At 47.7% G+C, this 104,347-nt stretch overlaps 2 protein-coding genes across 3 annotated transcripts; both read left to right on the top strand.

Annotated features, from left to right (window-relative positions):
* Positions 1–21,326: 21,326 nt before the first annotated feature.
* On the top strand, positions 21,327–63,814 carry DACT3 (dishevelled binding antagonist of beta catenin 3). Its single transcript, XM_053401885.1, has 4 exons — positions 21,327–21,670; positions 59,227–59,338; positions 59,981–60,139; positions 61,734–63,814. The coding sequence occupies exons 1-4, from the start codon at positions 21,458–21,460 to the stop codon at positions 63,371–63,373; spliced, it is 2,124 nt and encodes a 707-aa protein (XP_053257860.1). The 5' UTR covers positions 21,327–21,457; the 3' UTR covers positions 63,374–63,814.
* A 15,797-nt stretch (positions 63,815–79,611) lies between these two features.
* GNG8 (G protein subunit gamma 8) lies at positions 79,612–88,517 on the top strand. Of its 2 annotated transcripts, none has more exons than XM_053401907.1 (3): positions 79,612–79,714; positions 86,375–86,481; positions 88,237–88,517. In XM_053401907.1, the coding sequence occupies exons 2-3, from the start codon at positions 86,398–86,400 to the stop codon at positions 88,363–88,365; spliced, it is 213 nt and encodes a 70-aa protein (XP_053257882.1). In that variant the 5' UTR covers positions 79,612–79,714; positions 86,375–86,397; the 3' UTR covers positions 88,366–88,517. The 2 variants fall into 2 exon arrangements, with proteins under 2 accessions (XP_053257882.1, XP_053257881.1); XM_053401906.1 differs by having other exon boundaries at positions 79,647–79,864.
* The last annotated feature ends 15,830 nt before the right edge of the window (positions 88,518–104,347 follow it).

Here is a 104,347-nt window from a genome sequence, read left to right as displayed (position 1 = left end):
TCAGGTTAAGAACAGTTTCAGGTTAAGAATGGACCTCCAGAACGAATTAAATACTTAACCTGAGGTACAACTGTAATAATAAATAATAAATTTTTATTTATACCCCACCCTCCCCAGCCAAGACCAGGCTCAGGGCAGCTAACACCAGGTATAAAACAATTGATTAAAATACAACTTAAGATTAAAATACAACATTAAAATGCGGCCTCATTTCAGTAGAAACTCCAATCAAAAACTTTTTGGGGATGAAAACGTCAAATCTTCAGCAAGGCCAACTATCCAGACTGGTCCTGTGTGGGCCAGAAAAAAGCCAGGGAAGTCCCCAAACAGGAGTTCCATCACAGAAGGAGAAAGGATAGAGGGGAAGGGGATCAAGTTGATTCCAAGCCAAAGGCCAGGCGGAACAACTCTGTCTTACAGGCCCTGCAGAAAGAAATCAGATCCTGCAGGGCCCTGGTCTCATGAGGCAGAGCGTTCCACCAGGCTGGGGCCAGTGTTGAGAAGGCCCTGGCTCTGGTTGAGGCTAATCTGACTTCCTTAGGGCCCGGGACCTCTAGGGTGTTGCTATTTATGGACCTTAAGGTCCTCCGCGGGGCATACCGGGAGAGGCGGTCCCGTAGGTACGAGGGTCCTAAAAGAGGACTGGGCAAATTCATGGCGGAGGAGAGGTCTGTTGATGGATACTTGATATAAAGGCCCTGCTCTGCATCCATAGTCAGAGGCGGCAACGCTTTGAATCCCAGCTGCTAGAAGCCATAGGAGGGGAGAGCTGTTATTGTGCTTGGATTCTGCTTGGGGGTTCCCCACAGGCATCTTATCGGCCGGTGTGAGAACAGGATGCTAGACTGGTAAGGCCATTGGCCGGAACCAGCAGGCTCTTTTCTTCTGTTATGAAATGGAACGTGACCTGAGTTAACAATTTAGGATACCACTGTACCTTGGTTCTCAAACTTAATCCGTTCCAGAAGTCCGTTCTTAAACCAAAGCGTTCTTAAACCAAGGCACGCTTTCCCATAGAAAGTAATGAAAAACGGATTACAGTCACAAAAACAAGTCACAAGTCAGTCCCATAAAACGAAGAACAAGTCACAGTAAAAAAAAAAAGAAAAAGCCGCACCAACAAAAACGTAAAAAGTAGCAAAAACAAAAGCTGTGTGTTGCATGGGTGCTCGGGATTCCACAGCTGACAGACTCAACAGGAAGCCTCTGATTAGCAGCGGGGGACTCAATTTACAATTGGAACACACTCAAAAGGAAGTGAAACATGTTCTGCTTGCAAGGCAAAGTTCACAAACCAAAACACCTACTTCTGGGTTTGCAGCGTTCTCAATCCAAGTTGTTCATAAACTAGGTAAAGGTAAAGGTACCCCTGCCCGTATGGGCCAGTCGTGTCCGACTCTAGGGTTGTGCGCCCATCTCACTTAAGAGGCCAGGGGCCAGCGCTGTCTGGAGACACTTCCGGGTCACGTGGCCAGCGTGACGAAGCTGCTCTGGTGAGCCAGCACCAGTGCCGCACACGGAAACGCCATTTACCTTCCCGCTATAAAGCGGTACCTATTTATCTACTTGCACTTAGGGGTGCTTTCGAACTGCTAGGTGGGCAGGAGCTGGGACCGAAAGACGGGAGCTCACCCCGTCACGGGGATTCGAACCGCCGACCATGCGATCGGCAAGCCCTAGGCACTGAGGTTTTACCCACAGCGCCACCCGCGTCTCATTGTTCATAAACTAAGCTGTTCTTAAACCAAGGTACCACTGTGCCAAATTTGTTCCTGCACTGGGGAGCTGGAATGTGCTTTGAATATGCCCAGAAAACCACACTTGTTACAGTAGAAATCAGCGCAGGTGTTGACTCTGTTTGTACCTGTTGTTCCGAGCCGAAAGTAGGGGCACTCTGCAGCCTGGGTTTTGAGTAATCATCTATTGTTTTGCTAATTTAGTTACAGAAAGGTAGCCGTGTTGGTCTGCCATAGTCAAAACAAAAAATTTTTTTTCTTTCCAGTAGCACCTTAAAGACCAACTAAGTTAGTTCTTGGTATGAGCTTTCGTGTGCATGCACACTTCTTCAGATACACTGAAACAGAAGTTGCCAGATCCTTCTATATAGTGAGAAGGTGGGGAGGGGTATTACTCAGAAGGGTGGTGGGAATGGGTGATTGGCAGATAGCTGTGATGAGCCTGTTGACGACTCTTAAATCGGACATCAAGAATCACAAGACAGAGAAACCAGTAGGAGAACACTTCAGTCTCCCAGGACATTCTATACAAGATCTCAAAGTAGCTGTTTTACTACAAAGGAATTTCAGAAATAGACTGGAAAGAGAAGCTGCTGAATTGCAACTCATTACCAAACTTAAAACCATGGAGAGACCTGGTCTGAACAAAGACATTGGATTCTTATCTCATTATACTTGACAAAGCCATTTTTCACCTTCTCACCCCTTGCTTTTTCCTGTAAGACCTATTGCAGTCATTAAGAGTCGTCAACAGGCTCATCACAGCTATCTGCCAATCACCCATTCCCACCACCCTTCTGAGTAATACCCCTCCCCACCTTCTCACTATATAGAAGGATCTGGCAACTTCTGTTTCAGTGTATCTGAAGAAGTGTGCATGCACACGAAAGCTCATACCAAGAACTAACTTAGTTGGTCTTTAAGGTGCTACTGGAAAGAATTTTTTTTTTTGTTTTGCTTATTTAATCGCTTTATTCCATTTATACCCCACCTCCGCCAAGGAGCTTAAGGTTTAATGCTTCTCTCCTTCCTCATTTAAAAAAAAAAATCATTTTTATTTGATTTTCCAATACAAAATTAGTTTAAAAATTCAAAAAGATTCCTCCAAATCTCAGGACTCCCCACCCCCTCCCCGGAGTCTCAATTTGAACATTTAAAAGTGCATCTTCTTTCAAACTCTAACCCATATTTTCCATGGTAATTGTTACACTACAAGTGAAATCAAAATCCTGCCACTGTTTCCATCTGCTTACAGTGCTTCCTTATTTATTTATTTATTTTTGTTGTTGCTGTTGTATTTTTTAAAAAAAGAATAATACTTTATTTAGAATTCAACAATAACAAAGTAAAAAAAAACCATGGTAATTGCTACATCAATTCATTGCAATTAACCAATTTTAACAATATATAACCATATTTTTTGCTCTATAAGACTCACATTTTCCCTCCTAAAAAGTAAGGGGAAATGTGTGTGCGTCTTATGGAGCGAATGCAGGCTGCGCAGCTATCCCAGAAGCCAGAACAGCAAGAGGGAATATTTTTTTTCTTGTTTTCCTCCTCCAAAAACTAGGTGCGTCTTGTGGTCTGGTGCGTCTTATAGAAAGAAAAATACGGTAAATAGTCATAGAAAAATTACACAACATCACTTTTAACTTGCTGAAGTTTTCATATTACACTTTTATCTCTTTATCTCTTTCTTAAGAAATCAAAAAGAGAAAGACCAAGAAAGGAGGCACAAAAAAAGGGGGGAGGAGAAGAAGAAGAGGGGGAAGTGGTCTCTTAGACAACCTTTAAAAATTTCCCGTTCTTTTGTAACGTTTTTGTCCTCTTGGTTTCTGAGTTTTCCAATCAGATTTGCCATTTTGGCATCGTCCGTCAGCTTGGTTTGCCATTCTTCTCTGGTAAGGACCTCCCCTTCCCAGGGGCGGAGCTTCAAGTTCTGGTGGGGGGCATGGAGATCAGGTGTGGGCGTGGCTGGCAGCGTCCCGGGGGCATGGTGCGTCGCCTGCGGGGGTGTCATAGCTGTCAACTTTGAAAATAAGGGATCAGCAGCCTCAAAAATAAGGGATCAGCAGCCAAAATAAGGGATCAGCAACCTCACCTGTCCCAGTCACTCCTGTCTTCCACTGCCTCCCGCAGTTTGGTCAAACTCATGCTGGAAGCTTCAAGAACACTGTCCAGCCACCTCGTCCTCTGTTGTCCCCTTCTCCTTGTGCCCTCCATCTTTCCCAACATCAGGGTCTTTTCCAGGGAGTCTTCTCTTCTCATGAGGTGGCCAAAGTATTGGAGTCTCAGCTTCAGGATCTGTCCTTCCAGTGAGCACTCAGGGCTGATTTCCTTAACAATGGATGCGTTTGATCTTCTTGCAGTCCATGGGACTCTCAAGAGTCTCCTGCAGCACCAGAATTCAAAAGCATCCATTCTTCGGCGATCAGCCTTCTTTATGGTCCAGCTCTCACTTCCATACATCACTACTGGGAAAACCATAGCTTTTACTATACGGACCTTTGTTGGCAAGGTGATGTCTCTACTTTTTAAGATGCTGTCTAGGTTTGTCATTGCTTTTCTCCCAAGAAGCAGGCGTCTTTTAATTTCGTGACTGCTGTCACCATCTGCAGTGATCATGGAGCCCAAGAAAGTAAAATCTCTCACTGCCTCCATTTCTTCCCCTTCTGTTTGCCAGGAAGTGATGGGACCAGTTGCCATGATCTTCGTTTTTTTGATGTTGAGCTTCAGACCATATTTTGCACTCTCCTCTTTCAGCAAAGTTACCCAGTCAGGATTTGAATCTTGGTCCTAACTTCTGGGGTTATGTTTCTATTTAGCTGTCCATTAACACTGACAAACTGTATCTCCCATTCATCTCTCAGATCCCCTTGTAAGTACTGACCTCAGCACATCCTGCGGTAAAAAAATCCCCCAAGTTAATTACACATTGTGTGAAGGTAAGTGTATGAAGCTACAGCATTCATACACATTCTCTCTCTCTCTCTCTCTCTCTCTCTCTCTCTCTCACACACACACACACACACACACACACACACACACAGTAGAGCCCCTCCGAGCAAAAGGCCCTAAGGCAGAAAGCCCAGCCAGCAGCCAAACGAAGCCTCAAGCGGTGGTTCCTGTTAAGTTGTAGGTGAACATATCAAACGACACAGCGATTCTTCAAACAGCTCTTGTTTATTCACAGGCCAGAACAGAACTGAACTGAAGGGTTCAGCCAACCTGCTTATATAGAGCTCCAGTGCAACGCAACTGTAACAACTTTCTGTAACTATCCAATCACTGAACGTCACTTTTGATCCCTTTTTTGCATATGTGGACCTGAACTATCTAACAGTATCCCCCTGCTGGCCCAGGGTGAGAACCTCAGTACATAACATTTCCCACAGCGCAGCAACCCGGCAAAGGGGATACAGCAAGGAAAACCACCGTCACCTCTCCGCTGGGAAGCGCTGAGCAAAGGTGAGTCTCCAGGCAACACGGCTGATTTGATCGGCACAAAGCATGCAAGCTCCACCCCCCAGTCGTTCTTAGACTCCTTATTGGGTGAGCAACGCAGCCAAGCAACACAGTTGGAGCCTCCCTCCTCCCTGGCCGGCAGGGAGAGAGGGAGAGGAGCTACTTACTTTGAAACCTGGGAAATTTACGGGATATCAACAATCTGGGATAGCAGTGGAAAACGGTGCTGGAATAAGGGAGTTTCCCGCCAAATAAGGGAAGGTTGACAGCTATGGGGTGTGTGGTGCCCAGTGCGTGCAGGGGTGGGGGCAGCCGCGATGGCACCCCACCAGGATCATGCCGCCAGGGGCTGCGCGCTCCCCCTGCACCCCTGTTCCTCTGCCAGTGCCCCTTCCACATTTAACCTCCTCCCCGACTAGTGAAAATGCTGGTGGACTTCCACCAGGACTTAATAAAATCAAAATAAAACCACAAGCTCTTGCAGGGAACTGGTCTTAAGACAGGGAGCAGGGGGAAATTAGAAAGCGAGAGGAACAGATTTGCCTGTTCCAAGGCATGCATTCAGAGACTGTGGTTGCCGTTAATGTCTGCTCAGAGCTGCTAGACAGCTCTCCTTGCGTGCCAGCCCCAGTGGATAATTGGTTTTTTTTCTTGAATCATTCTAGGAAGTTCCGCAAAGGCAGTTTCTTGCTTTCTGCCTCTCTGTTTTTCCACCCTGTGGTTCCTTTAGAGCAGGGGTCAGCAAACTTTTTCAGCAGGGTGCCAGTCCACTGTCCCTCAGACCTTGTGGCGGCCAGACTATGCTTTTTGGGGGGGAAATGAACAAATTCCTATGCCCCACAAATAACCCAGAGATGCATTTTAAATAAAAGCACACCTTCTACTCATGTAAAAACACCCGGCAGGCCCCACAAATTACCTGTATACCTGAAGGAGCGTCTCCACCCCCATCGTTCAGCCCGGACACTGAGATCCAGCGCCGAGGGCCTTCTGGCGGTTCCCTCATTGCGAGAAACCAAAGGAGGAGGCGGCCAAAGGAGGAGCAAGGAGGCTGGGTTGAGGAAATATAAGTGCTGGCCATCAGGGCTGGAGGGCAGGCAGAGCTTTGGTAACCATATACCACTGTGCCTATCATTTATTTGTCTGACAAATAAATTATTATTTTAATTTCTCTATTGCTGCGTTGAATATTTCATTCCAGCTAAGCGTTAACCACAAGCAGGGTGCTACACCACCAGATGTCAAGGAAATAAGCAGCTATCTTCTCTTTAAAAGACATCTGAAGGCAGCCCTGTTTAGGGAAGTTTTTAATATTTAATGCTGTATTGTTTTTAACACTCGATTGGAAGCTGCCCAGAGTGGCTGGGGAAACTCAGCCAGATGGGCAGGGTATAAATAAATTATTATTATTATTATTATTATTATTATTATTATTATTATTATTATTCAGATCTTAAAAAGCAGAGACATCACCTTGCCAACAAAGGTCCGTATAGTTAAAGTCATGGTTTTCCCAGTAGTGATGTATGGAAGTGAGAGCTGGACCATAAAGAAGGCTGATTGCCGAAGAATTGATGCTTTTGAATTATGGTGTTGGAGGAGACTCTTGAGAGTCCCATGGACTGCAAGAAGATCAAACCTATCCATTCTGAAGGAAATCAGCCCTGAGTGCTCACTGGAAGGACAGGTCCTGAAGCGGAGGCTCCAATACTTAGTCCACCTCATGAGAAGAGAAGACTCACTGGAAAAGACCCTAATGTTGGGAAAGATGGAGGCAGAAGGAGAAGGGGACGACAGAGGATGAGATGGTTGGACAGTGTTCTCAAAGCCAGCAGCGTGAGTTTGACCAAACTGTGGGAGGCAGTGGAAGACAGGAGTGCCTGGCGTGCTCTGGTCCATGGGGTCACGAAGAGTTGGACACGACTAAATGACTAAACAACAACAACATTATTATCCAGAGATGCATTTAAAACAAAAGGGCACATTCTACTTGTGTAAAAACACGCTGATTCTCAGACCATACGCGGCCCGGATTTAGAAGGCGATTGGGCCGGATCCGGCCACTGGGCCTTAGTTTGCCTACCCATGCTTTAGAGGCATATCACTCATCAGTTAAGGGGTGGGTCTTGGCCAGCTTCCTGCAGGGCGATGTTGCAACTGTTAAAGGAGAAATCCGAGGGCTCCCTTGGACAAGAAAACAAGGACACCAGCCAGGAATACCAGAGCAAAACAGCAGCCAGTAGGCTTGGTCTTTATTGAAGACTATCGCAACAGGACTCCCACCTGCCACCAGGTGAAACAAAATGGAAGTCTAGAACAAAAGAAGACCCCAACTTTTATTAGTTACTAATCCCCCAAACTACACCCCTAGAACTACATCACAACTACATCATGACTACATCATTGACACATCACAAAAAGGAGGGGTTGAGGGAGGAGTTGTGGAGGTAACCTGAGTGTCTTGTCACCTGGCTGGTTCCCCCTTTCCCCCTCCCCATAAGTCATTTCCAGAGGACAAAGGGGAGATGGGAGTTTTCTGCCCCCAGAGGGAAGATCTGATCATTGTCCTTTGTTCCAGTCCATGTTGAATCCACTCCCATATGCAAGTTCTTTGTGACCTTGATGGTCTTCTGTCTAGGACCATCAGGGTTGGCATAGCAACTGGGTAGGGCTCCTGTGTATGTGCTGGGATGCTCAAGGGATTATGGCTGGCCTGTATCAAACCTCCCCCATTTTGTAGTCCTTCCTTCATGGAGTAAAATAAAAGTGGAACGGTGCAGATCCGATGTATGGTTGATTTTCTATGAATTTATAACAGAAGCGTAGCGTATGTTGTGTGTGTGTGTGTCGAGTTTGTACAAACTGAATGATTGGGGGGGGGTTCCTGTGACACAGCGAGGCGACCACAGCTCGCCTACAAGATACTTGCTGCAGTTCTCTGAAAATGAACAGGTCTTTAGCGGCCAGCAGAAAAGCCAACTCAACGGGCAGCAGCCTTTCGTAAGGTCAGCATCCTCCTGCACACCTGAGGGCTGCCAGTTGGTGTGGACAGGCCATGCGGCTCACACACGGCTCCACCTTCCAATGGAGGCGAACGGCCAAGGGCTCAGGGCGGCGGACACCCAGCATCCGCCGCCTGAAGCAGATGCCTCACACTAGCTAATGGTAGGGCCGGTCTTCCTGGCTGAGCCCTGGAGCCTGGCTCTAAATTCAAGACGCTGCCTGGGTTCACCTCACGTTGGGCTGACGATGTTTGCAGATGTTGGTGATAGCACACAGATGATCAGATGTGGAGCTGAGTGCGTCACAGGCCTCTGGGAAGTCCCTCTTTCCGCAGCGCAAATGTCGTGCGTTTGTGTGTGTGTGAAAATCTCAGCTTTTCAGAATCTCACCAGCTCAACTATTAATAGTGGCAGTAATCTCTCTCTATCTCTCCTTCCCCTCTCTCTTTTTCTCATCTCTCTGTCTGCTGGCTGCTATCGCAGAGTCGGGTGCAACTGCCTGCGTCTCAGAAAGCGAGAAGTGCGGAGATCTCCTGGGCACCTTCTCTTCTTTCAGGGGAGCCCAAAGATGTGTCTGGATTACACGAATGCCTGCTCTGCCCTTTCAGGTGGGGCAAACAGCAGCTCCCCAGACGCACCACTTTTGAATGGTAAGTACATGATGACACACACCCACACCCCAATTAACAGAACTTTAATATCAAAAGAGAAAACAGAGGAAACGGGGAAAATAGTTTTTTAAAAGAATAAGAAAAGTTTACACAATGGCCAGTGAAGAAGCCTAGGATACAGTTATGTGATTTACTAAGATGATAATAATACAGATGCTTTGGGTTGCGTGTTTTCGGGTTGCACACCGTGCCAAACCCAGAAGTACCGGAACGGGCTACTTCCTGGTTTCAGCGCTTGTGCATGCGCAGAAGTGCTAAATCGCATTTTGCGCATGCGCAGAAGCGCTGAATCACAACCTGCACGTGTGCAGACGTGCGGGTCGCGAACATGCCTTCTGCACGGATCACGTTCACAACCCGAGAGTCCACTGTAGTAGTAGTACATGGAGCAATGGATCCAAACTACAAGAAAGAAGATTCCACCTAAACATTAGGAAGAACTTCCTGACAGTAAGAGCTGTTCGACAGTGGAATTTGCTGCCAAGGAGTGTGGTGGAGTCTCCTGCTTTGGAGGTCTTTAAGCAGAGGCTTGACAACCATATGCCAGGAGTGCTCTGATGGTGTTTCCTGCTTGGCAGGGGGTTGGACTCGATGGCCCTTGTGGTCTATTCCAACTCTATGATTCTATGATTCTATGATTCTAGTAGAAGTGGTAGTAGTAATAATAATAATAATACAACTAGTAAAACTAGCAAGAGAAGAAGGATGCATTGTCAATAATTACAACGGATTTTGGGGCTCAACTAATTTTTATCTTGAAAAAGAAGATGAAAAAAATAACCTTAGACTGCATTAAATCCAGACACTGGCATTGACCAGTAGGACCTGATGCTCCTGAGAAGCTGTGTTCGTGTATACAGTGGTACCTTGGTTCTCCTATGCCCCACAAATAACCCAGAGGTGCATTTTAAATAAAAGGACACATTCTACTCATGTAAAAACACACTGATTCCTGGACCGTCCGCGGGCTGGTTTGAGAAGGCGATTGGGCCGGATCTGGCCCATGGGCCTTAGGTTGCCTATCCCTGGTTAAGACCCTCCTGTTTATCCAAGGCTTTAGAGGCAGCTAGTACTAGTTTTTGTTGTTTTATACTTCATATTATATTTCTACTTACAGTCCGCCTTTCTTCCAAGGAGCTCAATGAGGCATGCATTGTTTTCCTGTTTTATCCTCAAAATGACCCTGCAAAGCAGGCTAGGCTGAGAGCTGGTGCCTGGTCCAGGGTCACCCAGTGAGTTTCATTAAAGGGAAGCTCTCTTCAGCATTGATAATATTAAAGGTAAAGGTAAAAGGGACCCCTGACCATTAGGTCCAGTTGTGGCCGACTCTGGGATTGCGGCGCTCATCTCGCTTTATTGGCCGAGGGAGCCGGCGTACAGCTTCCGGGTCATGTGGCCAGCATGCCTAAGCCGCTTCTGGCAAACCAGAGCAGCGCACAGAAACGCCGTTTACCTTCCCGCTGGAGCGGTACCTATTTATCTACTTGCACTTTGACGTGCTTTCGAACTGCTAGGTTGGCAGGAGCAGGGAGCGAGCAACGGGAGCTCACCCCGTCACGGGGATTCGAACCGCCGACCTTCTGATCGGCAAGTCCTAGGCTCTGTGGTTTAGACCACAGTGCCACCCGCATCCCTTTTGATAACATTACTAGTGTCCTAATCTTGAGACACCCCCAAGAAATCTTGGCTCCCAACTCTTTGCCATTCTCTGGCCACTAAACTTTCCCAACTTGGCAGGGCAAGGGACTCTAGGGAACGGGTGGCACAGGGACGTGGGTGTATCTGTTATTGAGTCCCTGGCAGTTAATCATGGCCCTTTTGCGGGGCATCCATCAGCTGGCTGCAGCAGTTGGCACGGTAAGAGCAAGGGAGAGGGGAGGAATCTGCCTCAGCTACTGTTTGAATTAACAATTAGCAGAGTTGAGCAAAACTGAGAGTGGTTAACCCAGCAAATACGTAGCTCTCCACATCCCAAACCACTACCTCACAAGTTCGGGGCTTTTTAGGGGGGTGCACCAGGGAGGGAGGTGCTGAGCACCCCTGCATTTTGCTGTTCTCTGCAGTCCTCCAATTCTGTTTTGAAATGAAAAAGGCGCCTTCTTGGCTCCTACAGCAGTTTGAAGGAAAGTCTACAAAGGTCCGTATAGTTAAAGCCATGTTTTTCCCAGTAGTGATGTATGGAAGTGAGAGCTGGACCATAAAGAAGGCTGATCGCCGAAGAATGGATGCTTTTGAATTCTGGTGCTGGAGGAGACTCTTGAGAGTCCCATGGACTGCAAGAAGATCAAACCGATCCATTCTGAAGGAAATCAGCCCTGAGTGATCACGGGAAGGACAGATCCTGCAGCTGAGGCTCCAATACTTTGGCCACCTCATGAGAAGAGAAGACTCCCTGGAAAAGACCCTGATATTGGGAAAGATGGAGGGCACAAGGAGAAGGGGACAACAGAGGACGAGATGGTGGGGCAGTGTTCTCGAAGCTACCATCATGAGTTTGACCAAACTGCGGGAGGCAGTGGAAGACAGGAGTGCCTGGCGTGCTCTGGTCCAGGGGGTCACAAAGAGTTGGACATGACTAAACAACAACAACAAAATCCTAGAATTTGAGCCTCCATTTTGTAATTGTTTTCATAGAATCACAGGAACGTGAGTTGGAAGGGATCCTGCAGGGTCATCGAGTCCAACCCCTTGCAATGCAGTGATTTCAAAACACAGTCTCCCATCCAATTTGAAACCAAAGCAGACCCTGCTTAGCTTTTTAAATGTGCAAGCGGTATTTTATTTAAACCATGCCTTTTCCCCAGTGCAGAACCCAAGGCATAAATGAAAACAGGGGCAACTAAAATCGCACAAATGAATATAAATCTTAAATAAGTGACTTTGTCAAAAAGAGCACCAGAAACACATAACAGCGTCACAAACACACATACACAGAGCGTGAGAGAGAAGACGTTAAGCTAGGCTTAGCTAAGCTGGTCTCCTCCAGCTGGTTTGGACTACAACTCCCATGAGCCTCGGCTACCACACAGGGGCTGATGGGAGTTGCAGTCCCAAACAGCTGGTTGGCGGAGGCTGTGTCGAAGTGAATTGTTATGTAGTGAGTTGAATAGGATCCAAAATGCAGCAGTCTGATTGGTCCTAGAACAATAGGGTCCAGAATGCAGCAGTCTGATTGGTCCATAGGAGCCACCCAATCCAGCTCCAGGTGGAAGTGAATCCGCGACCTGATTGGCCTACAGGAGAATCCTGGAATTAGCCAATCACGTGGGGCCCATTGTGTAAATAATGTATATAAAGCAGACATTCTGGGGGAACTTCCATTCCTCCTCACCACTATGAGCTGAATAAAGAGCATGAAATCCACTCTCGACTCCGAGTATATTTCACGAATGATCCAGCCCTTGAGCATTCTGTGGCTGCCTGTGATCTGCCAAGCTCTCCTGGAACAATTCCATAGATGGCAATGTGGCTACTCTGGAGTAGCGTGAGTTGCTGCGACTTGTGTGGCTATAGCAACGGTGGAGCACAGATAATAACATTTGCAAGGCTTCGGGGGGAAAAACCTGTGTGCTTTTTACTGGCACTGTGTGCATCTGTTTAAAAAATCTGATTGTGGCTCTGCACCCCTTAAGCCGCTGAGCTGTTTCAGAAAGATATTGCTTGCGGGATTCCAACAAACCCACCAGTGTCACTCAGAGTTACTGCAGAAACTGCTGCAGATTTAAAACCATCCCCGGTCCCTGGTGTGGGGCAGAAGATATGTAACGGTGGGAGAAATGCACTCTGCATGCGTTCAAGGGCACTGTTGAGGTCTAGGCTGCATGCAAAAATTCACCAGGTCTGCAGGACTGTCACTTTTGCAGTTTAATTAGATAATTAAACTTGCAAAGAGTCAGTCCTTCATTGTGGCAGCACAATTCTCTAAAACTCCTTGCCCATTTATATTGGCCTTTGCTGTATTATTTCTGGTCCATGCTAAAAACTTTAGGCAAGCCTACCCAGATGTGTAATTTTATTATGTATGTTGTTGTTTAGTCATGTCCGACTCTTTGTGACTGTTATGTACTGAAGTTCTCACCCTGGGCCAGCAGGGGGATGCTGTTGATAGTTTTCACTCAGGTCCACATATGCAAATAAGGGATTGAAAGTGACGTTATTATTTATCTCGGTCCTGGAGGTGCTGTTGAACATGATTAGGGGGGACCGGTCTATTAAAGGAATACAGGTCGGAGCCAAACAATATAAATTGAAAGCTTTTGCAGATGATTTGGTTTTAACTTTACAGGAGCCGGAATCTAGTATGAAAAGAGCTTTGGAATTGATTAAAGAATTTGGTCATGTGGCTGGATTTAGATTAAACAAGTTAAAAACTAAAGTATTAGAGAAGAATTTAACTCCATTGGAAAAGGATAGGTTTCAGAATGAAACAGGTTTAACTGTGGTTAAGAAAGTGAAATACCTAGGGATTAATATGACTGCGAAAAATTTGAACTTATTTAAAGAGAACTATGAGAAATGTTGGTCAGAAGTTAAAAAGGACTTAGAAATCTGGTCTAACTTGAAGCTTTCCTTGCTGGGCCGAATTGCAGCTATAAAGATGAATGTATTGCCAAAAATGTTATTTTTGTTCCAATCTTTGCAAATTTTGGACAAGATGGACTGTTTCAAGAAGTGGCAGAGAGATATCTCTAGATTTCTCTGGCAGGGCAAGAAACCCAGAATAAAGTTTAAAATTTTAACTGATGTAAAAGAAAGAGGTGGATTTGCCCTGCCAGACCTCAAATTGTATTATGAATCAGCAGCATTCTGCTGGTTAAAAGACTGGCTGCTTCTTGAGAACACGGACATTTTGGATTTAGAAGGTTTTAACAATGTTTTTGGGTGGCATGCATATCTGTGGTATGACAAGGTTAAAGCTCATAAGGCATTTAAAAACCATATTGTTAGGAAATCTCTGTTTAACATCTGGACAAGATATAAAGATTTGCTGGAAAGCAAAACCCCAAGGTGGTTGTCACCTATGGAAGCTAAGGCTCAGAAAAAGCTCAGTATGGAGGCCAAATGGCCAAAATATTGGGAAATTTTGGAACAAGAAGGTGACAGTTTGAAACTGCAGAGTTTTGAAAAATTAAAAGACAAAGTGCGAGATTGGCTTCATTATTATCAAATAAGAGAGGCCTATAATTTGGACAAAAAAATTGGCTTCCAGGTGGAGAAATCAAAATTGGAAACAGAACTGTTAGAACCAAAAACTAAGATTCTGTCAAAGATGTATAACTTGCTGCTGAAATGGAACACCCAGGATGAAACGGTCAAATCAGCAATGATTAAATGGGCGCAGGATATAGGTCATAACATTATGTTCGCTGACTGGGAGCAGTTGTGGACCACCGGCATGAAGTTTATGGCATGTATTGCCTTAAAGGAGAATATTATGAAAATGATTTATAGGTGGTACATGACCCCAGTCAAGCTTGCAAAAATTTATCACCTGCCTGACAATAAGTGTTGGAAATGTAAAGAAGCTGAGGGAACTTTCTTTCACCTTTGGTGGACATGCCCAAGGGTTAAGGCTTACTGGGAAATGATATATAATGAACTCAAGAAGGTATTTAAAAGTACCTTTCCTAAGAAACCAGAGGCCTTTCTTTTGGGCATAGTTGGCCAAAGGGTGCCAAAGAAAGATAGAACATTTTTTATGTATGCAACAACAGCAGCAAGAATACTGCTTGCTAAGTTTTGGAAGACACAAGATCTACCCACCGTGGAGGACTGGCAGACGCAAGTAATCGACTACATGGAGATGGCTGAAATGACTGGCAGAATCCGTGACCAGGGAGAAGATCTGATTGAACAGGACTGGAAAAAGTTTAAGGACTATTTACAAAAATATTGCAAAATCTCTGAGTGTTAATATGATGTGGGAAGTGAAGGTAACAGGGTTGGTGTGACTTGGTTAAATGTGAATTAAAAGAAGAATGTTTAAAAGGACAGGGGTTTATGAACAGAACACTATTATGTCATAGTATATAAGATGAGGTATGGATCATAAATAATGGAAAATTGGGACATAATAATTAGAAGAATATAAAATTAAGTATGGCTTAAATAAGGTTTTGAATTTGCTGAATTGGATTGGAATAAAGAGGAACACAAAAAAGGGGGACGTGAGGAGGTCAAGACAGAGGGCTATGGAATCTTACAAACTTAAGAAAAAGGGTTTTCTATATTTTCTTTCTCTTTTCCTTTTATCTTTTTTCTTTTTTGCTATATATTTTTGTTTTTCTGTTGTATCACTTTTTTATATGAACTTTATGTATGGAAATGATACGTTTTGAAGTGATGAATTTTCTGTTTGTTTTGTAAAATCTCAATAAATATCTATTTAAAAAAGAAAAAAAAGAAAGTGACGTTCAGTGATTGGATAGTTACAGAAAATTGTTACAGTTGCGTTGTACTGGAGCGCTATATAAGCAGGCTGGCTGAACCCTTCAATTCAGTTCTGTTCCGGCCTATGAATAAACAAGAGCTGTTTGAAGAATTGCTGTGTCGTCTGATATGTTCACCCACAACTTAACAGTGATGCCATGGACCAGAGCACACCAGGCACTCCTGTCTTCCACTGCCTCCCACAGTTTGGTCAAACTCATGCTGGTAGCTGCAAGAACACTATCTAACCATCTCGTCCTCTGTCATCCCCTTCTCCTTCTGCCCTCCATCTTTCCCAACATCAGGGTCTTTTCCAGGGAGTCTTCTCTTCTCCTGAGGTGGACTAAGTATTGGAGCCTCAGCTTCATGATCTGTCCTTCCAGTGAGCACTCAGGGCTGATTTCCTTCAGAATGGAGAGGTTTGATCTTCTTGCAGTCCATAGGACTCTCAAGAGTCTCCTCCAGCACCATAATTCAAAAGCATCCATTCTTCGGCGATCAGCCTTCTTTATGGTCCAGCTCTCACTTCCATACATCACTACTGGGAAAACCATGGCTTTAACTATATGGACCTTTGTCGGCAAGGTGATGTCTCTGCTTTTTACTCTGCTTTTATTATGTATATTTGTTTTTAAATTACTAATTGTATCCTCGTAAACCACTTTGAGACTTCCCCCAATATTATTTTTTTACAATCAAGCGGCGTACCAATTTTACGACCTAAATATTTTGATAAATACCGTGTCTACATGTCTACCCATGTTTTATTCCAAATACAGTATATCATTTCATTTAACCACATGGAAATATTTGTGGATTTATTTTTGTTTGTTCATATTGCAACCTGTAAACTCCACCCGATCATGATAAAACTGCAAAGTGGCGGCTTACGAAGAAAAGAAAAAATGAAAACGATGCTGCAGGTTCACAATGTGTGTGCAAAGTTGCCCCACATTTCATGCAGTTAAAACTTGTAGGTTTGCTTGTAGGTTTGCTTCAAAGGTTAAAACTTGTAGGTTTCCTTCAAGGGTGGCACACAGAGCATGTGGCAGTAACCACCCATTGCATTGTAGGGGGTTGGACTAAATGGGGTTTTTTTCCCAAGTCTACAATTCCATGATTCTTGAGGTTTTAAAGAAAGAAGCCCATCGAGAACTGATGTGTGGCTTGTGTGGCCAATGCCCGATTTACCTGAAGGAGCGTCTCCACCCCCATCGTTCTGCCCAGACACTGAAGTCCAGCGCCGAGGGCCTTCTGGCGGTTCCCTCACTGCGAGAAATGAGGTTACAGGGAACCAGGCAGAGGGCCTTCTCGGTGGTGGCGCCCGCCCTGTGGAACGCCCTCTCACCAGATGTCAAGGAAATAAACAACTACAGTGGTACCTCAGGTTACATACGCTCCGCTTCAGGTTACAGCCTCCGCTAACCCAGAAATATTACCTTGGGTTAAGAACTTTGCTTCAGGATGAGAACAGAAATTGTGCTCTGGGGGCGCAGTGGAAGCAGGAGGCCCCATTAGCTAAAGTGGTGCTTCAGGTTAAGAACAGCTTCAGGTTAAGAATGGACCTCCGGAATGAATTAAGTACCGTATTTTTTGCTGTATAAGACTCACTTTTTCCCTCCTAAAAAGTAAGGGGAAATGTGTGTGCCTCTTATGGAGCGAACGCAGGCTGCGCAGCTATCCCAGAAGCCAGAACAGCAAGAGGGATCGCTGCTTTCGCTGCGCAGCGATCCCTCTTGTTGTTTTGGCTTCTGAGATTCAGAATAATTTTTATCTTGTTTTCCTCCTCCAAAAACTAGGTGCGTCTTATAGAGCGAAAAATACGGTACTTAACCCGAGGTACCACCGTATCTGACTTTCATAAGACATCTGAAGGCAGCCCTGTGTAGGGAAGCTTTTAATGTTTGATGTGTTATTGTGTTTTTAATATTCTGTTGGGAGCCACCCAGAGTGGCTGGGGAAACCCAGCCAGATGGGCGGGGTATAAATACTAATAATACTAATACTATTACGACTAGTAATAATAATTTATTAATATTATTATTATTATTATTATTCAGCTCTTTGAAGCTCCTTCACCTTTGCTGGGCCACGTTTCCCCCTGCCAGTAAAGCTTCACCCTGCAGCTGATAAAATTAGCAAAAGCAAAGCCCAGGAATTACTTCCCAGCCCACTGAGAGCAAGACCTGCTCACTATGACGTGGTGGAAAAGGGGAGTGCATTTCCCCCCCTTTCACCACAGCTCACGAGGAGCCACTCCTGGCCTTGCAGCTACCGCAGGATTATTTTATGTGCATGTGTTTTTTTAATTCGCCACAGCCGACTCTGCTATTTTTCACTGCCCCTGTTGCCAGCTCCCACCCCCACCCCCTCCCATTGTCATGGCTACCACCGTCCCCATCACCATGGCTACCATCCTCGCACTATTATTATCACAACCATTTATAAACCATTGTTGCGCTCCTTTTCCCCCGTCACTGTCACATCTGCCAGCCCCTTTCTCCCCGACGTTTGAGCCATCGCCACTGCGCCCTGCGTATTTTTAGGACCATCCTCGGATGGCTAGGACTACGTTTCCGAGCACAATTCAAAGTGTTGGTGCTGACCTTTAAAGCCCTAAACGGCCTCGGTCCAGTATACCTGAAGGAGCGTCTCCACCCCCATCATTCTGCCCGGACGCTGAGGTCCAGCGCCGAGGGCCTTCTGGCAGTTCCCTCATTGCGAGAAGCAAAGCTCCGGGGAACCAGGCAGAGGGCCTTCTCGGTAGTGGCGCCCGCCCTGTGGAACGCCCTTCCAGCAGATGTCAAAGCGATAAACAACTACCTGACATTCAGAAGACATCTTAAGGCAACCCTGTTCAGGAAAGTTTTTAACGTGTGATATTTTACTGTATTTTTGGTTTTTATGGAAGCCGCCCAGAGTGGCTGGGGAGGCCCAGCCAGATGGGCGGGGTATAAATAATAAATTATTATTATTATTATTATTATTATTATTATTATTATTATTATTATTGGTCAACAAGAATGGTGAAGACCAGGCCCACCAAAACAGCGGGCTGGGGGTGTACGATGTCCAAGGCTCACACAGGTTCACTACAGATCTGGCAGCCAACCTTTCAAAAGGGTCTGTTTGCTAAGAACAGGCCTTGTAAAGATAAAGGGACCACAGACCGTTAGGTCCAGGCGCGGCCGACTTTGGAGTTGCGGTGCTCATCTCACTTTACTGGCCAAGGGAGCCGGCGTACAGCTTCTGGGTCATGTGGCTAGCATGACTAAGCCACTTCTGGTGAACCAGAGCAGCGCACGGAAACGCCGTTTACCTTCCCACCGGAGCAGTACCTATTTATCTACTTGCACTTTGACGTGCTTTCGAACTGCTAGGTTGGCAGGAGCTGGGACCGAGCAACGGGAGCTCACCCAGGCCTTGATACCAACGCAATTTCCTCTGTGTCCAGCGAAAGGTGTAGTGTTCAAAACTGCATGAGCAAGACTGACACAAAGCAGGGCAAGTTGTGACCGAGTACCATTCTGCACTTCATCCACTGGGCAAATTATCCTGAATTATTAATACAGTGGTACCTCGGGTTACATACACTTCAGGTTACAGACTCCGCTAACCCAGAAATAGTACCTCGGGTTAAGAACTTTGCTTCAGGATGAGAACAGAAATCGTGCTCCGGCGGCCCAGCAGCAGCAGGAGGCCCCATTAGCTAAAGTGGTGCTTCAGGTTAAGAACAGTTTCAGGTTAAGAACAGACCTCTGGAACGAATTAAGTACTTAACCCAAGGTACCACTGTATATATATATTTTATTTTTGAACTGCCTATCTGAACTGCGAGACTCAGCTTCCTCTTGAAAGTTGGCACAATATGCAGAATAGGGGAGGGGGAAAAATAAAAATCTTATTCCTGGTTTACCATCTCCTCCTTTGAGCCAGGATTGTGGAAATGGGGCGGTATATGCCAGCACTTGCCAATGAGATGCCCTCTAGATGTTTTGGACTACAATTCAGCACCCCCCAGAAAAACACTCTTAGGAGGATTAGGAGAGATTTGTGTGTGACATCTCCTCCGTATAGGATGGGAAGCTGGGGAAACTCCTCTCTCACCCAGGTAAGAGGGATACCAGGCCAGAGGCAGAGAACCACAGGCCAAAGGGCTGGTGCGGCCCTCCCGCTCTTCCCATCAGGCCCTCAGGGCAGTTCTGTCCTTGCTTTGCTCCCTAAGGATTGCAATACAGGGGGTTGGACTAGATCAGGGGTCAGCAAACTTTTTCAGCAGGGGGCCGGTCCACTGTTCGTCAGACCTTTTGGTGGGCCGGACTATATTTTGAAAAAAATACAGTGGTACCTCAGGTTACATACGCTTCAGGTTACAGACTCCGCTAAGCCAGAAATAGTGCTTCAGGTTAAGAACTTTGCTTCAGGATGAAAACAGAAATCGCATGGCGGCGGTGCAGCAGCAGCAGCAGGAGGCCCCATTAACTAAAGTGTTGCTTCAGGTTAAGAACAGTTTCAGGTTAAGAACGGACCTCCGGAACGAATTAAGTACTTAACCTGAGGTACCACTGTAATGAACGAATTCCTATGCCCCACAAATAACCCAGAGATGCATTTAAAATAAAAGGACACATTCTACTCATGTAAAAACACGATGATTCCCGGACAGTCCGGATTTAAAATAAAAGGACACATTCTGCTCATGTAAAAACACGCTGATTCCCGGACAGTCCGGATTTAGAAGGCGATTGGGCCGGATCCGGCCCCGGGGCTTTAGTTTGCCTACCCATGGACTAGATGACCCGTGAGGTTCCTTCCAACTCTGCAATTCTTTATTTTTTCTGGAGAGAGGGATGTGTCTGTGTGTGTTTGATGCTAGCCTCCTGCTAAGCTGTGCGTTCCCTACGTGTTCGCCCGTCGTCTTTTTAAGGGATTAAGAGAAATCATCCCAACAGTCACTCCCCCACCCACCCCAGGGGCGTTCGGCGTCTCACCAACTCCTCTTACACTCGATGCAGAATTGCACTTTTGCAGACCTTGGGAGGAAAATGGACTGAGGCCGATGGGCGAGGAAAGTTGGCGGTGCGAAAGCCCTAGAGGAAAACGAATCTGGGCTTCCCAGCACTTCCTCCATTCATGGTGGGTAGGGCGGGGGGTACTGCTAGATGGGCGGGAGTGCAAAGCAGAGTTCAAAGCGCACAGGTTACTATTTTATGAATGAGGAGGCGGGACATGGTCAGAACGGAGATCCTGCCTATTAATTGCAAAGCAATATTAATATAGGGGGCGGGGTTACCCATATGAACAAATGTAACACTCCGGCAACAGGGAGTTGGAATGAAGAAGGGAAAGGAAAAGGAATTTGGGGACGACAGATGAGTTCATAGAAGCTCTGAAACAGAATTAGTGTCAATGACTGACCACATTTCCAGCGAGAGAGCTCTAGAATGTCAATGGCTTGAACCGTGGGCGTGGCTGCGTAGCTAATTTAAGACCAGCGAGCCAATGGAGCGAGTGGAAGGGCGTGGTTATGCAGATAAGGTGGGTTGGGCGAACCAATGGCGGGTGGCTGAAACATTCCTGGGGCGGGGTTTACCATGCAGATAAGGCACCGCAGGTGAGTCAATGGCTCGGCTCCGGGGCGCGGCTATGCAGATCGCCTTCTGCCCGCCGGCCAATGGCTTGGCTCGAAGGCGGGGCCAAAGTGCAGAAACCAAGGGAGAACAGCCAATGGCTCGGCTTCAGGGCGTGGCCATCAGGTAGGCCGGGGTTTCTAACTGGGCGCGGCCAGGCTAGCGAAACTCAACCATGGGGTCCCAAGAAGAGACCGGGCAGGAGGGGCGTGGCTTTGTAAAATAAAGCGGAGCCCGGCGAGCCAATGGCTTCTTCGGAAAGGATATTATGCAAAAAAGCCCAGCAGGGTGAGCGAGGGTCCAATTGTTTGAATGGGAGGTTCGGCCACGGAACCCGGGGCCGCCCAATGGAGGGCTGCGCATGCAAATCAGCCCCGGCAGTCCGGCCAATGAGCGTTGCTATGCAGATGAGGCGGTGACAGCGCCGGAGCTGCAGCGGAGCGAGCGCGCCCGGCGGTCGCTTTAGCGCTGCTGCGCTTGGCGGAGCAGGACTCGCACCCGGCGCCGCGCTCCATCGGAGGAGGATGATCCGGGCGTTCTCGTTCCCCGCCAGCCCGGAGCGGAGCCGGCTCCGCGGCTGGCTGGAGGGCACCTTGGCCGGCTTGTGCGAGCTGCATCTGCTCCGCGAGCGCCAGGAGCGCCGGGTCCGGCAGGCGCTACGCCTGGCCGCCGAGTCCCCGAGCAAGCAGGGCGATGGCGAGGCTGGAGGCGGCGACGCGGCTCCGGAGGACCAGCTGGTGAGAGAGAGAAAGAGGGAGCCTCATTGTCCGCCCCGGCGGGGGCATTTGCCGGACACCCCTGCGCGGGGATCCGGTCCGATCCTGCTCGGGGGAGGTGGTGGGTTGATCTATCCAATAGGATCGGGGGCGAAGGAGACTCGAGGCTGCATTCACGGGAGATGGCTTTGCGAGGGGAGGGGTCTTCGCGCGAGGAAAGGTCCGTACGTACCGTAGTGCTGTTGGCCGGCGTGAAAGGGTTAAAATGGGGAGGAGGGGGCGAGCCGCCGCGATTATCCCTCCCCCGCTTCTCTAGTGTGGTTTTGGGGGTGCGGGGCGCGCGCATCAAGGCTGCGATCCTGCTGCACCCGACGAGTTGCAGCGGTGTAAACGCGTGGCTGCCCTGGGGGAAGGGTCCTTCTGCAACGTTATTGAAGGGGGGGGCTTCTGTATCGTCTGCCTGTGTTTCTGGTCCCCCCCCCCATATATTGTGTTGTCCACCGGAGAGCGAAGATTTATTTCATTTTTTGAAAGGGGAAAGCGGGGGCTTTAAGCCCAGCATGGCTGTAAAGGGATCGGGAGACCGACGAGTCGGTTTCTCTGCGGTTTTATTAATGGGATTGCGAGAAATGCCAGAGGAGCGTTGCCCGTGCGCCTTCGAAACCCGGGGAATCTCGCCTCGACGTTTTTACCTCCTGGCGGTTCGTCTTGAGCAACCGATGAGTCGCCGCTCCCCTCTCCAGCCCAGCCCTTGAACTTCAAGGCACCCACCTCTCTGGCCCGTCCACCCGGGTCCTTCTGGTCGGTTACACTCTTGGGGGCGGGGAGGGCAATGCTCGGACTCCTGGGTTCTCTTCTGAGGTTGGGGGTTGGGGACTGTGTGCGTGCGGAGCGCCGGCTAGGGAAAGGCGGCGGGGAGTGGTTGGGGGGTTGTTAGTGTTGACGCCCGGGAATGGGGAGATGAAGCAGCTTTTTGGTCTGTGGACGATTTGGAGGGGGGGGGGAGGAAGAAAGGGTGTGAAGGATTTTGTGTTGGGCAAACAGTGCGTTGCTCACAATATGTGCGTGCAAATCATGAGATATAGGCGGTGCGCCAGTGGAACTCACGGCCACCAGGTTTGGAACCGATCACATGCTCTGAAGGACTCCATTGTTGAACACACTGGCTTGTGATTCTCTTGCACCCATCCTTTCTCCAAGCAATTGAAGCTTCAGATTTGCATGGGGGGGTGGGAAGAGACTTTGAAGACCGGTGGGAAAATACTCTTATTGGTGATAGAACCTCTCTCTCCAGGAGCTCTGTGTTCCATAAGCTGCTGGCTGCTGTTGGAAGGGGGCTGCAGGCAACACTGGTCCCATCCAGCCAAAGGATTCTTGGCTTCTGCTGCCAAATCTGAAAGTCTATTTACAGTGTGTTCATCTTAAGAAGGAGTGAGACGGAAGACTGCTAATCTCAGTAAGCCAATGTTAGCTCCGGCCTCACAACCCTGGCCTTCTGAACCGAGGGATTTGGGAAGTTACCTGTTGAATCCCACACGCCCACAATTTCGGATGTATCTGCATTCTACATTTATACGGACTTGATATCAGCTTTTTACCCAAAGCATTCTGGGAACTGTAGTTTACTAGGAGGTGCCAAGGAATTCCCTGTACAGTGGTACCTCGGGTTACATACGCTTCAGGTTACAGACTCCGCTAACCCAGAAATAGTGATTCAGGTTAAGAACTTTGCTTCAGTGTGAGAACAGAAATCGTGCTCCGGCGGCGTGGCAGCAGCAGGAGGTCCCATTAGTTAAAGTGGTGCTTCAGGTTAAGAACAGTTTCAGGTTAAGAACGGACCTCCGGAAGGAATTAAGTACTTAACCTGAGGTACCACTGTACTCGTGAGCCATCCATGCCCATTGCAGACCCACAAAATCCTGGGTTTCCCTGGGGATAGGTAAAGGTAAAGGGACCCCAGACCATTAGGTCCAGTCGCAGACAACTCTGGGGTTGCGGCGCTCATCTTGCTTTATTGGCCGAGGGAGCCGGCATACAGCTTCCGGGTCATGTGGCCAGCATAACTAAGCAGCTTCTGGCGAACCGGAGCAGCGCACGGAAACGCCGTTTACCTTCCTGCCGGAGTGGTACCTATTTATCTACTTGCACTTGACGTGCTTTTGAACTGCTAGGTTGGCAGGAGCAGGGACCCAGCAATGGGAGCTCACCCCGTCGCGGGGATTCGAACCGCCGACCTTCTGATCGGCAGGTCCTAGGCTCTGTGGTTTAACCCACGGCGCCACCCACATCCCTGGGGATCCAGCATTGCTATTAAAGCTGCATAACTGTGCTGTAGGACTAGGGAAACTCTAAACCAGCCTTCCCAACCTGGTGTCTTCCAGCAGTTTTGCACTACAGTTCCCATCATCCCCAACCAATGGTTAAACTATGGGACTTCTGCAAGGAGGCAGCGATGGGCACCAACCTGGATGGCTTTAAAAGAAGATTAGAGAAACTCCTGGAGGAGAATCAAGCTACTAGTTGTGATAGTTATGCTCTGCCCTCCACACCTGAAGGCAAAAATGCCTCTGAATGGCAGTTGCTGGAAACCACAGAAGGGGGGGCGGGCTCTCGTGCCCAAATCCTGCTTGCGAGTTTCCCTTTGAAGCATCTGGTTGGCCACGGTAAGAACTGGATGATGGAAAAGGATCTAGGAGTCTTGGTTGACCACAAACTTGACATGAGCCAACAGTGTGACGCGGCAGCTAAAAAAGCCAATGCAATTCTGGGCTGCATCAATAGGAGTATAGCATCTAGATCAAGGGAAGTAATAGTGCCACTGTATTCTGCTCTGGTCAGGCCTCACCTGGAGTACTGTGTCCAGTTCTGGGCACCACAGTTCAAGAAGGACACTGACAAACTGGAACGTGTCCAGAAGAGGGCAACCAAAATGGTCAAAGGCCTGGAAACGATGCCTTATGAGGAACGGCTAAGGGAGCTGGGCATGTTTAGCCTGGAGAAGAGGAGGCTAAGGGGTGATATGATAGCCATGTTCAAATATATAAAAGGATGTCACATAGAGGAGGGAGAAAGGTTGTTTTCTGCTGCTCCAGAGAAGGGGACACGGAGCAATGGATCCAAACTACAAGAAAGAAGATTCCACCTAAACATTAGGAAGAACTTCCTGACAGTAAGAGCTGTTCGACAGTGGAATTTGCTGCCAAGGAGTGTGGTGGAGTCTCCTTCTTTGGAGGTCTTTAAGCAGAGGCTTGACAACCATATGTCAGGAGTGCTCTGATGATGTTTCCTGCTTGGCAGGGGGTTGGACTCGATGGCCCTTGTGGTCTCTTCCAACTCCATGATTCTATGATTCTATGACTAGAGAGACCATTGACCTGGTCTTAAATTCTTCTAGGAAGGCTGTCTTTAATGCTGTCTCCTATCAGTTCTGTTGTTGTTGTTGTTTAGTCATTTAGTCGTGTCCGACTCTTCGTGACCCCATGGACCAGAGCACGCCAGGCACTCCTGTCTTCCCCTGCCTCCCGCAGCTTGGTCAAACTCGTGCCGGTAGCTTTGAGAACACTGTCCAACCATCTCGTCCTCTGTCGTCTTTGAAAACTGGAACAGGAGAACTGCAACGATTGCATCAAAAATCTATGGGATTAAGGAGGAGAGTGTGTGGGGCAACTCATGGGGAATTAAATGAGCGTACAAGGGGTTCACAAACCAGGCCCCCAGTTACTGGCCATACTTGGGGAAAGAAACTTAAAAGCAGGGCTCCGTGTGAAACCACTGAATTGCAGTTCAACTCTCTTCACTGAGGTCTGAATCAAGACAACGATTTCCTTTCCCATTGCAGAGGTTGAAGTCAGCACTGTCATATTGATTGCTTATTATTATTGTTATTTATTAGATTTACGGTATATGCCGCCCATTATAAAAAAAACCCTCAAGGCAGTGTGCAACTTTAAAAACATATTTTACAGAGCATAATAATAATAATAACATAAAACAAATCACAGTAATCAAAAAATCATAATAACAGTTGTCCACCTGACCTTTAACAATCCATAGATTATTTAATGCCTGAAGGCCAGGGTAAAGAGGAAATGTTTTGCCTGGCGCTTATAGATGTGTAATTATGGCACCAGGTGAGCCTCTCTGGGGAGAGCATTCCGCAAAATGGGGAGCCACCACAGAGAAGGACCCGTTCTCTTGCTACCACCCTCCAAACCTCTTGGGCAAGAGGGACACAGAGAAAGGTCTCAGGTGACAAGCGCAGGGTGTTTTAATACCTATGAGCTTGCCATCTGAGCTTTGAGCATCCCTGTGGTGAAGTGGTGAGAGTGTCAGACTAGGACCTCTGGGTCTTGGGTTCAAATCCCTGCTCAGCCATGAAGCTCACTAGGCCAGTCACTGCCTCTCGATCTAGCCTACCTCACAGGGTTGTTGTGGAGGTTACATGAGGAGGTGTAGATTCGTGTACGCCACCTAGAGCTCCTTGTAGGATAAGGTGGGGGTGTGAATGCAATAAATAAAATACAATCTCACTCCAAAAGGAACATTATCGTTTCCAAATGCATCCAGTAACTTGTTGGTTGTGGTTGTTTGGTATCTGTCTTGGGAGACAATGGAGGAGTTCGCCTTTGGGGGTGAAGTCAAACCGTTGGAGAATCACAGCGCCTGCTGTGGCTGTAGAGACCGATAGAGGAGAGAAATGTTTTGTTGCAGCCGGGGCAGAGGAAGGCATCCGGTTGTGCTGCTGTAGATGCACCATTTTTATGTAGAAAGCCAGGCTTTTGGGGGGGGGGATGGGGGGGTAGAGAGATTGCTGAGGACACCACCCCCAGTAAGCTGGGAGGAGACTCAAAATGGGAAGAGATTGGGGGTGGAAAAAGAGAACTGCCATTGGTTCTCCTCTCTCCATGGTAAGTAAATGCTTATTTCATTGGGGGTAAAGTTCTTAAATCTTTCACCGCCTGTGGTTGAAATGGCAGCTATTTGGTGATTAAGCATGAAATATTAATGCCGGAGGAGAATTCTGTCTTATTTAAAATAAAAATATATATCAATGCAGCTCCAAGTTAAAATTGTGGTAGATGCATAGCCCACAGAGGTCTAGCAATTGTGCGTGATGGGAATAAAGTATGCATGCACTGATTTATCAGCGCATAATCACTGTGGGTTAAACCATAGGGCCTAGGACTTGCCAATCAGAAGGTCGGCGGTTCGAATCCCCGCGACGGGGTGAGCTCCCGTTGCTCGGTCCCTGCTCCTGCCCACCTAGCAGTTCGAAAGCACGTCAAAGTGCAAGTAGATAAATAGGTACCGCTCCAGCGGAAAGGTAAACGGCATTTCCATGCGCTGCTCTCGTTCGCCAGAAGTGGCTTAGTCATGCTGGTCACATGACCCGGAAGCTGTCTGCGGACAAACGCCAGCGCCCTCGGCCAATAAAGCGAGATGAGCGCCGCAACCCCAGAGTCGGCCACGACTGGACCTAATGGTCAGGGGTCCCTTTACCTTTACCTTAATTCTGGTTGCAAACTTCAGGTTCCTGCAGGGAAACTGATTATGGACCATGCATCCTGACTGGTTTGCTCGGAGGTCATACTCAAGTTCTCTCTTTGCTGATCTGTTTGCTGGGAGGTTGTACGCCAAAGAACGTCCACCCTGATCTGTTGTGGGGAGGTATATGACTTCCTGCCAATCAGTTGCTATTCCACGCTTTGTATTGCCTTCCCTGTCACTTTCCTAACTGCAAAAACTCTTCTTTGTTGCGACAGAGTACTTTAACCTACCTCAGTTGCACAAACCAACATTTCCAGAATGTGACTGAACCCCGCCTGCAAAATGGCGACAGTCTGGGGGTGATTTGGCTTATTTTCTTCTTCGGAGAGGTGTTTGCATATAGCCCAGAGTTGATGAAGGAAGATGTCCCCAGCACTTACCATATTTTTCGCTCTATAAGACACACTTTTTCCCTCCTAAAAAGTAAGGGGAAATGTGTGTGCATCTTATGGAGCGAATGCAGGCTGCACAGCTATCCCAGAAGCCAGAACAGCAAGAGGGATTGCTGCTTTCACTGCACAGCGATCCCTCTTGCTGTTCTGGCTTCTGGGATTCAGAATATTTTTTTTCTTGTTTTCCTCCTCCAAAAACTAGGTGCGTCTTATGGTCTGGTGCGTCTTGTAGAGAGAAAAATACGGTAACTTGTAAACAGAGGGTAAGGGGCTTAAAGAAATACATATCTTGTTTAAATATAGTGGTACCTCGGGTTACATACGCTTCAGGTTACAGACTCTGCTAACCCAGAAATAGTGCTTCAGGTTAAGAACTTTGCTTCAGGATGAGAACAGAAATTGTGTTCTGGCAGCGCGGCGGCAGCAGGAGGCCCCATTAGCTAAAGTGGTGCTTCAGGTTAAGAACAGTTTCAGGTTAAGAACGGACCTCCGGAACGAATTAAGTACTTAACCTGAGGTACCACTGTAATGAACGAATTCCTATGCCCCACAAATAACCCAGAGATGCATTTAAAATAAAAGCACACATTCTACTCATGTAAAAACACCAGGCAGGCCCCACAAATAACCCAGAGATGCATTTTAAATAAAAGGACACATATAAAAATAAAAAAAAGTTCAGTAGCACCCTAGAGACCAACTAAGTTTGTTCTTGGTATAAGCTTTCATGTGCATGCACACTTCTCCAGATGCCTCAGATACTTCAGATATCTTGTTTATTTATCCTTGCTCCTGGAAGCAAGTCCTCTAGTTTAGAGGTGGGGAACCAGACATTGCTGAACTACAACTCCCATAATCCCTGGGAAGCGTGGCTGATGGCCAGAGCTGAAGGGAGTGTACTTTGGCAAAATCTGGAGGGTCAAAGCTTCTTCCCACCTGGTCTCGTTCTTTCACCCACATATGACCACAGAAGCCCCTCATCCCTGCCCATTCAATCTTTTAAGGCCCGGAATCTCCTTTAGACAAACATACGCGCTTCCTTCTTTTCCCATATGGTAGATGCTGTTTTCAGTATTTGGCTGGCCACTGTAAAAGCAGAATGCTTTGCGAGATGGTTTGTGACCAGATCCCAGCAGCTATATATTATTCTGCTGTTTTTTCGTGGCAGAATTAAAATGTACCCTTGAAGCTTTTGTATTGACCGCGTTTGATGGGCGGGAATAGAAGAGGCTAAGGTAAAGGTAAAGGGACCCCTGACCATTAGGTCCAGTCGTGGCCGACTCTGGGGTTGCAGCACTCATCTCACTTTATTGGCCGAGGGAGCCGGCCTACAGCTTCCGGGTCATGTGGCCAGCATGACTAAGCCGCTTCTGGCAAACCAGAGCAGCGCACGGAAACACCGTTTGCCTTCCCACCGGAGCGGTACCTATTTATCAACTTGCACTTTGACGTGGTTTCGAACTGCTAGGTTGGCAGGAGCTGGGACCGAGCAACGGGAGCTCACCCCGTCACGGGGATTCGAACCACCAACCTTCTGATCGGCAAGTCCTAGGCTCTGTGGTTTAATCCACAGCACCACCCACGTCCCCTAAATCTGATATTTGGTAAAGCACTTGCCTCCCATTGCTCTTGGGACTGACCTGTTCCACAGCTGAAACACCTTAATTTTGCTATAGATATTTCCCAAATGTCTGAACAGCCCAAGGCAAGCGAGAATGGCTTGCAAGCTAAACACTGGTAAAAGAATGCTCCACAACGCCATTCTTTTTAAATTAGCATCATATCCTTTTTTTCATTTTGATTATAAATGTGCAATAAAACCCATCCACCCAGAATTTCTGTGATATATTTCTCTCTCTCCCTGCCTGAGTACCATGCGTTTTTTCAAATACAATCAGGAACATTCATAAAGCGGTACAATAAAGCACCGCAGGAACAACGGATTAATAATAATAAAAACATCCTCATCATCTTGGGACCCTAATTAAAAACACAAGAAGACGCCTGCCAGAATATCTGCTTTGTGCGTCGGATGGTGTAGACTCTGGTCCACAAAATGATGGATGGGCTGGTCTTTAAGGCGCTCTAAGATTATTTTGGTTCTGCCTCAGCCATTTGCCAACCTAGTGCCCAGCATCCGTGGCTGGCACGGCTGGGAGTTGCGATCCAAAACATTTGGAGGGCACCAGGTTGGCGATGACTGTTTTTGCAGTGGTGATAAAATCTTAAGACTGTGCCTGCATCAAAACAAGGCTATTCACAGAAGAGGCTGGTCCGTTAAAGAAAATGGGGCCCTACCCCACCAGCCTCTGCTCTTAGCCCCGGTTTACCTGCCTTCTAACTTAACAACCATGGGTAGCGCTGTGGGTTAAACCACAGAGCTTAGGACTTGCCGATCAGAAGGTCGGCGGTTCGAATCCCTGCGACGGGGTGAGCTCCCGTTGCTCGGTCCCTGCTCCTGCCAACCTAGCAGTTTGAAAGCACACTAGTGCAAGTAGATAAATAGGTACCACTCCGGTGGGAAGGTAAACGGCGTTTCCGTGTGCTGCTCTGGTTCGCCAGAAGCGGCTTAGTCATGCTGGCCGCATGACCCGGAAGCTGTACGCCGTCTCCCTTGACCAATAAAGCGAGATGAGCGCCGCAACCCCAGAATTGGTCACAACTGGACCTAATGGTCAGGGGTCCCTTTACCGTTTAATGTGTACACAAGCCAGTAACGGATACACAGCCAGAATCTCAGCTTGGCAAGGAGTCCCTAACCCTCTGTCCTAAAAGCTACTTCCCTCTCCCTCCACCCAAATACGTGACACATAGTTACTGGAGTTCAAAGGAGCTTTGCTCAGCCCCCTGTGCCCCCTGCCCCCTTCCCTTCATCATTTTGCCTTTGGACCCCCCTCCCCAAACCCTGCCCACCTGCCCTGTACTCCTTCCAGGTGTGCTTTCACCCCCCCCTTCCGGAAGTTGCGCTGTTGGTGAGCATTCCGTTGAAGGCACCCTGTACGGTGACAATGTCCGTGATGACCTCACATGACAAAAGCTTGACCAATGGCGGGTTAACAGGTCACAGAAGCCACTTGCTGATTTGTGCATAAGGATCACGGTATTTAACTAGAAATCCATTGTCCGTGCACAAAGAGGGCCTGTATTCTTGGTCCGCTGACTAGCGTTAAATTCAAGCAGTGCTCTCGACCGTTCCTGGCGTCCAGTAAAAAGGAAAAAGTCATGCGGTTTCTCCTCTTGGCTGGTTCTGGTACAATCGCCTCCCTCCTGCTCCTTTCCTTTATGGCAGGAGAGTAGCCGCACCCTTGTCAGAGTCTCTGAAGAATAGAGGAGCTTGGCTGGATCCGGCCAGTTGCCATTCAGTCCAGTATCCTGGTCTCTCGGCGGCCGGCCCGCCAGCCGGATCTGAGCATAACAGCCACTTTGCGACCCACAACAACTGGTCTTCACCCACGTACTGCTTCAGACAGTGGAGATAGAATCACAGACATGTCGAGTTGGGACATAATAATAATAATAATAATAATAATAATAATAATAATAATTATTATTATTATTATTCATACCCTGCCCTCCCCAGGCAAGGCCAGGCTCAGGGCGGCTAACAAGCAATAATAAAAACAAGCTGAATGAATACAACTGAAAAACAAGATTAAAATACAACATTAAAATATTGAAACATTAAAATATTAAAATGTAGCCTCATCGCAGGAGGAGAAGGAAAAGAAAAAAGAAAGAGGGGGAGGGAATCAAATTGGCTCCAAGCCAAAGGCCAGGCGGAACAACTCTGTCTTACAGGCCCTGCGGAAAGAAATCAGATCCTGCAGGGCCCTGGTCTCATGAGACAGAGCGTTCCACCAGGCCGGGGCCATTGCTGAAAAGGCCCTGCCTCTGGTTGAGGCTAATCTGGCTTCCTTAGGGCCCAGGACCTCTAGGGTGTTGCTATTTATGGACCTTGAGGCTCTCCGTGGGGCATACCGGGAGAGGCGATCCCGTAGGTACGAGGGTCCTAGGCCGTGAAGGGCTTTAAAGGTCAAAACCAGCACCTTGAACCTGACCCTGTACTCCACCGGGAGCCAGTGCTGCTGGAAAAGCACTGGGTGAATCTGCTCCCATGGCAGAGAGTCCAACCCCTTGCAATGCAGATAGAACTGTGGAATTTAACTGTGGCAGCGCCTGGCCTTTGAAACTCCCTGCACTTTTTGGCACCATTTTCGTTTAGGCGAGATAGTGTTTGCTTTAATCTCTTTCTTAGTTTATGGCTGGTTTTATCTTTTGAGTTCTTTTTTTACTTTTCTTCATTCTCTTCGAAACATCGCTTTGAGTTTTTCTTCTAACAAGCAAACGGTGTGTGCATTTTATGAAATAAGCAAGAATAGACATCATGGATAGCCAGCCTAAGCTGGGCAGAAGATCCCCTAGCCACAGAAAAAGCTTGAGGGAGAATTTATTCCCACAAATTGGATGACTTCCCCATGACTTCTCAGGCAGGTGGGGCCTGGCTGAGGGTGGGTGAATGTTATTTTTCTTATATTTTTTGAATAATAATAATAATAATAATAATAATAATAATAATAATAATTTATTATTTGTACACCGCCCACCTGGCTGGGTTTCCCCAGCCACTCTGGGCGGCTTCCACAAAGACCAAAAATACACTAAGATCTCACACATTAAAAACTTCCCTGAACAGGACTGCCTTAAGATGTCTTCTAAATGTCAAGTAGTTGTTTATCACTTTGACATCTGATGGAAGGCCATTCCACAGGGCGGGTGCCACTACCGAGAAGGCCCTCTGCCTGGTTCCCTGCAACTTGGCTTCTTGCAGCGAGGGAACCGCCAGAAGGACCTCGGTGCTGGACCTCAGTGTCTGGGCAGAACGATGGGGGTGGAGGTGCTCCTTCAGGTATACTGGGCTGAGGCCGTTTAGGGCTTTAAAGGTCAACACCAATGCTTTGAATTGTGCTCGGAAATGTACTGGGAGCCAATGTAGGTCTTTCAAGACCGGTGTAATGTGGTCTTGGTGGCCGCCCCCAGTCACCAGTCTAGCTGCCGCATTCTGGATTAGTTGTAGTTTCTGGGTCACCTTCAAAGGTAGCCCCACGTAGAGCACATTGCAGTAGTCCAAGCGGGAGATAACCAGAGCGTGCACCACTCTGGCAAGACAGTCTGCGGGCAGGGAGGGTCTCAGCCTGCGTACCAGATGGAGCTTGTAGACAGCTGCCCTGGACACAGATTTGACCTGTGCTTCCATGGACAGCTGTGAGTCCAAAATGACTCCCAGGCTGAGCACCTGGTCCTTCAGGGGCACAGTTACCCCATTCAGGACCAGGGAGTCCCCCACACCAGCCCGCCCCCTGTCCCCCCAAAACAGTACTTCTGTCTTGTCAGGATTCAACCTCAATCTATTAGCCACCATCCATCCTCCAACCGCCTCCAGGCAGTATTAATTTGGAATGAGTTTACACAGATCTACTAGGCTACTGATAATTATATGTGTATTAGGATAATAAGAATATACACATCTGTATATTAATGTCTGGTAATACAACAGCATTTCTTTCTTTCTTTCTTTCTTTCTTTCTTTCTTTCTTTCTTTCTTTCTCGCTTGTTTTTTTAAATTTCCTTTTCCCCTCTTTCTTTTTATGAATGAAATTCCCTGAATAAAATATCAATAAAATATTATCAATTAGATTTATATGCTGCCCTTCATCGCAAGATCTCAGGGCGGTTCACAGGCTAAAAACACAAGGTGAAAACACAAGTAAAGAGTTAAAATTAAAACAAAACAATAACCCGACACACATTTAAAAGGATGTAAATATTACTCAGCCTTGTAAAACCCAAAAAATACAAATTAACATATAACACTTAAGAACAATTTAAAACACACCCCCAATAAATAGCACCCACCTGTTTAAACCCCATAACCATTAAAAACTATAATTTTAGTACAAGGGGGCTGGCAGGATCCCCACCAGCGCTAAGGGATCAGCCTTGACTGTTCTTCCCCCATCTAGGTAAAAAAAAGGTAAAGGACCCCTGGACGGTTAAGTCCAATCAAAGGCGATTATGGGGTTGTGATGCTCATCTCGCTTTCAGGCCGAGGGAGCCGGCGTTTGTCCACAGACAGCTTCCAGGTCATGTGGCCAGCATGACTAAACCGCTTCTGGTGCAATGGAACACCGTGATGGAAACCAGAGTGCACGGAAACACCATTTACCTTCCTGCCGCAGTGGTATCTATTTATCTACTTGCACTGGTGTGCTTTCGAACTGCTAGGTTGGCAGGAGCTGGGACCGAGCAACGGGAGCTCACCCCGTCGCGGGGATTCGAACCGCCAACCTTCTGATCGGCAAGCCCAAGAGGCTCAGTGGTTTAGACCACAGCGCCACCCGTGGCTTGATTTAATCAGCTGTGATGGACAGGTATCACATTGTTGGCCTCACCGCCACAAGTGACCTGTCCACACCGTTTGGCTGCAGCAATTGAAAGTCATCCCCCAGGGTGTAATTTGCTGTTGTGCCAAGGAACCCCCGACAGACCTGAAGCAGTCATGGCCGCAAGCTCAGCACGGATCTGAGTGATTTTGCCCTCCAGAGTGATTTGTACATCTCTCACAGCAGGTTGCTGACCAGTCCGTTGTCAGTGATACATTAGTCTAGTCCAGCTGATTTACAGTGTGGGCAGCTCAACTGGGGATGTGGTAAAGGTAAAGGTAAAGGACCCCTAGACGGTTAAGTCCATTCAAAGGCAACTACAGTGGTACCTCGGGTTAAGAACTTAATTCATTCTGGAGGTCCGTTCTTAACCTGAAACTGTTCTTAACCTGAGGTACCACTTTAGCTAATGGGGCCTCCCACTGCCGCCGCCGCCATGCGATTTCTATTCTCATCCTGAAGCAAAGTTCTTAACCCGAGGTACTATTTCTGGGTTAGCGGAGTCTGTAACCTGAAGCATCTGTAACTCGACGTACCACTGTATGGGGTTGCGGTGCTCATCTCACTTTCAGGCCGCGGGAGCCAGCGTTTGTCCGCAGACAACTTTTTGAGTCATGTGACCAGCATGATGAAACCGCATCTGGCGTGACAAAACACCGTGACGGAAACCAGAGCGTACGGAAACGCCGTTTACCTTCCCGCCACAGCAGTACCTATTTATCTACTTGCACTGGTGTGCTTTCGAACTGCTAGGTTGGCAGGAGCAGGGACCGAGCAACGGGAGCTCACCCCGTCGCGGGGATTCAAACCGCTGACCTTCTGATCGGCAAGCCCAAGAGGCTCAGTGGTTTAGACCATGCAGCAGAGGCTGAGAGACAGAATCTCTTTGCTGCTGCCCCTGCTGCCACGTGGCAGGGAAGGCTGAGCCCTTGCCCCTCTGTTGGGTCAATGCGCAGTGGGCGCCACTTGCGCTCTAACGGACGCCAGCTGGTTTCACTGCCCAGAGCCCCTCAGAAAACCAAGGAACCTACCAGAATCCATTTGCTCAGAGAGAGGAGCGATCCATTTTGTAAACTGCTTTGAGATTTTTTCCTTTAAAATATAAAGGAACTTTTTTGATCCATGCTTCCATGCCAACCCTCTCCTTGTTTTGACATTCCAGACCTCCCTGCCTTCACAGACTCGCTGAGTCAGACCCTGGTGCAGTCGACGGAGCTGAGTCATCTTTTTGGATTGGCCAGGTCTCCTGCGTTTTCTTGCCTCGGAGACTGGTGTGTTTGTGTGTGTCAGAGGGGTCATCTGTGTTTACCCTTCCGCCATATTGATGTCCTTGCCTTCCACAGTCCGACTCTGAGCTTGGCTGGGGGTTGATAGCACGCAAGAGTACAGTGATACCTCGGGTTAAGAATTTAATTCGTTCTGGAGGTCCGTTCTTAACCTGAAACTGTTCTTAACCTGAAGCACCACTTTAGCTAATGGGGCCTCCCGCTGCCGCTGCCGCACAATTTCTGTTCTCATCCTGAAGCAAAGTTCTTAACCTGAGGTATTATTTCTGGGTTAGCAGAGTCTGTAACCTGAAGCATCTGTAACCTGAAGCGTCTGTAACCCGAGGTACCACTGTACAGCTCCACAACATGCATCGCAAAGGCTTTAGAAATATCCACTTTTGGAATCTGGATTGGAAACATCTCGCAGTAGCAGCTGGGGAAAGGTTGCGTTCTTTTGTTGTTGCAGTTGTCTTTTATTTCTGCTCTGTGCCATAGAGTAGAATAGAATAGGAGAGTTGGGAGGGACACCTGGGGGCCATCTAGTCCAACCCCTTGCGACACAATGTTTAACTTTGCACTGTGCGAAGAAATCCTTTTCTTTTATCTGCCCTGAATCTTCCAACGTTCAGCTTCCTTGAATGCGCACGATTTCTAGTGTTATGAGGAGAGAGGAAGAAAAACCTCCCTCCCTCCAATTTTCACCATGCCAGGCATGCTTTTATAAACTTGTCTCCTCTGACTTGCCTTTTCTCTAATAATAATAATAATAATAATAATAATAATAATAATAATAATATATATATTTTTTTATATCCCGCCCTCCCCAGCTGAAGCCAGGCTCAGAGCAGCTAACAACAATAAAAGTAGCACAGCATTCTAAAATCAATTCATTTTAAAATCAATTCAAAATTCAATTCAAAATCAAATTAATGGCAACCATTGGGCTAGAGTTCTGTGAGGATTACCAAAGGAGGGGGTCAGACTGCGCCTTGGCCAAAGGCCTGGTGGAACAGCTCTGTCTTGCAGGCCCTGCGGAAAGATGTCAAGTCCCGCAGGGCCCTAGTCTCTTGTGACAGAGCGTTCCACCAGATCGGGGCCACGGCCGAAAAAGCCCTGGCTCTGGTTGAGGCCAGCCTAACCTCTCTGTGGCCTGGGACCTCCAAGATGTTTTTGCTTGAAGACTGTAAGGTCCTCTGTGGGACATACCAGGAGAGGCGGTCCCGTAGGTACGAGGGTCCTAGGCTGTATAAGGCTTTAAAGGTTAAAACCAGCACCTTAAACCTGATCCTATACTTCACCGGGAGCCAGTGCAGCTGGTATAGCACCGGGTGAACATGATCCTGCAGCGAGGACCCCGTAAGGAGTCTCGCCGCGGCATTCTGCACCCGCTGGAGTTTCTGGGTCAGTCTCAAGGGCAGCCCCACGTAGAGTGTTGAGTGTGTCCCTTCACCTTTCTGGGCTATTTCAATACAGTCCAGTCACATGTGGACAGGGATGGTGGGTGAACAATAGGCCGGGCCGAGAAGATGACTAGTCCAGCAGGAAGGTCAGGCAAACACAATAAAACGCTTGAAGCTTTGCTCTAATGGAGGGGTGGGGTGGGCGAATTACTGAAACTCAGAACGGCGCGGGCAGCCGGGTAAATACTAAAAAATATGGCAGGTATGTTGACGACAGGAGAGATAAAGGGGGGAGGAAGAGGTGTCACGGGGCAAGGAGGGGCATTTTGGTGGTTTATGGTGGGACAATGTAATTCGGGTAAAGGTTGACAGAGGGGAGGGAGATTTTTGGAGAGCACAGGGGACAGGAGATTTGGTCAGCAAAGGCTGTGCAGCCGCCATCACTCAAATGTTCTTCCATCATTTATTTCCTCCTTGCCACTTCCAGGGCTCTCATGCAGGCCCCCAGGGTCAGGGAACCGGTCTGTGTGCGTTTATGCCTTAATTTCCCCAACCGACAGCGTCTTCCAAACTCCAGGTATTTTGGATTGCAACTCCCCAATGCCTAGCCGGAATTAAGATTGCCGGAAGAAATATCAACAACCTCAGATATGCAGATGACACAACCTTGATGGCAGAAAGTGAGGAGGAATTAAAGAACCTTTTAATGAGGGTGAAAGAGGAGAGTGCAAAATATGGTCTGAAACTCAACATCAAAAAAACGAAGATCATGGCCACTGGTCCCGTCACCTCCTGGCAAATAGAAGGGGAAGAAATGGAGGCAGTGAGAGATTTTACTTTCTTGGGCTCCATGATCACTGCAGATGGTGACAGCAGTCACGAAATTAAAAGACGCCTGCTCCTTGGGAGAAAGGCGATGACAAACCTAGACAGCATCTTAAAAAGTAGAGACATCACCTTGCCAACAAAGGTAGTAAAAGCTATGGTTTTCCCAGTAGTGATGTATGGAAGTGAGAGCTGGACCATAAAGAAGGCTGATCGCCGAAGAATGGATGCTTTTGAATTCTGGTGCTGGAGGAGACTCTTGAGAGTCCCATGGACTGCAAGAAGAGCAAACCGATCCATTCTGAAGGAAATCAGCCCTGAGTGCTCACTGGAAGGACAGATCCTGAAGCTGAGGCTCCAAGACTTTGGCCACCTCATGAGAAGAGAAGACTCCCTGGAAAAGACCCTGATGTTGGGAAAGATGGAGGGCACAAGGAGAAGGGGATGACAGAGGACGAGATGGTGGGACAGTGTTCTCGAAGCTACCAGCATGAGTTTGACCAAACTGCGGGAGGCAGTGGAAGACAGGAGTGCCTGGCGTGCTCTGGTCCAGGGGGTCACAAACAGTCGACACGACTAAACAACAACAGCAATGCTTGGAGCACTCGCGAGCACAGCTCTAGGAGATTATTCCTTCTGGATGTGTTTATCTAACGGAATAAAGATCTGTGCGGGCTGCTGGATACCAGGGGACGGCCCTCGAAGGAACAACCCAGTTGCAGGCGGATTTCTCAGAAATCTGCGGGAAGTGCCCTTTTTGTTGTGTTACGCAGGAAGCGGCATTCTCCTGAGTCGGGCCATTGCCCTATCTAGCTCAGTGTTGCCTACACAGACTGGCAGCAGCAGCAGCAGCAGCTCTTTGGGGTTTCAGAGAGAAAACATCCTCATCCCTCGTGGAAGATGCTACTGAGGAACAAAACTGGGGCCTGCTGCCCCTGAGATGCAGCCCAGGTTGTTGGAATTGGAGAAGAAATAGAACACACACAAACACACATATCTGATCCTCGGGGAGAACTGCTGTCTCTTTCTCTTTTTTTATATAATGATTTTTATTGAGTTTTCCATATTTAATTACATTTCATTACACAAATCTATAACATAAAGCATTGCTCCAACAGAGCATCGACTTCCTTCCCTCTCTCTTTCTGACTTCCCAACATCTTTTAATAAATTCTTCGCATTACTATAGCCACTTTTTACCTTGTACTGTGTCTTCTTTTCTTTTTTAAAAATCACTTCCTTATATGTAAATTGGTTCCTTATTTTCACATCACAAAGCATTTCAATTCAAACCTACAAACGTTTTCAAATGTTTACAATTTTCTTTCATATGCAATATAAATTTGCTCCAGTCCTTCTGAAACAGTTCGTCTTGCCGATTCCAGATCTTCCCCGTTAGCTTTGCCATCTCCACATATTCTACCATTTATATCTGCCATTCTTCCAATGTAGGAATTTCCTGCAGTTTCTATTTCTGGGCCAGGAATATTCTTGCAGCCGTTGTGGCATATATAAACAAACTTACATCTTTTTTCTGAATTTCCTCTCCAATTAACCCTAACAAAAACGCCTCTGGTTTTTTACTGAAATTATATTTAAAAACCTTTTTCAACTCATTATCTATTGTATCCCAGAAGGCTTTCCCCTTGGTACAAGTCCACCACATATGAAGGAAATTCCCCTCTTTCTCCTTGCATTTCCAACAGTTTTTATCTTGGTTTCTATACATTTTGGCAAGTTTAGTCGGTGTAATATACCAGCGATACATCACCTTCATTAAATTCTCTTTAAGTGACACACATGCTGTAAATTTAATTGTTTTTGTCCATAATTTTTCCCACCTTTCGAAGTCAATATGATGTCCCAATCCTGGGCCCATCTAATCATAACACTTTTTACCTCTTCATCCTTTGTAGGAAAGCTGCTGTCTCTGTCTCTTTCTCTCTCTCAAAGGGAGTTGTGTTGTTGTCGTCCGCTTGTCAAAACCACCTTCGCATCCTGCCTTTGCTCAGCCTAGGAAGGCTGATCTGATTTCTTCCTAATGGACAGTCCTGGGCCGAGTCTCCGCCAGCCTCCCTCCTCCCTGGATTCTTATCTTTGGATTTATGAACGGGAGACATGCATGCACCCGCGTTCTTCCAAAACTGCTTCCCTGCCAGGCGCAGCCAAGGGAAAGAAACCGGATCAGCAGATGTGGGGGGAGGCCTCAGAGACCCCCAGCCTCACTTGACCCAGGCCTCTGAATTTTGCGCCCCACTTACTGGGAAGGGGCTTTTTGCTTCTTTGGTCTTCGGAAAAGTCCAAAGAAAGGACCAGGTTTCCGCAGAAAGGGGGTTTTTTTGCCCTGTGTGTGTGTGTTAACAGAACCTCCACCCTGTGGCATCTACACAAGCCAGTCATGGAAACAGAAATTCACTTTGTTAATCTGGGAAGAGACCTCAGGTTTTTTGCTTTCTCTCTCTCTCTCCCCCTTGCAAAGGGAGACTCGCTTTGTCACCTTCAGCGTTGACAAATTGTGTGGCCTGCCCCATGGAACAAAAAAAGCAAACAAACCTTGCAAGCAAAAAAATCTAGCACGCCAGGAGGGCGTTTTTAGCCTGTCTGCTTCTGGCTGTGCTAGATTTCTATGTGCAGGGATTTGAGAGTGGCTGTTTCAATACAGTGGTACCTTGGGTTACAGATGCTTCAGGTTATAGACTCCGCTAACCCAGAAATAAGGGACGTGGGTGGCGCTGTGGGTTAAACCACAGAGCCTAGGACTTGCTGATCAGAAGGTCGGTGGTTCGAATCCCCGTTATGGGGTGAGCTCCCGTTGCTCGGTCCCTGCTCCTGCCAACCTAGCAGTTCGAAAGCACGTCAGTGCAAGTAGATAAATAGGCACCTCACCGGCGGGAAGGTAAATGGCATTTCCGTGTGCAGCCAGAAGCGGCTCAGTCATGCTGGCCACATGACCCGGAAGCTGTACACCGGCTCCCTCGGCCAATAAAGCGAGATGAGCGCCGCAACCCCAGAGACGGTCACAACTGGACCTAATGGTCAGGGGTCCCTTTACCTTTACCCTTTAACCCAGAAATAGTACCTCGGGTTAAGAACTTTGCTTCAGGATGAGAACAGAAATTGCACAGCGGCGGTGCGGTGGCAGCGGGAGGCCCCATTAGCTAAAGTGGTGCTTCAGGTTAAGAACAGTTTCAGGTTAAGAACGGACCTCCAGAACAAATTAAGTTCTTAACCCGAGGTACCACTGGACATAGGGGAGCGTTCAGAAGTGGTCTCTTTCACCTGCAGCGGCAATTTGGGTCCGGGACTCGGCCGGCTCATTCTCTCACATGAACAGGCCAGGCCTGTTAACTTCTCTGCAGTTTGACCCAAGGCTCTTTTCTCACAATTGGGGTGGTTGAGCAACAGGGAGGGGTGTGGTTCAGCCACCCCCACTGTGTGTTTAGGGACAGAGCAGCGGTTTGGAACTTCAGATCGGATTTGATGGAATTATGGAAGTTCAAACGAATCTCTCCCTCCCCTATGCATATATATAGAGAGAGGTTCAAAGTTCTGAACGTTCAGCTGGATTAGGTTTGACTTTTCAGCGATGCCATTGAAATCCCTGCCACAAAGTACTCTTGCGACTCAAAATCTGCTCTTCGAAACCTCAATTAGTCTAATTAGTTTATTTCTATCCCCCCTCCCCCATTCCTTCAAGGAGCCCAAGGTACATGGTTCTCCTCCTCCTCATTTAATTCCTGCAACAACCTTGTGAGGTAGGTTTGACTGACAGGGAGTGACTGCCACCATCTCTGAGTGAGGATTTGAACCCTGGTCTCCCAGGTCCTGGGACGCGGGTGGCGCTGTGGGTTAAACCACAGAGCCTAGGACTTGCTGATCAGAAGGTTGGCGGTTCGAATCCCCGTGGCAGGGTGAGCTCCCGTTGCTTGGTCCCTGCTCCTGCCAACCTAGCAGTTCGAAAACACACCAGTGCAAGTAGATAAATAGGTACCACTCTGGCGGGAAGGTAAACGGCGTTTCCGTGCGCTGCTCTGGTTCGCCAGAAGCAGTTTGGTCATGCTGGCCACATGACACGGAAGCTGTACGCCGGCTCCCTCGGCCAATAAAGCGAGACGAGCGCCGCAACCCCAGAGTCGGCCACTACTGGACCTAATGGTCAGGGGTCCCTTTACCTTACCTTTACTCCCAAGTCCTAGTCCAAGACTCTAACCATTACACCACCCTGCCTCTTGTGAACTGTGGTAGGTAAGCATTGAAAACAGATTTTGGGTGGTGGGGAATGGCCAGGATCAGGAATAGGGAATTCTGTAAGAACTGCAGTCCGTATGTTTACTCTGAAGCCCGTTCCACTGGGTTCAACCAGGCTTACTCCCAGGTAAACAGGCACAGAATTCCAATCTCTGCTGGCTCTCAAAAATATGCAAAGCTCTAATTGCAAACCCCTCTAATTATATTGCTCACAGCTGACGAATCTTGTTGGTTTCCAGAGAGAGGGAAGCGCTTTGCAAGCGTTTGGCAATTATATTTAAATCTTCCTCCTCTCTTGTCCTAAAGGCACAGCCTCAATTGCAAAAAAAGCCCAGACAGCACGCGTGACAGGAATGCCGTGCTAAAAATACGAGATCTGAAGCCTTTATCAATGTGTAAAATCATAACCATTTGCAAAAGGCTCAGATCAGCCCAATTCTCTGTGTTGTTACCCTGAAGGAACTGACTTGTTCATGTCATCAGCTGCCCCCACCCCTTTCCTTTCCCCCACTAAACTGCCTTACCCACAAGAACTCGTGATTGGAAACAAGCAGGAATGAGAAGATTACTATATGGGAGTCATGCATTCTGTATACATGCATTAGAAATTTCCAGTTGTGCAAGCCAGTAATAAACGGTGGTAGCAGAATGGTATAAAGGATATCTGTTTGCTGAAAGCTCTGCTCTACTGATAAAAATGTAGAAGTTTCTGCATTCATTTAGATAATCATCAGAAATCTCTTTATGGTTTGAAAGCTGGATTTGCAAATTTGCATTTGGCTCTTTTATTCATTTATCACATTTATATCCCATCTTTTTTGGGCCCAGTGAGCTTCGTGGCTAAGTGGGGATTCAAACCTTGCTCTCCCAGGTTGCACTCTGACACTCCAGCCACGACAGCACACTGGCATAGATTGCCTCTGCTTGCCCCAGTGGCCTTCACAGCAAAATTCATTCCCAGGGCATGAATGTATGTTTTCCCAGCTTCCTTTAAGAAGATACTGTCCTTTGGGTATTGCTGCTGCTCTCTGTAAAATGTCCAATCTGTTCTATAGTGATTTGTTCCTCTCATGACAAAACCCAACATTTTCCATCCTGGGTGATATATGGAGAGAACCGTCCCTACCATTAGGCGCAGGGAGGTGGTTGCCTCAGGCTGCTGTTTCTAGGGGGTCAATGGCAGCAGACCCCTGGCTGTTCCTCCCTGGGCCATTTCTCCTTTGTTGGAGGGCAGATCTTGTACACTAGGGGTGGTGGAGGATGCTGAGTGGAATTGCCTGTCCAGTCAACTTCTGCACATGGAATAAGGAGGGGAGGAGCATCACCTTGTCTTTTGCCTCAGACGGCAAAATCTCTTGGGCCGGCTCTGATATTTGGCAGTGGGCACAAAGCTGAAATCTAATTCAAGTTATGCCATTCCTCAATTGGCAACCCTAGGGAGACAGTGGGGGTCAGTGGTAGAGGCCTATGCCCTTTTAAAATGTGGGGTTTTTTTGGGGGGGGGGTTATTGCGTTGTTGTTTTTATTTTGATTCAGTTGTGACGGCTTATGGTTTTTAGCAATAAAGATTTCATTCATTCATTATTTTGATTATATAGGGGTACCTCTGGATGCGAACGGGATCCGTTCCAGAGCCCCGTTCACATCCTGAAGTGAGCGTAAGACACGTCTGCGCATGCGCGGGTTGTGTTTCACCGCTTCCGCGCATGCGTGTGACATCATTTTGAGCGTCTGCGCATGTGCGAGCAGCAAAACCCAGAAGTAACGCGCTCCATTACTTCCGGGTCACCGCAGAGCGCAACCCGAAAATATTTAAGCTGAAGCGTATTCATCCCGAGGTATGACTGTATATTTTGTGGTTTTACATTTTGATTTTGTTCTGTGAACCACCCTGAGACCTCCGGGTATAGGGTAGTATAATAATAATAATAATAATAATAATAATAATAATAATAATAAAATTAGTGTGTGCTCTGCATGCAGAGGGTCTCTGGACCCCTGTTAAAAGGGATGTTGGCAGAGCCGACAAAGACTTTGGGAAACAAGGACGTCCGAAGGAAAAGCGGGACATTCTGGGATCAAATCAGAAACCGGGACGGCTTCTGTAAATCCGGGGATGTCCCTGGAAAATAGGGGCACTTGGAGGGTCTGGTGTATGAGAGGGCAGCTTCAGGTGTGGTCTCTGTGATGGCTTTGTCCTGGGCACATCTCCAAGTCTGCAATCCTTAATCTGTGTTTCCGGCACATGTTTTTGAACTCTCACCTCTCCAAACTCTCTCTCTCTCTCTGTGTACGATTTTTAGCTCAGCAGTCAGGTGTAGCCCCTAGCTCAGAATTAACTCCCCACCCCACCCCCAGCCATGTTTGCAAGATAACCGCTTTATCACACACTTCCAGACTGATGCGCGAGCGCCAGGACAAAGGCAAGCATCCCTGTCCCCACCGGCAAAGATTTTGTTATATTGGGCTTTCTCCCAGAAAAAGCTGATCTCAAAGCTTCTGGTAGGAAAACAGCTGTTAAGGAACAAAAGGATCTCTATTTAGAAAGGGGGCGGGAATGCAAATATCCTCCGTAATTAAGAAAAGGGGGGGCGGAATAGACAAAAGCAGAGGTGGGGAGCTTTGCACAAGATGGTTCGGTGCTCAGCGGAGGCGGCTTCTCTGCACACATACAAATATATATATATTAAAAATGGCCTTGGTGCATCTCCTTAGCTGACAATGGGAGTGTGATCCTTCCCTGGACGGCTGTTATTCTGACGAATGTTCATGGCGCCGTGCCAGGATAAAGGCTTAGAGGTGCTGCAGCGCTGCCGTTGAACAGTATTTGTTTGGAATTCTTCGGCACTCGAGCCTGGAGCATTTGGATTCCCAAATATTTCGACAGGAAGGGTGGAAACGATTGCAGCCGGCAGCGTCCCTCTTAAACCCCCTCCGCCCGACCCTGTAGCCTTACAGAAACGTAGCATGTGTTTTATTTATTCAATCTATTTGCATATGGATTTCTGGGATAAATTTCCTCCCAGCGTGGTTTGCAAAGCGCACTTCAAACATACCATATTTTTCGCTCTATAGGACACACCGGACCATAGGAGGGGGAGAACGGGGGGGGGGAATTCTCCCCCCTCTGCTCAGCACCCCTTCAGCAAAGCGGCAGGAGAAACGGAGCCCCTTCCATTTCTCCTCCCGCTTCACTGAAGGGGTGCTGCGCAGAGAGGGAAAACTGTGCAGCGCCTCTCCAGCGAAGCGAAGCCAGGAGAGCAAGAGGGATTGGTGTGCACCGACCCCTCTCGCTCTCCAGGCTTCAGGCGGCTCTCCGCAAGCCTTTGGAGCCCAGCAGGAGTTCCCACCGTTCTCCGAAGGCTTGCGGATGGCCGCCTGAAGCCCCCAGAGCACAGCGGCCGTTCGCACTGCGCTCCGGGGGCTTCAGGCGGCCATCCGCAAGCCTTCAGAGCACAGTGGGAACTCCTGCTGCGCTCCGAAGGCTTGTGGATAGCTGCCTGAAGCCCCCAGAGCGCAGTGGGAGTTCCCTGCGCTCCGGAGGCTTCAGGCGGCTTCAGCGAAAGCAACGCGAAGCCTCCAGAGCGCGGGGGGAGCTCTCCCTCTGCGATTCGGAGGCTTCAAGTTGCTATCGCTGAAGCCAAGGAGCCTGCATTCGCTCCATAGGACACACACACATTTCCCCTTCATTTTTGGAGGGGGGAAATGCGTCCTATAGAGCGAAAAATACGGTACAATAAAGGGCCGTGGGACGCAGCAGATCTCCAAGCAGTGCTCCAAACCATGGCTAAGAGTCAAGAAGACCTTTGCTATCCTGGCTTGCCTGTTGTTTTATGAACTGAATTTCTCAGGTGGGGGAGCGGGGAGAGAAAGGTGAAAGCACCTTTTGCCATCACAGAAGTGGGGAGGGTGCTGAGAGGTTTTGTGGGCCTTGAAGCACAACGGCGCTGCTTTAGACAGTCATGGGTTCCCCCAAAGAATTATGGGAGCCGTGGTTCGCAGTTCGCAGAACAGTTCCCTCTTCCCTCTGGGAACCGCAGCTCTGTGAGGGAAATAGGGGTCTCCTAGCACCCTTCTCGGGACGCAGGTGGTGCTGTGGGTTAAACTACAGAGCCTAGGGCTTGCCGATCAGAAGGTTGGCGGTTCGAATCCCCGCGACGGGGTGAGCTCCCATTGCTCGGTCCCTGCTCCTGCCAACCTAGCAGTTCGAAAGCACATCAAAGTGCAAGTAGATAAATAGGTACCGCTCTGGCGGGAAGGTAAACGGCCTTTCCGTGCGCTGCTCTGGTTTCGCCAGAAGCGGCTTAGTCATCTCCCTCGGCCTCTAAAGCAAGATGAGCGCCACAACCCCAGAGTCGTTCGCGACTGGACTTAACTGTCCCTTTACCTTTTAAGGAAAAGCGGGATGTTCCGAGATCAGATCAGAAACTAGGATGGCTTTTATAAATCCGGGACTTCCCTGGAAAATAGGGACACTTGGAGGGTCTGGCGGGCAGAAGATATTGCCTCAAGCAGCAAAATGTCCCTGGCTGGCATTTCTGAATGAGGGTGGTTAATGATCTTCTCGGCACTGGAGTCTCCAGCAATCTGAACTGTAGCCCTGCCTGCCTGCAAATGGTCTTGTTTTTAATTCTGTCTGACCTTTGCTATGTTTGGAGAGGCCTGTCTTACCATCAGCCAAAGTGTGTGCAGATCCTGACTTTCCTATTGCTACATGCTAAGCAATTCCATCTACTTGGCAATTAGTCAAGATAATGGATTAGCCCAGAATATTATTTGACAAAACTGTGGCACTTCTCCAGAGGAAAGGATGTATGTTTTCAAAACGGTCAAAGGCAGTTGGAGGATGGATGGCGGCTAATGGATTGAGGTTGAATCCTGACAAGACAGAAGTACTGTTTTGGGGGGACAGGAGGCGGGCAGGTGTGGGGGACTCCCTGGTCCTGAATGGGGTAACTGTGCCCCTGAAGGACCAGGTGCGCAGCCTGGGAGTCATTCTGGACTCACAGCTGTCCATGGAGGCACAGGTAAATTCTGTTTCCAGGGCAGCTGTTTACCAGCTCCATCTGGTACGTAGGCTGAGATCCTGTCTGCCTGCGGACTGTCTCACCAGAGTGGTGCATGCTCTAGTTATCTCCTGCTTGGACTACTGCAATGCACTCTACATGGGGCTACCTTTGAAGGTGACCTGGAAACTACAACTAATCCAGAATGCGGCAGCTAGACTGGTGACTGGGAGCGGCCACCGAGACCATATAACACCAGTCTTGAAAGACCTACATTGGCTCCTAGGACGTTTCCGAGCACAATTCAAAGTGTTGGTGTTGACCTTTAAAGCCCTAAACGGCCTCAGCCCAGTATACCTGAAGGAGTGTCTCCACCCCCACCGTTCTGCCCGGACACTGAGGTCTAGCTCCGAGGGCCTTCTGGCGGTTCCCTCATTGCGAGAAGCAAAGCTACAGGGAACCAGGCAGAGGGCCTTCTTGGTAGTGGCGCCCTCCCTGTAGAACACCCTCCCATCAGATGTCAAAGAGATAAACAACTACCTGACATTCAGAAGACATCTTAAGGTAGCCCTGTTCAGGGAAGTTTTTAATGTATGAGATATTAGTGTATTTTTGGTATTTGTGGAAGCCGCCCAGAGTGGCTGGGGAAACCCAGCCAGATGGGTGGGGTACAAATAAATAATAATAATAATAATAATAATAATAATAATAATAATAGGTAGATTATTATTATTATTTGGGGTGTTTGTTTTTGTTTTTCAAGGGGGAGGGAGATGGACATTGGTTTGGTCCCAAACTCTTGCCCCCAACTCTGTTTCCCTCCTTCTCCTTCTAGTCTTTGAAAGAATCTCTTTCGACTCAGTTGCAAATTCCATGGTTCTCTGCAAAGAAGCTTTGATTGTTTAACCGCTCTGGGAAATGTAGCTCTGCAAGGAGAACAGGAACAGCTCTCAGCGCCCTGAGCAGACTACAATTCTCCAAGATGCTTTGGGGGAAACCGCAACTGTTTAAAGCGGTACAGTTCTGCTTTAAATGCACAGTGCAGTTGGGATCTAAGGCACCACACAGGGCAAAACCCCTCAAATTGTGGGTCCATTTTTTACGATGTTTGTATGTTTGTTAAAGAAAAGAATACCACCTTGGGTTCTAAATCAACTGGACAACAGGCCTATTGCTGAGTCTCTTAATCTAGCAGGTAGAAGTAGAGTCCTAGCTATGAAAATAGGTCCGTTTTTCATGTTTGTTCCTGACTTAATTTGGTGTACAATTCCAGGCTCCTGTTCTTCTATTATTATTATTTTTGAAAAGTTTTTATTGTTAAAATAATTCAGCATTAATACACACATATTGTGAATATACAAACATACATTTCATACAATCCTTGAAAATGTTCAAACATGCCTACACTCAATCCCACAGATCACAGGCTCCTGTTCTTCTAAACCACTCAGAAATAAGAATGTTTCAGAAATGGCGATGTGGGGGGAAACGAAAACAGTCTGTGAGGTCTTTAAAACGGAGAACGAGAGAGAGAGAGAGAAATCTTTTGCTGCCTCTTTCTTTTCCATCTCCTTGCCTTTCAGCTCAGGAAGCCAGACGTAACCGTTCAAGCATCACTTTCCTTCAGGAAAAAAAACAAACCAGGAGCCTAGCTTCTAACCAACAAGATTTTATGGGCTTTTCTCCCTCTTTCTGCTCTCCCCACCGACACCCGCCGCCGCCTCTTGGCAGTGGGTCGCGAAGGATGGCAGCTCCCTCAGCCGGAATTCCAATAGGGCCTTTCATTAGGAGAAGCACAGAGGCGAAACTGCCATCATTGTGCTGATTGTGTGCCACTAACTCTGGGCTCTTGCCGCAGGAGCTGTTTGCTGTGCGAGGCCCTGGCGCGAAACGCAACAAACTGGAGGAAAACGCCGCCTTCCGTTTTTAAAAAAATCAAATTCCCAAGGTTCTGTCCCTCATGCTTTTGAATTTGGGGTGCCGTTGCCAACTTCGGATTTTGAAGATTGCGGTGCAAAGCCACATTCACACCATAAATTTATGGTATACCAGTTCTAACGGCCATAGGTTCCCCCAAAGAATTCTGGGAACTGTAGTTTTTTTCATTAGGGTGCAGAGAGGTGTTATTCCCTCCCTGCAGCCATAATCTTCGCAGGGAACTTCTTAGAAGGGTGAACCTATCCAATTTGCTTTCACTCAGATTCTCGTTTTTCCACTCCTCAGCTCAGATGCCAACATTTCCACATCCGTTTGTGATAAATAAATAAAAAAGTCCTCTTGAAAATTCACCCACATCTTAGCCTGAGTTTCTCCTAATAGATTCATGTTTGTATCCAATTTTTCCTAAGACACACTTTTTTTTTTTGCAAAGCAATTTTTCCTAGTATAGTGCATTTCTGGATGCTATTTTCACTATTATATGCACTTTTATGCATGCTTTACCCTGATACATACATTTTTGGACACATTATGTGGCTGGAGAACTGCACTGCAAAATTCAGATGACTGCCAAAGATGTCCAAAGATGGCTGTGTTTCGGTTCTCAAATTTTTGGGGAATGAAGTAAGTCTGCCTACTAAGCATTTTTACTCAGAACTAAGTCCCACTGAGTTCAATAGGATTTAGTCTCTAAGTTCCTGTTCATTCTCACAGTTTAATAATAATAATTTAAAAAGGTAAAGGGGCCGCTGACTATTAGGTCCAGTCGTGGCCGACTCTGGGACTGCGGCGCTCATCTTGTTTTATTGGCCAAGGGAGCCGGCGTACAGCTTCCGGGTCATGTGGCCAGCATGACTAAGCCATTCTAGCGAACCAGAGCAGCGCACGGAAACGCCGTTTACCTTCCCGCCGGAGTGGTACCTATTTATCTACTTGCACTTTGATGTGCTTTCGAACTGCTAGGTTGGCAGGAGCAGGGACCGAGCAACGAGAGCTCACCCCGTCGCGGGGATTCGAACCGCCGACCTTCTGATCAGCAAGTCCTAGGCTCTGTGGTTTAACCCACAGCACCACCCGCATCCCTAATAATAATTTATCTCCTGCATTTTCGCCTGACAAGGACTCAAGGAAGCTTCCAGGCACCATTTTATTTCATTCCATTTATCTGTGGAAGGTGTTGTACATGACCCCAACCCCTCACACATTTTTTTATTTACAACAATCCTGTGAGGCAGGTTCAGTGGAGAGGTTGCAATTGGCTCAAAGTGACCAATGTTGATGTGTATAGGACACATCCTGATACAGACTAGAATGTCCCTCTTTTCATCAAGGAAATGTTGGAGAGCATGCGATATGACCACTTTACGGCAAGAAGTGGCCTGATTAGGAGCGGGATTGTAAAAGAGAGAGGCCGGTCTAATACTAGGCTTGCCTTGCCAAAAGGAATAAACTCACAGCAGAGCAAATGGGATTTCCCCCCCGCCTCTAAAGTCTCTGGCTTTGAAGTTATCCAGTCCGTTCCCTTGAGGGATGCTCGCCTGATTATAATAGCTGCAGCTGGAATAATCTCCACAACTGTGCTAGGTGAAAAGTAGGTTAGATTTAAATTTGACTGGCGGGCAAAAGTGTGTGTGTGTGTGTGTGTGTGTGTGTGTTTTGCAGCCCCCTCTTATTTTTATATTTATTTTTGCAATCGGGAAACGCATAACCTATGATCGCTTTAAATTAGGCAGCTGCGTGCCACTCAGTTCCTCAATTCACCCTAATTCCAGTGCCCATCTCACCTCTCCCAGAACTGCAATACATTTTTTTTTTAATGGACTAAAGTAGCTTGCTTCATTTTCCAGCTGATCCCAGTTGTTTCTGGGGCTTAAATGACTTGGCGGCCCAGAAGCAACCCATTGTTTTTATATCTGCTCTGATATTCCAGACAAGGAGAGCAATGGAGGCAGTTCCCAAGTCCAGCCGGCGACGTTGTGGTCCGTGCCTCGTTGCTTGCAAAGATCTGGCAGAGATCCAGCCTTGAAAAAGGGTCTTGATCTGGGGTAGGCAACCTTAGGCCCAGGGGCCGGATCCGGCCCAATCGCCTTCTCAATCTGGCCCACAGATGGTCCGGGAATCAGCGTGTTTTTACATGAGTAGAATGTGTCCTTTTATTCAAAATGCATCTCTGGGTTATTTGTCGGGCATAGGAATTTGTTCATTATTATTTTTTTTCAAAATATAGTCCGGCCCCCCACATGGTCTGAGGGACGGTGGACCGGCCCACAGCTGGAAAAGCTTGCTGACCTCTGGTCTTGATCATCATGGGATGCAGCTTTCACGCAGTGTTTTTCGTGCAAAGCCCCGCCGGCAATTGGCTTGTGCAAAACCTCCTTTGCGCAGATTTAAATGTTTGTGGGTATTGGCGCGTCTTACCAGCCAGATAGCTTTGAGCTTAACAGGATTCCAGGAGGGATTAGAAATTTATAGGCATAAGAACAGCGGCTGGGGCTAGGCGAGAGGAGATCAGAGGAAAATACCGGTAAATTTTACATGGGTGGAAATCCATTTGCTATGGGGAATAAGGCAGGCTTCCACTACTGCTGCGCTGGAACCAAAGTCATCTTCTGTCTCCGGTGAGATTCATAGAGGGTCCTTGAGTGTTGGTAGCCGGTGTTGATTGACAGAAGGACTTCAAGGACCTGCCCATTGGACCATCGGTAGCTTGGTTGGCATCCGTCTGTCTCGGGAGACAATATAGGAGTTCGCCTTTGGGGGTGAAGTCAAACCGTTGGGGAATCACAGCGCCTGCTGTGGCTGTAGAGGCTGAAACGGCAGAACAGTGTTAGAAACTCAGATATATAAGCTAGGCGCCAAAAGGCTCCTTAAACCAGGGTTGTTGTTGTTTAGTCGTTTAGTCCTGTCCGACTCTTCGTGACCCCCTGGACCAGAGCACGCCAGGCCCTCCTGTCTTCCACTGCCTCCCGCAGTTTGGTCAAACTCATGCTGGTAGCTTCAAGAACACTGTCCCACCATCTCGTCCTCTGTCATCCCCTTCTCCTTGTGCCCCCCATCTTTCCCAACATCAGGGTCTTTTCCAGGGAGCCTTCTCTTCTCATGAGGTGGCCAAAGTATTGGAGCCTCAGCTTCAGGATCTGTCCTTCCAGTGAGCACTCAGGGCTGATTTCCTTCAGAATGGATAGGTTTGATCTTCTTGCAGTCCATGGGACTCTCAAGAGTCTCCTCCAGCACCAGAATTCAAAAGCATCAATTCTTTGGCGATCAGCCTTCTTGATGGTCCAGCTTTCACTTCCATACATCACTACTGGGAAAACCATAGCTTTAACTATACAGACCTTTGTTGGCAAGGTGATGTCTCTGCTTTTTAAGATGCTGTCTAGGTTTGTCATTGCTTTTCTCCCAAGGAGCAGGCGTCTTTTAATTTCGTGGCTGCTGTCACCATCTGCAGTGATCGTGGAGCCCAAGAAAGTAAAATCTCTCACTGCCTCCATTTCTTCCCCTTCTACTTGCCAGGGTTACGGTCGCCAAAATGGAATGTCCAGTTGCCATTTTGGGGACAGACCGCTCGGAAGTCGTATTTTTCAACCCGACTTTTCGGTTCCTGAAATTCGTTTTGACTGTGCAGATAAAATGGATAGAATTCTACAAGACGGATCGCTCATGTGTGAAAACAGTCCAGATCCGAGGATCCCCAGGCACGCAACCTCCAGGTGGTGGAGACGTCGGGCGCCATCCTGGTGCCCGGGCAACTTCACTTGGTCGCCAGTGGCCGATAGCCAGATGCAAAATGCGGCTGGCGAATTTTGAAAGCTGTGGGAGATACATGTTTTGTGGCAGCAGGGGCAAATGAAGGCGTCTGGTTGTGCCGCCGCAGATGCACCAGGGCGCTTCTCCCAGCAGTCACTGCTCCTCTGGTCACTGCTACAGATGCACAACCTGTCAGTGGTCACAGATTAGACCCTTGTGAATAAGTGGTTCAATGTTAGGGGCTTCAGGGGCTGTTTCCACACAACCTGCTTACTGGGCGCTCATCCTGATTTGTTTGTCTAACCTCTCCTCAAACTTCATGCAATGTTGGCTATTTAGTTAGTATTCATCCCCATTTGTTGGTGGGGAATCATAGAATTGTTGAGCTGCAAGGGACCCTGAGAGTTATCTAGTCCAACCCCCGCAATGCAGGAATCTTGCCCACAGCCATCCCTGGGTGAACCCAAACCACCAGCCTTCTGGTTAACAGCCAAATGCACTGACATCACATCAAGCAAATATTAGGTCACGCTTTTCAGCGGGTTTCCCCTTTGAAGGAATGGGTTTCTGTGCAGTGAGTTTAAAACTGACTCACCCCCCCTTTTCTTCATAGCATTTCTAAAATGCATAAACTTGAGCCGTTGAGCAAATGCATAACAAGAACACAGCTCTCTCCTTTATCAGTCACAGCAAGGATGACCTTGACTGTACCAGTAGAACAGGGATGACACGTCTAGGTCTTATCTTATGTCCTGACCACACTGACGCATAGACCTAGTCTGGGAACAGCGCCAGAGTGTGTTCTTGGAGATGGTGACCTCTTGCTCCAAGATAAGAGTAGGAACAGGAATATCCTTTTATGGTCAGACGTACAGGAAGGAATACCCTTTTATGGTTAAGAATACCAGAGCAGGAACACATGTGATGTCAACCTGAGTGTATAGGCTGACGTGGTTGGATTTCTGGGGAAGGAGGGAGAGGGTGTCTGGAGGATATATATACTGCATGTAATCTCTGATTTCTTTGGACTTGCTGTGGACCAACCACGCAAGTGTCTTCTGCTATCCAGAGAGCAGAATAAACTCTTTCTTTGAATCAACCTCGCTGTCATTTGACTTCCTTCCTCCTGTCCGGGAGCAACGCAGACCCAATCGGTGAACTCCAATAAGGCTACACCATCACTTTCCTTACTGCAAAAACTCCAATTTTGCAGGAGAAGGGGAATACGTTTGTTGCATCACAGTTTTTATTATTCAGCCTGATTTTGCCAGTATGTGAGCCTACCAGAAAATGGTACCCCTATTCGTTTGAGGTGGGACTTGGAGTTGGGCAGATCTGTAAGTTTCAATTTCTCTTGGTTTCTCATTTATCCCGTCTTAAGTTCATATTTTCATGTTTCCACATCAGCAGGTCCTCCTGAAAATTCAACAGCATTTTGGTGCAAATTTCTCCTAATTTACCCATTTTTGCAAAGCCATTTCCCCCGACATCAGGCATTTTAGTTAGTTATTTTCACTGATATATACATTTTAAGTATGAGCGCTTTACCCTAGCAGATGGATTTTTGTACACGCTACTCGTCTGGAGAATGACATTGCAAAATTTAGAGAAGCGTGAATTTCAATGGGTGGATTGTGTTCCAGTTTGCATAAAATTTTGGAAAAGCCAGATTAGGTAGATTTGCCTTTAAATGCAAACCAGATTGTATTTCACCCCAGGGCAGAGCATATCCGAAAACTCTTGCCACCCCAGGTTGGCAAGAGCAAGTTGGCAAGGTGCAGAAGTTGCTGTTTAACGCCACCTTTGCCTTTTCTTAGTGGTTATTTATTTAGCTGCCAGCTGCATGCCCTGGGGCAGAGACCTAAAACCCAGATAGTAAAACCTAGAAGGCCAGCATTTATTCCCCTGGTCTGAGGCACCTCTTCCCTGGTGTAGGAATGGACCAATGGTCTACCGTGCATTGTAAGGCGATTTCCTCTGTCTGTGGTTCAAAATGCATATGTGCTAATTCATTCAAATGCATGCAGATTTCAAATTGGCCTGTTGGCTTGCTGTCTCTGCCACTTTCTGAAATCTGCCTCCCGGCTAATTTGCACAGCGTTCAAAACGGGCTGCTGCAATCATGCAGATTAGGTGAGCTACATTTAGGGCGCTCTCCCTCCCCCCTTCCAAACTTGCATCGCAAAGCGTGAAGGGCTTCCCATCCCTGCCAAACTTGCTCTTTTTTGCCTCCTTCCGTGTGTCTAGTTGAACATGACATCATTGGACAAGATGACAATAGTCAGACCCCCTGAAACTCAGGAATCCTTTTGCCCGATGTGGGGCTCAAACCCACGGACGCTGAGATTAAGAGCGTCCTGCTCTACCGGCTGAGCTGTCAAGATAACATATAATGTAACACTCATGGGGAGGAAATACCACTCCTACAAATAGTATCAAGGAATTGTTAAATAGTAAACAAAGCAATACTCTGACCCACTGATTAGCAAATAAACAAAACCTCAACCTCCCCCTAGTCCAAAAAAAAACAAAAACCCATCAAACCAACAACAGATGCCAAACTGCTCTCTGCACTCAAAGGGTGCTGTGGTTTATTGCCCCACAATTCCTTGCACTTGCCCTTGGTGTTGGCATGTGGAATGGTTGGTGAAATATACTCGGAGTTGAGAGTGGATTTCATACTCCTTATTCAGCTCATAGTGGTGAGGAGGAATGGAAGTTCCCCCAGAATGTCTGCTTTAAATACATTATTTACACACGTGATTGGCTAATTCCGGGATTCACCTGTAGGCCAATCAGGTTGCGGATTCACTTCCACCTGGAGCTGGATTGGGTGGCTCCTGTGGACCAATCAGACTGCTGCATTCTGGATCCTATTGTTCTAGGACCAATCAGACTGCTGCATTTTGGATCTTATTCAACTCAGTACGTAACAGTTGGCAAGAGGAAACCACAGCCCTCTTGCATAGAGTTCTCCATTCATTTGTTTAATCCTCATTCCGAGCCACAAAAAACACTTTTATCATGTTTTTAATATTCTATTGGGAGCTGCCCAGAGTGGCTGGGGCAACCCAGTTAGATGGGCCACGTACAAATAAAATAATAATAGTAATAATAGTAATAATAGTAATAATAATAATAGTAATAATAATAGACCACATAACACCGGTCTTGAAAGATCTACATGGGCTCCCAGTACGTTTCTGAGCACAATTTTAATATTTTGTTGGAAGCCGCCCAGAGTGGCTGGGGAAACCCAGCCAGATGGGCAGGGTATAAATAATAATAATAATAATAATAATAATAATAATAATTATTATTATTATTATTATTATCATAATTATCAGCAAGAGGGACCCCCCGCTGCCAACAAATGGGGTCAGAAGTCCAACTGCACACACAAACACGCCACCTTTGTAGACAGCTGGAACTTGAACCCCAGGCACCAGGAGTGCCTAGGGTTAATAATAATAATAATAATTATCATCATTATTATCATTTTGCAGAGCACTGTGATCCCACTTTAACCAGCCATGGCTTCCCCGCTCCCCAAAGGATTCTGGGAGCTGTCTTTGGTGAAGGGTGTTGGGAGTTGCTAAGGAGAACCCTGTTCTCCTCCCAGAACTACAATTCCCAGAGTCGTTTCACAGCCAATGCCTTTTCACAAGGAACTCTAGGAATTATAGCTCTGAGAGGGGAGCAGGTGGGTCTCCTAACAAATCTCAGCAGCACCCAGCTCCCAGTAACAGCTCCCAGAATTCTTTGGGGCAAGCCATAACTACTAGTTGAAGTATAAATGAATGGGGTGAATGCACCTCTCTCTCTCTCTCTCTCTCTCTCTCTCTCTCTCTCTCACACACACACACACACACACACACACACACACACACACACATTCTCCTTTTCCTTTGGCGCGGTGAGAATTTTGCCCCTTTGTTTCCAGAACGGAGTTTGAGTGACACTCTTAAATGAGTCCTTTTTGTCCTCTGCGCACCCATCTGCCTAGCGGTCAAATGTCACCCTGTAGCCCACTCAATTTCCTTCCCCTTCCCAGCCTGTGCTTCTATACACAAACACACACACAAACACACACCCCTCTCCTGGTGCCTGGGGTTCAAGTTCCAGCTGTCTACAAAGGTGGCGTGTTTGTGTGTGCAGTTGGACTTCTGACCCCATTTGTTGGCAGCGGGGGGTCCCCCTTGCTGATTCCACCCTTTGCTGCACGAATTCGGGAGGAGATCTCTCGCTTTTCTCAAAGGAGGGGACACGCACTCCAGAAGTCACATGCTAGGAAAAAGGAAGAATAGTTCAGCCGGCTCACTGTTTTGCTGCAGTGAAGGAGGTCTAAGCATAAGAAGTTGTCTTGCATTTTCTTCATCTAGCTCAATAATGTCTCCCTTGAGCATGGCACCAGGGTCTTGGGTAATAATAATAATAATAATAATAATAATAATAATAATAATAATAATTTATTATTTATTTATACCCCGCCCTCCCCAGCCAGGGCCGGGCTCAGAGCGGCTAACAAGCAATAATAAAAACAAGTTGAATGATTACAACTTAAAAACAAAATTAAAATACAACGTTAAAATATTGAAACATTAAAATACTAAATTGTAGCCTTATCACAGGAGGAGAAGGAAAAGAAAAAAGAAAGAGAGGGAGGGAATCAAATTGGCTCCAAGCCAAAGGCCAGGCGGAACAACTCTTACAGGCCCTGCGGAAAGAAATCGGATCCTGCAGGGCCCTGGTCTCATGAGGCAGAGCGTTCCACCAGGCCGGGGCCAGAGTTGAAAAGGCCCTGGCTCTGGTTGAAGCCAATCTAACTTCCTTAGGGCCCGGGACCACTAGGGTGTTGCTATTTATGGATTTATATTTATTTATTTTATTTTAAAATTTTTATTTATACCCCGCTCTCCCTGGCCAGAGCCGGGCTCAGGGCAGCTAACCAGTAAAATTACAGTAAAAAACATAATAGGGAAAAAAACCAATTTAAAATACAGGTTAAATTTTAAAAAGCGAGAGTTCTCCCAAATCAAACACTACCTGACAGTTCAACGGAAAAAGCCAGGGTTGGTTCCACAACCTTAGCCGTTGCTGTGCCACTGAAACCTGTCTAGATGTTGCATGGTTAGGGAAATGCACTTTGCACCTGCTCAGGGGCACTCTTAGCTCTCCTTACTTCTTAGGTTTGGAGCGCAGTGCTACGCAGAGACCAGAAACTGAGGATTCAGTAGGGGAGTTTACCCTGCTTTGGAAATAGGGCAAAGAGTTTGTTTGCTGAAAAAAGCGACATTTTCCCCTGGCATGCGCCAGCCTTCCCTGTTCCCTTCCACCAACCCCACATCTGCTGCTTGGACCAGCAGGGATTAGCCCAGTTGCAACAAGCTTTGGGGAAAACGTCTGAGACTCCCCGAAAAATCTCACAAGGAGAAACGGTAGCGGGGGACCAATCGTTCGGGTTGTGCCAAGTTTGGTGAGAAGCCTGCCATGGGGTCCCTCCAGATTCAGCTTCTTCTCTAGTGCTACAAAATGCAACCAAGGAGATATGTTGTTGTTGTTTAGTCGTCTCCGACTCTTCGTGACCCCCTGGACCAGAACACGCCAGGCACTCCTGTCTTCCACTGCCTCCCGCAGTTTGGTCAAACTCATGCTGGTATCTTCGAGAACACTGTCCCACCATCTCGTCTTCTGTCGTCCCCTTCTCCTTGTGCCCTCCATCTTTCCCAACATCAGGGTCTTTTCCAGGGAGTCTTCTCTTCTCATGAGCTGGCCAAAGTATTGGAGCCTCAGCTTCAGGATCTGTCCTTCCAGTGAGCACTCAGGGCTGATTTCCCTAAGAATGGATAGGTTTGATCTTCTTGCAGTCCATGGAACTCTCAAGAGTCTCCTCCAGCACCAGAATTCAAAAGCATCAATTCTTTGGCGATCAGCCTTCTTTATGGTCCAGCTCTCACTTCCGTACATCACTACTGGGAAAACCATAGCTTTAACTATACGGACCTTTGTTGGCAAGGTGATGTCTCTGCTTTTTAAGATGCTGTCTAGGTTTGTCACTGCTTTTCTCCCAAGAAGCAGGCATCTTTTAATTTCGTGGCTGCTGTCACCATCTGCAGTGATCATGGAGCCCAATAAAGTAAAATCTCCCACTGCCTTCATTTCTTCCCCTTCTATTTGCCAGGAGGTGATGGGACCAGTGGCCATGATCTTCGTTTTTTTGATGTTGAGTTTCAGACCATATTTTGCGCTCTCCTCTTTCACCCTCATTAAAAGGTTCTTTAATTCCTCCTCACTTTCTGCCACCAATGTTGTGTCATCTGCATATCTGAGGTTGTTGATATTTCTTCCGGCAATCTTAATTCCGGCTTGGGATTCATCCAGCCCAGCCTTTCGCATGATGAATTCTGCATATAAGTTAAATAAGCAGGGAGACAATATACAGCCTTGTCGTACTCCTTTCCCAATTTTGAACCAATCAGTTGTTCCATCAGTTGTACACATTTGCAACACCCCCGCAAAAAAACCACAACCCTTATTGTTCCTTGTTTGTGTGCAACGATGAGGACTAGATCGCTGTGTTTATTTATTTTTTAAGGGAAAGCATGCTGTGGTTTTCTCCGCAAAGACCACATCACGTGTCTTGGTCTGTGGCCATGTGGCAGTTGTGCAGAGATCCAGATGGGGTGGGGCGGACTTTTTGTGCATCCTAAATCCCTGATTCTTCGAGCCTCTTTTATTTTCTCTGCTGCTGCTTTTTTTGCAGGATGCCCTTCCTGGTTTGATGTGGGAGCTGGAGCAGCAGCTGGGGCTGCTGAGACTATACCCTGAGAAGACCTGCGGGGAGGCAGGCGAGACGGACAGCTGGCCCAGTTCAGGTAAGGGGAAAAGCCCCACCCCACAACTGCAGCCCCCTGGTCGCTTCCCTATTGTTGGCCTGTTGCTTTGCCCCGAATAAATGCTCTCTTCTTGGTCACAGACCGTTTTTAGGGAAGGGGTCTGCGCCTTCCCTTCCAGGCTCCGCAAAGGTCAGCCAAATAACTTGACCCTCACCCACCCCACTGCTGGGCCTGCTTGCAATAAGGCCAGCCAGCCCCTCTGCTAGGCTGGCAAGTAGAGGATGTTGGGGGGCGGGGCGCGAGGCAAAAGGATAATCCTAGATGCCTGCAATATACTCGGAGTCGAGAGTGGATTTTATGCTCTTTATTCAGCTCATAGTGGTGAGGAGGAATGGAAGTTCTAGAATGTCTGCTTTATATACATTATTTACACAATGCGCCCCACATGATTGGCTAATTCCAGGATTCTCCTGTAGGCCAATCAGGCTGCGGATTCACTTCCACCTGGAGTTGGATTGGGTGGCTCCTGCGGACCAATCAGACTGCTGCATTCTGAATCCTATTGTTCTAGGACCAATCAGACTGCTGCATTCTGGATCCTATTGTTCTAGGACCAATCAGATTGCTGCAGTTTGGATCCTATTCAACTCAGTACATAACAATGCCCATTTATCCCACCAGGTTTCTACGAGGGGGCGCAGTCGGTGGTGGCCTCCGATTCTCCTGCCTCCGGGTTTGGGGACTCCTCTTCTGGTTTCCCGTCCACCTCAGGGTCCTACTCCCGGATCGGCCGACCTGAGTCCCGTCTGGGCTATGCCAATGAGCGCCCCAAGTCCGTGGGTGAGTAAGGGGCAGCGGAAGGAGGGTATTGGAAGGTGGGGGCTTCTGAGGCATAACCTGTGTGGAAGTCAGGTCACAACTTTTAAAGCACCATGATACCACTTTAAAGCAGTCCTGGCCCCCCCCCCAGGAATTCTGGGAACTGTAGTTTTTTAAAGGGACTGAGAGTTGCAAGGAGACACCCCCACATTCCCAGAGTTCCCTGCAAAGGGGGACTGACTGTTAAATCACTCTGAGAATTGTACCCCTCTGAGAATAATAGGGGGGGGTCTCCTAATAGTTTTCAGCACCCTGAAAACGTACCCCTCCCAGGATTCTGGGGGGGTGGGCAGCCAGGACTGTTCAAAGTGGCACAATACAGTCATACTTTGGGTTACAGACGCTTCAGGTTGCGTTTTTTCAGGTTACGGACCCGCCGAAACTAGAATGGGTTACTTGTGGGTTTCGGGGGTCGCACATGCACAGAAGCACCGAATCGCAACCCGTGCATGCACAGACGCACCGCTGCGGGTTGTGGAAGCTGCGGGTTGTGAACATGCATTCCACACAGATCACGTTTGCAACCTGAGCGTCCATGGTCCTGTTTTAAAGGTATAGTGTAGATGACGCCCAAGGCAAGTGATACAAGCTTACTGGGAAATGATATATAATGAACTGAAATAGATGTTTAAAATAACGTTTGTTAAAAAAAAACAAAAACCCAAAAGCTTTCCTTTTGGGAATTATAGGGACAGAACTACCCAAACGGTATAGAAATTTATTCATGTATGTGACTACAGCGTCAAGAATGTTACTTACTCAAAAGTGGGAAGAAGAAAAATTCCCAGCAGAAGAAGAATGGATACAAAAACTTATGGAATATGCAGAAATGGCAAAACTTACCAGAAAAATACGAAATCAAGATAACAAACTTTTAATAAAGGAATGGAAATGGTTTATTGAATATTTACAAACAAACTGTAAACAGACAAGAACATTGGCAGGATTATTGTAATAACCTGCAGTTTTGTAAGAGAATATATTTAAAGTAGATGAATAAATGAGGAAATTAAGTTAATTTGGATATGCAGAGAATATTTAAAATAAATTTAAGGAACCGCAAAAGGAGGGGGAAGGAAGTCAAGTTTTGAAATGTTGAAATGACTGTAAAACTATTGAAATGTATAAAACTGAAAATCATAAATAAATAAAAAGGCAGGTGACACATCCGAAATCACACCACTTTAAATTGTCATGGTTTCCCCCAAAGAATTCTGGGAGCAGTAGTTTGTTGAGGGTGCTGAGAGCGGTTAGGAGACCCCCTGCTAAGCTTAAATTCCCAGAGTGCTTTAGCAATTAATCCCTCTTCATATGGAACAGGGAATTGTAGTTTTGGGAGGGGAATGGTGGTTGGGTGTAGGGTGTCTCCTAACAGCTGCTAGCACCCTCAACAAACTACTGCTCCCAGAATCCTTTGGGGGAAGCCATGTTTAAAATGGCATCATGGCACTTTTTAAATGTAGGACGGCAATGTGGCCAGAGAATTTCAGCCAACCTCTCTCTCTCTCTCTCTGCCTCTCTCTCTCTCTCCTTTTCTTCCTGCCTCGGTTCCCAGGCGATGTGGGCAACAGCAGCAAAGACGGGCCCCATCGGAGCACAGTGCCCCGCTCCTTCTCTGCCCCCTACTCCAGTTCCCATGACTACGCCGAAGAGCCCCCCGGCTACCCGCCAGACCCTTTCCTGTACCCCAGCCCTCTCCACGCCGTGGCCCTGCAGAACCCCTTGCTGCGGAGCCACCTCTACGAAGACCCCGCTTTCTCTTCAGCCGCCTCCCAGGCCTACCCCGCAGACGGGGACGGGGGCCTGGATGCCTACGGCGGCGAGTTCCAGTTCTACTCGGAAGCCGCCGCCTCGCACTGCCACAAAGTGGAGAGCTACATTTCCCGGCTCGTCCGCCGCCGCAGCCAGCTGGTGAGGGGTAGCAAGCCCCGGACGAGCCTGGGTTCGGAGCCGCCCTCCAAAGGCGCGGTGGCCAGGCAAAACAGCCTGTGCAAGAGGCCTCTGGAGCTTCTCCCCCCACCGGCTGAACGCAAACACCCTCCGGCCATGGAGAGGGGCAGCAGCACCCCTTCGCCCTGCGGCCATGAAGGCGGGGCCGCCGCAGCCACGCGGATCTGGTCCTCGTGGGATGCCGCGGCCGAGAGGACGCTGGCGGCCAAAGCAGCCTCTGAGGACTACAGCCCGCCCCACGCCAGCCTCAAGAAGCCCCCCAAGCTGCAGGCCTTGGCCCATATGAGACCTCCGTCCGCTGACCAGTATGAAGGAGCCTACCCATCGTCCCCGCTGCTGGATAGAGACGACAGAGCGGCCCCTGGCAGCAACCAGGACCTGGCCTCCTACGAGTCTGAGGACGGGGCCTGCCTCATGGTCAAGGCCCACTACATCCCAGCGCAGCAGCCTCCCCGGGCGCAGCAGGCCCTGCGGCCTGGCAAAAAGAAGCCCCCTCCCCTGACCAAGGGCCGTTCCATGGAACTGTCGCCGGAACGGGCCCCCTTGCTGCCCAGGGAGCGGCCGCGGGTGTCGGCGCCCCCCAAGAAATGCCGCTTCAGCGAGGACGGCGGCGGCGAGGCGGCGGTGGCGAGGAAAGGGGGCGGCCGGAAAAGCTCCCCCAGGTCGAGGAAGGCGGCTCGCTCCCAGTCGGAGAACAGCCTCCTCAACAAACCGGGGGTCAAATACGGCACGGCTGAGCGGGACGAGGCCGCCAGCAAGCCGGCCCGCCCGAGGCGGCCACACGGCAACGTGGCCGGCGGCTACCGCAAGTGGCGTTCAACGGCGGAGATTTGCCAGGAGGAGGCCGCCAGCGGGAGCGCCGCTGAGCCGCGCCGGAGCCGTCGGGCGGCCGGGCCGGTGGGGTACAGCTACGCTGGGAGCGACTCCGAATGCTCGGCCGAGCCGGCCCGGCAAGCGCCCATGTGCCGCCTGGAGGAAGGCCTTGTTTACGGCGACAGCGAGTCGAGCCTGAGCGATGGGGACTCGCCTCCAGCCTACAGCAGCGGGGCGTCTAGCGACACGGACGAGAGCGGCGGCCTGGTGTGGCCGCAGCAGCTCTCCCCGCAGCTCGTATCGGCCTCCGGGCCGGGGAAGGTGGCGGGCGGGCAGCCCAAAGTCTTCGTCAAGATCAAGGCCTCGCATGCGCTGAAGAAGAAGATCATGCGCTTTCGCTCGGGCTCCCTCAAAGTCATGACGACTGTGTGAAGGAGGGCGGCCATTTTGTCCCTCTTTCGGCAGAAAGGTCCCCCTCAAATGCACCTCACATTCCCAACACCCCGACATCTGGTCCGGCTCCAACCCCAGGACTGAGTGATCTCCATTTTCGTCCCCCGGGGAAAACCTGGGGAAGTTAACACTGCCTTTGAACAGAGTTTGGGGTGCCCATGATTCTTAACGCTCTTTCCCCAGCTGCACGAAAAACCGCTAAAATGGTCTCCCTCCCTCTCACCCCCCCTGCTGCCACCCCTTTCTAATCCCGTCCATTTTTAAAGGAGAGGTATTTATTATGGTTTTTGTACTGTTGACTTCTCAGGAGTCCGGGTTTCGCTGCAAAACTCTGGAGTCTGCATTGACACTGCCAATCTTGTATTCCTGTAAAGATATCCTTTCTCTCTGTGTAAATAAAATTCAGTGTTTTGTTTCTTGGGGGGTTGTTTTTGTGTGGATGATGTCTTTTTGGTCAACAACTTGCCTGTAAAGGAAGATTGCTTTAAAGATGATGATGGGGGGAGGGAACTCTCCCCCCTTTCCTAAAGGATTTTGGTGCTCCATGTTTGCGTTGTCTCTGGGTCGGCAGCTGGGAAGGCCACTGGTGATACTGGGAGGGGGGCAGAATGGGGCCCTTGAGCAGTCCAGCTGCCGACCCCTCCTTTTATTTCAGAGACGTGCGTCTCCCCTTCACATTTTACGAGTTAGCTGCCTCAAACGCTGGCCAAATCCCGGCGAAACCCAGTATGAATCAGCCCTAAAAGCTTAAGTTTTGTGGCCGAGATCCAGAAATAAAGCTGAGAAGGCAATGAAGCTTAAACGCTTAGCTGCGTAGGTTTTCTGAGGGACCTAGAGGGGCACATCATGGCCTCTGGGTTTCGTCTCTTGAACCAGGTGATAGTTTTATTTGGAGAGCTGAAGGCTGTTTCAAAGAGGGGCCTGCGATGATGCACACACATCCCGCTTCTGACTTAGGAAAAAGAGATTTTGTAGGGGTTTGCTTGGCTTCCAAAACCTGCAAAATCTGTTTAACTGAAGGCAAGAACAGAGTGTGTTTGCACAACTCTCATTGCAGCAATGCATTTATGTGTGAGAGAGAAAGAGAGAGGAGAAAAAAAGGAGGATTTGACAATGAGGGGTGTGGTAGGGTAGAGAAGGAGAAAAAGAAAACCTTTACTGTATCTCCTTTGGGGGAAAGTAAGCAAGTATGGGCTGAGGAATGAAACTTTACTTAGAAGTCCAGCCTGGTAGGATGGAACAAGAGCCAAAACTCTGAAAGAGGGGAGAAAAACGGCTTTTGCTGTAGGCCTCAAGCCTGCTTGAAAATAGTATCCCCTCTCTGGAAACTCCCCATTCCTGAAGCTTAACGTGTGGCTTCAGGAAAAGGCACTCTGCACTTGCTCAGAGGAAGCTTTTAATTTGGTTGCAGAACGGGGCTGTGCCTCAAGCTTTTTATATTATTTTTGTCCTTTTAGTATGCAAACCAGCCCAAGCGATTCTAATTCTGGACCGTCCCTTTAAAGCGAAAGCAGGAAATCCTTGGATCATAGCTGTCAACGTTTCCCTTTTTTAAAGAGAAATTCCCTTATTCCGAATAGGATTCCTCGCGAGAAAAGGGAAAAGTTGACAGCTATGCCTTGGATCCTGCGAGCCCGTTTGAGTCCTATAACCGCTGGGCAACTCAGGACGAAATTCTGCTTTTTCCGCACTGCTATCTGAGGTCCATCTCTCTCTCATATATATATTCCCTTTTGCTCAGAGCTCCAGCCCCTTATGAAAACCAGATGCTCTCCGCGCAGCCAGGAAGGCGGGTTCTGCTTTTCCAAATTCCTTCCCCAGGAACGCTCGGCACTTCTCCCATCCCCCCGCTGCCCCCAATATAGGGGGAAGCACGGCTCCTTTCCGCCAGCCCTTCTCCTCCCTTCAAGCAATCCTGGCTCAGCTAAATTATTGCAACGGCTTCTGCAAGGCGGGAGCCAGAGAAATGAGCCCTTGGCCTCCTTGGCTGAACTCCTCCTCCTCCAAAAAGAGACTTTTGTCTGTCTTTGAACCTGGGTCCCAAAGACTGGGCCATTGTGTGTTTGAAACGGGATCCTTTGCTCCCCGTGATTTCTATAGATCAGGGACAGGGGATCCTATTCAGATAAAAGGGCCGCATTCGCTTAGGGGCACACGGACAACCCATTTCAGCTCCCCAAAACTATATCTCCTAACAAGCATACAGTTGTGTTCATGAGGGTTGACATCTGGATTCTCTTCCCAGCCCCCTGTGAAATAAATTCATCACTCCTGTGCCCTTTTTTAAAAAAACTTTTGCTGAGCACCATCTTTGCAGATGGGACGCGGGTGGCGCTGTGGGTTAAACCACAGAGCCTAGGGCTTGCCGATCAGAAGGTCGGCGGTTCGAATCCCCGCAACGGGGTGAGCTCCCATTGCTCGGTCCCTGCTCCTGCCAACCTAGCAGTTCCAAAGCACATCAAAGTGCAAGTAGATAAATAGGTACCGCTCCGGCGGGAAGGTAAACGGCGTTTCCGTGCGCTGCTCTGGTTCGCCAGAAGCGGCTTAGTCATGCTGGCCACATGACCCGGAAGCTGTACGCGGCTCCCTCGGCCAAGAAAGCGAGATGAGCGCCACAACCCCAGAGTCGGTCACGACTGGACCTAATGGTCAGGGGTCCCCTTACCTTATCTTTGCAACCCAGAGTACCTGGGAAGGGGGATTTCTTGTTCAAAAAATCTGGGAATTGTAGCTCTGAGAGGGGGATGGGAGAGGGTCTCCTAAGATCGCGCTGCACTCTTAACAAACTACAGCTCCCAGAATCCTTTGCGGCAAGCCACAACCATTTAAAGTGCTTTAACTGTATGGTGTGGATGCAACCTTCGTATAAGACCTGTTTGGGAGAAAGGCTATTTATTGGCCCACAGTGGAGTCCTTGTTGTGTCTCTACATCGAGGGTGGAGGTATTGATGGGCCTGAAGGAAAAACGCAGCAGAATCATGTCTCCCAGGCCAGATCAGTGACTCATACAGTAGGGCAACAGGGAACCTCCTCCCTCTGGGCGAGTCCTTTGGGCTCACGGTTTGATTTACTTCTTTCGCCTGACGCACGGTTAGGGAATTGTAGAAACTTAAGCTGGAACCAGGCGCGGGGCGAGGGGGGGAAGGCTTCTTTTATGAAGTGCGTGCCTAATTTGTACCATCTGAATATCTCACCAGGTCGTTGTAATGGAAACCTGAGCATGGGGGAGGTGAGGGAAGGGAGTCTTTCGGAGTCCCTTTTCGTCTAGGCTGCGGCTGACTTAAAAAAAGAAAAACTCATGTCGTGGCCGGGGCCTCTCCTAATGTGTTCCAGATGAGAGACACGAGACCCCCCTCCCTTTCCTCCCTTTTACTCTGCGCCTGGATTTTGGCGCTCGTCACCAGCTGCTGAGTTGTACGAAGATTTGCGTTGCTGGTGGGGAAAGGCCCTTGTCGCCCCTCTCTCGCACTCGGCACTCGGCCGGCAAAGTGCTCTTTAGCAAGTACCCTCAAAGGTCCTGATGTAGCCTTATGAGGCTTTGACCTCGGGTGGGGAAAATATTGCGCCTGGGAAAGGGAAGTGGGAGTCAACAGACACTCAAGGAATAGTTTCGGAGAAAAAGGTTTTATTTCTACCATCCATGAACTGGTAGAAGGAGCAAGTGTGATAAGTCACAAAAAGCATGCACGAGTTCACAATCATGTGCACAAACATATATACCCCCTTCCAGTTCCCTCCTCCTCTCTCCTCCTTCTTCCAGAGTCCTGCCCCATGTTGAGGTTCCTGAGCATGTACAGAAAGCTGTCTTGGGACTATTGTGGACTCTTGGCGCCCTTCCCAGGAAAAGGGGTTTCAGAGTGTTCAGATATGCTTCAATCTCTTGTTCTGGCATGGTTCCCGGACAGAAAGTAAGTTGCAATGTGGTCCTTTAGCAAGGCCAGAAGGCATGAGAAAGGCCTGAGAAACAATGGACTGTTCTCTACCTTTGTTACAGCAGAGCGGAATGTTTCTGATGCTTAGCTGCTGAGAAAATGATTTTGAAAAGCTTTGAGCCTGCTTTGGGGGGGGTGACTTCGGGCCTAGGTGAGGTCACCTGTCCTCACCTTCCTTCACTGAGATCCCCAGGCCACTTCCAGGTTCTGAAGAACTCTAAGCCAGGTTTCCCTGGCCCTCCAGATGGTTTGGGACTACAACTCCCATGATTCCTAGCTAGCAGGACCAGTGGCCAGGGATGATGGGAATTGTAGTCTCAAAAAACATCTGGAGGGCCGAGGTTGAGGAAGCCTGCTCTAAGCTGTGCTAAAGTAGTTGCTGATGGACTCTGTCCATCACGATCTAATCCTGGGCCACCAGAACCTATATATTTGCATTCATATTTATCTAATTTTATTTGTTTAAACAAGGGCATATGCTTCGATGACATGGAAGAGTAAAGGAAAGCAATTGAGTTGAAGGAGAATTAAAATCAAACACACACACAGAGAAAAAACAACCAGAAGGAAGCGACATTGCATGTGCTTTTGTAAACGAGGAAAATCTTTAATAAAAAATATTATTAAAGAGAGAGAGAGAGAATAAGTTGACTGATTCACATCCCCTGGAAAAAAATATTGGTGTTGTGAGGGCTAGTAATGTTTTTAAAAGGTTTGTAAAGCAAAGCAAAACAAACAAAACAGGTTATTAGGATATTCTCACTTAAAATGGAAAAATTACTGAGAATTCCGAATAGCAGCATACGCTTGTTAATATTTATGAACATTTTAGGCTCATTTTAGTATGTATATATACTGGTTAAAAAAAGGTTCTTTAATTAAATAGCATCTTCTTATTTGCTTAAACTGGGAAAGCTGAGAACGTGTGTCGCATTTTTGGTGTGATGTGCATCAAGACAAGTTGCGAAACTTACCACCCCACCCCCCAATTAGCAAGTGTCTAAATGTGAGTGAGGCCTTAGCTGAGCCTGAGACCCTGGCCAAAGGACCATCCATTTTTTTCTGGGGTACACAAAGTGCTAAAGGAAGCAGCTGAATCGTATATGTACGAGTTTCAAAAACAGTGCCAGAAACAGGGTCAAAGATGACCCAAATTAAAGGTACCCCTGCCCGTACGGGCCAGTCGTGTCCGACTCTGAGGTTGCGCGCCCATCTTGCTTAAGAGGCCAGGGGCCAGCGCTGTCCGAAGACACTTCCGGGTCACGTGGCCAGCGTGACAAGCTGCATCTGGTGAGCCAGCGCAGCACACGGAAACGCCGTTTACCTTCCCGCTTGTAAGCGGTCCCTATTTATCTACTTGCACCCGGGGGTGCTTTCGAACTGCTAGGTTGGCAGGCGCTGGGACCGAGCAGCGGGAGCGCACCCCGCCGCGGGGATTCGAACCGCCGACCTGACGATCGGCAAGTCCTAGGCGCTGAGGCTTTTACCCACAGTGCCACCCGTGTCCCTCCCCAAAGGCTAGAACAGGTTAACCAGTAAAAGGATGCTGGGAAGTAAGTCGACATAACCTGCGGCCACATTTGGGGGGCTAAGAGATGCTTCACCCCCTGTTTCGTCAGCCCCAGGCAGGCAGCAAAGACAGGAGGGCTCGCTGAGGCCTTGCCAGGCCAAAGTTGGCCGCTAGCGGTTGATGTTTCCCCACTGCAGAAAGTTCCAGAACATACGTTGCAATTCCATGATTCCGTGATATGTGAGAGAATGCACAAGATGGATGGTACCCAGCAAGGGTTAAGGTGCTCATCTCCTTTGCCCGCATCACGGAGGATGCTGGCGCTTGCAGAAGAGTCGCCATGGCAACGGCACCAGCCGGTCCCTATACCGGAAGCCTGAGAGGAGAGACGGGCGTCTCGAATCGCCCAAGTCGGTTAATTAGGAGCCGAGGAACCGAGATGGTGGCAGAGGCGGGGCGAAGCAGGGGTAGAAAGCTGGGCAATACCGTGTCCTGGGTTCAAATCTCGTCCCTGCCTTGGAGTCACTGGGAGGCCAGGTTACGTTCCCTCATCCTGTTGCCAGTCCTTAACGTCCGGAGAATTGGGACAGGCCTACCTTATAGGGGGCTCATAAGGAAGGCTGAGGTAACACATGTGAAATTCACGGGACACTCGGCCATGACAGAAACGTTATTTATTGATATAAACCAAACGTTATTTCTATTAACCACGATATAAATGTGATATATAACCAGGATATAAAGGTTATTTATCGAGTAATTTCCTGTATGGGCAACCCCAGAAGAGCAGGGATTTGGGGCACCTGAAGGTTATTGCGTTTCGGACGTTTAAGTTTAGAGAAATAAAAAGGATCTTTAAGAAAGGCTTGGCCAAAGTCACTCCTTGTATGTGGAGGGTGCCTTTTCTGGGGGGAAATGGTTTTAAAAAGAAGGGGAAAGTTACTTTAAAGAGCATGTGAAGGGGGCGCCTGAACATTAGGCTGTTTATATATATATTTCTGTGCTGCCATTTGGCAAAGAAAGCCCCCCCCATACAAAAGTCATGCAAAAATAAAAATAAAAATAGAGCTTAACAAAAAATTAAGACAACTAAATTGAACATTTCAAAATAGACTAAAAGCCCAAATGCATTCAGGTTCCTGCTGAAAGGCAAAGGAGATTCCCCCAGAAAAAGTCAGATAGATCAGGAATAAATCTTTCTTAGAAGTACCCCCAGCAATGGGTGCGGCACACACACACCCATAGACCCCTTGCCACCTATATCACAGTTGCCACATAGGGGCTGGCGAAACTGGAGTTGAGAGGTGCTGCCCCCCCCGAGACACCTAACAAAAACAACGAAATTAAAACCCACAACCTTGTCCTTCCCCATGCGTGCGTCTCTGGCTTTACAGCCTCTTTATTTCGCAAATGTTCAAGAGGGTAAAATTTATTGTATATTTATTTGTTGCCACTTCAACATTGGTGGTGGCCCCAATCCTCGTATAATCCCCACAACGACCCTGCGAGGTAGCAGAGAGAGAGAGAGAGAGACATAGCTGTCAACGTTTTCCTTTTTTTAAGGGAAATTCCCTTATTCCAAATAGGATTCCTCGCAAGAAAAGGGAAAAGTTGACAGCGAGAGAGAGAGAGAGAGAGAGAGAGGATGAGAGAGAATAAGTTGATTGTTTCATTCATATCCCCTGGAGGGAAAATATTGGTGTTGTGAGGGCTAGTAATGCTTTTAAAAGGTTTGTAAAACAAAGCAATGACAAACCTAGACGGCATCTTAAAAAGCAGAGACATCACCTTGCCAACAAAGGCCCGTCTAGTTAAAGCTATGGTTTTCCCAGCAGTGATGTATGGAAGTGAGAGCTGGACCATAAAGAAGGCTGATGGTCGAAGAATGGATGCTTTTGAATTCTGCTGCTGGAGGAGACTCTTGAGAGTCCCATGCACTGCAAGAAGATCAAACCGATCCATTCTTAAGGAAATCAGCCCTAAGTGCTCACTGGAAGGACAGATCCTGAAGCTGAGACTCCTGTACTTTGGCCACCTCATGAGAAGAGAAGACTCCCTGGAGAAGACCCTGATGTTGGGAAAGATAGAGGGCACAAGGGGAAGGGGATGACAGAGGATGAGATGGTGGGACAGTGTTCTTGAAGCTACGAACATGAGTTTGACCAAACTATGGGAGGCAGTGGAAGACAGGAGGGCCTGGCGTGCTCTGGTCCAGGGGGTCACGAAGAGTCGGACACGACTAAATGGCAAAACAAAACAAAACAGGTTATTAGGATATTCTCACTTAAAACGGAAAAATTACTGAGGATTCCGAATAGTAGCATATTGCAAGTGGCCCAAGGTAAGTTTCATGGCTGAGTCAGGGTGGGATTCGAACCTTGGTCTCCCAGGTCCTAAACACTACATTACATTGGCTGGTTGTCAACCCTCGTGCAAATAAATGAGGGGTGCATCTGAGCATGTGCAGAGCGGCCTGAGCCGATTCCTTGCTTCCTTTTATTCGCCCGGTCACTCTCCTTGCCATGGTGCTCCTTAAACTCCCTTCTCCTCGCCTGGTGGGGGTCTCAGAGTTCCTGGAGACCCTAATTTTTACTTTTTTGCTCAGCCGCTGCTTTAAAAGGCTGGGGGTTTTTTAAACCTCAACTCTGTGTGTGTTTCTCCTTTCTGTTTGCAATCCCTCCTTCACCCTCCTCCAAAGTGCGCTGAACTATGCGCACACTCACAGACACATGCCTCGCCCCCCCCCCCGTCTCTCGGTGTCTGGAATGATTCTGATCTGTTCCAGACGCTGGCCCGAGATTTTCCTGGGGTTAATTTTAGCCCCCTCGGCATCCTTTATCGCAGCTGCCGCAAAGGGGGGGGGGGACGGCAGGCGAAACCGGAGTCAGGAGGTGACCACCTCACGAGCATGTCTGCGTGTGCGTGTTTGTGAGTGAGGCCCTGCGCGCATGCACACACACAAACATGACATCAGGTCGAAGGAACTGGAATCCCATCTGGATTCGATCAAATGCCACATCGCCCGGCAAAGTTCCCTTGAACAAAGGAGCCAAGCTGCCCAAGGTCTCCTAAATAGATAAGTTACCCCCCGCCCCTCTCAAAATGGAGTCACTTCTGTCAGGGATGGGAAAAGGTCGTCCGCATTCCCTCCTCCACCCTCGAAAATTTGGAAGCTTCTGGAAGGGGCAGAGTGTCGGAGATGCCTTTGAAAGTTAACCCCCCCGATCTATTTATTAACCAATTTTGCAGGAGCGAAAAGCATTGCAAAGAGGCAGCTTTGCAGAGGTTAGAGTCTGAGGTAGAAAGGTCTAAGACTCCAATGAGGAGATCTGTCTCAGTAAGACCATCTGAGCAGCAACAAGGTCGGGTTGACTGCAGATAACTTTAACCAAGAATTCTGTCTTCTTTCTTTGGCGATCCCTCGTAGCCGAGTAAGATTGTCTTCCATAAACAGGGTCTTTTTTTTCTAAAATAAATGTTTATTAAGGTTTTACAAAACATAGAAGTCATCAAATCACATAGGTCAAACAATCAGATATAACACAGCAAAGAACAGAACAGCAAGAAAAAATACACACTTAAAAAAAAAAGAAAAAGAAGAAAAAAGAAAAATCCACTTTTAAATTTCAAAATTCCATATCCCTCTGTCCTGACCTCCTCACATCTCTCTTTTTTGTGTTCCTCTTTATTCCGTCAAATTCAGCAAATTCTAACCCTCTTTCAAACCTCATTTATAATTATATATTTCCACTTATTATGTCTCAAATTTCCCTTATCTTGGCCCTTTACTCCACCTTATATACTTTGACATAATATTATTCTGGTCATACCCCCCTTCTCCTTTTTAATATTCTTCTTTTCATATCTCTTTTAACCATATCCTAAATGCCATGTTACCTTCACTTCCCACATCATATTAACACTCAAACATTTTACAATATTTTTGTAAATAGTCCTTAAACTTTTTCCAATCCTCTTCCATCAATTCTTCTCCCTGGTCACGGATTCTGCCGGTCATTTCTGCCATCTCCATATAGTCGATCACTTGCATCTGCCACTCTTCCACGGTGGGTAAATCTTGTGTCTTCCAATACTTAGCGAGAAGTATTCTTGCTGCTGTTGTTGCATACATAAAAAATGTTCTGTCTTTCTTTGGCACCAGTTGGCCGACTATGCCCAAAAGGAAGGCCTCTGGTTTCTTAGGAAAGGTAAATTTAAATACCTTCTTCAGTTCATTATATATCATTTCACAGTAAGCCTTCACCCTTGGGCATGTCCACCAAAGGTGAAAGAATGTTCCCTCAGCTTCTTTACACTTCCAACACTTGTTGTCAGGCAGGTGATAAATTTTTGCAAGCTTAACTGGGGTCATGTACCACCATAAACAGGGTCTTAACAGTGAGTCCGTAAGTGACTGTGAAGGCCAATTCTGGATCCACACGTCCTTCCACAGTGGGGACATAGGTTTCTGGGCGGAAGTTGATCACGGTGTGGATTTGCCAAGTGTGACTTCCTCTTAGCACGTTTCTCCCTTTCGCCCTGAGTTTGAGCGTCTTCAAATCCCACGACACCTTTGGTAAAGGCTGTTCTCCAACTGGAGCGCTCGCAGGCAAGTGTTTCCCAGTTGTCTGTGTTTATACTACATTTTTAAAGATTTGCCTTGGGAGAGTGTTTATTTATTTATTTTCCAAAAAAAAGATATTTATTAAAGTTTTATAGAAAGAAAAAAGTTACAGAAAAAAAAAGAAAAAAAAAGGGAAAGTACAAAAAGTACAAAAATACACAGGAAAAAAAAGAAAAAAAGGAAAATACAGAAAAAATAAATAAATAAATAATAGTTAAAAACAACTCAATCTTTTCACATCTTAGATTTCGTTTACTTATTTCCCCGACCTCCTCACACCTCCCTTTTTTGTATTCCCGTTCACATGGTTAATTCAGCAAATCCTTACCCTCTTTCTTTTTATCTTAATTCTATATCTCAACATATTATAACTTTATATTTTCTTCCGTTATCAATCCATTTTTACATATTCTTATTAACCTTGTTGCTAAGGCCGCTTCATTTCAATCCGACATCATTTTAAGATTCATTAATTTTACAATGTTTCTGCAAATAGTCTTTGAATTTCTTCCATTCTTCTTCCACCGACTCTTCTCCCTGGTCTCAGATTCTGCCAGTCATTTCCGCCAGTTCCATATAGTCTATCACTTTCATCTGCCATTCTTCCAGGGTGGGTAAATCTTGTGTCTTCCAATGCTTTGCGATGAGTATTGCTGCTCTTGTAGCGTACATAAAGAAAGTTCTATCCTTCTTTGGCACCAATTGGCCGACCATGCCCAGGAGAAAGGCCTCTGGTTTCTTCAGGAAGGTATATTTAAATACCTTTTTCATTTCATTATAGATCATCTCCCAGAATGCCTTAATCCTTGGGCACGTCCACCAAAGGTGAAAGAATGTACCTTCATTCTCTTTACATTTCCAACATTTATTATCAGACAGATGATAAATTTTTGCAAGCTTGACTGGTGTCATGTACCACCTGTATATCATTTTCATAATATTCTCTCTTAAGGCATTACATGCCGTGAATTTCATACCTGTGGTCCACAACTGTTCCCAGTCAGCAAACATTATGTCATGACTAACATCCTGTGCCCATTTAATCATAGCAGATTTAACCGTTTCATCCTGCGTATTCCATTTCAACAGCAAGTTATACATTCTTGATAGTATCTTAGTTTTGGGTATTCTGTTTCCAATTTTGATTTTTTCACCTGGAAGACAATTTTTTTATCCATATTGTAAGCCTCCCTTATTTGATAATAATGAAGCCAGTCTCGCACTTTATCTTTTAATTTCTCAAAACTCTGCAATTTCAATTTGTCACCTTCTTGTTCCAAAATCTCCCAATATTTCGGCCGGGAGAGTGTTTAAACCTCTTTTGTTGACCACCAGCATTACACTTTCCATTTTTAAGTTCAGAATAAAGTAGTTGCTTTGGAAGACGATCATCAGGCATCCGCACATGACCAGTCCAACGAAGTTGATGTTGAAGAATCATCACTTCAACACTGGCGATCTTTGCTTCTTCCAGTACACTGGCATTAGTTCGCCTGACTTCCCGAGTGATGTGTAGAATTTTTCAGAGACACCGTTGATGGAATCTTTCGAGGAGTTGCAGATGGCGTTTATAGGTGGTCCATGCATGGCCGGATTTAGATGAAGAGAGACCCTAGGTCAGGGATCAGCAACCTTTTCCAGCTGTGGGCTGGTCCACCGTCCCTCAGACCATGTGGTGGGCCGGACTATCTATCTATCTATCTATCTATCTATCTATCTATCTATCTATCTATCTATCATCTATCTATAATGAACGAATTCCTATGCCCCACAAATAACCCAGAGATGCATTTTAAATAAAAGGACACATTCTACTCATGTAAAAACACACTGATTTCTGGACCGTCCGCAGGCCAGATTTAGGAGGCAATTGACCCACATCCGGCCCCCAGGTCTTAGGTGGCCTACCCCTGGTTAAGAGTAAGGCTGGTCGGCTGGCTGCCTCTGGGCTGGATCTGCGCCCCCCCCCCGGAAGTCATTTGTGGCAGTTGGCCATCTCTCATCCAAAGGATCTGACCCTTTATCTCAGGCATCCCCAACCTGCGGCCCTCCAGATGTTTTGGCCTACAACTCCCATTATCTCTAGCTAACAGGACCAGTGGTCAGAGATGATGAGAATTGTAGTCCAAAACATCTGGAGGGCCAAAGGTTGGGGATGCCTGCTTTATCTTGTTTTTCACTTCACAGCGACAGTGGCAAGATCTGGAAGGTGGTCCTTCGCTCTGCGGGTCACCCTCACTTGCTCCATCTGCTGATCTGACAGATGCAGTGAGAGACAAGTGGATTGCAGTGAAAGACAAGCCCCCTGTTAAATATTTGGAAGAAGTCAAAAGCCCAAGGCAGTATAAGTTCCTCAACTACGTTTATTCAACATTTGTCAGTGACAACAGCTCACTCATAGGAACACAGCTCATCTGGGAGTGGACATCCAGAATATATAAAATTATGCATAATAACATGAATCATTCCCAAAATGTAATTATAAAAGAGCCTCTTACATATGTACCTTAAGTATGTATACAAACTCAATGAGAGGCGTGAGTTGGTTTTGCCGGGTATGTTGGCACCCGTCTGTCTTGGAAAACAATGCAGGAGTGTAGCTTTTGCTGGGAAATCTTATTTATACTGGGTCTGCAAATGAAAAAATGTTATTTTGATGCTACATTACACTGCACTGAAATGTTTAAATGTTCTTTGATTGTCCTTGAATCATCCCAACACACTTGCCACCCTCTCCGGCCATGCCTTTTGAGAAACTGCAAGCTTGCAGCCTTCCTTCAAATGAGGTTTCTGGAACTTAAAGGTGGTTTAAACATAGATCGAACTGGGCAAGAGTATTGTTAGCTCAGAAATGGAAACAAGAAGAAATTCTGACGAAAGAAGAACTGCAGACGAAATTAATGGACTATGCAGAATTGGACAAAATGACAGGAAGGATTCGAAACCTGCGGGACCAGAAATTTACAGAAAATTGGAAGAAGTATAGGAATTATTTGAAGAGCAACTGTAATCAACAAATTACACTAGTAGGACCACAAGAAGTTCTGTAAGGAGAAATATACGAAGTATTACAAAGTGGGGAAAGATAGAGATATTGGTTATGAGTTTGAAATGTAATATGGAAGATAAGAAATGCATACTGAGAGATTAGATTGGAAAATTTTCAGACAGGATTGATGGAAGTCAGAAAAAATTGAATAAGATGTAGAAGTATGTTTAATTACTGTTGAAAAGGATATGTTAAAAAACTAATATATACATATATGTATATATATGTATGCCTGCCAACCTAGCAGTTCGAAAGCACCCCCGGGTGCAAGTAGATAAATAGGGACCGCTTACCGGCGGGAAGGTAAATGGCATTTCCGTGTGCTGCGCTGGCTCGCCAGATGCCGCTTTGTCACGCTGGCCACGTGACCCGGAAGTGTCTTCGGACAGCGCTGGCCCCTGGCCTCTTGAGTGAGATGGGCGCACAACCCCAGAGTCTGTCAAGACTGGCCCGTACGGGCAGGGGTACCTTTACCTTTATATATATGTATATATATGTGTGTGTATATATATATAAACATAGATCGAGCTGGGCGGTCTGTTTCTGGAACCCGACGGAGACCAGGAGAGTGCTGTTGTGCTCAGGTGCTGTTCCCAGGCTTCCCAGAGACACCTTGTTTGGCAACAGGGGCTGAACTCGATATCCCTTGGCCCTGATCCAGCAACAAGGCTTTTTCTTTTCTTTTTTGGCATGGGCCAGATCACTACGTTCCTAACACCAGGGTCGAGCTGCGATCCTAAACGCACTACCTGGGGAGCAAAGCTCCAGGCGACACAGTTTTTTTTGTGTTCTTAAATCGAAGTGCAATAATTCAAATGCAATCGAATAATAGGAATCCACACCGACATTTGGTAAATACATTGCAACAGTTCCATAATTCAAAACAGAAGATCGACCACTGGACAGGATAAAAAGCATCTAGAAATATCTCGCTCCGTAGGATGCAGATGATTTTGCAAGGGGCAGTGATTTAACAGGAGATAATTTTGCATGGAATGCAGATGGTTTGACCCCCCCGAAAGGGGGGGTAGATATTTTAGAAACACAGAGTACATGACCATATTGCTCTCTCCTAGCCTTCCTTTATTCTAGGTAGCTCTTGCCGTCTTCACAACAACCCTATGAGGTAGGTCAAGCTGAGGGAAAAGATGCCTCACAGCATTTTTTTTGCATCAACAATTTGAACCCAGGTCTCACTAGTCCAGTTCCAACACAGGCATTTGTGGATTTATTAGTCGGAAGTATCCTGGTCCAATATGAGACTGGGTTGGCTTTTTTTGGGGGTGGGGAGATTTCAATAAACCCAGCTCCATTTTTTGAGGAGCAGAATTTGGAATTCGCAGAACCTTCACCAACCCGGTGCTGCTCAAAGATATTTCAAACTACAACTCTCATCACCAGCCCCAGGGAGTTGTAGTTCAAAACAGCTGGAAGGGGAACCAGGCTGGCGAACGGGGTTGACCCCGCACCTTCGTGGCAAATTCTAGTGGCAAGAGGGAACCTTGAAGAGTCTAGGATTTTCCATGGCATCGTTCTCTTGCTTTATGCTGCCTCCACATGGATGCAAGTCGACATTGCATGCAATTTAAAAAATCCAGAGGTGCTTTATTATCATTTCTCTACGTTATAATCATCCTTCCCAGCCTTTATGCTGTTCCTCTGCAGAAACTATGAATGGGGGGGGGGCAGGAAGAATCAGCTGCACAGATATATGATATGGGGGGGGGGACACACCTGGCTTGCCAGTAGCACATGTGAAAAGCATCTAGGGATCTTAGTGGACCGCAAGCTGAACATGTGTCAACAGTGTGATGCAGCAGTATGTTACGGATATTATTGCAGGGGGGCACATCTTTAAAGTTAAATGTTACAAATATTATGCCTGAATGTATCCTCTCAACTTGACAGTTCAGGGAAGTTGTTTTTGTTTAGTTGTGTCCGACTCTTCGTGAGCCCATGGACCAGAGCACGCCAGGCACTCTTGTCTTCCACTGCCTCCCGCAATTTGGTCAAACTCATGCTGGTAGCTTCGAGAACACTGTCCAACCATCTCGTCCTCTGTCGTCCCCTTCTCCTTGTGCCCTCCATCTTTCCCAACATCAGGGTCTTTTCCAAGGAGTCTTCTCTTCTCCTGAGGTGGCCAAGTATTGGAGCCTCAGCTTCAGGATCTGTCCTTCCAGTGAGCACTCAGGCTGATTTCCTTCAGAATGGAGAGGTCTGATCTTCTTGCAGTCCATGGGACTCTCAAGAGTCTCCTCCAGCACCAGAATTCAAAAGCATCAATTCTTCGGCGATCAGCCTTCTTTATGGTCCAGCTCTCACTTCCATACATCACTACTGGGAAAAGCATAGCTTTAACTATACAGACCTTTGTTGGCAAGGTGACGTCTCTGCTTTTTGAGATGCTGTCTAGGTTTGTCATTGCTTTTCGAGTGCAATATACCAGGAATGAATACCAGGAAACTTGTATTCAGACAGTCTTTTATTGTTTTAGTTTTTTAAAAAATCTTTATAATAAACGTGACTCGATATGTGGAGGAGAAAATAAAAGGATAGCTGCTTATTTCCTTGACATCTGGTGGGAGGGCGTTCCACAGGGCGGGCGCCACCACCGAGAAGGCCCTCTGCCTGATTCCCTGTAACCTCACTTCTTGCAATGAGGGAACTGCCAGAAGGCCCTCGGCGCTGGACCTCAACGTCCAGGCAGAACGATGGGGGTGGAGACGCTCCTTCAGGTATACTGGGCCTTTGAGGCCGTTTAGGGCTTTAAAGGTCAGCACCAACACTTCTGGGTACCAGTTGCTGGAAACCCCAGGAAGGGAGAGTTCCTCTTGTGCTCCAATCCTGCTTGCAGGTTTCCTACAGGTGTGTGGCTGGCGGCTGCAAGAACAGGATGCTGGACTGAATGGACCATTGGCTTGGTCCAACAGGATCTTCTGATGCCCTTCAGACTTCAGACACCTGAAATCCAAGCCAGTTCTCTCCAAAGGGCTTGAGCCTGCTTTCCCACCCCCTCTTCCGACATGCTGTCTTCCTCTGAAACCGTGTCTCCCAGGGGTGGGCTGGGAGGCGCCTCCCTCCCTTCTTCCCCTCCCTGCCTGCTTTCCTGCGGCTCCCAGTGCCCCAGGTGGCAGCAGCTGCTCATTCCGACCAGAGACAGCAGAGAGGAGCCACTTTGCTCTGCAAGGACGGCCGTGGACAACAGGTAACAGCCAGAGTTCTCCCTTGCTTGCCTCCTTTCGAACCCGGAGCTGTCCCAGGCTGCGGAGAGGCAAGGCAAAGGGTTGGGTTGGGCTGATTGCTCTGAAGTGGTTCCGAGTGCGTGAGGATTGACTTGGCGTTGGATCTGGCCAAGGTAGGTGGATCCTGCACCTTTGAGGAGGTACTTTTTAAATCCTCGCTTCTCCCCCAAGTGCGTCTGGCTTTCCGAGTTAGGTCTTCTTGGTAGATCTTCCCTGTCTCATCTAACATTTTATTTCACTTTTCAAGTTGAAATTCCCTGCCGGAACCAAAATTTAAAATCACAAAGCTTTCCCATGCACATCCTCTCTCTCTCTTTTGCAGGGAATCAGATTATACAAGGGTAGTGTGGGTTGGCAGGAAATAAAAATATTTGCAATACTGTATATAAGGCAGAATTCAGAATACAAAATGGCATGCAAGCAATGCTTGATAAATGCGCACCAAGCGCACCTAGGAGTTAGCCCCACTGAATTCAACAAGACTTCTTTCTGGGAAGATGTAGTTAGGAATGCACTGTGAGGCTGCAATCCTCTACACATTTTCTGTTGAACTTAGTGGGCTTACTTCAGAGTAGGCGTGCACAGGACTGCACTGTTCATGGCTTTAAAGAGAGATAGCTTCCTTCTCCATGCGAATGGCATTAAATTAAAATATCTCAGGCTTTGCTCATCCGTATGGAGATGTGGTTTTGAAAAGTTGCCTTTTTCATGAGCTAGATTCCTTTTTGTAAAGTTCTCTTGGGCTAACACCTTTTTGCTTTCTTATAAGGCAGAGGGGCAATGAACCACAAACAGCTAGCTATAACTATTTAACAGATGCTCCGTTGTTGTGATTTTACTCTTAATACTCAGAGATCCCTTTTAAAAGGCAAAATGTTTATTCAAGTCACTATTGCGCCCATTTAACAGGTGGTAGAACTGAGGCCAGGAGAGTGCGATGCCCTCAAGGTGGAAAGGCTCAGTGGCAATCTGCCTTGCAGGTAGACGTTCTCAGGTTCGATCCCCGACAGCATGTAGGGCTAGGAAAAGACTTCTTCCTGAACCCCCAGAGAGATGCTGCCAGTCAGTGTGAACACTATTGACCTACTAATGGTCTGGCTTAGTACATAGAATAAGTCCCCAAAAGATGAGCAAGTTCCCCTTTCTTAGCAGCCACGGTATGGATTTTCCCACTGAATTTTGCACCCGAATCCAGGAAATTACTTGCCAATTATACCTGCTGAAATATTGTGCACTCTGCCTGTGAACTGGATCTGCTTGTCCATGTCTTAAAAAATCCAAGTGGTTTAACCATGGTTGTGAGATACGACGGGGAGAGAGACTTGTCTGGGTCCACCTTCTTGCCTTACAAGAGCTCGTTCCCCTCCTTGATATTTACCTGTGTAGATCTAAGATGAGGGACCTCCTTTCTCCCTCGGCAGCAGCTGTCAAGCTCAAAAGGGCTTTGGGCACAGCTGGCATGGGCGGGCACTGCAGTGAGTTGGTGTCTCCACAGGGAGGGAGGAAAAGCAGGTGAAGAATCACAGCATCTCCAACCTACAGGTATGTTTTGGACTACAACCCCCATCATCCCCAGCCAACAGCTGTAGTCTAAATAATCTGGAGGGCACCAGGCTGAGACACCTGTGGCCTCCCCATGTAAGCTGTCCATTGCACTCACAGGTGCATACTCTGCACATGCTCAGAGGCCCTCTTGCTTAGTGCTTCGGCTGCTCCACGGCAGACCATTGTAAAACTAACTTGGCTCAAACCCGTCCCTCACCTTATGCCCACAAATCCTGAATTCCTCACTCCTCATGACTCCAAACCCCCCCCCCCCAGCAAATTTGCTGGGGTGTGTGGGAGCCACATTCTTCAACCCTGTTATATACGCCGGCTGGCTTGAATCATGGCACGAGTTGCTTGATGGGCAGCGGAATGATTCTGCCCATGCTCAGAGGCACTGCTGGCTTTTTCTATACTTCAGAGGTAGTAGTAGTAATAATAATAATAATAATAATAATAATAATTTATTTATACCCCGCCCATCTGGCTGAGTTTCCCCAGCCACTCTGGGTGGCTTCCAATCGAGTGTTAAAAACAATATAGCATTAAATATTAAAAATTTCCCTAAACAGGGCTGCCTTCAGATATCTTTTAAAAATAAGATAGCTGCTTATTTCCTTCACATCTGAAGGGAGGGTGTTCCACAGGGCGGGCGCCACTACCGAGAAGGCCCTCTGTCTGGTTCCCTGTAACCTCACTTCTCGCAATGAGGAAACCACCAGAAGGCCCTCGGCGCTGGACCTCAGTGTCCGGGCTGAAGGATGGGGTGGAGACGCTCCTTCAGGTATACTGGACCGAGGCCGTTTAGGGCTTTAAAGGTCAGCACCAACACTTTGAATTGTGCTCAGAAACATACTGGGAGCCAATGAAGATCTCTCAGCTCCCAGTCACCAGTCCAGCTGCCGCATTCTGGATTAATTGCCGTTTCCGGGTCACCTTCAAAGGTAGCCCCACGTAGAGCGCATTGCAGTAGTCCAAGTGGGAGATAACTAGAGCATGCACCACTCTGGCAAGACAGTCTGTGGGCAGGGAGGGGTCTCAGTAGTGGATCTCTGTATTAAATACCGATTCTGTCCCTCCCCTATTGCACTTTCCCTGCACACAATGGAGCCCCCCCTCCATGTTCCCACATACTTTTATCATCTCCATGTGCCCAAACCTTCCCTTCTCCCTTGCAGGGGGCTACACAATTAGCTGAGGGCTTTGAGCATGGCTGATGTGAGGGGTCAGGAGCGCATGGAGGTGGAAGGAAGGGGGCTAATGAGTTGCATTTGCCCCCCACGAGCCTCTTGCTGCTCCTGCCGTGTAGCTAATTCCCTTTTCTCTTGGATCGTGGCTCAGCCTCTGGGCTTCCCGCTGTTCCTCAGTCACGCCTAGCTGTTCAGCTTCCCCTTCATCCACTCGCGCCTCTCTCTTTGGTACTGTTTCCTTTATTAAACTATTAAACTCTCAGGGCGGGTGGACCTGGCAGAGCCAGACGGCGTGGACACCATTGTTGTTGCAGTGCTGTTGATTAAGGCATTTGAACAAAATTCATCCAGCACAGCATCTCCATCTCACAGATCCTGCAAGCAGCATCCATAATAATAATAATTGTTGTTGTTTAGTCGTGTCCGACTCTCCGTGACCCCGTGGACCAGAGCATGCCAGGCACTCCTGTCTTCCACTGCCTCCCGCAGTTTGGTCAGACTCATGCTGGTAGCTTCGAGAACACTGTCCAACCATCTCGTCCTCTGTCGTCCCCTTCTCCTTGTGCCCTCCATCTTTCCCAACATCAGGGTCTTTTCCGGGGAGTCTTCTCTTCTCATGAGCTGGCCAAAGTATTGGAGTCTCAGCTTCAGGACCTGTCCTTCCAGTGAGCACTCAGGGCTGATTTCCTTCAGAATGGATGCGTTTGATCTTCTTGCAGTCCATGGGACTCTCAAGAGTCTCCTCCAGCACCAGAATTCAAAAGCATCCATTCTTCGGCGATCAGCCTTCTTTATGGTCCAGCTCTCACTTCCATACATCACTACTGGGAAAACCATAGCTTTAACTATATGGACCTTTGTTGGCAAGGTGATGTCTCTGCTTTTTAAGATGCTGTCTAGGTTTGTCATTGCTTTTCTCCCAAGAAGCAGGCATCTTTTAATTTCGTGACTGCTGTCACCTAATAATAATAATAATAATAATAATAATAATAATAATAATAATAATAATAATAATAATTCATTTATACCCAGCCCATCTGACTGGGCTTCCCCAGCCACTCTGGGCGGCTTCCAACAAAATATTAAAATACAGTAATGCATCAAACATTAAAAGCTTCCCTGAACCTTCAGATGTCTTCTAAGCACAAGGGCTTTGTATCAAAAGTGTCACACAGCAGAGCACAGCTATCATGGCCAGTAGGCGTTGACAGCCTTCTCCCTCGTGAATTTATGCAATCCTCGTTTAAAGCAATCCACCTTGGAGGCCACCACTGTCTCCTGTGGCAGCCAGTTCCACAGTCTCCACCCCCATCGTCCAGCCCGGACACTGAGGTCCTCTTCTGAGGTTCTTCTGATGGTTCCCTCACTGTGAGAAGTGAAGTTTCAGGGGACCAGACAGAGGGCCTTCTTGGCGGTGGTGCTCTCCCTGTGGAACGCCCTCCCGTCAGATGTTGAGGAGATAAAGAAGGACACAACTTTTAGAAGACCACTAAAGGCAGCCCTGTATCAGGAAGTTTTTAATGTTTGACATTTTATTTTGTTTTATATGTGTTGGAGACTACACAGAGTGGTTGGGGCAACCCAGACAGATGGGCAGGGTTTAAATATTATTATTATTATCATCATCTTTTTATTTTTTATTAGTTTTTTAACATATCATTTTCAACAATTATGAAACATACTTTTGTATCTTATACAATTTTTTGACTTCCATCAATCACATCTGAAAATTTCTCAATCTTTTCCCTTAATTTATATTTCTTACTTTCACTACTACGTTTAAATCTTATAACTAATTTCTCTCTTCTTTCTTTTCTTTGCAATATTTAATATATTTCTCCTTAGAAAACTTCTTGCAGTCCTACTAGCGTAATTTGTTGATTACAGTTGCTCTTCAAACAGTTCATATATTTCTTCCAATCTTCTGTAAATCTCTGGTCCCACAGGTTTCGAATCCTTCTTGTCATTTTATCCAATTCTGCGTAGTCCATTAATTTTGTCTGCCATTCTTCTTTCATCGGTATATTATTATTATCATCATGCATGAAGGCCTTCCTTTTATCTGTTCTGATTCTCCATTCAGCTTCCTTCGATGTCCACGACTTCTAATGTTTATGAGAGAGGAAAGCTTTTCTCTGCTTTTTCCATGCATGCATAATTCTACAACCTTCTATCATGTCACCGTGAACTCACCTTTCCTCTTAAAAATCCCCACAAACTGCAACCTTTCTTCATTTCTTTGTCCATTTCTGAACCGTTTCCAACTCCACAGTATCCTTTTTGAGGTGAGGCAACCAGAAACACGGGACGCGGGTGGCGCTGTGGGTTAAACCACAGAGCCTAGGACTTGCTGATCAGAAGGTCGGCGGTTCGAATCCCTGCCACGGGGTGAGCTCCCGTTGCTCGGTCCCTGCTCCTGCCAACCTAGCAGTTCCAAAGCACGCCAAAGTGCAAGTAGATAAATAGGTACCGCTCCGGCGGGAAGGTAAACGGCGTTTCCGCACGCTGCTCTGGTTCGCCAGAAGTGGCTTAGTCATGCTGGCCACATGACCCGGAAGCTGTACGCCAGCTCCCTCGGCCAGTAAAGCAAGATGAGCGCCGCAACCCCAGAGTCGGTCACGACTGGACCTAATGGTCAGGGGTCCCTTTACCTTTAGTTTAACCAGAAACACACACACAATCTTTTCATTAAATGGAAAGGTCCCAGCACAACAACCCCAAATGCTGCTCTGTGACTGCTCACCAAAGGTATTTATAAATTTGGGGCATAGACGGGCAGGCTCTCTGGACAAGGGATTTGTGTTGGTTCTGCTTTCGAAACAGCACCTTGTCCCTACCGGTGTGAGTGGTTAAATGGCAGTCATTGAAGAACCCGCTATTGATTCTGGCTCATTAACTGAAAAACGCCTTCGCTCCCAGAGGGATCAGCTTTTAGAAAGCAAATGCTCAGAGCTGCATTATCTACATGGTGTAACTCACCAAGGACTTAATTTAGTAAGATTTAGCGGTCCTGTGCTATTCAAGGTGTTTTGCCTATAGCGGGGTGGGGAGACGTGCCTCTCTGCAGATGTTATAATGCTGTGGCTCTCATCAGCCCTGACTAGTAGGGAGAGACAAATCCGTCGATTTCTTTGCCCTCTCTGAGTTTCTCATCTTAACAACCTAAAATGCAGTCTCACTTGTGATTTTATTTTGTTTCTAAAAGCTACACAAAAATTAATCAGCGCTTAACTTCCATCTCTCCTAATGTCGCATTTGCAAAAAGAATCTCTCGCACACACACAAAAAGATCCCTTCATATATATTAGTGTTGTCATACGTCCTGAATTTTCCCAGACATATCCAGAATACTGCAGTAGGCAGCAGTTTCCGGGCGGAAACTGGAAAAAATGTCATCTCGCTTTATTGGCCGAGGGAGCCGGCATACAGCTTCTGGGTCATGTGGCCAGCATGACTAAGCCGCTTCTAGCGAACCAGAGCAGCGCACGGAAACGCCGTTTACCTTCCCGCCGGAGCGGTACCTATTTATCTACTTGCACTTTGACGTGCTTTCGAACTGCTAGGTTGGCAGGAGCAGGGACTGAGCAACGGGAGCTCACCCCGTTGCGGGGATTCGAACCGTCAACCTTCTGATCGGCAAGCCCTGGGCTCCGTGGTTTTACTGTATTTTAATATTTGGTTGGAAGCCACCCAGAGTGGCTGAGGAAGCCCAGCCAGATGGGCGGGATATAAACAATAAATTATTATTATTATTATTATTATTATTATTATTATTATTATTATCCATAATCTGAGAGTAGAGGGCTCAGAGGTCAGTTGGTTCCACTGAATATTACTGTCTGCCTGTCTCTTTCTCTCTCTGTCTCTGCTCACCTGCTGACCACAAAGCCACACCAGCCGGGTGAGGGATAATGTCTAACAACATGGCCAAGATTGCAGAGGCACGGAAGACGGTGGAGCAGCTGAAACTGGAAGTGAACATCGACCGGATGAAGGTGAGCTTCCCCATCTCCTCTCCTCACCTACTGCATGAGGTGCACTTCCATGTACAGTGGTACCTCGGGTTACATACGCTTCAGGTTACAGACGCTTCAGGTTACAGACGCTTCAGGTTACAGACTCCGCTAACCCAGAAATAGTGCTTCAGGTTAAGAACTTTGCTTCAGGATGAGAATAGGATGAGGACAGAAGATCTACCCACCGTGGAAGAATGGCAGATGAAGGTAATAGATTATATGGGACTGGCAGAAATGACCGGCAGAATCTGAGACCAGGGAAAAGAGACGGCGGAAGAAGATTGGAAGAAATTTAAGGACTATCTTAAGAAATATTGTAAAATTATTGAATGTTAGAACGATGTTGATTCTGAAATTAAGTGGTTTTTAGCTGTAATGATTATGAATTAAGAAAAGAAAGGTTAAAAATTACATAGAAATTAGGGGAAGGATTTGCTGAATTGAATTAATTAGAGATTGGAATACAAAAAGGGGAGGTATGAGGAGGTCGGGAAAGTAAGTTTTATGAATATAGGGGATTGAAATTATACTTGTTGTTGTATGTGTTTCGTATGTATTATTGTTGTTTTTGGGTTTTTTTCTTCTGTTTTGTTTACTCTATATAAATCTTTAAAACTTTAATAAATATCTTATAAAAAAAAAAAGAAATCGTGCTCCGGCGGCACGGTGGCAGCAGGAGGCCCCATTAGCTAAAGTGGTGCTTCAGGTTAAGAACAGTTTCAGGTTAAGAACGGACCTCCGGAACGAATTAAGTACTTAACCTGAGGTACCACTGTATACAACACCGTGTTTCAGTTCTGCGCAGTGAAGCAGCTGAACAGTCTCCAAGGGCAGCCCGGCCTGCCGTGCGGTGGTCTAGCTGAAGTGTTGCAAAAGGCGTGCTCACTAGTTCTAATGAAAGAAGAACGGCAGGCAAAATTATTGGACTATGCAGAATTGGACAAAATGACAGGAAGGATTCGAAACCTGCGGGACTAGAGATTTACAGAAGATTGGAAGAAGTATAGGAATTATTTGAAGAGCAACTGTAATCGACAAATTATGCTAGCAGGACTACAAGAAGGTTTGTAAGGAGAAATATACGAAGTGTTATAAAGTAGGAAAAGATAAGAGATATTGGTTATGAGTTTGAAATATAATAGGGAAAATAAGAAATGCATACTAGGAGATTAGATTGGGAAAATTTTCCAGACAGTACTGATGGAAGTCAAACAAATGGAATAAGATGTAAAAGTATATTTAATTACTATTGTAAATGATATGTTTATACACACACACACACACACACACACACACACACACACACACTGTATTTTTTGCTCCATAGGGTGCACCGGACCAATAAGGCGCAGCTAGTTTTTCGAGGGGGAAATCAAGAGAAAAAAAATTAAGGACTGCGCGGCTCCTGCGGGCTTTTCTACGAGGAGGGAGAAGGAACTGACTGGCCGCGTCAGTCCCTTCTCCCACCTGGGGAAAAGCCCGCAAGAGCCACACGGAGTTTGTGTGCAGCTCTTGGGGGCTTTTCCTGCCTGCCTCCCCCCTGCATTCGCTCCATAAGACGCACACACATTTCCCCTTACTTTTTAGGAGGGAAAAAGTGCGTCTTATGGAGCGAAAAATACTGTGTGTGTGTGTGTGTGTGTGTGTGTGTGTGTGTGTGTGTATATATATATATATATATATATATATATATATATATATATGGTGTGCTGACTCTCTTTCCCTCCGTGGCAGGTGTCCAAGGCAGCGGCCGACCTCCTGGCCCACTGCGAAGCCCACGCCAAAGAGGACCCTCTGGTGACCCCAGTGCCATCTGCGGAGAACCCCTTCCGCGAGAAACGGCTCTTTTGCATCGTGCTGTGAGCCTGGAAGCGGATTGGACGGGAGAGACAAATGGCAGACTCCTCCCACTTCCAGTCCAGGGCGGTGGTGGGCGGAACTTCCTCTTGTATGTTCGTGGTACACCCTGATCCCCTTTCAAATCCCCATTTCTAACCTGGTCCTATCTCCATCCAGCAAAAAACCCCACAAAGAAAACAGGACTGTGTGTTTTCTGTAGAGAAAACGTGTCTTAGCTTAGTGACTAGTCCTCATTGCTGTCAAAAATAGGCTTGTCCGGGCTGTGTTGTTTCCTGATCCCAATGACAAACAAATAAACCCTGGTTTGTGTGCATGGAGCCCATGACAGTTTCTCTGGTAGGCAGATGTGCCCACAGGCCCAAAGGAATTTGACAACCTTCTGCCCCAGGGGCTGGGAGGGAGGAAGTGACCCCAACAGGGGTTGAACTAGATGATCCCTGATGATCCCTTCCAATTCTGCAATTCTATGGTTCTATGATCTCCTTCCATTCAAGGAATCACCCCCAGGGTACTGTTACAGGACAATTCTACCTCCCACCTCCTCCTTTGTATTTCCTTTCCAATAAATGTTGAACTGATTATTTCCATGCCTCTTTCCTGTTTCCACCAACCATGCTCTCGGGGCATCGAGTCCACAAGAGGCAAAATGTCCTAATGGGGGTGGGTGTTTGACGGTTATCTCACTTTTCTGCGGAACAGCAGCGAGACAGAACGGTTATCTTAGCAGCCTTTCCATCAGACGTGGGAGCACAGAAGGCAGGCGTTCCCAGAAGCCCACGGCCGGGTTTCAGAGCTTAATCAACCGCACACATATTTTTGGGGGAAGAGTTAGGGAAATGGTGCAGTTCTTTAGATAGAGTGAGCAGCCCCTCTCCCCAATTTTTAAATCTGTTGCGGTTTTGTGGCTGATGCGGTTTGAAGCGGGAGATGGATTTCCACCCCTGGCCTCAGTGAGAGAAACATTGGGGGCTTTTAAGAAGAAGCCAATTTGCCAACAGCGATGGTGTCAGGCACTCATCCCATCAGTGGGTTTTCCTGCTCCTTCTTAAAGGTAAAGGTAAAGGGACCCCTGACCATTAGGTCCAGCTGTGGCCGACTCTGGGGTTGCGGCGCTCATCTCGCTTTATTGGCCAAGGGAGCCAGCGTACAGCTTCCGGGTCATGTGGCCAGCATGACTAAGCCGCTTCTGGCGAACCAGAGCAGCGCACGGAAACGCAGTTTACCTTCCCACCAGAGCGGTACCTATTTATCTACTTGCACTGGTGTGCTTTCGAACTGCTAGGTTGGCAGGAGCAGGGACCGAGCAACGGGAGCTCACCTCGTCACGGGGATTTGAACCGCCGACCTTCTGATCAGCAAGTCCTAGGCTCTGTGGTCAGGCCCTCATCCCATCAGTGGGTTTTCCTGCTCCTTCTTAAGCACTCTATAACTGAGCCTTTCCCCAAACTGGTGCCCCCATCCCTGTTGATTCTTTGGAATGCAATTATCATCATTTGTGTTCTTTGGCTGTGCTGAATTGGGTGTTGAGAACTGTTATCCAAAACATCTGGAAGGCACCAGGAAGGAGTTTGACTGCAACAGTCCCATGGACTGCAAGAAGATCAAACATATCCATTCTTCAGGAAATCAGCCCTGAGTGCTCACTGAAGCTGAGACTCCAATACTTTGGCCACTTCATGAGAAGAGAAGACTCCCTGGAAAAGACCCTGATATTGGGAAAGATGGAGGGCACAAGGAGAAGGGGACAACAGAGGACGAGATGGTTGGACAGTGTTCTCGAAGATACCAGCATGAGTTTGACTAAACTGCGGGAGGCAGTGGAAGACAGGAGTGCCTGGCGTGCTCTGGTCCATGGGGTCACGAAGAGTCGGACACGACTAAATGACTAAACAACAACAACCACTCTACCTCATTATTGCATGTGTTGGTGCACTAACATGTTTTTTCGTTAGGCGCCCAAAAGGCAAAATAGGGTTTATCAGCAAAATTGGCTAATGATTGTGCTTTGAACCTTGCTTTATGTTCACTTTTTCCTTCCCCAGCAAGGGGTTGCATTAGTATAACCATAATGTTTAACTTCTGTCAGCCACAATGAGCAAATAACTCTCTGCTCTCTCAATTAGTCTATAATCCATTCCACAAGTCTTGATTTAAGTTCTGCTAATTTGCCATTTTTCTTGATGATCAGGCCAGTAACTGCACTGCTGGCTCCATCTAGGCCATGAACTTCTTCTTGAGATCTCCCAGTCTTCCGTCAAAAGAGCCTTGTTCCTCCATCTGTGTTTTGAAGCACTGGGCAGTGCGCATGTAAAGGAACAAATCACGTCCTCATCTGTCACATGACGCCAGCGAAAGGGTGTCCCAGTCAATGCATGCTGGCAATTCTGTACAGCGATGTGATGGTTGTTTTTAAAAAGGCCGAAACTGAAAATCTAAGAAATTTCAGCTCACAAAGTTGAATGAAGGAAATGTAGTTCTTTGCTAAACGGCAGTTCCCAGGATTTTGTGTGTGCGTGGATGTGCTTTACATGTACAGTATGTATGTACAGTAAGAGGAGGGCTGGAAGAAGGAGCGGAGCATGAAGCTTCTTTCAAGAATATTTGTTGCTGTTTAGTCGTTTAGTCGTGTCCGACTCTTCGTGACCCCGTGGACCAGAGCACGCCAGGCACTCCTGTCTTCCACTGCCTTCCACCGTTTGGTCAAACTCATGCTGGTAGCTTCGAGAACACTGTCCAACCATCTCGTCCTCTGTTGTCCCCTTCTCCTTGTGCCCTCCATCTTTCCCAACATCAGGGTCTTTTCCAGGGAGTCTTCTCTTCTCATGAGGTGGCCAAAGTATTGAAGCCTCAGCTTCAGGATCTGTCCTTCCAGTGAACACTCAGGGCTGATTTCTTTCAGAATGGATACGTTTGATCTTCCTGCAGTCCATGGGACTCTCAAGAGTCTCCTCCAGCACCAGAATTCAAAAGCATCCATTCTCTGGCGATCAGCCTTCTTTATGGTCCAGCTCTCACTTCCATACATCACTACTGGGAAAACCATAGCTTGAACTATACGGACCTTTGTTGGCAAGGTGATGTCTCTGCTTTTTAAGATGCTGTCTAGGTTTGCCATTGCCTTTCTCCCAAGAAGCAGGCGTCTTTTAATTTTGTGAGTGCTGTCATCATCTGCAGTGATCCTGGAGCCCAAGAAAGTAAAATCTCTCACTGCCTCCATTTCTTCACCTTCTATTTGCCAGGAGGTGATGGGCCCAGTGGCCATGATCTTTGGGGTTTTTCTATGTTGAGCTTCAGACCATATTTTGTGCTCTCCTCTTTCACCCTCATTACGTTTATATTATATTATATTATATTATATTATATTATATTATATTAAACATTACTATATAAGAAAATTGGAATGCTGTTGTCATGCTGCAGTTCATGTGGCCGCTAATCGGCGGTGATGTGATGATGGAACAACAAGGAAGCAAGAAAGCAGGTAAATTGTTCAAAGAAGGCTGAGTGGTGTATTGAAGCTTACTTCTGGATTTCTGCAAGTGGTCTGACTGGGCACCGTGGGAAATATGCCTTTTTTCCTGGCAGCAAAGCAAAAGACAAGGGCCGTCTACCAGCCATGTATCATGCCCTTCCAGAATCTGAGAATGCAGCCACAAAGTACGCCCCTCTATGGCAAGGAGATCTCCCACGCTCTTCGGCTGATTCACCCACTCATCCAAGAAAGCATCATTTCTCGGCAAAGATGATCCCAGAAGACCTCTCTCCCTCCCTCTCTCTCTCTCTCTCTCTCTCTCTCTCTCGTATATAAAAAACGTGTCAGAGATTTTGAAGAAAACTGCAGCTAGAATGGGGACTCTCCCAGGATTAATTGGAATGAATCTTGGGAATAACTTCCTTTTAAGAAATGTTTCATAATCCACTTGGCTTGTGACCTCTGGCACTCCAGGCTGCAGAGGCAGTAAATTCACTATAACCCCATCGATACATAAAGAGGAGGGGAAACCCCAGCAGCAAGGGTCAAGGGAGCCTTTGGAAAAGGCCTGTGAGGAAGCTGGGAAAGAATTTGCATGAATCACAATGACAGATGGAAGCTATGAATAACGAAAGGGGAGGGGGGGGAAGCTAGCTCACTCCACATTGACTCAGAAACCAGAGAATCTGATTGATGACCTAGGCAGTGTCGAATATTTAGGTGCACTCTGCACATTCTCAGGCTCTTCCTCAAAGGGATTGCAAAGGTCAGCTCCAGAGGTCAGCAAACTTTTTCAACGGGGGCCAGTCTACTGTCCCTCAGACCTTGTGGGGGGCTGGATTATATTTTGAGAAAAAAAAGAACGAATTCCTATGCCCCACAAATAACCCAGAGATGCATTTTTAATAAAAGGACACATTCTACTCATGTAAAAACACGCTGATTCCTGGACCGTCCACAGGCCGGATTTAGAAGGTGATTGGGCCGGATCCGGCCCCAGGCCTTAGTTTGCCTCTTGTTGTTCAGTCGTTTAGTCGTGTCTGACTCTTCGTGACCCCCTGGACCAGAGCACGCCAGGCACTCCTGTCTTCCACTGCCTCCCGCAGTTTGGTCAAACTCATGCTGGTAGCTTCGAGAACACTGTCCCACCATCTCATCCTCTGTCGTCCCCTTCTCCTTGTGCCCTCCATCTTTCCCAACATCAGGGTCTTTTCCAGGGAGTCTTCTCTTCTCATGAGGTGGCCAAAGGATTGGAGCCTCAGCTTCACGATCTGTCCTTTCAGTGAGCACTCAGGGCTGATTTCCTTCAGAATGTAGAGGTTTGATCTTCTTGCAGTCCATGGGACTCTCAAGAGTCTCCTCCAGCACCATAATTCAAAAGCATCAATTCTTTGGCGATCAGCCTTCTTTATGGTCCAGCTCTCGCTTCCATACATCACTACTGGGAAAACCATAGCTTTAACTATATGGACCTTTGTTGGCAAGGTGATGTCTCTGCTTTTTTTTTTTTTTTTGTCAACTCCATATTTAAAGCACACACACACACACACACACACACACCCAAGAATCCTGGGACTTGCAGTTCACCCCTCACAGGGCTACCATTTTCCCCAAGATCTTTAACGAACTACAGTTCCCGGAATGCTTTGAGGGAAGCCCTACGCCTTAAATGTGCATTGAATGTACCGTATTTTTCGCTCTATAAGACGCACCAGACCACAAGACGCACGTAGTTTTTGGAGGAGGAAAACAAGAAAAATAATATTCTGAATCTCAGAAGCCAGAACAGCAAGAGGGATCGCTGCGCAGTGAAAGCAGCGATTCCTCTTGCTGTTCTGGCTTCTGTCATAGCTGCGCAGCCTGCATTCGCTCCATAAGACGCACACACATTTCCCCTTACTTTTCAGGAGGGGAAAAGTGAGTCTTATAGAGCAAAAAATACAGTCATTCACATGTGTGGTGTGGTTCTGCCCCCCCCCCCCAAGTAGCCAGACTCTCTGAATTTTATTAGTTGAAAACAAGACCTGTGGGTTTATTTTAAAAAATGAAAAGAAGCTCATTGCTGTTTCAATGTACGTAAACAGAACAGAGCTCGGGCAAAGTAGTACAATAGCTTATTACAGGAGGGACAATAAGGAAAAGAAAGGAAAGTTTACATTACAACTTTAATTGGTCTTAAGTAAATAAAGGGGGCAATTAGGATAATTCAAAAGTGTAAGATCAATAAGCGAGACAAGTTGAAAGATTGCAAAGGCTTTGTGAGTCAGGCAGAGGGTACAGCTTGAATACAAAAGAGGGAATTTTCACTTTACACTTAAGTTATTAATTTAAATCCAGTGTGGTTACTGATTCTGACGGACAGCTGCATTTTTTTAACCAGCAGAGTTTGCCCATAGAGGCAGGGGCCCCCAGGATGGGCAAATCTGCCAATTCTGCTTTCTCATTTCTCCAGTCTCGGGTTCGGATCTCCGCATTATTTGTTCAAATCCTCGTGAAAATGTGTCTGCATTTGAGTACTCCTTTCTCCTAACAGGCAAATTTGTACGCCACTTTCCCTGTGCTGGGTCTGAGGACTGTAAAATCACACTTCTGATTGGCTCCTGAGTTGAAATTCTTGGTTGCTCATTGGACGGGAAAAGTGACTTGAAGAAGGGGGAATCGGATTGGTTGCTGGCTGGGACATAAACAGGCCTATTCTACTCTTGTTGAGGGAGAAGGCTGAAGTTGAACTAGACTAGAGGGAGAGCTCAGCCAGTAGAACGTGAGACTCTTAATCTTAGGGTCTTGGGTTCGAGTCCCGTATTGGGCAAAAGATTCCTGCATTGCAGGGGTCAGACTAGATGACCCATGTGGTCCTTTCTAACACAACAGTTCTATGATGGTACGAGAAGTTAGGCAAAGTTTAGCCCCAAAGAGCAGAATCCCAGGATTAAGCTGAAGACTGGCAGTGAGACCATATATAATGGCTTGGTCTCCCACAATGAAGAGGTTTCCTAAGCCATTTGCAAACATGATATCTGATTTTCAGCCTTCCCTCTAATTGCTGCCTCGTGCTCTGTGCCCAGTTGCAGGTGTACAGGCTCCATCTTCTGTATTTCCCCATGGTGCCTTTTTTCCTAAAACTTTTTTATTCAATTTTACACTATATATTTGGAATTCAAAGATTAATCATAATTATCAACATTTAGGATCCCCTGAATCCTTAGACTTCCCTCCACCCCTCCCTGATTCCATTATCAAGCTTTTTCTACTGCATCATATATTTTCTCCATCTTTCTTAAAATAGTCCATTTTTACCTTAAGTTTTTAATACATTACAAGCATTACCCAAATCCTGCCAAAGTTTTAATTGTAATTTTTTTTCCATTCCTTATTAAAGTTTCTCTCTTCCTGGGTTCTGATTTTCCTGGTCATTTTCGCCATTTCGGCATAGTCCATCATCTTCATCAAGCATTCATCTCTGGTTAGGACATTGTCTTCTTTCCATCTGGGTGCCTGAACACTTAGGCATGGAGGGCAGAAGCAAGCTGTCTTCTACGGAGTCAGACCTATGGCCACATCCTGCTCTCCAGGTAGCAACTCGCTAGGGTCTCATCCAGGTGTCAGTGGTGGAGGAACCCTCTCCGGCACCCAGGGTGGGACGCCGAGGGGCGGGGCGAACCACCTGCTGATGCATGCGCAGCAGCCCACACGGTTGTTGTGCGAGCAGCGCCCATACTGATTGCGCACCCTCACCCGCTCTACAGCTGGGGGGACGCAGGGGCCATCTTGTCACCCCCCCAGAGTGGCACCCGGGGCAATCTGCCCCCTCCGCACGCCCCTGCCAGGTGTTCTCTTCCAGTCCTACCTGGAGACACCAGGTGTCAGGAGTGTGTGCAGGAGCCAGGCCCTGTGACCAATAGGACTTTGCAGGACTGGGGCCTTCCTAAGTTTGTTCCGAAGAGGCAAGCCCCACAGGTGAGGCTGATTGGTAACTCACAGCACCTGGTGGCAAGAGCCGGGAAGGGATATAAGGTCAGCAGTTCCCTTCGGCTCTTTGCCACAGCAACACACTTCCTGCGTTTGGCTTCTTACTTCTTACTCCTTGATCCTCGGCTTCTTTACTCCCGGCTTCTTCATCCTCGGACCCTTGACTTCGTGACTCCTTGTTTCTTGATCCTCAGACCCCTGACTTCGTGACTCCTTGCTTCTTGACCCTCAGACCCCTGACTTCGTGACTCCTTGCTTCTTGACCCTCGGACCCCTGACTTCGTGACTCCTTGCTTCTTGACCCTCAGACCCCTGACTTCGTGACTCCTTGCTTCTTGATCCTCAGACCCCTGACTTCGTGACTCCTTGCTTCTTGACCCTCAGACCCCTGACTTCGTGACTCCTTGCTTCTTGACCCTCAGACCCCTGACTTCGTGACTCCTTGCTTCTTGACCCTCAGACCCCTGACTTCGTGACTCCTTGCTTCTTGACCCTCGGACCCCTGACTTCGTGACTCCTTGCTTCTTGATCCTCAGACCCCTGACTTCGTGACTCCTTGCTTCTTGACCCTCAGACCCCTGACTTCGTGACTCCTTGCTTCTTGACCCTCGGACCCCTGACTTCGTGACTCCTTGCTTCTTGACCCTCAGACCCCTGACTTCGTGACTCCTTGCTTCTTGACCCTCGGACCCCTGACTTCGTGACTCCTTGCTTCTTGATCCTCAGACCCCTGACTTCGTGACTCCTTGCTTCTTGATCCTCAGACCCCTGACTTCGTGACTCCTTGCTTCTTGACCCTCGGACCCTTGACTTTGTGGCTCCTTGCTTCTTGACCCTCGGACCCCTGACTTCTTAACTCCTTGCTTCCTGACCCTCGGACCCCTGACTTCTTAACTCCTTGCTTCTTGACCCTCGGACCCTTGACTTTGTGGCTCCTTGCTTCTTGACCCTCGGACCCCTGACTTCTTAACTCCTTGCTTCCTGACCCTCGGACCCCTGACTTCTTAACTCCTTGCTTCTTGACCCTCGGACCCTTGACTTTGTGGCTCCTTGCTTCTTGAACCTCGGACCCCTGACTTCTTAACTCCTTGCTTCCTGACCCTCGGACCCCTGACTTCTTAACTCCTTGCTTCTTGACCCTCGGACCCTTGACTTTGTGGCTCCTTGCTTCTTGACCCTCGGACCCCTGACTTCTTAACTCCTTGCTTCCTGACCCTCGGACCCCTGACTTCTTAACTCCTTGCTTCTTGACCCTCGGACCCTTGACTTTGTGGCTCCTTGCTTCTTGACCCTCGGACCCCTGACTTCTTAACTCCTTGCTTCCTGACCCTCGGACCCCTGACTTCTTAACTCCTTGCTTCTTGACCCTCGGACCCTTGACTTTGTGGCTCCTTGCTTCTTGACCCTCGGACCCCTGACTTCTTAACTCCTTGCTTCCTGACCCTCGGACCCCTGACTTCTTAACTCCTTGCTTCTTGACCCTTGGACCCTTGACTTTGTGGCTCCTTGCTTCTTGACCCTCGGACCCCTGACTTCTTAACTCCTTGCTTCCTGACCCTCGAACCCTTGGCTTCCTGAAACCTGGCTTCTGGACCCCCGTTCCTGCTCCCACCCCGCCATCTTGCCCCCGGTCCTGAAGTCCCCTGCCGGGACTTCGATCGCCCATGAACCGGACCGTGACACCGGGGATTTGAACCTGTGACCATCCGCATGCAAAGCAGATGGTTTTTTCCACCGAGCCACGAGCCATGCTCCATCTTGTTGGGGACAGATCATCTGCTTTCACTCTAGCCCTCTTCTCTGGAACGGCCAGGTCTTGTTTACGTGTCTCTGTTGCCCACATGATGCTGTTGGCAGCCCATTGGATTCCAGTATAGTGATGTCACCTTCCTTTCCCTCCCCCCGCCTCATTCATGATTTATTCATTTATTGCATTTCTAACTTGTTGTTGTTTAGTTGTTTAGTCGTGTCCGACTCTTCGTGACCCCATGGACCAGAGCACGCCAGGCACTCCTGTCTTCCACTGCCTCCTGCTGTTTGGTCAAACTCATGCTGGTAGCTTCGAGAACACTGTCCCACCATCTTGTCCTCTGTTGTTCCCTTCTCCTTGTGCCCTCCATCTTTCCCAGCATCAGGGTCTTTTCCAGGGAGTCTTCTCTTCTCATGAGGTGGCCAAAGTCTTGGAGCCTCAGCTTCAGGATCTGTCCTTCCAGTGAGCACTCAGGGCTGATTTCCTTCAGAATGGATAGCTCTGATCTTCTTGCAGTCCATGGGACTCTCAAGAGTCTCTTCCAGCACCAGAATTCAAAAGCATCCATTCTCCGGCGATCAGAAGAAGAGTTTAGATTTGATATCGCGCCTTTCACTAGGAGTCTCAAAGCGGCTAACATTCTTCTTTCCCTTCCTCCCCCACAACAAACACTCTGTGAGGTGAGTGGGGCTGAGAGACTTCAGAGAAGTGTGATTGGCCCAAGGTCACCCAGCAGCTGCATGTGGAGGAGCGGAGACGCGAACCCGGTTCCCCAGATTACGAATCTACCGCTCTTAACCACTACACCACACTGGCTCTCTAGATCAGAAGATCAGCCTTTATGGTCCAGCTCTCACTTCCATACATCACTACTGGGAAAACCATAGCTTTAACTATATGGACCTTTGTTGGCAAAGCGATGTCTCGGCTTTTTTAGCATTTCTAACTAACCCCCCCTTTTTTTGCCTCCAAGGAGCTCATGGTTTTCCCGCTGCCCATTTAATCCCCACAACAATCTTGCAAGATAGGGTTAGGCTGAGAGGCAGTGATGGGCCCCCAAGCTCTCACCCACTGAGCTTCGTAGCCAAATGGGGATTTGAACTCTAGCCACTACACCACACTGTCTCTCTCAGATGATTATGTGTATTTTTGTGTGTGGAAAAACCACAACTGCAGCGCCAGCCTGACCAGCTTTCCAATGCTTGAAATTTGAGCCCGTTTTATGGCTTCCTGTGGCTCTGAGATGTGGGGTTGTTGTGGTTAAGGCTTGGCATTCCCTTATTGAAATGTATGGTAGATAATGATCCAACGCTGAAAACATTAGAGACTGGGAAATGGAATTAAGCCCAATTGCCTCCTCTTGTAATGCTTCAGATGAAGAGGGGAAACAAAAAGGGTTGTGACCTAGAAACAAATTAGTGCTGTGCCTTTGAATCAGAATTAAATTTGGCAACAAAAAACTTGCGCTGTTATATTTACCAGCAGGAAATTTACCAGTTGAAATGTTCCCCTCACTTCGTTGTTCCCGTGCAGGGAAAAGCGTCATCTGTCAGAGGAGAGAAACATGGCTGGTTTGTTTTTTGTTTTTAAAAAGAAGTCGTGGCACTCCCTTTACAACAACCCTGTGAGGTAGGCTAGAGTGACACGCACAGAGGCTGGCCCAAGGTCACCCAGTAAGCTTCACGACTGAGCAGGGATTTGAACCCAGATATTTGGACTCAAAGTGCACTGAACTATTTTAAAAATAAATTATGTATGTGTTATTACATTTATTTCCCATCTGTCCTCCATGGGAGTATAAGGTGGTTCTCCCCATTTTATCTTCACAACAACCCTGTGGGGTAGGTTAAGCTGAGAGACTTGAGGCCCAGTGAGCTTCATGACCGAGTAGTGATTTGAACCCAGGTCTCCCAGGCTCTACTGCAACATTCCAACCACTGGCTCTCTGGGTAGCACATCCTCAGCTTTTAGAATAGAATAGAATATGCTGGTGCAATAAAAGGAGCAGTCAGCAACTCCCAACGGTTCCCAAGAAAAGAGTTGTGGAGTGCAATCCTTCATTCAGCCAGAAGTGGGCGCTGGAGGATACAATCCAAAGGATGGCAGGCAGGCCTCAAGAAACAAAGGATGGTGTAGGTATAAGGTGTAATACCTCGAGGAAACCAGGAGGGGTCGCTAGAGAGCACATAAACTCCAGATTAAAGGTAAAGGGACCCCTGACCATTAGGTCCAGTCATGGCCGACTCTGGGGTTGCGGCGCTCATCTCGCTTTACTGGCTGAGGGAGCCGGCGTACAGCTTCCAGGTCATGTGGCCAGCATGACTAAGCCACTTCTGGCGAACCAGAGCAGTGCACGGAAACGCCGTTTACCTTCCCGCTGGAGCGGTACCTATTTATCTACTTGCACTTTGATGTGCTTTCGAACTGCTAGGTTGGCAGGAGCAGGGACCGAGCAATGGGAGCTCATGCTGTCAGTGGGGATTTGAACCACCGACCTTCTGATCGGCAAGTCCTAGGCTCTGTGGTTTAACCCACAGCGCCACCCGCGTCCCTAAACTCCAGATTACTGGGAAGAAAACCAGGCGGCTGGGCTGGGCTTCACCACAGTTCTCAAGGATCAGGAGAGACAGGCCAGCACCATGAAGGGAGATGGTGAGGTGTGTTTGGATCAGGAGCCATGGAGAACTGTCCAAGCACTGTGAGGGAGAAGGAGTGCAGGCCCCTCAGCTGCCCCACAAGTAATGACCTGACTTCTTGTAAACCTAATAAGTTTCCTAATAAGTTAAGGGAGAGCGTTGTGCCCGTCCCCGAAGAAAGGAAGATTTAGACAGGCTTTACAGGCACAGTAGCTGGCAGCCCTTGCCAGGCATCCCTTTGGCAAGAGGTGGGCAATCCATCATGCGGCAGCTGTGCCCGGTCCCTGCCTTGCTCAAGGAGGCAGGATGAGAGCGTCCAAGCAGGACCCTGAGAACCAACTGCCTTTCTCTGCAACCAACCGGGGACCCTTCCTTGTTCTCTCGAGTCCCAAACACCATCACCCAGAATGCGTGCAAAATTCCTACGCTCAAACAAAATCCCTTCTCCGAGGCTGGCGCACGTCACGCCAATCAAGCACATCTGCATGTATTTTTGCATGCATAATTTTGTTTCCTGTAGCCACAGAGAACTGAAATCCCATGGGGACTGTCCTTTCCTTCTTTCTTTCCTAAGGAGACCCTTAAGGTAAAGGTAAAGGGATCCCTGACCATTAGGTCCAGTCGTGGCCGACTCTGGGGTTGCGGCGCTCATCTCGCTTTACTGGCTGAGGGAGCCGGCATACAGCTTCTGGGTCATGTGGCCAGCATGACTAAGCTGCTTCTGGCGAACCAGAGCAGCGCACGGATACGCTGTTTACCTTCCCGCCGGAGCAGTACCTATTTATCTACTTGCACTTTTGATGTGCTTTCGAACTGCTAGGTTGGCAGGAGCAGGGACCGAGCAACGGGAGCTCACCCCGTCACGGGGATTTGAACCGCCGACCTTCTGATTGGCAAGCCCTGGGCTCTGTGGTTTAACCCACAGGGCCACCCGCGTCCCTATACCTGAGTACGTCCTGTTAAACTGCAGTTCCCAGGATTCCTGTTGCTGTGGGTCGGATATGACTAAATGACTAAACAACAAAGTCCCAAACATTGCAATTGTTCATGCAGGAATTGCTCCATCCCCATTTTCTCAACCTTTCCCAACTTTAGGATATCCTTTTTGAACTGAGGCAACCAGAACAGGACATGGTATTCCAGATGCAGCTGCACCATTTGTTGTTGTTTAGTCGTTTAGTTGCGTCCGACTCTTCGTGACCCCCTGGACCAGAGCACACCAGGCATTCCTGTCTTCCACTGCCTCCCGCAGTTTGGTCAGACTCATGCTGGTAGCTTCGAGAACACTGTCCAACCATCTTGTCCTCTGTCGTCCCCTTCTCCTTGTGCCCTCCATCTTTCCCAGCACCAGGGTCTTTTCCAGGGAGTCTTCTCTTCTCATGAGGTGGCCAAAGTATTGGAGCCTCAGCTTCAGGATCTGTCCTTCCAGTGAGCACTCAAGGCTGATTTCCTTCAGAATGGAGAGGTTTGATCTTCTTGCAGTCCATGGGACTCTCAAGAGTCTCCTCCAGCACCAGAATTCAAAAGCATCCATTCTTCGGCGATCAGCCTTCTTTATGGTCCAGCTCTCACTTCCATACATCACTACTGGGAAAACCATAGCTTGAACTATACGGACCTTTGTTGGCAAGGTGATGTCTCTGCTTTTTAAGATGCTGTCTAGGTTTGTCATCGCTTTTCTCCCAAGGAGCAGGCGTCTTTTAATTTTGTGACTGCTGCACCATGGATTTGTATAACGGCATTATATCGGCAGTTTTATTTTTCCGTTCTTTCTCTAATGATCCCTGGCATGAAATTTGCCTTCTTCACGGCCGCCATGCATTGACTCGACATCATCATCAAGCTGTCTCCTTCCTACTGTGACCCCAGGGTCTTTGCATCACACTGCCAAGAACCGAGGCAGTAAAAAATGTCGCTCTCAGATCTGCGAGTCCTCGGAGGCCTCTTTTTTTACTTTCTGGGACAGAGCTTTGGTCAGATCCCAGCAGACAAAACCCAAGAGAGCCTTGCTGAAGTTGGTCCTCGCGCGACTGACCTACCTCACAGGGTCACTGGGCGGATGGTTGCAGGATGTTGCAAAGGACTGTTGAGAAAGGCCTGAGATCATCGTCCCGCAGTAATGGATGGATGATTTCATTTGGAAAAGGGCCTGGAACAGAGGCTGCTGAATAATGAATGCTGGCTTCCCAGCGGCGTTAAGACAAAACGATCAGCTGGAAACCGAATGCCTTGAAAGGGCAAGCCAATTAAAGCCGAGTTTATCTCTGGCACAAAGGACAGAAACATCTCCCACCTGTTGCACTGCCAGGAGTCTGGGCTGAAAAGGCCAGAGAAAGGGGTGTGTGGCAAAGAAGGTGAGAAGGGTCTCTAGATACAGAGATCACAACCTTCAGGAGCCCTAAGTTTGTGGTGGTCCCCCAATCCATAACTCAAAATAAAAACAAGATGAAACCCTAAAACGATATGTTAAAATAATGAAATGAAACATACAGTGGTACCTCGGGTTAAGAACTTAATTCGTTCCGGAGGTCTGTCCTCTGGGCAGCCCAGCACTCCCAGACACACTGCCTGGGCTTGTGCCACTTCAGTGCTGCTAACACAGCAGTTTGACTTCACCCCTGGAGGCGCACTCCATTGCCTCTCAAGACAGACAGTAAAAGGTAAAGGACCCCTGGACAGTTAAGTCCAGTCAAAGCTGACTATGGGGTTGCAGCACTCATCTCGAGGGAGCCGGCGTTTGTCCACAGATAGTTTTCCGGGTCATGTGGCCAGCCTGACTAAACCGCTACTGGCGCACGGAGGACCGTGGCAGGTGCCAGAGCGCACGGAAACACCATTTTAATAATAATAATAATAATAATAATAATAATAATAATAATAATAATTTATTTATTTATTTATACCCCACCCATCTGGCTGAGTTTTCCCCAGCCACTCTAGGCAACTCCCAATCAAGTGTTAAAAACAATACAGCAATAAATATTTAAAACTTCCCTAAACAGGGCTGCCTTCAGATGTCTTTTAAAAATAGAATAGCTGCTTATTTCCTTGACATCTGATGGGAGGACGTTCCACAGGGCGGGCGCCACTACCGAGAAGGCCCTCTGTCTGGTTCCCTGTAACCTCACTTCTCGCAATGAGGGAACCGCAAGAAGGCCCTCGGCGCTGGATCTCAGTGTCCGGGCTGAACAATGGGTTTACCTTCCCACCGCAGTGGTACCTATTTATCTACTTGCGCTGGCATGCTTTCAAACTGCTAGGTTGGCAGGAGCTGGGACGGAGCAAGGGGAGCTCACCCCATCGCGTGGATTCGAACCGCCGACCTTCCGATCAGCAAGCCCAAGAGGCTCAGTGGTTTAGACCACAGCGCCACCCGCATCCAGCACCCTGTTGTTCTCATCTTGGCCAACCAGATGCCAGTGGAAACCAGCAAGCAGCAGCCAATCGCAGCAGCCCTCTTGCCTCCTGCGGTTTCCAGCAACCGGTGCTCAGAAGCATTGGCTGACTCCAACCAAGGAGACAGCACAGCCATCATGACTGGTAAGGAAAATATCCAGGCGCTGGCGAGGAGAGACCTGAAAATACATTCCACTGTGCTGATGTGCATGATTATGCACAACTGCAATTCGAAATCCAGTAGGGTAATGTGCACACAGCCTTAGTGTGCCCAGGTTACACTGGAGGTGTTGAAGCAATGATTCTTCAACATCAACTTCGTTGGACTGGTTATGTTGTGCGGATGCCTGATGATCGTCTTCCAAAGCAACTACAGTGGTACCTCGGGTTACATACGCTTCAGGTTACATACACTTCAGGTTACACACTCTACTAAGCCAGAAATAGTGCTTCAGGTTAAGAAGTTTGCTTCAGGATAAGAACAGAAATCGGGCTCTGGCGGCACGGCGGCAGCAGGAGGCCCCATTAGCTAAAGTGGTGCTTCAGGTTAAGAACAGTTTCAGGTTAAAAACAGACCTCCGGAACGAAATAAGTACTTAACCCGAGGTACCACTGTACTCTATTCCAAACTTAAAAATGGAAAGCGTAATGCTGGTGGTCAACAAAAGAGGATTTAAAGACTGTCTCAAGGCAAATCTTTAAAAAGTGCTATAAACACCGACAACTGGGAAACACTGGCCTGCGAGCGCTCCAGTTGGAGAA

Source organism: Podarcis raffonei, chromosome 8, assembly GCF_027172205.1.
Source record: "Podarcis raffonei isolate rPodRaf1 chromosome 8, rPodRaf1.pri, whole genome shotgun sequence".
Taxonomy (NCBI): domain Eukaryota; kingdom Metazoa; phylum Chordata; class Lepidosauria; order Squamata; family Lacertidae; genus Podarcis; species Podarcis raffonei.
The sequence above is the reverse complement of the archived record's forward strand: the minus strand, read 5'-3'. Positions and strand labels throughout refer to the sequence as shown.

Bases quoted from the DNA above. Each gene is read 5' to 3' on its own strand.
- DACT3 (XM_053401885.1), top strand. From the start codon at position 21,458: ATGATCCGGGCGTTCTCGTTCCCCGCCAGCCCGGAGCGGAGCCGGCTC. The intron at 59,339-59,980 runs GTAAGGGGAAAA...TTATCCCACCAG, and splicing joins GGACAGCTGGCCCAGTTCAG to GTTTCTACGAGGGGGCGCAG. The intron at 60,140-61,733 runs GTGAGTAAGGGG...CTCGGTTCCCAG, and splicing joins TGAGCGCCCCAAGTCCGTGG to GCGATGTGGGCAACAGCAGC.
- GNG8 (XM_053401907.1), top strand. From the start codon at position 86,398: ATGTCTAACAACATGGCCAAGATTGCAGAGGCACGGAAGACGGTGGAG. The intron at 86,482-88,236 runs GTGAGCTTCCCC...CCTCCGTGGCAG, and splicing joins TGAACATCGACCGGATGAAG to GTGTCCAAGGCAGCGGCCGA.